This window comes from Centroberyx gerrardi, chromosome 1 (genome assembly GCF_048128805.1).
Source record: "Centroberyx gerrardi isolate f3 chromosome 1, fCenGer3.hap1.cur.20231027, whole genome shotgun sequence".
Lineage (NCBI taxonomy): Eukaryota > Metazoa > Chordata > Actinopteri > Beryciformes > Berycidae > Centroberyx > Centroberyx gerrardi.
Window position 1 is genome coordinate 1,490,350 of NC_135997.1, and position 144,179 is coordinate 1,634,528.

Below are 144,179 nucleotides of genomic sequence, written 5' to 3' on the forward strand. Positions count from 1 at the left end.
GAAAGATTTGTGTCCCAGAAATAAACAGAATTCTGCACAGTCAGACGAATCGTATCGTGAGATAAACATATTGTTCCATCGCTAATGAAGCGCTAGAAATAAACTGCCAGTGTCTGAAGGAAAAGTACAAAATATAAAAAAGAAAACATTCTGGGGCAGATATTGTTGTAATTCCTTGCCCCGTAGCTAGAGGGTGCACTCCAGCACAAATCGCGGATTGTAGCTTTAATTCCGAGCTGTTTTTATGGCTGTGTTTATTTTCATGTTTCACAAACATCCCCTGTATACATGAATACACCCAATAATCCAAAATGTTACCATGGAAATCAAGCTTGTGCTGATGGTGAAAACCAACAGTGAACTGGGGTTAGGTGTCTGCTGTAACGATGCGAGTCACGAAAGTGAGAAAAATGACTTCAGAGTTTATCTGCTGTCCCGACAGAAGTGTTGTTGATACAGAAGTGGATGGTATATCTTTTAATAGCATTTATTGTTTTTTGTTGATAAGAAATCTAACCCCTTGTCATGAACTTTGACCTTTAAACACACTGCCAGGCAGTGTACCGGCCTCAGTATCCAGGCTTTGATATTCAGGTTCCTCATAATCGGGATATGAACTTATCCTGGATGTTGTAAACACAGTATGCTGTTTACATGCGGCAACTCTTAAATGTAGCCAGTGAGTTCTACAACATCCCAGCGTCCGAGTAAACACACACACACACACACATACACACACACAGACTCAGACACACACACACACCTAGGCCTCTTGTGGAGTCACTGATCTCAGAAGTGTATGTGGAGCAGCGCTGACTCTGCTGCAGTGGCAACAAACCTGGAGAGGAAATGAAAATTCTCAATGAAATGAAGAAAAGCTTCATTCTCCAAGTTGTCTCTCTCTCTCTCTCTCTCTCTCTCTCTCTCTCTCTCTCTCTCTCTCTCTCTCTCTCTCTCTCTCTCTCTCTCTCTCTCTCTCTCTCTCCCTCCCTCTTCTGTTCAATCTCTACATGCTGCCACTAGCTCAAATTATGCAAAACAACAGTATTTCCTATCATAGTTACGCAGACGACACACAGATCTACATAGCTTTATCAACTGATGACTATGGTCCAATTAGACTCACTAAATAAGTGCATTAAACAAATCAATGACTGGATGTGCCACAATTTTCTGCAACTAAATAAAGATAAAACTGAAATAATTGTTTTTGGTGCCAAAGAGGAGAGACTCACCTTGAATCCCTCTCACTGGAGACTAAAAACTAGGGATGGGCATTGCTGAGATCACTGCACTGGCTTCCTGTGTGCCAAAGAACTGAGTTTAAAATTCTGTTGCATGTTTAATTTTTTTGTAATTAAATGTTTTTTATTTTTAAATTTTGAAGTTTCCCTTTTAGGGGGTGAATGACATACATAGGCGCATACAAAATAGTACAGATTACATTACATTTCACCCCCTCCCCCCCCCTCCCACCTGCTGTCCCTCCCTCCAAGGGGCACACAAAACAGAGTGATCAGGTCCTAAAAATAAAAATAAAAGTAGCAATATCCAGTTAAATGTAAAATAATCAGGCTTAGGATATTGAGTACATACAAAGTAAAATTGCAGTTATACAAAGAAGAAAAAAAAATAGGGGGTGAAAAATAAACAAAAAGAAAACACAAGGACACTTTTAACATCCTCTGCAGCATTCCTCCACATGTCCAGTGTTGGTGTTTTAGCATTATTAACGTTGCTGTTGCATGTTTATAAAAGCACTTAATGGTTTAGGACCAAAATACTTTTCTGATCTCCTTCAGACCCCTCAGGTCTTCAGGTGCTGGTCTGCTTACTGTCCCAGGGTCAGAACAAAGCATGGAGGAGCAGCTTTTAGTTTTTCTGCTCCTCACGCCTGGAACAAACTTCCAGAAAATCCGAGGTCTGCCTCCACTTTACAATCTTTTAAATCAGGGCTTAAAACTTTTCTGTTCGCCAGGGCTTTTTAAGAAATCTAGGGCAACACTCATCTGCACTGTAATATTCATTTATATCTTTTTTATTTTCTTTTAAATGTGAATTTAATGCACTTTTCACTTTTGTAATCCTCTTGCACTGTCTTTTTCTGTACTTTTTTTTTACATTTTTCACCTTTACTGTATTTTTTTATTACTCTGTAAAGCACTTTGAATTGCCTCAGTGTATGAAATGAGCTATACAAATGAAGCTGCCTTGCCTTGCCTTGCCTACACACACACATATACAGTATATTGTATATGTTCTCTCCTTCTGTCTTTCTGTATCTCTCTTTCTCTCCGCTGTCTAACACACACTCCCACACGAACGTAGTGAATAATAGATCATCTGCTGCCAAGGGCCATCCATCACGGTTCTCCTTTACTAACCTGTTTACTCGGCCTCGGTCGAGCATGACTGGGATTTACCATCGACCGCGGCGGTAACAGTAGAAGGCATTGTTTTGAAAATCCATTCAAGTCTTTTATCGCCGTTTTCGTATCGCGAGGGAAGAGCCGGCGTGAAAGAGTCGTTTAGACGGACCAAAGGGTTCGAAGCTGAAACGCGGTCAGTGTCTCGGTCCTGGAGGGTCAGTAGCGGGACCGACCCCCCCGCCCGCCGCTGCTGACGGCATCGCAGGCTGCTGACATCCATGAAAAATGTGTCTTTCTGTCTGTAGTTTCAAGGCGAACTGTTCAGCAGTGGAAACGGGCAGGATGTGCCTCTTGCGGTCCGGACAGAGTGTTAGGGTTGGGGTTTGAAAGCATTTTATCGAATCTGAATCCAGTATCGAATCTGCTTCTCGAATCCGAATCCTTTCGAATCCTGTGTCGAATCTTTGTAGATAATTTGTTGGGGGGGAAAAAACTTTTTTTTTTTGACAAAATAGCTTACCGCAATGTTAAGTAAGTGGAAATAATATTAATTCTACTTTATCATTTTGTCTGTAAATGTACTGTTATTTCCACTTGCCATATGTCTCTATTTATTGTATCTTACCTATTTAATCAATGTTTAGACTGATGGAATAAATGTTTTAGGACCATTTAGTAGTACTTTTAGGGTCTTAGGTTAGTCTTAGGTGTTTTGTAGGTTGTAAATGTTACTGTATAATACATGCACTTTTTCAAATCTAGACGTGTTAGTGAACATATATTTTAAATACTATCTGCTTAGTGTCTGGGCCTCTATTCTCAAGCTTCAGATAGCTTATCAGGGTGTCCCCATTTCACATATCTCCATTATGTCTCATATGATTGTACTTGTATTTTAACTGATTTGTGAATAAACTGAACTGAATGTCAGACGGCAGACTGGCAGACGAGAGTTGTAGAAGAGAGAGGAGAAAAAATATATTTGATGAGAGATTTGTGTTCTTGTGTGTTGGACTCGCTGCAGCATGATGTACTCCTGGCCACGCCCCAATCAGTGATGTCAAAGCAGGTATTTGACATCATCTGTCAAAGGAAAAATACCTGATTTGACATCACTGTTTGGGGCGTGGCCAGAAGTGCAACATGCTTTAAAGTTTCAACCCATAGTGAGCAAAGTGTTGATTTACTCTTTATCCTGCAGCCCAGTCTGGATGCTAACAGACGGGGGTTGTTGGGTGTTTGCTGGGTCGCCGCCCCGCGGTGGCGGCTGGTCAGACATGTTCCGCGCCGTGATCGAGGCCGTCGGATACTCTGTTGTGTTTGAGCCCGGCTTTGACCTGCGGCCTCCGGAGAATTCAGCCTGTTTACACCAAGAGGAGTCTCTCTGCAGCCAGCGCCTCGCTCCCAGACAGATGAAAGGCCACATTTTCCCCTGGTGTCAATGGAGCTATTAGATATAATGCTATAGGACAGCTGGGGGACGGAGAGATGGGCTGACTCTTATCACATGCTACTACACCTTTGCTCTCGTTCCATCTCTGTTCTGACTGACCCTCATCTCTCTCTCTCTCTCTCTCTCTCTCTCTCTCTCTGTATGTCTCTCTCTCTCTCTTTCTCTCTCCAGCTCCCAGGGAGTGTGAGGAGGATGAGTTTCACTGCCAGAATGGCTACTGTATTCGCAGCCTCTGGCACTGTGACGGTGACAATGATTGTGGGGACAACAGTGACGAACAATGTGGTGGGTATACACACACACACACACGCACACATGTTCACGCTGTGTGCAAGCAACTACACACTTTAACTGCGTGTTTGTCTCTGGCAGACATGCGTAAATGTTCGGACAAGGAGTTCCGCTGCACAGATGGCAGTTGCATCGCTGAGCACTGGTACTGTGACGGAGACACGGACTGTAAGGACGGATCAGACGAGGAGAACTGCCGTGAGTTACTGTGTGTGTGTGTGTGTGTGAGTGTGTGTGTGAGAGAGAGAGAGAGAGAGAGAGTGAGAAAGACAGATTCAGCGGTGCATGCATTTCCATCTGTGTGTTTTGAGCAACGACACACTGTAGGCTTACTAGTTTGTATTTCCTAGCAGTCATTTTCTGATGTAATAGCACTGGTTTTGAAGTGAAATTATTCTTTTTTTTTTAATAAAATTTTCTTCCCGGACCCCCTGAAATGATATGGCTTTGTGCTTACTAGCACCACAATTTGGGGGCAAAAATCAAATTACAGGGGAAACACTGCAGTGTGTTTGATAGACTGCCTCTTAGGGCTGAAGGATGTTGACAAAAAATTTAATTGCGATTATTTGACAGAATATTGCAATTGCGATTTAAACTGCGATTCACATCATCACAAGTGTTTCTTGTCCTAAATGTTTTAGAATAAAAGTGGTTTTGCTTAAAAGACTAGATGTGAGTGTGCAGGATTTACTGAGTTTGAGTCTGATGAAAGGTTTTGGTTCATGGACCAAAGATCACCTGCAGCTCTAAAACTCCTTGTTCACAAACTCTCTCTCTTAAGCAATTAATTGCAGCCTCTGTGATTTAGAAACTGCAGAAGTTCATATTTTTATTTTTTTCATCAGAGTCACACTAGAAACACTTGAGCTTCTCTTTTTCTTCTCCACTTGCTGACAGAGGTGGAGGAGCTGTGGAGAACAGTCGAGGCTTCAAAGGGCCTCACAGCCATATGCTGTACCAACGTGTCCAAATCAGCATCTGTTTCACAAGTTCTTGTGTGTGTGTGTGTGTGTGTGTGTGTGTGTGTGTGTGTGTGTGTGTGTGTGTGTGTGCAGCGTCTGATGTGATGACAGCCACCTGCAGTGTGGAGGAGTTCCAGTGTGCGTACGGACGCTGCATCCTGGACATCTACCACTGTGACGGAGACGACGACTGTGGAGACTGGTCCGACGAGTCTGACTGCTGTAAGACACACACACACATACACACACACACACACACACACACACACACACACACACACACACTATTGTACTTCTATCAGGAAGACCTTGCATTGACTACAGTTGTTCCATAACAGCTCACCCTACACTTAAAGGAAAATTCCACCCTAAGATCCTCTTCCTCTCAACCTTTACTTAAACCCCAACATGTCCTGATGCTGCATTGCATTCTGGTCTCTCTCCTGCTCCTGTGGTGGAGAAACTGGTCTCTCTCCTCTTCTACGATGGATTTCTCCCTGTATGATTGTTGAACGTCTCTTGGTGCAAAATGGCGGCTCTAGAAAGAAGCCCTCGCTCTTTGATTCTGAGGGACTGACACCAAAACCTGACGTTTGCCTCGTTATTACATGAATTATTATTAGTTATTACAGGAATAACAAAAATACACAAAACAACAAAATTGACCCAGAAATGCAAGATACATCGCTAAAAACTGTTTTAGGGTGGATTTTTCCTTTTCCTTTCATTCCCTCATTGCTGCTCCATGGTTTTTAAAATCACATTTTTAGTAAATTTAAAAGAATACTGCCACATTATTGGTGTGAAAGTACCATAACCGTTACCTGCCTAACTTTAAACCTGACATAAACCTAATCCTGATCCTAACTTTAACCCTAAACCCAAATCTAACTCCTGGTAGAAGTGAAGATCGGCCAAAATGACCTCACTTTGCAGAAATGCCTTCACTCCAAAGGTCTAAAACTCAAACTTGGTTGAAGAACACACACACACACACACACACACACACACACACTCACATATACATACATACATACATACATACATACATACATACATACATACATACACACACATGCTGCTGCACTGCGGTGACTGGTCCAACCTGCCCTACTGGTGTACAGTAAGCTCACAGTGAGTTGCTGTCAGCTGCACACACACACATGCACAGACAAACACACACACACACACATAGAAAAACACACACACGAACAGCCAAACACACACATATCTCAGGCTCCATGGCAGCGCTCCCGGCTCTGAGCGGCGTGCTGCTCTGAGGAGATGAAGCTCCTCTGGGAGCTCGGCCGTGTTTCCTCTGCTGCTTCTTAGATGAGAGTTGAGCGTTTTCCTCTCTCCCTCTGGCAGACAGCTTTCCTCCCTCTATCTCTCTATCGCCTCTTCTCCTCCTCCTCACTCCCTCGCTCCATGTGTCCCGTTGGCTTCACCATCCGTCTGTCCCGAACCCAGATCCCAGGAACGAGGCGTCCTCGTGCCGCGGCTCGTCGCGCCAATTCAGCTCAAGTTCAGACATAGGCTAGTCTGAACGAAAGTTCCCACTAAGTCCGGGCTTACGCATTACTAAAATATTAACAGATGTACCAACCAGAATAGTCCCAACGTAGACATAAGCTCCAGCTCAAAGCTCACACCGCCCCCCTCCTGAGTGAAGGTCTTCCTGAAACTGATGCACCGTGCCAACGGCAATTTGACAAACGGGAAAACTTGCTGGAGCAACAAATACAGAGCAGTCTGTCGGCAACATGAAACTAGATCACTGAAGCAATGAGGAACCAAACTACAATTTTAGCTAGCTATCATTACAATAAAATAATATCCAGCCTATCAGCGGTAGCAGGAGGCATCAGGCCTAACTACACATCTTTATCCAGTTGAAATTAATGGTTAAACCACTTGATGTCATTATTAAATACATTTAGTTGTATATAGATCTATGTTTCTGGTTGTAGTCTGTATGGGAGACAAACTACAAATGAATCCTAATGCTTTGTACTAGATATCATACCTATTTGTTGATATGTGGCGATGTTAAATCAGCTAGGTTTATCCCTTTTTCTCTCACTATCGCACAAGTTAGTGAACATTAACCTAGCCTGCTGTTAATCAGGGCAGGCTCGCTTGTTATTAGCCACAGAAGGTGAAAACATCGCTCTGCATGCAACGGTTTTTAGTTTTACCTTCAGGTTCTTGTAGGTAAGAAGCAAAGCAAAACAAAAACAGCTTTAGTGTCAAACTAGCTGGTTTCAATGGAACGAGTCGTGTCGACTTTACACCAGAACTTACGATCACAGTCCGCAGCTCCGCAGCATCTGTGGGAGCTGGAAGACACTTGGATCTTTTATCAAACACACACACACACACACACACACACACACACACACAAACAAACACAGCAGCTATGGCCCTGATTAGCACAGCCGGTCATGTTTCCCTCTCCTCGCTCCAGAGATCGCTGCCTGCTGCTGTGCTGCTGACCAGTCTTTCAACGTCTCCCTCTTGTTCCTCCGTCTCCGATTTCTCACACGTTCACGTTTGTTTCATTCGCTCATTGTCTTCCGCCGCCCGCCCCAACACACACACACACACACACACACACACACACACACACACACAGAGCTCTTTGTGACAGGAGGAGCGTTTTTCTCCTTTGATGTGTTTACCCGCAGTGCGATAAGCACCGCTTCAAGGTTTTGTATCATCGTTTGATCATCAGCAAGGTCATGTTAGTTGAGCGGCCGTCTCTGCCTCTCTCCTCTCCTCCTCCCACATCCAGGTTTTTTAATTGCCGCCTCGCTTGTGAAGTATTTAGCATTTTTTGGAAAGTTGAGTCGGCATCAAAGCTTCAGGGAGAAAAAAAAAAAAAGCCAGAAAGAAAGAGAGAGAGAGAGAGAGAGAGAGAGAAAATAGCCCCATATACCTGGAAATACTGATAGTTACTGTGCCGTGAATACACAGCAACCCAGATCATGTATTAACAAGGCAGTGCAACACACACACCAAGGGGAAAGTCTGGAAAAAGTATGAAATAATATGAATTTAAGACCTTAAAGTATTCACATGCCTTTAAAAGCAGTATTTACAGGTCTTTTTCTGTCACCATGTAATGTAATGTCCGCTCACGGTTAGTAGTACAATCTGATTTACTGAACACAATTGGATTTCATGTCCCTTAACTATTAATTTCCTGTTGTCCTTTTTCTTTTTCTGCCCATTTCTAGTTTCAGAGCTTTCATCAGCTGTGTTCCATCAGAAATAGACTTTGGTTCTGGTTTATTGGTTTTTAAATTGGTCATAAATACAATTCCAGGCAGCATTAAAAAGTCTTAAACTTGCCTTTCTGAAGGCTGCCGATAGCCTGTATGCACACACACACACACGCACACACACACACAGAGGAGGCATTCCTCAGAGGCATAAGACGGCCCATCCTCAGACAGCATTCCTTGGCATGGACTCTCCAGACACATGAAGGGCGCTTTGTTAGAGCAGCCACTCACACTCCCTCTCTCCCCCTCTCTCTCTCTCTCGCTCCGTCTCATGTGCACACACACACACACACACACCCTTGCAAATAAAAAACCCTCACTTGCACGCCTCGTCACCGCTTTGCGAACACAGATACTGCTTTCGGCTGCATGGCTGAGGAGATGAAAGGAACATAGTTGGTGTGTTTGTGAATGTATGTGTGGGTGTGTGTGTGAGAGAGAGAGAGAGAGAGAGAGAGAGGGAGAGAGAGACCAAGTTAGTTTTGGTCCTCGCCACACATAAGGGCGGATGAAACGGCTGAGTGTGTGTGTGGGCGTCGGTGTGGTAGACGCCGTCCCACGCTGATTCGATTTGCCTATAAGTCTCTCTCTCTGTGGGAGAGCCACCTGGTGTTTTGATCATCTCTCTTCATCTCCTCTCCGTCTCTTCTCCTGCCCGGCTGATAAGCCTGCACAGAGATACCTCTCTTTCCCTCTCTCTCCCTCTCTCTCTCTCTCTCTCTCCCTCTCTCCTTCGCTCTCTGCTGTCTCTTTATTCATCCCTCCGCTCGCCTCCCTTATCTGGCGCCCGGCACGGCGTCGGTGTGAGTCGGCCGGCGCTGTCGGGAGAAAGCATGTCAGGGAAACACGCGAGCGCGGGGTTTAAGATGCTTATGCTTGATTCGCGAGCCTTTAATCTCCTCGCTCACCTCCCTCCTCAACTGCTGTCGGTCTAAGTATCGCTTTGATACGATCGCATGCGGCGATGCGGTGGGAAATGAGAAGGAGGGTAAACTGTGACCTGCAGGCGGAGAAACCACCGCTGTAAACAAAAACCAGTTGTGTTTTTGGAAAGAAAAAACATTATTGATGCTTTTTTTTCTCCCCTTAAAATAACATTACTGTCCCGCCAGCTCAAAACCAATCCTTTTTAACTTTTAACATTGCCTTTTACCCTTTTAAATTGCTTTTTATTCTTCTGTTTTATTGTTTGCTTGTCGTTTTATGAGTTGATCATTTTAGAATTGCTGCTGTCACTCGCATAGAGGGTCATTCCTATGCTGGACTACTTTTGATTTTGAAATTTTAATGTAATTTTAATTTAATGAAATGGTTTTAATCCATTTACTGTTTCAATCCATTTATTGTTTTAATCAATCTATTTTATGTAAAGCACTTTGAGTTGCATTCTGTGTATGAATGGTGCTACATAAATACACTTATTATTATATTATTACTACTATCTTCATATGACTTACATGAGTTTGACACTTACTATAATACATACTATGAATTTATGTCATAAAGCCGAAAAGGTGGTAAACTGAGTTTTAGGTGGGTTTATCCTCCACTACATCCCTGATGATGTCGTGTAATGTGACGGTAATCGTGTTTCCTACATCGTTGTGTGTGTGTGTGTGTGTGTGTGTGTGTGTGTGTGTGTGTGTGTGTGTGCAGCCTCCCACCAGCCCTGCAGGTCAGTTGAATTCATGTGCAGCAGTGGGATGTGCATCAACGCCGGCTGGAGGTGCGACGGAGAGTTTGACTGCGACGACCAATCAGATGAGAAGAACTGCAGTGAGTTCCTGCTTTGATTATTACTGTCACTAATCCAGCCTGCTGATAGTGCTTTATATAGTGTAAATTAATAATTCTGTTATATCTAAAAGTACCTGAGGCTGTGTGTTCATTTCAAGGTGTTGATAAGTATTGACTTTATTTTATCCATTATTTGTTTCACTGAATTTTAGTCTTTCAGACGTGTTACCCACATTGTGACTCATGCTCGTGTGTGTGTGTGTGTGTGTGTGCAGCCACGTCCATGTGCACGGCCGACCAGTTCCGCTGTGGAACTGGACGCTGCGTCCGGTTGTCATGGCGATGCGACGGCGAGGATGACTGCTCGGACGGCAGCGACGAAGAGGGCTGTGAGAAAACTGGTAAGACTGTGGTTTGTTATCTTCTTTTCTAAAGCTAAATATAACACCAGGTTCAATTGTAGCCATGACAACCGCTCAGACAGCCTCCTTCCTGCTGACGAACCCGCTTTTTTTTTTTGTCGGGCATCACAGAGTTGCATTCAAACAATCAAGCGATGGGCTCGGCAGTCGCCCGCTGTGCGGCGGCCCTCCTCTGGGGGACAGACTCCACCCACCCATGGAGAGACACAAGGCCCCGGCCTGTATGTTGAGATAGAGTTGAGTAATGTCCAGAAGGTGGCTGTCCGCTGAGCGTTCAGGCAGAACTGCTTGTCTCTGTTCCCACTGAGAGGAGGAAGAAGAGTTTTCTCTCAGCCTCTATTTCAAGCTTCCACCAACATCATCACAAGAATCACAGACCAGAGTCTGATCTCAGTGAGTTTACACTGACGGAAAATCCAAACAAAAACACTGTAACTGTTAAAATGGCTATTGGTGATGTACCTTGCATTTTTGGCATCATTTAGTAGTTTGGATTCTCTTCTTGGTGGATAACCGGCCAATCGTAGACGAGGTGACGTCACCTCCAGATGTTTCCAGCAGCTACAATGCAGTTTGATATGAGAAAATGTTTCAGGATGTAAAACATCAGCGGTAAACGTCAGGTTTTGGTGTCAGTCCCTCAGAATCAAAGAGCGAGGGCTTCTTTCTAGAGCCGCCATTTTGCACCAAGAGACGTTCAACAATCATACAGGGAGAAATCCATCGTAGAAGAGGAGAGAGACCAGTTTCTCCACCACAGGAGCAGGAGAGAGACCAGAATGCAATGCAGCAGAGAGACAGGTTGGGGTTTGAGTAAGGGGGGCGAGTCTCACTTTTTTCTCAACTGGAAAAACTCTCTTGCGCTTATTATCACTATCTCTCTCTTTCCACCTACATGTTTAACCCACAGCTGAATGCAACAAATTTACGCCCCCCAATTTACTCTGGAGGTTGTCAAAAGTCATTCTGGGAAACGTAGGAAATCACTAACTGATGTAGAAATAGACGAGGCAGGCTGAGGGAAAGTGGGTTCACCAAAAAAAAGTAAACTGCAACACATAACTCCTGGAATGCTGATGATATCTGATGTGAGAGGATCTGAGTTTGGATTTTTCCTTTTTAATGGAAAAGTTGTGCGATGTGGCTTTTGCAGAAACCTTCCAGTACAACCAGCAGAGTCGTATGTGGGTCATATTAAACCCAAGCCAAAATGATCGGTAGCATCCAGAGCTAAAAGTTAGGTTTTTGCGATGCATGCTGGCCCCACTTTTTGCTTTTTGTTTGTTTTTTGCCTGAACCTGGCCGGTCTCTGGTGTCCCGCAGAAAGCCCCCCCTGCGCCCCGGACCAGTTCCTGTGTGGGAACGGCCGCTGCATCGGTCAGAGGAAGGTGTGTAATGACATCAACGACTGCGGAGACGGGACCGACGAACACCCGCACCAGGACTGCCGTGAGTCCAGCTTTCTGTTTCTTAAAACGGGAACAAAATCTGTGCTGCAGAGAGGAAAATCCACTGGTTTCCATCTCAGATTCAAGAATTTTCTTGAATCAAGTGACAGTGTCTTGAAATAGTATGAGGGAATTATTGTTTCATAAATAAATACATGTGTATGATCATTACACAAGTAAAATAAGATCCACAAATATGTTTTGTATCTTGCAAACAAAATAATTGCTTCACAAATATTTATACGTGTTGTGATTGGTCGGAGTAATGTGTGCCAAAGGATGTCTTCAAATCTGATTGGCTGGAGTAGACTCACTATTTCACGAACTATTTGTGGATCAGTTTGCCCATCTTGCTGTTTGGATTGTCTCAAAATAAATAAACAAATAAACAAATATATGCAAGCCGTTCCACACTTTCCAGGTGATGCTTACATGCAAAAAACATATTTGTGAAGAAATTATTTTGCTTGTAAGATACGAAAAATACGTGTATCTTATTTTATTTGTGTAATGTTCACACAATTTAATTATTAAACAATGTTGATTTGTATTGGAAACAAGCCCCATCACACTGCAGACTTTTGCTCTTGTTCTCAGAGTAATATTTTAAAGATCAATACTAGAGTAAATGAACTGATATTTTTTACAGTCAGTGCAGCAGGACAGTATGAGTGTGTATGAGATTATATTTTTGTTTACACTACCTGTCAACAGTCTGGACAGACCTGACTGAATGATCTAAAGGCTTCTGCTTAAGCGCTTGAAATTAGTTTCTTAGACAAATATAAATAGTGAAGTTGATCCTATGTATGAATTTCTTTCCAAAGCCTTTGCCTTTCCATCAAGGCAAAGGGCGGCTGCTTTAAATAATCAGAAATATAAGATCGTTTAGATTTGTTTAACACTGTTTTGGTCGCTGCATAATTCCATTTGTGTTATTTGATAGTTTTGATGTCTTTACTATTATTCTAAAATGTGGAGAGTAGTAAAAACAAATAAAGATATGGTGTGTCCAAACCTCTTACTGGTAGCGTGTGTGTGTGTGTGTGTGTGTGTGTGTGTGTGTGTGTGTGTGTGTGTGTCTCCTGGCTGTGTGCAGGGCCGCGCTCCAGCGAGGGCAACTGTAACCAGAATAACGGAGGCTGTTCCCAGAAGTGTCAGATGGCCAGAGGCCTGGTCCAGTGCACCTGTCACACTGGATACCGCCTCATGGAGGATGGCAAGGCCTGCCAGGGTAAGGCTGTGTGTGTGTGTGTGTGTGTGTGTGTGTGTGTGTGTGTGTGTGTGTGTGTGTGTGTGTGTCTGTGTGTGTGTACATCAGATTCTGACATCAGAGTCTGCGTGGAATGCGAGTGAGCAGACGGAGGGCGTTATTAATATTCATGACCCCTTCAGTGTTTGTTGATTGGTCGGTTGCTCACTTACCTTGCTGGGAATGTGTGTTTGATAAATAAAAAGTGTGATGTTTTTCTGTCTCAAACCTCCCAGACATGACTGGTGCTTTATTTCCTCTGACAAGGAGGTGAAGCATTCTCCCTGTTAGTTTGTCTGTCTGTCAGCAGGAGTCTCAAAATGTAGGAACTGATTTCCGTGATATTTGGTGGGCAGATCGGCTTTGGGCCAAGGAATAATTGACCTGGGATTTACACCTTTTTAGATGATTAGCATTTTTTAGCCAGAACTATGAAACTAATGGAGATAGAGACTTGATTCCAAATCATAACGGTCAAAAAATCAGTTTAACTCAATTTAAGTGATATGAATAATGTCTTTGGGTGTAACAGGAAGGTGGAGGTTTGCTCTCTGAGTGCCTTATAGTTTTATTTCTATTTTTATTTATTTTATTAATTGACAAGGACAATGCAAGTGAATAAACATCTTTGAAAATGAGTTTGTCAAAAGAGCTAGTTTTCATCTGTCGACCCTGGCCAGACGTCATTAATGTGTCGACCTAAAATTAAAAGCAAACATTAAAATCCAGAGGACAACGTGAAGGCAGATGCACATGAAAGCCTGTAGCAGAGTAGAGTGTCGATTACAGGACGAAGAGATTGAAACACGTAAGGATATGGGTTTGTTCACCATGCTGCTTAGTGAAAAGCCACAGGACGACATTTACCAAACACACTTTGATTAGTGGGACACAGTTAGCAAAGTCCTAGACAAGTGAAAACACAGTGTTAGATTGTTCTTTGGTTACAGGCTTGCTTACCATCTTTGTTTTTCTAAAAAAAAACAAAAAACAGTGTGCAGTCCACTCTTCTTTTTAGTATTTGTATTTATTGAGACAGTGGGTTAGTAGAGAGGGAAGCGGAGCAGCAGGAGCAGAGAAAGCTCTGAAGGGTTTGATCCGGCCGGTTGGGGCTCAGAGTTTGGACTTGAAGCTCCTTCACATTAGTCCGCTACATTCAGGATAGATGGGATCCATATGAATCCACATCTATACAGCCTGTCCCTCTGTGTTTGTACTCTACACACTGATCGATTCCAGAATCCTTGGGCTTGACCTGCACTGTGTAATCAATTGAACTGATTAAATATGGCAACCTCTCAGCTGTTTTCCTCCCTCCCCAATATGAGGGTTTGTTCAGCGGGCTGAGAGGCACATGCCGTCCCCTGCAAGGCTTTTAGGGGTAGTTGCAAATTAAAATAGGCAAGCGGTATTGTTTTTGTTTTTTTATAGTTACTTTGGAAATATACATTCCACTGGACTTGTCCAAGTAGTTTGGCATTCAGATCAGTACGCCAGCTTTCACACCCAGAAACGCAGATGGTAGCGGATTAATGCGGATTCGTTCCACATGTGTGGAATAGCTTTTCACCTCTCAACTGTCTGGCCATCTTGTTACCAAAGCCTTTGATTGATGCAAAAACATTTATCATGTGCAGAACCAGTGACATAAACCCTGATTGGTCGAGCAAACTCTCATCCACCTATCACAACTCTTGCTGCTGACTTTGAACATTGTGAAGGTTTTTGTACCCAACTAAGGGTTTAAGTACATGTGGACCTTAGTGTCTTGAATTCATTGTTAAACCTGCTAGAATTTGACACTGATGTCCCCCCTCCTCCTCCCCCCCTCCTCCCCCCCTTTTCTCCGCCTGTTTGGCCCGTTCCAGATGTGGATGAGTGTGCAGAAGAAGGCTACTGCAGTCAGGGCTGCACCAACACCGAGGGGGGGTTCCAGTGCTGGTGCGTCCAGGGCTACGAGCTCCGGCCCGACAAGCGCAGCTGCAAGGCTCTAGGTAAAACCTCTCGACCGTAGTTCCACCTTGACATGTGACATGTGACCGCAGACACCGGCTGGGGTTTGAGCTCCAGTAAAAACCCAGTTGCGTAGTGTTTGCCTGTTTGTGCTCGCTCCAGCAGTAACTCTATCCCTCTCTGTGCTGCGGGGTCCCGGACAGAGAATGAGGTCAGCTCATAGAGGGTCTGGACTAGATTTGGATATGCAGCGGAGGTAGGCTGCGGGCCGGGAACAGCAGCCCATCAATCTGCAGCAGACCGCTGTTTAACCCAGGTCAGGATGGTGAGGGAGCTGCTGGGACCGGCCCTTCACCTACAATGAGATTAATGTTAGCTGTTATTAAAACTGACCGTCCATTCTAACTCAAACTGTTTTTCCCCTCCTTTATACTTTCCAACTTTTACTTTATTTTTGGCCCTCACTATAGAGCTGAACAATTAATCGAAAAAAAAGAAAAATCGCAATATGAACTACAGAGGTTGCAATTAATTTCTTAAGAGAGAGTGGATTTGTGAACAAGGTGTTTTAGAGCTGCAGGTAATCTTTGGTCCATGAATCAAGTACAATATTGGTGAAAACTTTTCATCAGACTCAAACTCGGTAAATCCTGCTGCTGTTTTTTTCTGAACAAAATCACTTTTTTAGAGTCGAGTAGAGAATCAACAATTTAAGAGTTCTAAAAAATCTATGACAAGAAACACTTGTGATATGAGTTGCAGTTTAAATCGCAATTGCAATATTCTGTCAAATAATCACAATTCGATTTTTTGTCAGTATCTTTCAGCCGTACCTCACTACTCCTCTCACTTCTGTTTTTCCTTCCACTCTAATTGACTTTGTCTCTGTCTCCGTCCGTCTCTCCGTCTCCCTCTCTCTCTCTCTCCTCCTCCTGCAGGTCCGGAGCCGGTCCTGCTGTTCGCAAACCGCATCGACATCCGCCAGGTGCTGCCGCACCGCTCCGAGTACACGCTGCTGCTCAACAACCTGGAGAACGCCATCGCTCTGGACTTCCACCACAGCCAGGAGCTGGTCTTCTGGTCCGACGTCACGCTGGACCGCATCATGAAGGCCAACCTCAACGGCTCCAACGTGGAGGAGGTGGTGTCCACCGGCCTGGAGAGCCCAGGTGGGTGGGACGTCCCGAACCGGGACGGGAGGCTCGGTCCTCTGTTCAGCTCTCCTTTTCTCTCTCTCTCCCTCTCCCTCACTTCATCCATCTCTTCCTCCCTCTTTCAAATATGGGTTCACCAGTCGCTTTCTCTCAGAAAGTCTCTCTCATGCTCTCTCTCTCTCTCTCTCTCTCTCTCTCTCTCTCGCTTTCTTTTATTCTGTCTTTTGCACTGTCTCTTTCTCTCTCTCACTGTTTGGTTCTTAGTCGTTCTCTTGCTCTCTCTCTCTCTCTGTCTTTTTTAAATTCTGTCTGTCTTTTGCTCTCTTGCTTTTGCTCTGTGTGTCTCTCTCTTTCTTGTTCTCAATCTCTCTTGCTCTCACTCTTTGTCTCTCTCTCATTCTTTCTCTTTCTCACTCACTCTCACTGCCTCCCTTACTCTTTTGCTCTGTCTCCCTCTCTCTCTCTCTCTCTCTCTCTCTCTTGTTCTCTTCCTCTCTATGTCCTCTGTCTCTCTCTCCCTCTCTCACCCGCTCTCTCTTTCTCTCTTTCTTGCTTACTCGCTCCTTCTCTCTTGTTCCCCATCACTCGCTCTCTCTCTCTCTCTCTCTTTGTCTCTCTCTCTCTCAGCTGAACTCAATTCATTGAGCTATATTGGCATTAATTACAAGTCAGTATTGCTAAAGCTTTGATAGTAATCAATAATGAAAACATTAATAATGATTAAAAAGCCAGAAACAGAACACTCGTAATAATAATGATGGTAATAACTCTTGCTCGCTCTCTCTCTCAAATTCAAATGAGCTTTATTGGCAGAACAAGTGAGTTAGTGTTGCCAAGGCATTTGCAAGAATATGAAAACCAATATTAAGAAGTCAAATCAGGTCAAATGAAGATATTATAATAGGGGGTTACTATACATCTGTAATTGATATTCATTCAAATAAATTTGAATCTCTCTCTCTTTCTCTCTTTCTCTCGCTCTCAGGTGGACTGGCCATAGACTGGATCCATGACAAGCTGTACTGGACTGATTCTGGGACGTCCCGAATCGAGGTGGCCAACCTGGACGGGACGCACCGCAAGGTCCTGCTGTGGCAGAGCATGGAGAAGCCCCGCGCCATCGCTCTGCACCCCATAGAGGGGTACGAACACACACACACACACACACACACACTGCATAATTCACGACAGATGGTTTCAAATGTATACAAACTCATATACATATCCTCTCTAGATTCGTCCCAGTTGTAGCGTAGAGGCAAAGCAGGGATTAAAGTTTGGCATCAGAGCGCTGCCCAAAGGCGAGCATCTGTCTGGAACGACTCTTTCATAAAAGGAGCCGCCGCTAACTGTGTTTTTCTCTCCGGCTTCGTGTGCTGCGGTGGCGGGAGAAAGCGCTGGATGAAGCCCCAGAGAAACACAAAGCTCGAAAACTCATTCAGCTTATTAGGTAGCTCATTTACATGGGCTAATTGAAAAATATCGAAAAAATTGGCTCTTTCTTCTGAGGCCGGTGAGAACAGACGAGTGACGGAGAGGAGGACAGATGTCATGCCAGGGACAGAGGGGCTGCTTTCGGTATCAGACATCTGCAGTGTGTTTACCTCTCCACTAGAAGCTAAACCGATCAGCTTATACTGAACAAGCGGCTTCATCCTGCTGCTGTAAGCGAGTGAGCTAGCTGTGACCGCCCCGTGTCTTCCCTCGCTCTCCTCCGCAGTAAGATCTACTGGACGGATTGGGGCAACACGCCGCGCATCGAGTACGCCAACATGGACGGCTCCAACCGCCGCGTCATCGCCGACACGCACCTGTTCTGGCCCAACGGACTCACCATCGACTACGCCGGCCACCGCATGTACTGGGTGGACGCCAAGCACCACGTCATCGAGAGGGCCGACCTGGACGGACGCAACCGCAAGGCCGTCATCAGCCACGGTGAATACACACACACACACACACACACACACACACACACACACACAGAGAGAGAGAGAGAGAGCTTTGCCCTCTCAGCACTCTCTCTTGGCTTCCTGTCTCTTCTGGCGCTCTGGTTTGCCTCGGTTTTTGTGGAAGCTACTTTTCTCTAAATCCAAAGCTCTTGTAGTAACAGGCATGCTGGGTAGTGAAAGCTCCATGGGGCGAAAGGTAAACAAATCTGTTGCAACCTTGCAGCTCTTCCAAGGCGCATGAATCATGAATACAACCAAAGGAATGAAAACCTTCAGCTAGTCTTGGAGAACAACTGACAGAGCTTTAATATTAAAAACCAAGGAGTTTTGGCTGCAGCCGCTTTCAAGATTGCATGCATAGTCAACAATAAATACAGGGTCCATCGACCAATCAGGCGCCAGTATTTTCCAAAAGCAATTGCTGTCTTGGAGATGCCACAGGGCTCAGACTTCTTAAAGGAACATTCCACCCTCAGATACTTTTACACTCTTATGTATCATCAATCTGTGATGTTCAGTGCATTGCATGAGTGGTGAATCCATTTTCCCTCAACCTGCCTCATCTTCCACTTCAGTTAGTAATTCCCTACATTTCCCAGAATGCCTTTCAACAACCCTCAGAGAAGAGGCGTGAACTTGTTGCATTCAGCTATAAGTCATATGCGTAGCGTAAGAAAGTGAGAGTTTTTCCAGTCAGGCCCCTTACTCTAATCCCAACATATCTTGTAGCCGCATTGCATTCTGGTCTCTCTCCTGCTCCTGTGGGTGGAGAAATTGGTCTCTCTCCTCTTCTACGATGGATTTCTCCCTGTATGATTGTTGAACGTCTCTTGGTGCAAAATGGCGGCTCTAGAAAGAAGCCCTCGCTCTTTGATTCTGCTGATAGCTGTTTGGTTAGGGTGGATTCTCTGTTTAAAGACTGAATCACATCTTACAGTCCAGAACTTCATGTCATGTCTTCATTAAATCCCCTAAAGGAAATCTTTGAAATCAAATTAATTCCATTTGAGTGAAGACTTTTACAATGGAAGCTCCAAAAGTCCTCTCTTTGTGCAATTAAAATACTGGCATCTGATTGGTCTGGGGCAGTCAGGTGGCCATTGTGGATGTCATTGAATACATTTAGGCTATTGCAGCCCAAAGCTTTGTCAGTCGTTCTCTCAGAGAAGCTGAAAGAGCACAAAGACAGGAGAAATATGGTGCATATACTGTAGGTCTGACTAGAGTTCAGCTCCTCCGTTTCTCATTTATCACTCCCCACACACACACACACACACACACACACACACAGTGGGAGAGATATATGATGTAGCACACTGACGCTACTTCATTATACCATGTGGAGTTAATCAATGCCATATTTCCATTAAAGAGCATACACATGTGCCCACCACACACACACACACACACACACACACACACATACACTAGCTTTACGCTCTCACACGCACATCTCATAAATGGCAACATAAATCTCGTGTCTCTGGCTGTGCGTGCCTCTGTTTATGTTGTTTATTCCTATGGCTAAGCCTTTGCTTGTTTGTGTGCGTGCATGAGCACTGCAATTGGGGATCTGGCATGTGCAGATGTACATGCATGCACAGCAGGCATGATACTGATCTCTCTCTCACACACACACACACACACATCTTAGGCCTCATGTTGCAGGGAGATTGGTTGATTGGCTCAGCCATGCTGGCCTTTGGTTCCTGTCGGTTCATGCTGGTTCCTGCTGGTTCCTGTCGGTTTCTGCTGGTTCCTGTCGGTTCCTGTTGGTTCCTGTTCCTCCTGTATTTCAGCGTTCTTCACATTTCCCACTCAACAAACCAGCAGCCAGCCTGACTCCTGATCATGTAAAGGAGGATCTGCTGATTGATCCATGTTCTTCTGCACGGTTTGCCTAATTACCTCTGCCAAGGAGGTTTTCACCCGTTAGTCTGTCTGTCAGCAGGATTTCTCAATAACTTCTGAATAGATTCCCATTAAATTACCATTAGATACCATTAAATTTGGTGGACAGATCGACCTTAGACCAAGGACCAGTTGCGTCGATTTTGATCTGGATCTGGGTTTTTCTGCCTTTTCTGCCATCAGACGATCAGACGATGTAATCATTTTTTAGCCATAACTATGAAACTATATAAATAAATAGAGACGTGTTTCCTAATCCTAAGGGTGTGTTTGCACGGTCAAGAAATCAAATTAATATGTAAGTCATAGGAGTGTTGTCTCTGGGTGGAACAGCAAGTTGGAGAATTGTTCAGCGTTGGCGGAGCTTCCCGGTCTCGGAGAGCCTTCTAATTTTGGGTTTCATTTTTTTTCTGTTCAATTGAAGAGAACAGTGGAGTGTGTGGAAGCAGATCAGTGACGATCAAGAGCGTTTAAGAGTGTGAAAAGAGAGAGGGGCAGGGAAATGTTTGATGAGAGGGAGGGGGGGGGGGGTGGGGGAGGCAGCAGCCCTGTGAGCACTCCTTAATGATGTGTGCTCTCAGGATAAAAGGCTGTAATTGGCCCTGTCCTTCCACCAGAACCTCTGTTTGCTCAGACAACGGACAGAACAAATGGGACGCGCACGTGTCTGCCTGCGTCTGTGAGGGTGTGTGTGTGTGTGTGTGTGTGTGTGTGTGTGTGTGTGTGTGGCACAGGCACATTCTGAGCAAAGTCACTATGCCCAGGAATGTTAAAGAGTGTGTGTGTGTGTGTGTGTGTGTGTGTGTGTGTAATAACTGGATGTGTGCCAGCTCCTCTGTCATGGGAAGCTGGACGGCAGGCGGGTGTCAGGGCTAACGCCGCTATCCAGCCTGCACACCTGTGCACTTTGAGGTGGGGGAGAGGAAGGGAAGGCGCCTGTGTGTGTGTGTGTGTGTGTGTGTGTGTGTGTGTGTGTGTGTGTGTGTGTTCATGGGGTGTGCCTCCCTATGGCACAGGAAAGACACTTTGGAATAAAGGAGTAACGCCTCGTTCACAGTTGACATTACAGTGTGCCATTCAGTCCTCTGGGAGACAGTATTGCGGAGCGTCAGCACAGCACAGCTCAGCACAGCACAGCTCAGCACAGCACAGCACAGCGCCCCCTGTGGACAGCAGGCAGCAGGCAGCGGAGCGACCGATACGTTGGAAAAAATCCAACTTTTGTGTTTTCTTGTGTTATCTTAACAGAGTTGTGTTCTTGACTGGATTTGTGAGCTATTTTTGATTTGTTTTCTTTTAATACAGTAAAATATGTTACAGTAGCAGACATAACATTTGACTCTACTAACTTCTGAAAAAATGTCTGATTTGGTGACAATGATCACTTTAACTAGGTGGTCAGCTATTACTTTGCTTTAATGAATAACATAGCTGTAAATGTATTTTTAAGCTTCGCCACAAATATTATTCTGCCGAATTGCCAATGAAAAACCCGTTGCACGAACGGTTCAAACTTTAGTCCCGCCCACAAAGGCGCTGATTGGTCCAATCGTTTTTCTGATCAAGAAATCGCCGTTGAATAGAGCAACACCAGACTCTCTGAATCACTCAACAAATCTGAAGAGTGGGCGGGTCGCGATTCAGGAGTCGGGAACCAGGCTAGTTTCATTCACTTATATGTGTGATGCAGTTACCTCTGCTGGTCAGTAGATGGCACTGTCTCCTCTGAGACTGAAATGATTTACAGGCCAAAGCAGGTCGCCCTGGGTCCTCTTGATTTTTATCATTTGTGTGATGATGTCATCAACTTAGCCTAGATGTTGGGAATTATTGGAAATTGTGAATGTACAATTGATTTACTTGGGTTTGATACTTGAAGCTGTTGGTTTGATACTTGAATCGTGTTGGTCAGCTTCACAGACAAAACAGGTGGGGAGCTTGAAACTCTGCAAACAACATAACCGGCCGAATGTGAGTCAAGGGCACCGAAAAGCCGACACAGCCGCCTTTAAACTGTCCTCCGTGCTGCGGCCTGTCGCTCTGCGCGTGCGACTCGTCCGCTGTCCCGACCAGCTGGGCGCCATTTGCATTGGAAGTGATGTATGTAGAATGTGACGGATTCAGTCGTGAACGAGGTGAAGAAGAAGAAGAAGAGGAGGTGTCAAAAGTAGGTTAAAGGGGACATTAACTGTGGATGATGCCCCGTTGGCTTGCAGCTGCTTCCCCAGCTGTCCCGGAAAGAAGAGGTAGGGGGGGGGGGGGGCAGGCGCCTCTATAGCTGTCGCTGACCTGGTGGAGGGTTGAGGAGGGTCTACTGTTCTCCGCCTCCCGCTCCCTCACACAGGTCCAACCATGCGTCTCCGTTGGGATAAGATCAGAAAACACACACACACACACACACACACACACACACATACACATTCAGCCAGCATCACCTCACTCACACCTGGACCTGCTGCAGGGGGAGACGGAGGAGAAACAGCGGAGATGCGGTGAGGGCGTCCCATATTCACTTTATGGCTGATTCTTGATTAAAAATCCACCCACTTGTGTTTCTTTACTCTTCCTTCGGGACCACAGGCAGATTAGATAAATTGTTTGTTGCCAATAAAACATATAAATAAATATATCAAAACTATAAAACTTTACTATTTGTCTCATTGAGATTATGTGCAAGGACGTATCCTCGCACACACACACACACACACGCAGATCCTCATGACTCATTATCATTCTAGTCTCTCTCCAATTTTAGCCATTTACCACTTGACATTTACGCTGCGCTGTAAAACACTGTCATTAAACGAGCAGTCCTGTTTTAAAAGCCCGCTGCCAACACCCTCACCGCAAACTGTGTAGCGGCAACAGAAATAAAGCAGGCAGAAATCACTTTTTCCATCCATTCAGCACTCTCATCCAACTGGCGGCGCAACTCCTTCACTGGAGGAGGATTAAGAGAGAGAGAGAGAGGGAAAGAGAGGGAGAGAGAGAGAGAGAGAGAGAGGGAGTTGGACGGGTGTGGAGGAGTCACCCTGAGCAGATGTTCCCAATAGAGTCAAATCTGCAAGGAGTCCCCCTTTATACATACTAATGTTAAGGTTCCACCGCTACGGCTTTTGAAGGCCGATACTTTTAGACTGAAGTTGCCGATGGCAGATATTTTGTGCCGAAATTTTGCACCGAAATTTTGCGTGGATATGCAGTATTGCCAACTGCCATTTTCATGCCAAAAAAATATAAGAATTAACTGTTTCCACCAGAATTTTATTCTTGCCAGGGTTGGAAAAGCCTCTGAAACAGCATTTAGACCATCGTGGGACACTAAAACTCTCCATTGAAACCCAGACTGATGAAATCCCGCCACCACCCCACACACACACGCACACACACATACACACATACACACACTCCATTCGATGGTAGAGAAACTCTGGGATACATTACTCCCTTTAAATGAAGAATTAATTTACACAGAAATGAATAACATGAACAAAGAACATAAGATTTCATGTCAGTTTTTCCAGCCTGTTTCTCTGTACCTGTGGTCAGGAGGAACCTCCATCATATCAGAGGTGGAGACGCTGAATGGCTGATATCTGATATGAAATAAAAGGCCAGAATCGGCCTGATATATATCGGTCTTACCCTAGTTTGGGGGACGTGCTGGATCCTCCGTTCAGATGCGGGACGGAAAAGGCACATTACCTAAGGAAACTGGTGGGTTGCCTCTCCTTTTGGCCGGTGCAGCCACAAGTAAACCAGCAACAGGCCGACGGGAGGAGGGCTAATTGAAAGCAGCTCCGGTTTGGCCTGCATGAGGACGGAGTGACATCAGCCAAGCCCACAGCGCTGTGTGCAGGATGTTTGGAGAGCGCTTCTGAAACCAGCCAACTGCAGCATTTGTTCTTTTCCAGATTTGTGCTCGGAAAGAGGCTTTACATCTCCAGATCACGGCATCATTATTTTTTTACTCATTATAAAGTGTCAGTCTGAAGCTGTCAAACGTTCTGCTTGTTTACTTTGATGATTACAACCCTCAAAAACACATCGTTCTCTGCTGGAATATGTGTTTGGTGTGTTTACTCTCGCTGTTGTGGTTTTGATTGGCTCGTGTTCAGTGTTTCTCACCCTTGCTGTCCCCTCTCTCTTCAGGCCTGCCCCACCCGTTTGCCATCACAGTGTTTGAGGACAGCCTCTACTGGACCGACTGGCACACCAAGAGCATCAACAGCGCCAACAAATTCACCGGCAAGAACCAGGAGATTATCCGCAACAAGCTGCACTTCCCCATGGACATCCACACGCTGCACCCGCAGAGGCAGCCTGCAGGTCGGTGCACAGCAGGGTCGGGGGGGCAGAAATGTCACAAATTTACCATGAAATGTCCCCCAGTAATTAGGAGTACCCTTTTCTCGCATTTCATCCTGTCCGTATGTTTTTTCCGGCGACTGGGCGATTCGTTCCAGTGCATTCTGGGTGAGAAATATGGAGCGGTTTTGGATCGGAAAACAAGCGACTTCTTAGCCTGCAGCAGTAGAAACTGTCGGCGACACGGCAGCCAGAAGTCAGCAAAAAAAACCCAAACAAAAAAAATAAAAACAAAAACCAATATGGTAAAAAAACTCCACTAGTTGAGGACAGAGAGAGTAAAACAGCTCCATCCTCTTCTGTAAGTCTTCTGTCTGGTCACACCAGGTTCGAGGAGAAGTGAAATCAATTCGGAGTCAATTCAGCTGAGGTACAATCAGTGCATGATTTACACCTGTGTAGTGCCGGTGTGACTTTCAGGTGGACTGGTCAGTAGAGCATTGACTTGCTAGCTAGTCGTGTTGAACTTGAGTCACAGCTGAAAGAAATCTTCGGCTCTCATGCTGATAAAATACTGTGATAACCGACACCGCTAAAATGAGATCCTCCTCCATGGTGGCAGAAGGGCGTCGGTCCCAGCCGGTCCCAGCCGGTCCCAGCCGGTCCCAGCCGGTCCCAGCCGGTCCCAGCCGGTCCCAGCCGGGCCTGAGCGCCGGCGACTCATGCGGGTCAAAGCTCAACAGATTTGAACTCTGCTTCAAGCAACCAAAGCCACGTAGCTCCGGTCGCACGCCGTTATGTTGAAATGAACAGAAGCTGAAGAAAAGTCAGCGGCGGCGGGAGCGGCTCATGAGGCCCGCCGAGTTTCCAGCAGTGAGGAAGAAGTGCGGGGGTGTTGCATGCTGAGTGGTTTATTGAGTGGTTTATTAAGTGGTTTATTTGAGTGGTTTATTTGTAAATATCCAAAACACATGTATTATTTCATAGCTGAATAAAATTGCCCCCGAAAAAACCCAAAATGCCACTAAAATCAGGTCAAAGGGGCAAAAAAATCCTTTAGAGTCCTTAAAATGCCCTTTCTAAAAGTGTTTTATCCTGGTACACAGGGCATGTATACACACACACACACACACATACACACACACACACACACAGAATTTGTACATACTCACTAGTGCTGAAGCGATGAGTCGATTAATCGATTAGTTGATCAACAAAATCACAATCAACACAAGTAAAAATACCAAAGATTTGCTGGTTGCAGCTTCACAAATACTAAGATTTGCTGCTTTTCTCTGTTTCATCTCATTATAAAATGAATACTTTGGGTTTTGTGGCTGCTGCTCAGACTAAATCAACAATTTGAAGAATAACTTTGGGCTCTGGGAACTTGGGCATTTGTCATTATTTTTGACATTTCACAGACTAAATGATTAATAGAAAACATGATCGATAGATTAATCGACAAAGAAATGAATTGTTAGTTGCAGCCCTGATGCTCACACGCCTGCACAGAGTCTGAGTCGTCACCTTGTTCCCTGCAGGTGGGAGGAACCGGTGCGGCACCAACAACGGTGGCTGCAGCCACCTCTGCCTGCCCAGCAACAAGAGCTTCACTTGCGCCTGTCCCACCGGCTTCAAGAAGGTCGACCACTACAGCTGTGCCAAGAGTGAGTTCCTCCCCTTCTGTGACTTACAGACAGAAAACATTAGCCAGCGGTAAAACCTGTTGCTATTAAGAGTGTTGCAACGAATGTACAGTATGTAGGGTTAAAGTCGCAATGAAACGGAGAATGACTTGTCACCATGTTAGCTAATTGTCCATATCATAACATTCACCTTTAACAATAAATGCAAAAACATTTCTATTTTCTTGTATTTTTCTATATAACAAAATCATTACTTTCACGTCCTGGAAACCATATTTTTAGTGGTGACTTCAGGCTGTACCAGCAGGCGAACATAAAAACTTCAGCCAATAAAACCATCACATTTTTCAGAACCCCCCCACCTAAGTGAAATATCACTTAATTGATACTTTAAGATGAAGCCAATAATTGAGAATAATGCAGTTTTAACATAAGTCAAATAACATATAACTGTTTAGTCCAGTCAAAGGAAAATTTCACTGAAATTGACTATAAGGATGTTAGATATAAGAAATCCTGTGAGATACTTGAGTTGCATTGCTAAAGATGGTTGAAAGAAAGTTTTATACAGTTTTATACCCTGTACTTATAAAACATCTTCTTTTTCATAATTCTAGACATTTATCTTAGTTAAAAAGGAAAGCAACTATAAGAAAAGTCAGTTTTGTATGAATTCCCCTGTAAGCACTGCTAGTTGTGTGTGTGTGTGTTAGTGTTGTTGTGCTGTGTTCCATGTTGACCCCATTGTTAAACCTAGAGCACTGACAGAAGACCTTTGGTCTTTAATCAGGTCTTGACAAGTTCCTGCTTTTTGCCCGAAGGACGGACATCCGACGAGTCAGCTTCGACACAGAGGACATGTCCGATGATGTCATCCCTCTGGCCGACGTGCGCAACGCCGTGGCGCTGGACTGGGACGCCAAAGACGGCTACATCTATTGGACCGACGTCACCACCGACTCCATCAACAGAGCGCTGTGGGACGGCTCCAAGCAGGAGGTCAGTGGCTTCTAGAGGCTCTAACTGTCTGGACTTCATCTCACTGCTGAAACCATCACGCTTCTTTCTGTCCGTGACTCCAGAACAGTGCAGACGCAAGAGAGTGCTGGAAGATTTAAGTTAATGCAATAATGCCATCTACTGGGGAGAATATGAAATTGCAACAGCAATCCTTGGTCTGCTTGTAGTAGATGATGGGTGTAGAGTTGAGTAGCTCTGAGTTAATAATAATAACTTCAGTTCACTTCACTTTATTGTCTATGAGGGAAATTCAGATTGCAGCACAGTGACAACACAGATACAATACTAATACAAAATTGGATGTGCAGTGGATGTGAGAGCAAGGAGATATTTGTGCAAAATGTGTAAAGTGCATTTGAAAATTAAGCATATTTATTGCACATGGGATAAAGGTTTGTATCTAACTTCATTCATATTCCAAAACAAAGCTACAAAGTGCTTTACAGAGGCAAGAAAGCAAAAAGAGGTAATAAAATCAAAAGCACAGGACGTAAAAATAAAAGCCAAAAACAATTGGAACAAAGCTGAAACAGCAGAAAAAGATGAGAGCAATAAAAAACACAAAAGGTGCGTGAAATGAAACAATTACTGTATATACAAGCTTTTCAGTGGCCTCCTGGTGACTCAGTTGGCTGAAACACATACTGTGTAACCACACCAACTTGTAAACAAACAGTAAGATCTTAAAATCAATCCTAGAATTAGCAGGAAGCCACAGCAGGGAAGCTGGAATGGGGTAATAAAGTCTTTGCTGTCCCTGTTCTCCAGGTGGTCGTGGACACCAGTCTGGAGAGCCCAGCAGGCCTGGCTATTGACTGGGTGACCAACAAGCTCTACTGGACTGATGCCGGTAAGCACCCTCACTTCAGATATTCATCTGTCAGTCATACTGCTGATATGTACAGTCCCTTGTGTGTGGATGTACGCTCTTTTCTGGATTTTAAGTCTCCCTAACCCAGCTGTGTGTTTTCCCTAATCTCATGACTACTTGCGCACGTTTCCCAGGAACGGATCGCATCGAGGTTTCTAACGCAGACGGGAGCATGCGGACCGTGCTGATATGGGAGAACCTGGACCGGCCCAGAGACATCGTGGTCGACCCCATCGGAGGGTGAGATGTCTCCAAATTCAAAATGATGATTAGAGTTTTAACCAAAGAGGAGTAATAAGTTTTAAAAAGTAATATATTAACCCCAAAGTTTGTAACATTGAACATAAGCTTTGCACGGCTTCCTCTAACATGTTGTATTCTTTCCCCATAGGTTCATGTACTGGACGGACTGGGGTGCAAACCCTAAGATCGAACGTGCGGGAATGGATGCATCCAGTCGCATCGTAATCATCTCGTCCAACCTGACCTGGCCCAACGGCCTGGCCATCGACTACCAGACCAAACGCCTGTACTGGGCCGACGCTGGCATGAAGACCATTGAATATGGCAACTTTGACGGATCTGACCGACAGGTAAGCAGAGCTTTTATCAACATGTATGTATTTTTACCTCCGCCGAGCAGGTTCTCTGGTTTGTCTGTCTGGCAGAATCTCTCAAACATCGGAACGGATTTCCATGAAATTGGGTAGACAGATCGTCTTTGGGCCAAGAAACAATTGATTTTGCTGATTTTCCTGTTGATCTGGGATTTCTGCTGTTGGACAATTATTGTTTTTTAGCCGTAACTACGAAACTAACAGAGATAGAGACTTTATTCCAAATCCTAAGGGGATGTTAGAAATCAATTTTACTAAAAAGGTAAGTGATAGGAATGATGTGTTTGGGTGTAACAGCAAGTTGGAGAATTGTTCAGCGAGCAAGTACCTTCTAGTTTCTTCTGTTGATTTGGAAGGTACAGAGTTAACTGATTCTTGGTACGGTTCACCAAATCTTTTTTTTTTCTGTCTTTGTGTGCAGGTTTTGATTGGCAGCCAGCTGCCCCACCCCTTCGGCCTGACGCTGCATGAAGACAAGCTGTACTGGACAGACTGGCAGTCCAAGAGCATCCAGAGCGCCGACAAGCTGACCGGCCTGGAGCGACACACGCTGACCGAAAACCTGGAGAACCTCATGGACATCCACATGTTCCACCGGCACCGAGAGACAGGTTGGTGTGCGTCGAGACAGAAGTGTGTGCTGTATGTATGTCCCCCGTCGGACCTGGGCAGCCTCTCCTGACAGATGAAAGAATCCTCCTGTCGCTGTCTTCTTCTCTGGTTTTTGCCGCCTTTCCCGAAGCCCAGATCCAGTGTCTCTGCTGACACTGAGAGGATTAGGGGCCAGGTAAACTGAACCCAGATCAGTGGCTCAGAGGGCAGACGGCCCCTGGGGCTCATACCAAGCTGAAGACTCATTGATCTGACTGATGTGCAGGGCTTTCCTATGTTCCCCGGGGTCCTGGAGTGTTTTCAGTGCCCGTGTGTCTTCCAGTTTGCCAGTTTGTCTCTCTCTCTGTGTTTCTGTCAATTTGCCCCAATGTCCTCATCCAATTAGGGGTCTTGAGTTTAAGCATTTGACCTAGAAACCAGGACAGTGGGTGAGCTGAGTCTGTATGTGTCTCCATCTGCAGTGCATAACCCATGTGCAGTGGATAATGGAGGGTGCAGTCACCTCTGCCTCCTGGCTCCCGCTCCTAAAGCCTCCAGCTGCGCCTGTCCCACCGGGATCAACCTGCAGACGGACGGGAAGACCTGCACTCATGGTAGGAGCCGAACTGTTCGCATTTCAGAAACGTTTGACCCAAAAGTTCAAACAGAGAGGGCATCACACACCAGTTTTCATGTGTTTCCATGAAAAACCAACCATTCTCACTGCGTCAAGTGTGCTGCACTGTGCAGTGAGACGGGGATCAACCTGCTCAGAAACCATTTGACGGGACAGCGACATGCGGGAAGTGGCCAAGTTCAACATCAAACGAGCATGAAATGTTATGGATATTCGAAGATATTAGAATTATGGCACGGTAAAAATTCATATGAAAACAGTTTCTGATACTATTAAAGTGATATCAGAAAAATATTTAGGTCAGGATTTCACAAAATGATGCAGGTAGCAGATTGGGACGATTAAGGATGTGTCAAGTTGAATTTTGGCTCTATATTTACACTGGTTTTCAATGCTGGTTCACACCATGGTATAAACTTCTGTTCAACATCAAAATGTTTGCTAGGTGCGTTCTGTACCATGACATCACAGGCAGGCGCTGTGATGTGTGTTGCGTGTGTGTTGTGTGTGTTGTGTGTAGGGATGAGCAGCTTCCTGATCTTTGCGCGGAGGACGGACATCAGGATGGTTTCTCTGGACATCCCGTACTTCGCCGATGTGGTGCTGGCCGTCAACAGCTCCATGAAGAACACCATCGCCATCGGAGTCGACCCCAAAGAAGGTGTGTGTGTCTCTGTCCTGCGTTTCAAAAATGCACTTCGCAGTATATAAGTGAGGAAAAATCCCACTCAAGTCCTGACATGTGTGTATGGCGCCCCCTGCAGGCAAAGTGTACTGGTCTGACAGCACACTGAAGAAAGTCAGCAGAGCCAACATCAACGGCACGGCACATGAAGAAATCATATCCACTGGTGAGGACAGCGCAAGTATACAATACAGTTCAACTTCCCCCAGTCATACCAGTCATAACTCCATCTCTCTCTCTCTTTTCTCTCTTCTCTCTCTCTCTCTCCACAGGTCTGATGACCACTGACGGCCTGGCAGTGGACGCCGTTGGCAGGAAGATCTACTGGACGGACACAGGAACCAACCGCATTGAGGTTGCCAACCTGGACGGCTCCATGAGGAAAGTCCTCATCTGGCAGAACCTGGACAGCCCCCGAGCCATCGCCCTGTACCATGAGATGGGGTGAGAGAGGCGAAACGTTCGGGAAAATCTTTTGTTTTGGTTTTAAACCAATGTCCATCTTTGAATATATCTGTAAATCTGTCCGTATGTGCGTCAGTGAGAGTTTTCATTTAGCCACCACAGAGAAATATTTTATCTGGATCATAGAAACACACTTTTATTTTTAGCCTATATTACCTTTTTCCACTTGGTACTAATGCCATTGCTGCTGTCAAACTTCATCACAACACTTGAGAAAATCATTTTCTTCATATTCTTTATTTACTATCTAATTAGAGGAAGTAGATGTTCTATTATGGTGAACATTTTATTTTAACTATGTTTTTAAACACCTTACCCTGCAAGTTTTCCCACAACTCACACAGTGTATTAAAAACCTTAACCTTAAACACCTTGTATTAAAAAATACTGTCACCACTAACATGCTGTGGGACTGTAAAGAATCTGGACTTGTTAGTCTTCGTTCTCCAACCTGCACTTCTATTATCTGCTGCTCTAATGCCTCAGTTTCCCCTCAGGGATCAATAACGCTCATCCTAACATCCCATCATCCAGTCTCAGGCCCGTTTTCAGTTCCCTTCCCTCCATCCCTCCACACGCCCTCTGACCTCTCCCCCTCTGCCTCTCCTGCAGCTACATGTACTGGACAGACTGGGGTGAACACGCCAAGCTGGAGCGCTCGGCGATGGACGGCTCGGACCGCGTGGTTCTCATCAGCAACAACCTGGGCTGGCCCAACGGCCTGGCCATCGACAAGGCCGGCTCGCAGCTGCTGTGGGCCGACGCCCACACAGAGGTGAGAGATGACTCCTCACAGCTTGTCACCCTACAAGTCCTAAATCGTAAGGGGACAAAAGCTCTGACCTTTGCACTTTGGTTGATTTTGAACGTGGCAGTCTAAGAATTGAAGCTTATTCTGCAGTTTTTTGGAGATTTTCATGTTTCATCTTAAAGTCCCAATGAAATTACTTTTACTTCCTGGAAAACTTGTGTCTTTCATGGTGACCTCATGTTGCACTAGCAGGTGTAAATAGAAATTTCTAACCAATAAAACCATCAGATTTTTGAACAATCCCCCCCTCCACACCCCTCCCCATTAACTTGTTTTCCATTGGTTTAGACTTTTGAATGATCCCTCACTGCATTATGTCCCGCCTCAGCATCCTGTTTCAACGAGAAATGCATCAAATGCCATGTAAAGATGCCATTTCATGCTCTTCTATGAGTCGGGAAAGTTCAGCGACCCTTGGGCTTTTGAAAACCTTTCAAAACCAATTGGATACACTAAAAAATGCATGGCTGTCGAGCTGAAAACCAGTAATGTAACATTTAGGAGATGGGAGGTTTTCACCCGTCATCATGGAATCAGCGCGGTAACTCGGTTCTCTGTCCTCTCTCCGGTCCTCTAGCGTATCGAGTCGGCGGACCTGAACGGGCAGAACCGCCGCACCCTGGTGTCTCCGGTGCAGCACCCGTACGGCCTGACGCTGCTGGGACCCCACATCTACTGGACCGACTGGCAGAGCCGCAGCATCCAGCGGGCGGACAAGACCAGCGGGGCCAACACCATCACGGTGCGCGCCAACCTGCCGGGCCTCATGGACATCCAGGCTGTGGACAGGGAGAGGCCGCTGGGTGAGTCCGGCCCCGCGGCATTCTGGGGGAAACTAGGGTGACACTGGAACTGTGTGTACGCACAGATTTGATCTTTTTTTATTTTGTAATGAACATCATATTAAAGTTCTCAAGCAGAAGACAAGACATAACAACTACATACTTAACTGACAACTTAAATGTTAAAATGAAAACCGACAAAAAAATAAAAATACAGAAGAAAAAATAAAACCATTCACTACAATAAGTTGACCTCTAAGTTCTATATAACCAAGCAATAAATGGACCCCAAGTAAACACAAAATGGTTCAGATTTGATCTTAAAATGTTTTAACGTACAAGTTAAGCAACTTTTTGGCATCCATCAATATTCTCTTATTTCCTGTCTTATTTCAGTACGCACAGATCTTGTTGGGCTTTGTTCCAGGGTTTAAGTAGGAAATTAGTTTTTAAAAAAGCTATTAACCTTCTGAAAACACATTAGACAGCCTGTAATGTGGATGGCACAAGACTTCTGCAGAATGCAACAAGGATTCTGTTAACAAATTAGTTTTAGTTTCCTTCAGCCATTACTTTATCAATAATTCTCCTCTCCTGAACACATAAGGAAAATATTGGCGTTGGCTTCGGACTCCTCAGCGCTCACGGGCTTTCTGGTCTAACTCGTCGCGGTCTTCACACGCCGGCCGCCGCTGTGTGTCGGTCTGCTGACGGTCTGGATGTCTTTGTCTCCGTCTCCCTTGAACTCTTGAACTCGACTCTTCAAAGTGAATGATCTGGGGACTGAGCTGAGCTTGTTCGAGGATTTCACCTTTTGTGACGATCAAACGTTGTTGTTGTTGTTGTTCTGAGTTTTTGTCACCGCTATTTCCAGTTTCCCTTTAGTTACGGTTATTCCTTTGATCTTCACGCATCCCCGCCGGTGTGGAGTGTAAATAAATGATCAATACGAAGCCACAGCGACTTGTTTGTGTGTACTGTTCGACCGCGATTCTATTTCGGGCAAGTTTGACTTTGCTGTAAGTACACCACCATGTTAAAGTCCCCATGAATAAACTCCCATTTCTTCCTGGGAAACAGAGTATCTTTCATGGTGACCTCATGCTGCACCAGTAGGCATAAATATAGATTTTTAACCAGTAAAACCATCAGATTTTTGAACAATCCCGCCCCTCCGCACCCCTCCCATCAAATAAAACTGCCTTTCTCTCCCTGACTCATATTCCATTGGTTTAGATTTTTGAATGATCCCTCACTGCATTATGTAAAGATGCTGTTTCATGGGGTCTTTAACACTCCTTCTCTCTCCCTGGCCGCTCCAGGCTTCAACAAGTGCGGCAGGAGGAACGGCGGCTGCACCCACCTGTGCCTGCCCCGTCCCAACGGCACGTCCTGCGCCTGTCCCACCGGCATCCTGCTGAAGGGAGACGGCAGGTCGTGTGACGACTCGCCGGAGACGTACCTGCTGTTCTCCAACCGCGTCAGCGTGCGCAGGATCTCCCTGGACACCGGCGACCACACGGACGTGCACGTGCCCGTCCCCGAGCTGCACAACGTCATCTCACTGGACTACGACAGCGTGGACGGAAAGCTCTACTACACTGACGTCACCCTGGATGTTATAAGGTGAATACACACACACACACACACACACACACACACACACACACTTACTCCCTCCACTTCTGGTGGTCGGTACGATTATTGATTACATACCAGGGCTGCACAGTTAATCGTAGATAATTGTATATCACAATTTTACGTTTCCACAATTAATAATTGTGTTATTCAGCGATATTGAAGTGTTTTTATATTCTCAAGTCTCCTGAAAGTCCTGGTGTGGTTTATCAAGCACTTCCATTACTCCTGACCAATCACAGCCTTTTAATGCCAATGTGCACCATGTGACCAAAACTAAAGTTCAGATGGAGAAGCAGCAGAGCAACTTTACAGAGAGTATCTGTGGAAAAGAACAAATTGGCCCGAAGTTGGAGAGGAAAATCCTGAAAATGTTTTAATTCCTAAAAGTGGATCATTTTCTGTGATTTGGAGACACTTTGGTTTTAAACTGGATGACAAACAAGTACAGATTCTGTGTATAGATTGCCTTCGGGTTGTAGCAGTGTGCCAAAGTGGTAATTATTTATTATTTGAATTTTGTAAGTAAGGACACATTAAGAGCAAGACAGTAAGAGTGAAAACAAGACTTTCTAGCTGCAACTACTACTGCGAAATACTGCACTGAAAAAAGTGAAAAGTGAAAATATAAGTGCAATGAAACAATTTTAATCGTGCAGCCCTGTTACATATTGTACCTTGTCTACCTTCCCCGTGTTCCCCAGGCGGGCCAACCTGGACGGCAGCGGCATGGAGACGGTGATCAGCCAGGGCCTGAAGACCACAGACGGGCTGGCTGTGGACTGGGTGTCCAGGAACATGTACTGGACCGACACCGGCCGCAACACCATCGAGGTCGCCCGTCTGGACGGGACGAGCCGCAAAGTCCTGGTCAACAACAGCCTGGACGAGCCCAGAGCCATCGCCGTGTTCCCCAGCAAAGGGTAAGACAGGAGAGGGGGGGGGGGGGGGTTAGATGAAACTTTAAAGGAACAGTTCTTCAGCTCAAAATTAAAATTCAGTCATTAACTATAGAGAGATAAAGAGGTAAATATTGGACTTTTGGACTCGCAGTACAGTCGTTTGGCTACAAAACACTTGGATTCTGCTGCTCAAGCTGTTTGGAGAAATGTGATGGACTTCTCACCGGCTCAGCCTTGTCTCTGCAGGTATCTGTTCTGGACAGACTGGGGTCACATCGCCAAGATCGAGCGCTCCCACCTGGACGGCTCGGACCGGAAAGTTCTGATCAACACCGACCTGGGCTGGCCCAACGGACTCACGCTGGACTACGACACACGAAGGTCAGAGGGGGGGGAAGTAAGGCCTCTGGTTACACTGAGGAGTCGAGTGAGAATAGATTAGATCAGATTTTGATGATCCCTGTGGGGAAATGGGATCATCGCAGCATCAGAAAGTAGGATATCTACAAGAAAAAGACAAATAGAGACACTGAAGATAATACAACAAGTAATTCTTAGAACTGAACATACTGAGAATAATACAAGTCATTAAAAGATACAGCATCTTTGTTGACAGGTTTACATGTTTCAAGTGGATGTGCAAGTGTGCATTGCTAGCTGTTCACATTATCAGGTGCATAGATGGAAGAACATATATACAGTAATGTGTTTATATAAGTAATGTATCAATGTCTCTTGTAAGCTATCAGATTTACAAATGGAGGTAACATGCAGAAATATGTGTAGGACGTGCAGATGTGCATTGTTGGCTCTCATCTGGCATTGTTAAAGGAAAAATCCAACCTAAAACTTTAGGTTTTGTTGATGTACTTTGCATTTCTGGGTCCATTTTGAAATCCATCTTAGAAGAGGCAGAGAGACCAATTTCTCCACCCACAGTAGCCTCAGTAGACCAGAATGCAATGCAGCCACAAGACACATTGCATTTTGAGTAAGGGGCGCGACTGCAAAAGTCTTGCTTTCTTACTCTTATCACTGTCATTATTGCCTCTCCATCGACACTTAAAACCCACAACCCAAACCCAGGTGCAGGCCCGCTCTCTGGGGGTTGTCGAAAGGCATTCTGGGAAACATAGGAAATCACTAACTGAAATAGAAGTGGACGAGGCAGGTTGAGGGAAAGCGGGTTCACCAAAAAACTGAATTCCAACACTTCATCGCATTCAACTCCTGGAACGCATTGATCTAACTGCTGAGATCTAACAGTGTGATAATATCTGAGGGGGGATTTTTCCTTTAAGCGTCCGCAGATGGAAGTTCAGTGTGTGTATGAATCTGTGGTATTTTCTGCAGGATATTCTGGGTGGACGCCCATCTGGATCGGATCGAGAGTTCGGACCTGAACGGGAAACTGCGTCAGGTCCTCGTCAGCCCCGTCTCGCACCCCTTCGCCCTCACACAGGTACCTCCCCCCCGCCCCCCCCCCCCGGCTGTCAATCACTCGGCTGACCCCTCCTCCCGGCTGCCTCCTCCGCTCACCCGCTCTCTCACTCATCAGCTCAATGTGCGACTCACTGGTTGTCCCTCCCTCCTCCGACTCATACTGAACCCATTCGACTTAACCATTCCTTCTACTTCTCTTCATCTCTGACCCTCATTTTTCTTCCTCCTTTCTCTCTTCCCTTCCCTTTCTTCTTCCCTTCCCCCTGCTCCTTGTCTGTGTTTTTCCTCTCCTCTCTTCTTCTCCCTCGTTTCCCCAGTTGAAGCCGGTGTCCTCCCCTCTAACCCCTTTCTCCCGACTCTCGCAGCAAGACCGCTGGATCTACTGGACGGACTGGCAGACTAAGTCCATCCAGCGCGTGGATAAACACACCGGCCGTAACAAGGAAACGGTGCTGCCCAACGTGGAGGGCCTCATGGACATCATAGTGGTATCTCCTCACAGACAGACAGGTGAGGCTTTTCTGCTCGAGACGGGCAAGACGCATCGTCAGTCCGCGCCGCGTTCACGAACTTTACTGTGAAGACACTGATGAAGTGTTCGGCCGGTTGATAAGGGGTCAATGCAGATGGATGGACTATTATAATAGTAGAATAATGTTAAACTTTAGTTACGATGGAGGTGTTGCTGCAGCCTCACAGACTAAAAAGGTGTGGCCCTAAAAGAAGAGATCGCACCGGCAGTTTGTTTTCTTTGGTTTGAACCACACTGTGCATGAGCATGTTGTCTGCACAAGATGCAGAGGGATTCCCCCTGTTTTTGTACCTTTTTTTTAAATTTGTGGTAACAAAAAAATGAAACAATATGAAATAAGTAATATTAGGAAACAGTAACTAATACTGGATTATAAGAATTGGAAAAACGAATGCCTTAAGTTGGGATGGATGTGTAATAATAGTAGAATAATGTTAAACCTAAGTTGTTATGCAGATAGTGTTACAGCCTCACAGACTGTTAATTTGTGTAGAGGCGTTAAAAGGTGCGATCACACCTACAGTTTGTTTTCTCTTGCTCGAACCACAGCAGTAAAATTTACTTTGTTGTATTTGGTTCATTTAGTTTCACTCTGCCCAGTTACAAGCCAAAAAAGTAGCTCATATATTGGACAGAGTTTTGGTAAGCTGTCATGCTGCCAGGTTAGAGATTTTGGCGGCAGGGAGTCAAAACAAATCTGATTCCAGTTTCTGTAATATCTGCTCTTTGCCGTAATTTAGTATATTGAAGCGCTGTTTCACTGCATTTTAACTCCAAGTTTACCCTCGGTTCATTTTGTTTTACTCTGCTTTCTGAGTAACTGCTACTATCAGATGTTGAACTTCCAGCCTCTTATACCCATAATCCCGTTTTGGGGTTGCTTCCTGTAGCTAGTTCAGATTATGTTCACATTATGTTCTCACTCCTACTGAACCGCACCACAGTTAGAGGACTGAGACTCGCATTTCCAGGGGTCTTGGTGCAGTTATTTGGTGCCACCAGAGTTCAAATGTCAGCGTTCTCACCTGGACAAACGAACCAGAATAAAGGAGCAAACGCTCCAGAGTTGGAACAAACCGCTCCAAACATGCTTGATGTGAACGCAGCCTAACTGAAGCCCTCCTCTCTTCTCCAGGCACCAACCTCTGTGGGGTGAACAACGGAGGCTGCACTCACCTCTGCTTTGCCAAGACCAACAGCTTTGTGTGTGCCTGTCCCGACGAGCCAGATGGCCGCCCCTGCTCCACTAGTGAGTGACTGCTGTGTGTGTGTGTGTGCGTGTGTGTACTTGAGTATAGTATGTGCTCGCATTTTGACGCACATTTTAAATTGAAGTGCTAATTAGCATGTGTTGATCAGTCTCAGGTTACGTCCCCACCTCACCATCCAGAGGAACCACCAGCACCCCAGTCCCCAACAAAATCCCCAAAGCAACAGACTCTCCGCAGAGGGGACCCTCACTTGTCAAGTAAGTCTATCTTCCATTTGAATAGCTTCTGAACAGTGTTGAGGAAAGTTACTTTTAAAAAATAATAGTTATTTTACTCTGTAACTAGTTTTGTTACAAAGTGACTCTTTCTTGAAAATAACTTAGAGTACTTTTATGTTCCCCATTGCTGCTGTATGTCCATCATTGCTTTAAAATGCAATGCAAGACTGTTGGTCTCATATAGATCAAGCAGACTTAGATTGTGTTTTTCTTCAACTAGCAACATATTGTCTGCACAATGTGCAGCGGGATTTTCATTTTTATATTTTTTTAATTTGTGGTAACAAAAACTGAAACGATATGAAAGTAAAATAAAAGTAACAACATTACAATTTGAAACGGTAACAAATAATGGATTACAAGAATTGGAAAAACAAATGCCTTGAGTTACCAGTTAGAATGAAAAAGTAATCTGAGAAGGTTAGGGAATGTTTAAAAAGTACAAAGTAATGCATTAACCCCAACGCTGCTTTTGAAACTCCAAATTTTGATATAGAAGCACAGCCACCGTGCAGGGAGTCCTCCACAGCTTTTGACTTAACATACTGTATATGTATAATTTTGACTCCAATATAATTGATATTTGGCAAAATCACCTGTGCTGTGTTTTCTTGTCATTTCATAGCTGCACCGACAAGAACCTAAATGTGGAGGGCTGCTTACAGAGCAACGTGGTGACGGCACCCCACGGTCAGTACAGGATCGCTCAGTCAGCGCTTTGTGTCTGAGCAAAGCTACTGGTTTTGCTCGTAAACACACAGACTCACTAACATCTGTGCCGTCTCTCTTAGGGGAGGGGCTTCATATCAGCTACGTGATTGGTGGAGTTCTGACCATCCTGGCTATTCTGATCCTCATTGCTGCCTTTATTATTTACAGGTAAGTCCAGCTGTCAAGGCCCATTCACATCTACAAAGTTACTAGAAAGAAAACTATAACTATAAAAAAGATTTAAATTGCTCTAAGGAAATAGAATGCCCCCTGTGTTCCCTGTACAACGCTTACTATAAAAACTATCCAAAACCATAACTATATTTTTGATTCGACCTCAGAGCGTTTTCTGGATGTGAATGGGCCTTTAACCTTCTTTTCATTCCCTACTAGAGCTGGGTGATATGGTTGAAATCAATATCATGATACTCATAAGGATTTTTTTTGATATTGATATATATCACGATATGGCTCACATATGCAAAATCACGTAAAAGAAATTGAATGTTCATCCCATTGAACCGAATGGTAATGTTAGGTGTGATGTCAGCTGAAATGTTTAAATAAACAATGTCGTTAAAATGTTTCGTACCTGATTTTGTCAGTTTTTAAGTAAAATTTGCTTGTTATCATCGTTTGAGACAGCTGTATTGTGTCATGATATCCCAAAATCACCATATCACCATGATATGATTCCACTGAAAGACGATAAACGTTCAAATTGAATTATCGCCCAGCCCTATTCCCTACTGCCTTTTCTTACACAGAAGTTAGAGTGATCTACATTTGATATTACAGTACATAGTGTAATTGACTGGATTGACTAAGCCCTGCGCCGTTCCTGTCTGTCTTTGATCGACAGACATAAAAAGTCCAAGTTTGCCGACCCGGGGGTGAGCAACCTGACCTACAGCAACCCGTCGTACCGGACATCCACGCAGGAGGTCAAGATCGAGGCTTCGCAAAAACCTCCCATCTACAACCAGCTTCGATATAAGAAAGAGGTAACTGCTGAGGTGCAGACTGATGACCTTTTATTTGAGTAGAGGAATGGATTTGAGGTGAATCCGTGATGTTTCGGTCGTATGATGATAGAGTGTAGGTGTATGGCCGGTAACCATAGAGACAAATGTCATTCCTGTTTGTCTCTCCAGATTGATTGTGTTGGAATATGGTAACATGTGACACGAGCAGGCACCGAGCCCGGCACTTATCTCTCCCTCTCTCCTCCTCCCCCTCTCCCTCACTGCAGCTCTCTCATCCTTACAACTCCCTCTCTCCCTTTATCTTTTGACCCACTTGTCCCACGGAGAGGTAGCTACGCCGCATGGATGAATCATGTCCTTCCCAATTCTGTTTTCTCTGACTCGTTCTCCCCCTTTTTCTTTTGTTTTGTCTCATATGTTCCCCTGTCAATTCATACCTCTTTCCCTTTCCTATTCTGTCTTTCACTGCATGCGACCTGTTATCTGAAATGAATCACTCCTCTGTTTGGTGCATTTTCAGAGTGCTGTGATCAATAGCATGTCTATTAATGCACTACTTACAGGGTGTTCTGCTGCAACTGACTTATCTCACAAGGTAGCTAAAAGCTTAATGCCAAGACAGATGCATTCAGTTAAAGGTGCTTCAAGTATCCTCTTTGAACATCATATCATTGTCAAATTAACAGTGATACCTTGGTATAATTACCATAAACAAATAAAAGCATGGGGGAGACAATTGATAGTCTCTGTCTCACAGCAGTGGTATTGTTAGTGTTAGTGTTTCACAAAATTAAGACTACATTTCCCATAAACCCTGTTGCGTTCTGTCACAAATAAGATATTGCTGCTTGTCCCCCCTCTGCCTCCCTGGCTTCGCTCTGGGTGTGTTTATTTTGAAAAGCAAGAAGAAGGATAATTGTTAAAGTGATTTCTCCATCTTCCTTTCCCTCCTTCCAACATCTGCTGCCAGAAACTCTTGCAGCTTTAGCTCCGTTTGCTCTGGAAGAACAGAACCTCTTCCTGTTTTGTGCCGTAAAGCGATCCAGCAGATTTCCCTCCAGATCCACCAGGTGGAGAAACTATGGAGGATGCAGAGGAGAGGCTGATAGAGGCTGACAGGCTTCTTGCCGATGGTCTTGTTTGTTTATGGCAGTTATACTAATGTCTCAAAATTAATGCGGTGATGATTTATTGATGTTAAAATGCTACACTTAGCACCTTTAACCATTTACAGTGAAGATGTCCACCTCCCTGAAGTTGACAGAACTAACTGTAGAGGGAAGCACAGCGTTACTAAACGGAGCCAACCTGCTGTGCATGGGCTGTGTTTGAAGATGGTTTTTGTTCTGGAGTGTTTTGCAGTTGGTTGCTGATTCAAGGAAAAATCCACCCTAAAACACTTTAACGCTGTTAAGCTGTTGGTGATGTACTTTGCATTCCCGGGTGTATTTTTCTTCTTGGTGGATAACTGGCCAATCGTAGACGAGGTGACATCACCTCCAGATATTTCCAGCAGCAACAATGGAGTTTGATGTCAGAAAACGTTTCAGCGATCTAAAACATCAACGTCAGGTTTTGGTGTCAGTCCCTCAGAATCAGACTCTTACTTTTTCTCGACTGGAAAAACTCTCGCTCTCTTGTTCCTGCTATGCTTTTGCCATCGCTCTCTCCACCTGCACGTAACCCACAGCTGAATGCAACAAGTTCACAGCCATTTACTGGGGGTTGTTGAAAGGCATTCTGGGAAATGTAGGAAATGACTAACTGAAGTAGAAGTAGACGAGGCAGGTTGAGGGGAAAGTGGGTTCACCAAAACAGTAAATTACAACACCTGATCACAAAATGACTCCTGGAATGTATTGAGCATCACAGATTGATGAGATCTAACAGTGTGAGAGTAGCTGAGGATTTTCATTTAACTTCCTGGTATACAGGGCACCGCTCCGGCTAACTAACCGTGTCTCGTTCTCTAGGGGGGAGGGGACGGAGGCTACACCAAGGAGAAAATCCGCATTGTGGAGGGCGTGTGTCTCCTGTCCAATGAGGAGCTGTACTGGGACGACCTAAAACAGATCAAGCCGTCCCGAGGCGGCCTGCACACCTGCATGCGCACAGACACGGTGTCCCTGCAGGCCAGCAGCGCGTCGCTAGACGACGGCGAGACGGAGCAGCTCCTGCAGGAGGAGGCGTCCGAATGCTCCTCCATAACCACCCTGACCCCCTCCGCCATCACCCCGCAGCGCCACGCCCAACACAGCCTGCCCGACACCGGCTGGGCCTCCGCACGCAAGCCCTCCACCGAGAGCGAAGTGTGAGGGAGTCCGCCCCCTCCCCCCCGCCCCCTCCCCCCTCTGCTTTATCTCACCTGCAGACGCAACACACAGATACAGACAGACAGACATGTACACCTGTATTTATAGCTGGTACAACTTATGCACACAAAGATATTTAGGTACAAACACAGTGATATTTGCATCCTGATACTATGTAGAGTAACGGTACATATGAACCTGATTAGACACAAGCAAGTTCACATAAACACAACTTCTGTCTCTGAAACTGGGACTCCGTCCTACTTGTGCACACACACATATACACACACACACACACACACACACACACACACACACACAGTGCAGTCCTCCAACAGTACCCTCAGTGCTACTGCCTTTAGGCAAACTGATAAAAGACAATTAATGAGCATGCTGGAATAAGAAAGCAAAAGACTCTGGGGAAGAAGTGAGCAGAGACTCGGTCGTATCTGGAGCCTTTTTTTAAGGATGCAAACTCTCACCGCGAGGGACGCTTCTCTGTGTAGAACGTTACATTTTTTGGTGAACTTTTTTGACAAAGCTAAAACGATATACTCCTGGACTATGTAACACAGTGCTCTCTCTAATGCCACTCATCATTTTGCCATGTCTTTATGAACTCTATTTATGAACGTTTTGTACTTTCAGAGTGGGTTTGCTTATTTTAGAGAACGGTGAGAGTGTTGTGTCGAACTATGTACAGCAGGACCCAGGTATTCAAAAGTTATATTTATGACAGTGCCAAAGGGCGGGGCTTCACAAAGTCTCCATGCTTCTTTCTTCATCTACACTTCACTACAAATGTATCTTAATGGGGTGTTTGTTTCATTTGACTCGCTGACAGCCAGGAAACTCTTTCCCTCACCCATGGGAGACTTCTGGTGGTTCCATCTGCTTCTGATATCTTGATTTACGGCCTCCAACGAGTCGAGCAAGGACTTGGCTGGTACTCTCAATTGATTGCAGAAGTCCATTCATCCTCAACAAAATAAATTTTTTTTTTTTTTTTTTTTAAGTTGTAATCCAACCGTTGCTGATCCTCGGGGATAGCAGAGGAAGCCGCGATGAAGTATAGCCTAAGTGCCAAACATTTCTTTGTTTTTCTTCTTCAGCTATATTTATATTTCTCGGAGGTTGTAAAATGTACGTGACATTCTTTTTACGCATTCTGATTAAAGTAGATCTATCAACTCTGAACCTGTAATGCAATGTGCACTCGCAGTATCTGCTACAGTACAGTCTCACAAATGATTCCCAGCATGGAATACACTTAGGAACACTGTGCGTCTCTCAACCCATCAGGCAGCGAGGGTTATAGTTTAGAAATATATCACTGACAACTTAATGAATCATTAATTTAATACAAGTAAAGATATTATGCATTGCTTTAACATTGAAGAGTACCATTCTATCTGTCGTTTCAAAATATGGTACAAGGAAATATATTACTATATTGACATATATATCGGTTAGACTTTTCAAAACCATGTATTTTGAAGTATCTTCTACAAGTTCAGCAACTTGCTGATTTGCTGCTAGACAAAGCACTGAGGCCAATGAAAGAGGGTCTTGGCAGCTACATATCGGTTGGTTGATGGTCGGCCTGCAGAGCGTCACCACGATCCAGTAACCAATCACCCGGCTCACAGTCCCTCCCACTCTGCTATAGGATCGCTTAACTGTACAGATTTTACCATGCGGATATAAGCAAACATTTGTGTTGAAGATATTGTGTTGATTATGTTGTATAGTCTTTTGTACAAAGGGATTTCATGACCGTTTTTGACTTGTATTAATTTTACTCACTGGAGAAGAACATTTTTGTTTTTGCTGGATTAAGAAGATGCCAGTTATTTAATAGTGCTCTTTTATGTTATGAAATATTGGTCGCGTATAGCTGTTGTAAAGTTAACAAAAAGAGGTATTTATGATTTCTTTGTTTGGTTGTCACTTAATGTGTAAATATGAAAAGACTGTATATGTATTTCCATTGCAGTACTAACAAGCTGTGTTGTGTGATATAGTGAATTATCCCTTTGCTATCTTTTAATATAAAACTGCATTTGCATTTCAATGAAACTTTTGGCTCACTCATCCATGTTAAATCATTCACTGGTTGGACGCAATATCTTTATTCTCCTCAGATAATTGTATCATAATACAGACAATGCTGGTGTTTTTGATCACTGACATGCAACAAGAGCAAAGATATTTAAAGTTTTTAGAGAATGTTATCATGGGAACACGCCCTAAATGACAAAATATGACAGATAAAGGAGGTATATAAGATAAGATAAAGGAGATTGCCACAATTGTTCCTTTTACATGGGTATTTTTATATAGACTAAAACTCAAGATGTATTTTTTCTGCTTATCATCCCTAATGATAAACTGTCGTAATCCCATAATACATTTTCTAAGGATAGTATTCAAATGTCACAGCAAAACTGTAAATCCCTATACTAGGAAAATCATAGCAATACCATAGGAGATTAAATAAAATCAATTAAGTGTGATTATGTCAGTATAAACTCACTGAGTATGGGACGCTATAAGGCTCTGTAGGAATATTCAATTTTTTAGGGATGGGATAACATTTCATCTCACTGACATATTCACTATACTGAATACCATGTTAACTCTGTATCATATAAACAGAGGCCTGATTGAGCACATCAAGGGGTTACAATGTGAAGGGATTCTTCTTTCTGGGTGTTTGAGGTCGTCTGTCTTTTATACAGACAAACAGAGGAGAGAAGGAAATATGCAGAAATATCCACAACAGGCCATTACCTTAAAAAATAATAAACATACACAAGGGAACACTTTGACTATCCGCGTGAGTGTGTGTGTGTGTGAGAGAGAGAGAGAGAGAGAGAGAGAGAGAGAGAGAGAGAGAGAAGGAGAGGGAGGGGTGGGTGTATAACTTGTCATTGGTGGGTAAACAGGAAGAGTGTTTAAACTGTCCAATGAACTTCCACCATCGCCCCAGCGGTTGAGCCAATCAGCTATAAGCTTTACAGAAGGCACTTATTTAAAATGAAAGAGTTTGGCAGCGGGCTGGACGTTGAGCTGTGAAGAACAAGAAAACCACGCAGATTTCAGGGTATTTATTTATCGACTAGCATATATCCCTCGATCTTTGGTAAGTTAACATTAGGTGATATTAGTTTCACATTTAGTAGGCAGCTCAGTTGGACGTTTTTGACGTAATGATGCTAACGTTAACAGTTACGTTGCTAAGCTAACTTAAGTTAGCTAACAACAGTTGCTTCAAGAAATGCTTGTCAGCAATGTTGATGAAACAGTAACGTTAGATAAACCGCTAACTTAAATGTTTTCATTTCGCTTGATATTATGCATAGTCTAACAAACGTTTTTAGTTGTTTACGGTGAATTGGCTAACCTAGATAACATGAAGTTAGCGAACAACTTGTTTTGCTTGGTTCGCTCTTGTCTGCTGTCCTTCCAGCTAATCAGTTCCCATGTCTCTATCGTTGCAGTTCAATAAGAAATCCATATAGATAATCATGGGGGATGATAGCGAGTGGATGAAGTTACCAGTCGATCAGAAATGTGAACACAAGGTAAATAAATACAAGCCCGGCAGACACGGTTAACGTCTCTTACAAGCTATCGTTAATTAAATATGTCTTCTCCTGAAATCACAAAGGTCAGGCCAACATTTACACTTTATGTCAACGTATTCATATTATTCTGTTCCATCACCACACGGCCATCTTGGTAGGTAAACAACAGTTGGTTGTATTAAATTAACAGATTATTGTAATCAAATGACAGTCTCAGCCAGTGAGCTGCGTGTATGGTAAAGCAACATATTTTCGTGGAAATGTATACGACATCATGGGAATACTATGAATTGGCTTCAATCAGTGAACATTCAAAGTTGATTGTAAAGAATGTCATGCTTTTATAATGTGTATTCATCGCAAATTGTCAACAGGGACATCATACCAGAAAAACATTCAACTAGCTTTCCTTAGTCACATAAAACAGGACTGCAGTGACATTTCATGGCCTTTGTCCCAGGTGTGGAAGGCCAGGTCAGTGGGCTATGAGGAGGCTCTGAAGCTCTTCCAGAGGATCGATGATGAAAAGAGCCCAGAATGGGGGAAGTTCCTGGGGCTCATCAAGAAGTTTGTGACAGAGTCCAATGCAATCGTCCAGCTGAAGGGACTGGAAGCTGCACTGGCTTTTGTAGAGAAAGCACATATAGCCAGCAGGTAAAACACACACACACACACACACACACACTGACAGCTGATCAGTTCTGATGATACTGTAATTGATATTATTTCTCTCTTGCACATTATTTTATTTGTATAGCACATTTCATACAAAAAGCAACACAATGTGCTTCAAAAAGCGAGCAAGTATTGCTCTTTAAGTAAGAGCAATACATGTATAGTAAAATAAAATAAGAACATACATGTCATCATACATAAAAACATGCATACACATGCAGAGGAAATAGACAATTTAAAGTGCATATACATTCAAGTAAAACTGCAGCAGACTTTTACTCTAAAAGCCCAACATTAGTGTATTAAGTCAAAACGGCTAGTTAAAAGCAGCAGTAAAAATAAATGTTTTAGGTCTACTTCTAATAGAACGAAGTGTTTGGACAACTCTAATGTCACTTATCAGGGAGCTATATACCTGTTCTCCTGTCCTTTCTGCAGAACGGTGGGAGAGGTGGTGAGCGGCGTGGTGAATAAAGTGTTTAACCAGCCCAAGGCCCGGGCCAAGGAGCTGGGCTCTGACATCTGCCTCATGTACATTGAGATAGAGAAGGCAGATGCTGTACAGGAAGAGCTCATCAAGGGCCTCGACAACAAGAACCCCAAGATCGTTTTGGCCTGTGTAGAAACCATACGCAGGGCGCTCTGGTGAGACTGAGCTGGGCGTTGATCTGAGCTGTTCATGTTGTAGTCATGCCATTTTCTAGCGTAAACATCAGATTTCTGTGTGACTGATGTCTATGTGTGTTCTCGGCTTTAGTGAATTCGGAGCCAAGACGGTAACTGTGAAGCCCATAGTGAAAGTTTTGCCAAAGCTGTTTGAGTCCAGAGAGAAGCCGGTGAGAGACGAAGCAAAGCTACTGGCTGTAGAGGTCTACAGATGGATCAGAGATGCCTTGAGGCCTTCGCTTCAGAGCATCAACGCTGTGCAGGTCAGCATCTGATTGTGCATCTTTGACAGTAGGCTTAAGTGTTAATAGATACATTTTGTTGCTGTATGTGAAGGTTAAAATTAAATTGGGAAACAGTCTAATGCACAAAATAAGTTGTTTATTTGCTATAAAAAAAATACAAGCACTTCAAAGCAATAAATGAAGTATAAGTATAGGCTTGATTGAAAGGGATAAATTGGTTGCCACAAATTTCAGAGAAGGTCCGCACACAGAAATATGCCCCACCAAAAATGTATTCTGTGCAAACATACAATGCTTCAACCTCAATTGGTCTTCATCAGGTGTGTTGAATTGAAATGGTGCCATCTGTGTACATTTCATTATTTTTAATATGGATTAAATAGCCTACACCTCATTCACATCAATCTCAATCACATAAACACAAGTTACTCTGACTTGGAGAAAAACACATGTGCAAAAACCGCAGTGTCCATACAGTCATATTGGGCATGAACAAGTGGTACTTAAACATCATCCAAACTGTTTTGTTTTTCTTACAATTTCTTACATGATAATTGGTCGCCACTCATTACAGAATCCTCAGTATTTTTTAAAAGCTAAACCAATAATCCTAATCCATACTGGGAGGTAAATCGAGTTGTGTGTCATGTCTGCCCTCCACAGTGCTATAATCCTGTGCCTGCAGGTCTTAACCAAGTGTGTTCTGATGTCTGTGTTTGCCTCCAGTTGAAGGAACTGGAGGAAGAGTGGGCCAACGTGGCACCAGGAGCCCCCAGACAGAGCCGCTTCCTCCGGTCCCAGCAGGACCTGCGGGCCAAATATGAGCAGCAGCAGCAGCAGGCGGACACAGGGGTCGACCCGGCTGATGGTAGGCAACCCACTCTGTTTTCTTTTACAACTTCAGGGAGAGCGGAATGCTATATCTTGATCTGACACATGTGCTCTCGTAGAAGAACCCGAGGAGTCGGCCCAACAGGTGGACGCCTATGAACTCCTGGAGCCAGTGGAGATCCTCTCCAAACTGCCCAAAGACTTCTATGAGAAAATTGTAAGTCTTTGCTTATCTTGCAGGGATTAAATGAAGTTGTTTTTGTTTTTCTTTCCCAAGTGCCTGTGCGAGTATTGAATGAACCTCTGTTATTTCTTTGCAGGAAGCGAAGAAATGGCAGGAGAGAAAAGAGGCACTGGAGGCACTGGAGACACTTGCTAAAAATCCTAAACTAGAAGCAGGAGAGTATGGGGATTTAGTGCGAGCACTGAAAAAGGTACTGAAAACTTTTAGGATCTTGCAGATTTCAAATCAACTACATTACCAGCTGTATGCCAGACATGAGTCTCATTTTTTGTCTTTTTTGGTAGGTGATTGGCAAAGACAGCAATGTCATGTTGGTGTCTCTGGCAGCTAAATGCCTAGCTGGTTTGGCATTGGGTCTAAGGAAGAAGTTTGGGACGTATGCTGGCAATGTAAGTTCCCTCATGAGTCTTTAAGCACTGAATCATAATTTTTAATATGTGTTATGGAGTTCACAATTCAATACAACCACATATGTAATAAATAAAAGTTAAATGACAAAGTCTGACTGTGCAGATTTATCTTTATTTCTGAGACACAAATCTAGCATTGGCTTGCTAGAGTGTGAACAATTTAAAAATGTCTTTACAAAGTGCAAATAATATAAATTCAATAGAGAGCTTGAGAAACTGTGATGGGCAAGCAGTCTCATTTGTGATTACTACAATTCATCAAATTTATTTTTCTGCCTCACGATACACATTGTCACATTTTTGTATTGCGATATATTGAATTTCGATATATCATCTCATCCCTAATCATAAGACTTTGTGACTGATGTGCAGTTAACAACATTTTCATCTTTCCTTCAAGGTGGTGCCGGCTATTTTGGAGAAATTTAAGGAGAAGAAGCCACAGGTGGTACAGGCTCTGCAGGAAGCCATTGATGCCGTGTTCCTGACTGTGAGTTGGATGTGGAAGCAGCTAATTGGTTGTTTAATTGGAGTAATTCCTTGAACATTTACCTGCAGCCTAGTCCTCTGATTGTTTGATCACTCCATGTCCCCCCCCTTAAATTGTTATTGGTGTTTAGTGACACTGAGGAAGTAAATCTGTTCTGGTGCTTAATGAATGGAATTGTCTGCATTTAGAGATTTCTTTTAAAACATCTGCTTCAGAGAATTTACCTCAGGTCTCTGGATCAATGTTTAATTAGTCTACTAATCAAAGGTAATTAAGAGCCCTTTATAAGGGCAAAAACTGTTCCATTTTATCACATCACACTCATTGGACTAGAAATCATTCATTGACCATATTGGCCCATATCATCCCTCTTGATCAGTCAGTTGGTACATTTCTCAGGGATTGTTTTTCCCCCCCAGACTACGCTCCAAAACCTGAGTGAGGATGTGCTGGCTGTGATGGACAACAAAAACCCTTCCATAAAGCAGCAGGCCTCGCTGTTCCTGGCCAGGAGCGTCCGTCTCTCCGCCCCCTCGGCCCTGCCCAAGGCCCTGGTCAAGCCCCTCTGCACCGCCTTGCTCAAGGTTCGCTAATGCCGCATCAGCTCTACTGCTCCTGATGAAAACTGATTTCTAAACCACCTCGCTCCTCTGATCCAGTTCCATTAGCTTGGTTATAATGCATTAAATTATATTGTTTCAGAGATCCTAATTAGACCTGTGCTGATATGAAAATTTCATACTGCGATTATCTTGGCCAAAATTATCCCGATAATTATTAATAAGATGAAAACCTTAACAGTACTATAATATGCTTTGATTACTTAATTATCATATCAATCACGAGACCAACAAATAGCCGGTTATCATGGTGGTCACGGTAATAAAAATTAGGGGCGGTGTCATAATTGTTATTGTTTTATATCGCAATATATAGTAATACCGGTTATTGTCCCATCCCTAAACCTAATCCGTTTGTTCCTCCCTCTGTCTCTCTGGTAGCAAGTGAATGATTCTGCTGCTGAGGTGCGTGAAGCTGCGTTCGAGGTTCTAGCGAGCATCATGAAGGTCGCCGGAGAGAGGGCCGTTAACCCCTTCTTGGCTGACCTCGATAAGGCCAAGCTCGATAAGGTGAGCTGCACGTTTCACATACAAAGCCGTTCAAATTTGTGCCGAAATGTAAATCGAAATGTGGTGAAGAATGTTTTTAGAATCCCATTATTAAAGGATGTTCATCCAGTTTCAGGCCTCATTCTCAATCAAATAAGGTATTCCCACATTCCTCATCATTTGAATTCAGCCAATCAACTCAACTTAATGGCAAATCACTTTTTATGACTGAACTGAACACTTCCCATAAAATTAAGTGGATCTGATTGAAGGAAATGTCAAAGAGAACTTGATTTTATTTTGACACTAAAATATTCTGTGCCAGTAGAGAAGAGTCTCGCTGAAGCCATTGTCAAGTGGGAAATAAAGCTAGGGAGAGCCTTTTTTTTCTTTTTTTTTTTCTATTCATCAGTCAGTGTGGAGTTCAAGATTAGAACATCGATGGGTGTTGTGTTCTTTGTTTTAATCTTTAATTAAACCAGGTAAATTCCACTTAATTAAAAATATCTTTCAAGGGAGGCCTGTACTTTTTTTATAGAGAGGGCAGCACATAATGATGCAATATAAAGAAGTATAAAATGAAATGGTGAACAGAAAAGAGAGGGAGAGAGTTTGCTTTTGTTGTATGTGGGTTAGCGTGTATTTCATGGCCTTTTGCACCCATGTGGGACGCAGAAGGCAGTTGGTTCAGATGCAGGGAGGAAATGGTCGGTGCAGTGAAGGTGTGAACTGGGAAAAACAGTTGGCGTTCAGAGCAGTCGTAGAAATCACCATTCCCACTGAGTCAGACTACAGCCTGAATATCGTACTGTATCTTTTTAGAGCCTTTATTTATACTGTGGTGTTTTGTTTCCCAGAGCTGATTTCTTGGTTATAGACAGCCGAGAAGCTGAGAAAAAGCTTGTTTTGTTGCCTTTTTTCCCCAGACCAGGTATTGTTGTTGCCTAATCTACAAGCTGAATATTTCTTTCTTATAAAACCTTTGCAAATTCATGTCATGATTGTTTTTCAGTTGCACTGTTGTCGTTCATTTTCTAGAGCAGCATTTCATTCTTCAGCTTCACAAAGTTTTATTACCTCCCTCTTGAGTGACAGGTGGATGGCCCGTTAAGAGTCTGAGTGGGGATCCAGTTGACTTCCCCACCAGTTATAGACCAGGCAAAGTGCAAGGATGTGTTGAATGAACCCCATGATGCTTGTGTGTATGCTAGAACAAGTCTTCAGTCTCAGCGAGCCTTCCTCTCTCACTGTGATCACTAGCTTTTGTTTGAACTTGAAGCCAGAAATCTCCATCTGAGTCTGTGAAGTAACAACAGAAACAAAATTCTCATTTCCATTTCGCCGGCTGGTTTTTCTTTCATGTCACCCCAGTTCCACACCATGTTAATATTTGATTGCTTTAGTAATTGTTTCGTCTTCAGATAAAAGAGAGTGCTGACAAGATGGAGCTGGCTGGGGGGAAGAAGGGAGCAACAGAAAAGGAGAACTCCGCCCCAAAAGCACAGCCAGCACCCGAGGCTCCGGCCAAGCCTTCAGGGCCTCCCAAAAAGGCCCCTGTGGCTAAGGTGAGGCCTGATGTTCAGAAATGCAATGACATTAGTTTTTCCTCGGGCCAGCTTTTGTTGAATATCCGTTGGTTCAGTTTCATCCATTAAATATGATGACATACTTTTTTGCAGGGCGTTAAGAAAGCCAAGCCCACAACAGCTGGTGGGAAGCAAGAGGGAGGGAAAAGTAAGAAACCAGCAGAGACCAAACAAGTGATGGAAACGGAGCTCTCTGTAAGTGAACATACTTATAATGCAGTGATTCCTGGTTTTGACCTGGATCAGCAGTACTGACGCCTGGAGACTGTCTGTCCTCAGATGGAGGTGTGTGAAGAGAAGGCGGCTGCTGTCCTCCCGGCCCTCTGTGTTCAGCAGCTGGACAGTGCCAACTGGAAGGAGAGGGTGGCTAGCATGGAGGAGTTCCTCAAGGTCAGCACCTCGAGATGTTTTATATTCAGATTGTGCTAAGGCCCCATTCATTGTTTGATGTCGAAAAATAATTATCCCATGTATTTAAATGAGACCAATGCATTCACAGATGACATGGATTGATGGAGTGTAGTGCATGAAAATATTGCAACCCGGTAGGGCTGAACGGTTTTGAAAAAATATCTAATTGCGATTATTTTGACTGATATTGCAATTGCGATATGATTTGCGATATTAGAGGGAACAATTATTTTTACATCATTATTCTCATTTTCATTGAAAAACGTATTAAAATGATTATGGTGTGATTTTTGCGGGGATTTGTACCAAACAAAGATGTTTTCTTAAGTCTGTAGAATATGATGTGTAGGCCAGGACATCTCTGCAGCACGACAATATTTCATTTAAAATGGTATTTTGACACACATTTCACCTTTTAACAAATATTGCGCCTCCTGCAATTTGAAAATTGCAGTATTGGCCATATTGCGATTTCGATAAAATTTTGATTAATTGTTTAGCCCTACAACCCGGTCCGTCAAAGTATGAACTAGTTTAACTTTTGATGGAGTGCAGGTAAACGTCATTTGCTAATGGACTTCACCAGTCATTGAAATTTGCTTCAAACTGCTTCAAAAGGTTTTGAGCTGTTTCAAGGCACGCTTGTCTGTGAATTTGACAGATACCAAATATCCTGTGTGAGCGCCGCCTAAGACCTCACACTGTGTTTACTGCAGTCTTTGATGTTTTGCATGTTGTCCCTCAGATATTTAAGATCGAACACAAAGCTTTGGATGTTCAGCCCATGTTGGCTGGTATTTGTCTCTTTACCTTTCATTGCGTTGTCTAGGCTGCGGAGCAGATGGACAGCAGTGAAATGCCCTGTCAGGCTCTGGTCCGCATGCTGGGCAAGAAGCCAGGCTGGAAAGAGACCAACTTTCAGGTACCATCCACGTCCACCTATGGATTATATACATTGGAGCACATTCTAGAAATCTGATTAAATTATTCCAATTGACATTTTACAATTTGATCAAATGCAGGCTGGCCAGATTGCCACAAAATTGGGTCTAATACAGTAAATGTTGACGGTCAGAAGCAGTTTGTCCAGGGTATTAAAATGGAAATTAATGTGTTATTTTCAATTAAATGCAACTTTGATGCCACCATAAAATTAGATAGTGGTACTGACAGATTCTTTTGGTGATATTTAGTCGAGACAGAGTTGGAAAGTTAGGCAAATGAATTGTGACAAATGCATTTATGAATTGTCTAGTTTCACCAAAAGATGTGAATAGGACCGGCAGCAGTGTCTGTTTCATTTCATTCCTTCCATTTCCTCCCTAATAGTTTTGGAATAAACTTAAGACACATGTACAAGGAATCAATGCCCACTTGGACAGACAAGAACTCAGATTTTAAAATGATGAAGCCATCAAAAGGCAAAGCCAGAAACATAATTTGTTTGTCTTTGTTCTTGTAGGTAATGCAGTTAAAGATGCAGGCAGTGGCACTGGTGGCCCAGAGGGGTAACTTCTCCAAGACGTCTGCCTCTGTGGTCCTCGACGCTCTGGTGGACAAGGTGGGAGACGTGAAGTGTGGAGGGAAGACCAAGGAAGCCCTGACTGCCATCGGGGAGGCCTGCTCTCTGCCCTGGACCGCCGAGCAGGTAACACGGGCGGCCCTGTTCACATGGTTAATGTACCAGTTCTGTAGTCTGTTTCTGAATTATTTTTCTGCTCTCAGGTTGTCTCAATGGCCTTTGCCCAGAAGAATCCCAAGAATCAAGCTGAAACACTGAGCTGGCTGGCTAATGCCATAAAGGAGTTTGGTTTTGCAGGGTAAGCTGGCAGTGTCACTTGCCTTGGCTTTAGGTCTGAGCAGAATAAGGCTGTCGTTGTCTGATCTGTTTTCTGTTCTGTTCAATGGGGACTGAATCAAGCATCTCCCTTCTGCTTCCAGAATAAATGTGAAGGCTTTTATCAACCATGTCAAGACTGCTTTGGGAGCCACCAATCCTGTGAGTGTTCCAACGAATTCAGCATCTTGTTCTATTCTGCATAGAGTGTGTTTGTCTGTTGCTATTATGAATGTGTCAGTAAACTTGATGGGCTCTCTGCTGCAGTAATGTGTACTTATTTAGAGGTTTGGGAATGGTTGACAAACCCAATTTAGTGACAAACAACATGTCGCATGGAATTTTTTCCTAATGTCCTAAAGTGTGTGTGTGTTTGTCCAGGCTGTGCGAACAGCAGCCATTGGCCTGCTGGGTGTCATGTACCTCTACATGGGAGCTCGACTGCGGATGTTCTTCGAGGATGAGAAGGCGGCCTTGCTCTCCCAGATTGACACAGAGTTTCAGAAGGTAGCAGTTCAATCCACGCGCCTGTGTATTGTCATAGAAGGGAATCCTTAAATTCCCCATGAAATTAACTCCATTACTTTTACTTTCTAGAAAACACAATATCTTTAATGGTGACCCCATGCTGCTCAGTAGGTGTAAATATACATTTCTAACCAATAAAACCATCAAATTTAAATTGCCTTTCTCTCCCTGACTCGTATTCCATCGGTTTAGACTTTTGAATGATCCCTCACTACATCATGTCCCGCTTAATCATCCTGTTTCAACAGGGAATGCATCATGTGAAGATGCCATTTCATGGGGTTTTTAAGCAGTGTTAACTAGATATACCGCTACTTTAGGCATAAGTGCTAATTATGTCCGCGTTCTGACTGATATTTTGCATGTACTGACCTCAGTTGCAGGACCAGACCCCCCCTGCTCCCACCAGGGGCTCCAGTAAGAGGTCAGAGGATCAGGAGGAGGGAGAGGAGACGGAGGAGCAGGAGGAGGGAGGTGCAGCAGATGTCGTGGATCTGCTGCCCCGTACTGACATCAGGTGAAACTCTACAACACCCCAATTTAAGTTTTGATTCAGGAAGTGTCAAGACATGAGAATTTCATTTGATAAAATAGAGTCTTAATCGACTCATAAGACGGGTGTATTTTTTACATGAAGATCTTGCCTAGTGCTACTTTTAACAAGTTGAACACAGAATGTAAACTTATCTGTATTGATGACATTAGACTGACAGCCCATAGGACATTCCTACAGGTTCATACAAGGTCTAAAGTGCTTAAAATGTATTTAAGTGTAAATGTATTTAATTATGAAAAGTTAAATTCAAGGACCTTAAGTACTTGAATACCTGGAAAATAGTGAATGCAAGTCAAAACATATTTTTATATGTTTTGACTTGCATTCACTATTTTCCAGGACTGGCATTCTGGAAAAAGATGACTCAAAAGCACATGAACATGTGAACTATGACTGATGGTTGTTAAAATGCAGTAAGGTTAAGGAGTCCTTATGAACAGAAAAATAGTGTTGGAAAAAGTAATTGAAAGTCCTTGAATTTGATTTAATGTTGTCTGTATGAACCCTGTTCCTATAGTCAAGGCTCAGTATGAATCTCCTACATGTGATGGACCTGGATTAACTGCTGTAATATTCCTGGATTGTGTGTGTGGAAGTGATATTGGACTAAACATACCAGAGTATGACTTGTTAGTGGTAGCAGTCTGATTTGCTTTTTTGTCTGACCCATCTTTCTTTCTTTGTGCAGTGATAAGATCACGGGGGCGATGGTGGCCAAGATTGGGGATAAAAACTGGAAGATCCGGAAGGAGGGTTTGGATGAGATGGCTGCAGTCCTCTCAGAAGCGAAATTCATCAAGCCCACAGTGGGAGATCTGCCCATAGCACTGAAGGCTCGCCTCGGGGACTCCAACAAGATCTTGGTTCGTAGTGCGCTCTGCCTCGCGAACGTTGACTATGATGCGGGAAAACTACCGAAGCAAAAATGTTCCTGGTACTTTACTGTGACAGTGTGGTTGTTGTGCGTTCCAGGTCCAGCAGACTCTGTCCATCCTCCAGCAGCTGGCCACAGCGATGGGTCCCAGCCTCAAACAGCATGTCAAGACTCTGGGCATACCAGTCATCACAGTCCTGGGAGATGGCAAGGTTTGACAAAACATACAATAAACACAAAATACAAATCAGCATATTATGACATGGCACATACATCAAGAAAAGAAGAATAGGCCAGTTCATTACCATTTGGGCAAACACAGTATCTAGAGGTGATTATGGCTTTTGGTCATGTACATTAGTGCAGTGTAGTGTCCTGTTAGGAAAAATTCAAGTACCGCTCCCATTAAGATGACATTTATACATTCTAAAACCTATAGAGGACAATCGTTTGTATGCTTCTATTTTACTAAGGAGAAGATGCCATTCACTTAAAGCAATATTCCACTTAGTTTTAACATGGTTATTCTGCACTTGACTGCTATGAAAACCAGAATATAAACTACTCACCAAGATCAGATACAGCTGGACGAGTTTCTAGTGTTTGAATGAGGCAAGAAAATAACCTGAAATAACATTTAACACGTTTGTGAACAGATTCAACAACAGATCCCGCTTTTAAGACAATAAAGCAGTAACTGGTCCGTCCTCATTTTGCATTTCTATTCTTGCTTTACACTAAAATTAGTATTTAAAAATAAAAGTAGATCCAGTCTCCCAACCAGGAAGTATCTCTCCTGAATGGTATCCCTCCGTTATGTTCTCTTCTATCAATAAAAATGGTATTTGGTGAAACTGTTCTAAAATGCTGCACCAAAGGTCCATTGAAAATCACAGCAGCAGGATCTGTTGTTGAATCTGTTCACCAACGTGTTAAATGTCAGTTTTCAGGTTATTTTAGTGGCTCATTCAAATGAATGGGAAGTAAAAATCTGAAAGCTACAAACTCGTCCAGCTGCATCTGATCTTGGTGATTAGTTCATATTATGGCTTTCATGGCGGTCAAGTGCCGAATAACCCCCATGTGGAATATTGCTTTAAAGAAGGTACATGGTCCAGTGGACTAGCAATAGTCTCCTCCCCACCATGATACCGGTTTGAACAAAATCAATATATGTGATTGGGAATTCCTCTTCCAAAGTGGAGGGGTCTCCAAGCATAAATAATCATAGGCAGTGGGGAATCTGACATCCTGTGATATTTAGGGCTGCAACTAACGATTATTTTCATTGTCGATTAATCTGTTGATTATTTTCTCGATTAATCGTTTGGTCTATAAAATGTCCGAAAATGGTGAAAAATGTTGATCAGTGTTTCCCAAAGCCCAAGATGACGTCCTCAAATGTCTTGTTTTGTCCACAACCCAAAGATATTCGGTTTAGAGAATTTTGACTTATTTTTCTTAAAAAATTACTCAAACCGATTAATCGATTATCAAAATAGTTGCCGATTAATTTAATAGTTGACAACTAATCGATTAATCGTTGCAGCTCTAGTGATATTCTCTATAGCTTTATGAACAGAATATTGCATTCTGACAGATGTGTCCCGTGTTGTGCTCACTCCTCAGAACACGGTCCGTGCCGCAGCGCTGGCCACCCTGTCGGCCTGGGTGGAGCAGACCGGGATGAAGGAGTGGCTGGAGGGGGAGGAGCTGGCTGAGGAGCTGAGGAGGGAAAACCCCTTCCTCAGACAGGAGGTGGGACTCCTGCTGTGTGTCTGTTGATCTGGGGGTATTTCACAAAGCAGGATTAGTGAGTTAGCCAGCTAACTTTAAGAAATGTTATGAAATATCTTCTGAAATTTTGTTTATTAGCAATCAACAACATGCATGACTGAATCATATTCCTAAACCTAGTGTTCCAGTTTTGTTTTACAGATTCAAATCAGTATTATTGGGTTATAGCATAATATTTTTCACAGTTGTCTGGCGTTCTGATCCTGCTTTGTGAAATACCCCCCAGCTTATGTAATTACACGCATCACAAGTATACTTTTCCATTTACCTTATTTCTCCTCGGTATGTAGTTGTTTACTAGGGATGGGATGATCTGCTTATGATACGATTCGATACGCAATATGGAGTTCATGATTCATTACAACCACAATATGATGTGATAAATAAAAGTTCAATAACAAAGTGTAATTACAGAATTATGTTTATTTCTGATCTTTCTTTCTTTTCTAATATAATTTGGATGGAGAGCTTGTGATTGAAATTGTGATGGTCAAGCTGTCTCATCTGTGATTACTACAGCAGAAAAAAATAGAACTAATATCATGATTCATTTTCCTGCCCTGCGATGCGTATCGTTTTTTTTTTTTTTATTGCGATATATTGAATTTCGATAAATTGTCTCGTCCCTATTGTTTACAAATGAATTGACAGAGTCTTTCTGCCCTGCAGCTACTTGGCTGGCTGGCGGAGCGGCTGGCTGCTCTGCGCTCAGCGCCCTCTGACCTGCTGCTGTGTGTGACTCCGCTGTACGCCTGCCTGGAAGACCGCAATGGAGATGTGAGGAAGAAGGCCCAAGACGCTCTTCCTATTTTTATGACGCACCTCGGTTTTGATAAGATGAACAAGGCTGCTGGGAAACTCAAGGTAGGCAGCATGGACCAGATGAAGGGCTGAGCCTGTTTAAACACAAACTCTCTTCATATCTACCATTCACATCTGCGAGCCTTTAATTCAGCTGTGTGGAGGGAGTCGTTCTGCTACGCTCATTTTGGTGCTGAAACGATTAGTCCATAGAAAATTTTATTGATTATATTTTTGATATTCCGTTAATCTTCGATGAATCGTTTTAGTCATTTTATCACGTGAAAAAACATTTGCTGGTTACAGCATCGCAAATGCTAAGATGTGCTTGCTTTTTTCCGTTTCATGTCACTATGAAATTAATACTTTGGGATTTTTTGGCTGCTAGTCAGACTAATTAAGCAATTTTTAAGAATCACTTTGGGTTCCAGTGACTTGTGATAGGCATTTGCCATTATTATTTTTGATATTTTATAGTCTAAATTATTAAGAGAAATAAATCCTGTGATTAATTGGCTTCCTTTAATCCTATAGATTAAATAATGAAAATAATTGTTAGTCGCAGCCCATTTAGCAATATGCTCAACACACATCTTTAAGGCAACTCAGGAGTTCCATCAAAGAAAAATAATATGAACAATTGAACTAAACCAACAGTGTTATTTTCTATCAAATTCTGCACAACTGAGCATGCTTACTGAGGAAACTTGAGTTTGTATGTTTAGCAGTTCAGCTGTTAATTTTTCTGCCTCTAAATTCTGACTTAATCAAAGTGTTCTTCATTGTGCAGCCTGGATCTAAAGACCAGGTGGTCGCCCTGCTGGACAAGGCCAGGTCCGTCATGCCAGCCAAACCTGCTGGTCCTGCCAAGGCTGCCCCCGCCAAAGCTGCCGCCTCCGCTCCTCCTGCCAAACTTTCTGCAGGTGTGTCAAATGAAACCCTGCCAACAAGGGGAATGTGTCCCTGTTGGCAGTTTACCATGGATGGGAACACCGACTGACTAGTCTCTGTACAACAGCAGTGAGCTTTATGATCAAATATTTTATTCCTCTCCCTCCTACTGCAGCTCCAAATGAAGCGGCCCATTTGGATTGCGAAGCCACTGAGGACAAATGCGATGCCAAAAGTGCCAAGGCAGGGACTGCACCGAAAGGAAAAGTGAGTTCAGAATCACCGGTGGTTTGAGATGATTTTATAGGGTATTACAGTTGTTCTTGCTTGAAATGGTCTTGTTACTTTTCCACTAATGAAGCTAGTTTGAAAGGCTGCTCACCTGTGAGCTGTGATGTTGTTTTGGCCAGCGGAGATCTCTGGAGCTGAACTCGAGCGCCAACAGCAGCTTGAACTCCAGTATGGAGAAAGAGGCCGGTGCCAGCAAAGCTACAGGCTCCTCCAAAGGAAATAACCGCAGACTGGTACTTTAATGCTGTGCCTGGTGAAACACATTCTGGAGAGGACTGGCACATGTTGGGAGGGACTTTGCGGCAACACACCTTTCATTTTTTTTTTTCACCTTCACTTTTCATATGAATCTTTCTCTTGACACATGGGTGTGCTGAGTCTGCACTCAAACAGTGGGCCATGCGGGTTCTTTTTCCTTGCTCTGATTTTCACCTTCTCGTTTCTGAAAGGCAACAATGGAGGATGTATTAAGATGGTAACAATCTGGACCACATTTCGCTGCCTCTGATATTGCGGTAGTTTTACCTCGGCCAAATCTTCCCATCCCTTATTCATCTGCTTTGATTTAAATCAATAGTCTCATCCATCTCCTCCCATCTCTAGAGTGCAACAACAAGCAAGAAGCCCTCTGGGAAGGGAAAAGAGGAGGAGGACAGGTCGGGCCCCCTTTTCACCCTCATGCCCAGCAGGAAAGAGCTACGCACCAAAGAGGAGAAGAGCTTGAAGGTGTGTACCTGGGTTCATTTGCAATGCTGTCAGTGATATTGATGCATGTGGTGCTACTGTAAAACTGCAAAATCCAAAATGAGACAGGCTTTTGCTTTTGGGTTTCTCCCATCACACTGAGATGCCTCGACAAAATTTGGTATGTAGAGACAGAAATTTCTGGTCTTAAAAACCTACTATTTACAGAAAATAAGCTTGCTAATATTGTGGCTGCGTGACGCATCTGTGCACAGACCAACTTAATCCCCAGCAGTGTGGATATCGGGCGATGTATCATAATATCGATATTGTGATATGAGACTAGATATCGTCTGGCATCGTAATATTGTAAAATAACTTAAATGTTACTTCTTACTGTTCTTAAAGGCTGCGCTACAGTAAAGTGATACAACTTTCTGAACTTATCAGCCTGTTCTGGTTGAATAAAATGAACAATGATTGGCTTTACCTGCTCATCATATCCACATTACTTATTACTGATTACACATTACTGATTACTAATGATCATTACTAATTTTCTTGTGTGTAAATATCTTACGAAAGCAGGAATACTCATCCCTAATGTGACTCAATATCGTCACATTATCAATATTAAGGATTTCTTTTTAAAATATTGTGATATTTGATTTTGTCAATATGGCCCAGCCCAATGTGGATACATGTGTTTTTTTTCAGGCAATTATCTGTGATTGGACAATTATTTACTAAAATATCAACATTTTGTGTATGTCAGAAGTTTTACTGTATACAAAACGAAGTGTTTTTCTGATATGACTGATGTATATGTTTCAGGTGCTGAAGTGGAACTTCCCTTCTCCCCGTGATGAATACATCGAGCAGCTGAAGACTCAGATGGCTCCATGTGTTGCGAAGTGGCTGCAGGAGGAACTCTTCCATCCCGACTTCCAGCGCCACATCAAAGCCATCAGCACCATGATCGAGGTGAGATCCGACACGTTGCAGGCGATCAGCGGCGCACTTTGATGCAGAAGGGGGTGTGGGGGGGGGTGCGAGAGTGATGAGTTGCACTGATCAGTCGGGGCGGCGGCTGCAGTGGCACCGACGCCCCGATCCGACCCAACCTGGGGACACACCATGTGCACAGGGGCCATCTGACTCCACCCTCCCCCCTCCTAAAAATATGTGTGTACAGATGCATGCAGACTTGTGTAGGACGACATGAGATCTGTCGATGTTGTTGTAACTCCTACTGCTCGCCTGTAGAGGTCGATAAAGCCTCTTTAACATCAGAGCAGAATATTTTTGACTCGTATAAATAGCTGCTGTCTTCCTGTGTCTCCTCCCCTCTTTGACTGGTCCAGCGTCTGGAAGCGGAGAAGGACGCCATGCTGTCCTGCCTGGACCTGATCCTCAAGTGGTTCACACTGCGCTTCTTCGACACAAACACCAGTGTGCTGATGAAGGCCCTGGAGTTCCTCAAGCTCCTCTTCCTCTCCCTCAGCAAGCAGGACTACTGCCTCAGCGAGCTGGAGGCCAACTCCTTCATTCCTTACCTCATCCTCAAGGTTTGTGTGTCTCTGGATAGACCTAGGCTACTATTTACTATACAGTATAGTTTATGATTGGTAATGATTGTTTCTCTCCTCCATTACTTACTAGTTCTGAATTACTCACCCATAGTGCTTTCAATACCTCGAGTATCGCTGAATCTGTTGTTGCTGTTGCTCTCAGAGGGGCTGAGATGCTGTTTTCCATGCAAGCGTTTTAACATGCACCACTACAGATGGTTACAACTATCTGTACTGTATGAGCATGCGTCAACGTGTGATTATCTCTTAGTCCGCTGTTTTGTTTTGGACTGATTTTATTTGAAGAACAGCTTTCATGTCACTACACTTGTACCTGTTTAGTACATATCTGTCATACATCAGCAACTCAGTGGCAGGAGCTGATGTGCGTTGCAGCAGAATGGGTCCAAAACAGACGAGCTGACAGAATTACACATTGAAATGATGTGACTGCTCGTCTAATTATGGATAGTTGTAACAATTTGTAGTGTAGGGGGTCAGTTCAATTGCTGACAACTTACTTGATTGGAAGGTATTTTAGCAATTACTTAGTGAGGTGAGCAAATTAAACTTGAGATGATGTGATGACTGGAAAAGAGAAGGATGGATTTTTGAAAATGCAATAACTTAAGTTAACCACTCAAACAAAGTCGCATTTTGACTGTCTGCAACTGACATGTTTGATTATATGTGTATATAAATGGAGGACAATTTGACGTCCTTTAATAGTGCCCCTTTAAATTGTGAACACTAAACGAAGCTGTGAATTTAATTTGTGATTGTGGATTAGTTGGATCTAGGTAGGCTTGTTCTCTGAGGCAGGATTTGTGATGAAGGGCTGCAGAAATAAACTTCATTTGTAAAGCCAACAAGCCTTTGTCAAGTACCCACTTGCTAGCAAAAGGCAGTAAGTTTTGAACTGGGGTGATGATGGATTCAGGGAAACTCGCTCTGCATCGAAAGCATTATTGGGTGAGTGATTCAAAACACCTGGAGGAAGAAAATCCAAACTATGCCTTTTTTGATTGTTATATTATAATTAGGGGTGGGCAATGCGGCCAAAATATCACATCACAATCTTTTCAGGCAGTATCATGATCCACCATATGGATCACGGTTTCCAGGTGGTGTTCATATCGTCTGGTTTTTCTGGTCATGTCGTTTGAAAAATGTTAAGAACAAGAAAACGGTGGAAATGGCTGTTTTTTGCTTGAGGTTTCAACAGTGCAGTTACTTTAACATTTTGTTAATTTAAAGTGCTGTTGAACTTTGGCAGTACCTTGGGTTGTGTATCTGTTGCTCCGGTAGAGGAGATTGGCCTCTACCTCTGCCATTGTATGGAGGGAACAGTCTGAAAATCACACTTCTAGCAAATAAACGCAAACAAAGCAGATTCTGACTATATGAAAAAAAACTAGTCCTGTGGCTGAATTGTGGTCAAGTGAATCGCTTTCTTTGTTGAACAAGTGCAACACCAATCCGGTCGGAGGAAACTTGTGCTGATGGAACAAAGAAAATAATATGTTTATCAATAATTGTAAATGGGTGAAACGGGACTAATAATATATACAAAAACGAAGATCGTCATTTTGCCCACCTCTAGTTATTGTTATAATGCGAGGAGCCACATGGGGGGTGTGACAGTGATGAGTTGCACTGTTAGTCGGGTTGCTGGTTGCAGTGGCACAGCCTCCCGTCCCGACTTTCCATGGTGACACTCTAAAGTGCACAGGGGCCATCTGAGTCGCCCCCCCTACCTGACAGAGAAAACCTAAACTGCTGTCTTTCTGTCATTCCCTTACCTGCCGTTATTTTCTGCGTTTCATTCTGCTCTCTGCCCCTCCTGGCCCGAAGATGGGAGAGTCCAAGGATGTGGTGAGGAAGGATGTGCGAGCCATAATGAGCATGTTGTGTAAAGTTTACCCTGCCAGCAAAATCTTCCCCTTCATCATGGAGGGAACCAAGTCGAAGAACTCCAAACAGAGAGCTGGTGAGAATGGAGAACATCATTTATTCAACATTTCTGTGTAAATAAGTGAGAAACACTGTTTACTAAGCTTGTTTATAGCAACATCTTTGGGTTAAAGTTCCATTTTTATTTTCCAGATTTTCTCAGATTTTTACTTCCTAGATTTTCCCCACTGGTGTTGGGATTCAAACAGACTGTCTTCTAGTCACAAAGCTCACTTCTCTAATCTTTAAACTCTTGTCACCACCTGAAATGAAAGGTATTGCTACTGTTCCATCCTGACATTTTCCCTTCTCTTGCTCCAGAGTGTCTGGATGAGCTCGGCTGTCTCATTGCGCTGTGCGGCATGTCGGTCTGCCAGCCGACGCCTACCAAAGCGCTCAAGGAGATCGCTGTGCACATTGGAGACAGAGACACATCGGTTCGCAACGCAGCTCTCAACACTATAGTGGTGGTCTACAACAAGTGTGGAGACCAGGTCTACAAACTCATTGGCAATGTATGCAACCCTCTTAAAGCTTTATGCTACTGGAAGCAAATCAAAACTATCTTATATTTTAGATTCTTTAAAGTAGCCGCCCTTCGCCTTGATGGAAAGGCAAAGGCTTTGGAAAGAAATTCATGCATAGGATCAACTTCACTATTTATATTTGTATTAAAAAACTAATTTCAAGCATAAGCCTTTAGATCAAAATGGCTTTAAGATGATGAAAAACATAGTACATTCAATCAGATGTGTCCAAACTTTTGACTGGTAGTTTAGTTCCTTCACCTTTTTTTTTTTTTTAACAACATCCTTTTTGAAGCAATCCTTGCTCCTTGGTCGGTGCCTTCATGCCTCTAAAAAAAATAGCCCATTTTCCACTTTCCTGAACTGTGCTTTCTTTCTTTTTGCGATCAGAGGAACTGTGTACTCTCACACTAAACAGGGAGTCTAATACCAGTGTTTTGTTCCTAGCTGTCAGAAAAGGATATGAGCATGCTGGAGGAGAGGATTAAGCGTTCAGCCAAGGAGACGGCCCCGCCCGCTAAACAGGTGGAGGAAAAACTACCGAGAGCCCCTCCCTCCCAGGCCAACGCCAGCCAGCTGCGCAAACCCGCCGCCGACGAGCAGGCGCCCTCCAAACTGCGGTACGCTTCACTCTGCATATTTGTTTAATGGCGTGCATGTGCAGCTCCTGATACTTGACTCTTAATGGCTTCAGCAATTATGATGTCCAATCTGTTTTTAAGCATTTAACAGATGTGGGTTTTCTTTTATTAATTCATGGGGATTCCCTGATGAAATGTTTTTGGGGGGCCGATTACTGATTTTGTAGCAGTGTAACAGTAGAAAGTCGGGGTAAAATGTGTCATTTTAATCAGTGATCAGCCAACTAACAACAGCACATGATGTAAAAGTGCACAGCATGCAGAACCAGCACTGTTTAACAGATTGATTTATTTACACATGGATAGGCCAGCAGTATCATGCAGAAAGAACAGGTTTTCATTGAGGCGGCATAGGCTGTGCCTTCTGTCCAATACATGAAGCTGTTTCTAATAATATATTACAAACTTGTTTTTACTTTTTTCTGTCATACATTCGTATGCGTTCGTGAGAGGGCAGTTGAAACGGTGCTCAGCTGACCACCGATGACCTATAATTAAGAACGACTATTTCTTTTCTTTTTTTTTCTAACACAATTGCCGATGATTGCAGTTTTCCTCCTATTTTTGGTGGTTCTGATTACTTCCTTAACTTAATCATAGTCTCTGCTTTTAAATTTCCTCTGTCCTCTTTCTGTCTCGTTAATCACCCCCCCCCCCCCTCCCTCCCTCCCTCCCTCCCTCCTCTCCTCTGTCCCTGCAGGCAGCTTCGTGCCCAGAATGCCCTGGCAGCCCAGCAGCCGGAGCCGTCTCCGGTCGCACCCGAGTTTTCCCTGGACTTCCACCTGCTGGAAAACGACTCGCTGCCCGGCTGCGAGCTGCCTGAGCTGGTGCAGCACAAACTGGACGACATGGAGCCTATGGCCCTTTCTGAGCGAAAGTAGGAGACACAGAAAATCACAACCGCAGTGTGCGCTTGCATAATTGGTTCTAGGGGTTTTTAAAAGTATAAGACTGAATTCATGCCATCTTGCAAATTGGGGGGCGGAAAGGAGCGTATATGCAACTTGACATTCACAGTATGAGCATTTTCAGTTATTTTTACGGATGATTGTACTAATGTGCTTGTGTGACACATTGTCGACTACACAGATTGTATCATGATTGGTTTTATTGCTAAACACTTACCAGACGGTGACACCTGGAAAGTTGAAAAAATCCCATCGTTGTCGACTCGACCGTCTTCTCCTCTGTGCCTCAGTGATGTTTTTCCATTTGTAGGACACGCCCACTTCCTCTCGCCTTTGATCTCCACCCAAGTCCCGCCTCCACCATCAACCTGGTAATATCCAAGATTGCCTCTGGGGATCTCAACACCAGCATGCAGGCCGTGACACAGGTAATAAGACACATGGCCACCAGCAAGGCACAACTTCTGCTCACACTCCAGCTGTCAAATTAATTTGAAGTAAACTTTTTTTTGCACAAAATAAAATGTATGAGCACGGTCGAAATTGAATAAATGGATTTACTGAACACAGAATGTATGCATCCACGACAAAATGGAAAGTCTTTGACTATTGGACCATAGTTACTGTTCCTTTGTGTCAGCTAATATTGGCAATATTTCATGCTGTCTGTCAAGTGCATTTCTTTGTTTTTCCTTCAATCTTCTAATGCACCAACTAAAGACGATGCAACCATGACGGGCGCTTTATACATCTCAGCATTTTCAGCTTGGCTTCATTTCACACTGATACATTGTTTTCAGTGAGAAAATATTTCCATGCCCCAAATTTGCCTTAAACTTTTGCCAGTGTATCATTCCCTTAATATTGGTGGGGGAAAAAAAAAAGATAATTAAATTGTTGATCGCGATTATTTCTGACTAATAATCGTCAGCACAGCTCTATGTCCGAGTCCACCTCTGAATCATGATCATGCCAGTCTGTTAGAATTTATTCAAGAAATGTGTTTAAATTGGAATTTGGCCTTTCTAATTCTCTCTCTCTCTCTCTCTCTCTCTCTCTCTCTCTCTCTCTCTCTCTCTCTCTCTCTCTCTCTCTCTCTCTCTCTCTCTCTCTCTCTCTCTCTCTCTCTCTCTCTCTCTCTCTCTCTCTCTCTCTCTCTCTCTCTCTCTCTCTCTCTCTCTCTCTCGTGCAGATGGACGAGGTGTTTCGGCAGCACAGCGGGTCGGACGTGATGGTGAACAACATCAACCAGTTCCTCATCGCCACGGTGCTTCAGCTGCGCCTCATCCACAGCACGCACATGGCCGACCAGCGCGTCGCGAAGGAAGACGTCTCCAAGCTCTACAGCTGCATCGTCGGCAGCATCATGACTGTGAGCGACGGGGAAACTTTTAGCGAACATCCTGAAATGCTCCTCTATCTGTCAGCTTGTAGTTTTAGTAGAGTGTGGTTTCCAGACGGGTTAGAAGTAATTTGTTTTCTTTAACACCGTCATGCAGGTCCTTGCTGATCAGTTCTTGTTAGGCTTCGGCCGATATAATCTTTATTGATATTATATTTTCTGTGATATCGAATATCGCCTCCCTTGTGTTGCTTATATCACAATTATGCAAGCATTTAAACTTAAAAACCTATAACCTACTAGTGGTAGGATGGTAAAAAAACAAAAGTAATCATAGTGGTAGTATATGATAATGGCAGGAATTAGCAAATTACACCAAATGGACATTGTTTCCTCCAATGCTTGAATAGTAAGATCAAATAGAAATTTGGTGTAATTTAGAAGAAATAAAATGCAAAAAAGAAAGGAACCTGGGGGAAAAAAAGCGGGATTGGATATGGCCAAACCTTGTTGTTGTTTTGAATGCTCTGTCACAGCATCCCACTGTTCTGTAAGCCTTTTGAGCCAAAGTAGTCACACACACACACACACACACACACACGGGGAATGGTTTACGGAGGCGGTTTGCAGAGGTGACTGTGGAGTTGGCTGATGGCGTGGGTGGACTGCGCTGAAGGGGGATTACAGCCCTTTGTGATTGCCTTGCATCACCACAGGGGCTCGAGTCGCTCCTCATCTTAAACCTCTGCATGCTCTCTGTGGTTAGCACTCGCCTTTTGTCAGCCATCAATGGGCCTTAGGCTCGATGGATGTGTTTGCATTTGGTCCAAAAATAAGTCGAGTTTGTTTTTTTTTGTTTTTTATTTATTTTATTTTGGGGTTTTAAAGTTGTTGTTTTTTTTGTTTTGGTTTTTTTGACTGAAACCTGGACATTCAACCACCTTTTTTGGTTTGTATTTTATTGACGGCTCCCTGATTTCTGTTTTAGGGTTAGGGTTGGGATTTCTCAGAAAGTCCACCGTTCCTCTGGTCGGTGTCTAACAGTCTGCACTCTCTCCACAGATGCTGGGAGTGGAGGTTCTGGCCCCGGAAGCCTCGTCCGGAGTGCTGAAGGACCTGGTTGAGGGCCTGCTGACCGTCATGTTGGACCCCAGAGTGGAGGAGCTGCAAGATGGACGCCAGATCATTTGCTCCATTAACATACTGCTGGGAAAAGTCTTCGAGAAAGCCGAGCACACCAACATACTCAGGTGTGTGTGAGCAGACACGCTGGCTTTTAACAATTTGGAATTTGTACCAAGTTACACAGGAGTTGGTTCTGTTCGAGTGATTTGATTGGACAGGTGTGCTGATGTACAGTCTAATAGCACTGGGACGTTTTACTATATGTATCACTCCACTTTACAGCTGCTCTAATGGAAACAGTTGATGTGTTGTAGTGGGATCCTGAGGGAACGAATGAAAGACAAAAAACATAATCTGTTGTCTCAAAATACTAGATATACAGCTTTGTTTATAGAACTGTTGTATAAAAGCCAAATCACACTCGAGGTTGTGCTGTTCTACTGGATATCAGGACTCCCTCTGGTGTGATATTGCGTAATTGAACTATTTAAATCAAAGAAAAGTTTTTCCTAACAGTTCTGAGCGTTTGTTTATATGTTTGCTCTCGCTGTCCTCTGCAGCGCTCTGCTGGTGCTGCTGCAAGACGCCCTGTCCTCCTCCGTCTCCTCCAAGTTCTCTGATATCGTCATGAAGGTAAGCCAGACTGAGGCTAACCAGAGGGATTCTGGACTTGATTAAAACCCATGTCTTTGGAATAAGGCATGCGCCATTTGGGCCAAAAATCAATGGTCTACCCAGCGTTTGTTTTTTTGCTGGTAAGATTTCAGGATCCGGACAGGTATAAACATGTATGATATTTATTTGATGGACAACTGCACATTTTACCAGCCAAAATCCAGCATATACCAGCTAACAGCAACCCTGGGTCTACCCCTTGACTACTGGTTTCTACTTTTAAAATAAAATAAGAAATCCTGTCACTCAAATTGCACGACCTGTGTCTGTGTGTTGCTTTCAGTGTCTGTGGAGGGTGATCAGGTTCCTCCCAGAGACCATCGCTAGCGTGAACCTCGACAGGATCCTGCTGGACATCCACAACTTCATGAAGGTTTTCCCCAAAGAGAGGCTCCACCAGCTCCCAAATGACATGGCCCACCGCACCCTGAAGACCCTGCTGCACACACTGTGCCGCCTCACCGGGCCCAAGGTCAGCATGTCTCCACCCTGTCCTCACTGCTTGGACGTGACACCACCGGGTGGATTTTAAAGTCTGAACATGATTCATTGTTGGCTATAATTCTAATATCAGGGATGCAAACTCACCTTTTTGATCCCAAAATAGGGCACTTAAGCGAATGATTTCTGAGTGGTTTTGTGTCTGCCCTGGTATCTGCCACCTTTTTCACTCTCTATTTGCATCCCTGAACATAGATGCCCACTTCTGGTTTATAATGTTCCACTTTAGCACAAAATATCTTAGCTAACTGTATTTTGTCAGCAAAGTGTGTCCAAAGTTTATGAGCCGTTTTTAGAAATAAGCCGTTATTAGAAATGCACTGTATGTCTTTAGCCTAGACTCTGATTGTAAAGCTATAATTAAACTTCTGTACAAAGATGGGATGCAAATAATGCACTAAAATTGTTCCCCAAATCACCAGAATGAATAATTGTGATTAATTAGGAACACAGTATAATAATAGTCAGGCAAGTGCAATGTAACAGTGCAGAGGAGTTGAGCACCAAGTCTGTTGTATTCGTGTTTGAAAATGTTGCTCTGGCTTGGTTAGCTAATTAAGAGAATATTATAATGACCTACATGTAGCAGCTGCTCAAGATGTTACAACCACATAACTTTTTTTATTTATCAAACAATCCTCTGCCTGCTTCTTGGTGCTTTTTCCTCTTCTTTCCTGAAAGAAACAAGACAGCTTTGCAAGTCTTTTATGGTATAAGTTTTTTTTAAATGAACTTGAGGTGTGTGTGTGTGTGTGTGTGTGTGTAGATCCTGGACCACCTCACCCTGGTGGAGAACAGGAACGAGTCAGAACTGGAAGTCCATCTGAAGAAGGTGGTCAAGTCATCAGCAACAAAAATGGGCAGAGACCAAGAAAATTTGGTAAGTAAATACACCGGAAGTGAAGCTGCCCTAAAACACTTTGCCACTGTTCTGACATCTTTGTAATTAAAACTTTGGTACCTGCTCATGCTGACTGAACAAACGTCTGTGTCCCTTCCTATAAAGGTGATCACAACAAAACAGAAAGAAGAGCTGCTGGAAATCTTCAAGATGATCTCGGTTAAAGAAAGTGGCAGAGAGGTCAGTTCACTATCAACACTTTCATCTTTAAAGCTGCACTATGATTCATCTTTAAAGCTGCACTAGGCAGCATCACACTTTAGTCGCCCCAAGTGGCAGCAGGAGATAACGGTTTGAATTTTTGAAAGTTTGAAGGATTTGGACTGGGCGGTGCGAGAGGCGCCGAACGCAGCTGTGGTTTGCATGTTTTGTATTAGAGCTGAACAATTCTTACCTTGCGAGGCAGCTGGATTCGCGAGATCACGCGAGAATCCATCTTGCCAGGCTTCAAGTTATGCGTTTGTGGCCGAACCACAGTGGTTCGGACCAATCGTCATCCTATGAGGGCAGCTACGGGCGTGGTTTAGGTGTGACGACAGCGAGAAGCGACTGTTCGTTCACAACAGTGGCGGCTCCTAAAGAGGCTAGCGTAGATGCTGCTACAACATCAGTTATTTCTGAACTGGAGAGTATTTCTTCATTGAAAGAAGAGCAAAGAACGGCACTGAAGGCTTTTCTGGATGGAAAAGATGTTTTTGCTCTTCTCCCGACTGATCTGATTGGTTGAAGTTAGACGGTGATAGACAGATGGTTCATCCAATCACCTGCCAAGTATCTTTTGAAAGTGCCTGCCCTTTTCCAAACAGTTTCCAAGGACGACTTCCCAGATGGTTCTGTGTAACAAACCATCTGGCGCAGATTTTATTTTCTGCTTTGGTATTTCTTTTCATAAAGTTGCCTTGTTCTAAGGAGTTAACAGTAATCGCAAATAATAAGGAAAATCAATAAAATGACTTCAGAGCTTCCCATCGACCCACCGATGGGAAGCTCCTGTAGACTTTCAAATAAATTGTAGAGAACTGGGAAACATTGACCGGCTGCAGTCAGCTTCTCGTCCGTTGTGCACTCGCCAAATGTTCATGAAGCAAAATTGCACTGGCAGGGAAACGAGGAAGCGCAGAAATCTGATTGGTTGTTGACGGCCGATGACCGTGAAAACTTTGTGTGTGGACATTTCCCACCAGCGTCCATACGACACCAGAATTAATGATAGGGATAGGGAGAATCTACAATGTCGCAATTAGGATGTTCTCCTCTGTTGCAGCCCAAATTTGCGCTTTAGGCTGGTAAGACTGGCGTAATTTTACATATCTTGCCTTGTGCAGCTTTAACTCTAATAATAACATGAGTATCTGCAGACTAAAACGTGTGTGTGTGTGTGTCTCCAGGGTCTGATCCAGCTGTGGGAGTTTAAGCAGAAGTATCCAGACGTAGACCTGAACCCTCACCTGAAGAAGCTGTCCCAGTCCTTCCAGGCCTTCATAGAGCGCGGCCTTACTGCAGTCGCCACAGAGAGAGACGCCAAGGCCAAGATGGCCGCCCTCACCACAGGTACGCTCGCCACCAGCACGTCTGATCACTAGGGATGCATGTAAATAATTGCACTAGATCAGTGATTCTCAATCTCTTTCATATCAAGGACCCCTAATTTAGTCCACATTAGGGCCACAGACCCCCATTTGATGAGATTTTGTCTCTCAGACCCAAATCTGAGAATATTTTTATTGTTCGATATGATTTTGTCCAGAATTCCATGACTGTCTGTATTGCAGGTAGAGAGATAACAGAGAAACTATGATCAAAACAGTCATTCTTCTACATTCTCTAATTGCGTTAACTTCTTGTAAATGAAATAATGGTGAAGTTTAACAATTCGCCAATTTGCTGGTGACCCCCTGGGACCCCTGGTGGTCCCTGGACCCCACGTTGCGAACCACTGGACTAGATCACAGTGATTTTGGTGAGCTTTTTAAAACGTAAAGTAATGATGGCCGCTACAAAACCCCCGCAATCACAGAATCACGGACAGCGATACCGTAGCTTCTAAAATGCTTACCGTTAGAAAACCGCAGCATCAGTTAATCGCTGCATCGCTACTCATCACAGGAAAGTTCACTGTGAGGAAACTCTGCTTCCATCTGTTTGCACACTTTTTGGCCATTAGCTGTTTGTGCAGACCTGTACAGTGTAATGGAGGAGAGTAATTTGTCTGCTCGTTGCAGGAGTGTCCGCCGCCCTCCCCACCGGCTCAGAGGAGCTGAAACCATCCGTCTACATGGAGAGACTCAAGGCGCTCCGCCAGCTCAATGGCCTGGATAACAAAGACACACTTAGCAGCACAGGTGTGTGTAAACATGCACTACATTCCTGTACCAGTCATAACCAGTCATACACTCCCACACTGCTTCTGAATCCAGTTCAGATGGAGCTACACTACCAGTCAAAAGTTTGGACACACACTTTTCTTTTCTTTTTTTTTTTTTTACTATTTTTCACATTTATAATAATAGTAAAGACATCAAAACTATGAAATAAGTGGAATTATGCAGTGACCAAAAAAGTGTTAAATAAATAAACTCTTATTTATAACTTAAAGTAGCCGCTTTGGAAAGAAATTCATACATAGGATCAACTTCACTATTTATATTTGTCTAAGAAACACATTTCAAGCATTTAAGCAGAAGTCTTTAGATCAAAATGGCTTTAAGAGAATGAAAAACATAGAACATTCAATCAGGTGTGTCCAGACTGTTGACTGGTAGTTTGTATTTTCTCATGTTTATGAATATGGCGTCTGTTTCTTGGACATGTTGAAATAATAAGCGTCCTCTGTTTCCTGTCAGGAGTCCTTGGCTCTAATTCCAACACTGACAGGCAGGAGCTGAAACCCTCCGTCTACCAGGAGAAACTCAAGATGATACGACAGCTGCGTGGCCTGGAGAACCAGGTGAAGGTGTGTTCTGACAGCAGCTTCCAAATGCAGTAATGTGGGAGTATTTCTTTTATATTTCCTAAAAATGAGTGAATGAATATTAATGGAAAATCCACCCTAAAACACTAACCCTAAATAATAGATATAGGAGATCCTTTTATTTAGCGCACATGTAAACACTTGCGGGGGACTCTTCAATCAGAATAAAAAAATATGTCTCCGGGATATGTAACCGCAGCTAGTCATACAGGGAGAAATCCATTGTAGAAGAGGCGGAGACCAATTCCTCCACCCACAGTAGCCTCAATATCCCAGAATGCAATGCAGCCACAAGTCGTGTTGCATTTTAACTCTCACTTTTTCTCGACTGGAACAACTCACTCAGCTATCGCTCTTTCCACTTACACACATAACCCACAGCTGAATGCAACAAGCTCATGCCCCTCTGGGGGTTGTCGGAAGGCATTCTGGGAAATGTAGGAAATCACTAACTAAAGTAGAAGTAGGCAAGACAAGTTGGGAAAGATTAAAGGATAAGGCTGGTGTTTTTAAATACATTTCTTACCGTCAACAAATCCTATGAAAATAACAACATCAACAATGTGTTTGCTCTACTCCTGTTACTTTCTGACTTCCCACGTACCGTTTTTAGCCGTCATCCCGGAAGTCATTGTCTCCAATTGTAAGCTAAAAACCTTTAAATACAGCTCACAAAGACATAGTTTAAATTTTAAAAATCGTTAACTGTTACCACAAAAAGTCAGACTGTTGTAGTTATTACCAAATTCAAATGGGAACAAATTCTTCATTACACCGGGGACTATTTTCTGTGCTACGGAACTACTTTCCTGAGATGGAAAATGTGTTTACAGTCGGCTTATTAAGTTGTTTGAGGAAAAAGTCGGCCAGCCCGGTGCATCGTGATGATGAAATATGCTGCAGAGCAGCAGCATGGCTCTGTGACGTGTTTTTAATACAGTGGAGTTCTATGGCTGCTGAGACATGAGGCTTTATTGGGCATCGGCTACATGGACGAGATTTGTTAGCAACAAATTCATTGCTGATTTTGTTTTCACAGGATTTGTTGACGGTAAGAAATGCATTAAACACCAGCCTTATCCTTTAAGAGAAATCTGAGTGGATTTTCCCTTTAACCTGCTGTTCTCTCCACAGCAGGAAGAGACTGTGGACCGTCCCATGCTGTCCGCGCTCACTGCCCCTCCCTCCTCCAAAGACCACAACAAGCTGTCCCATCTCCTCCACCACCACCACCAGAGCCCCGCCCGGCCGGCTAACCCCGCCCCCGGCCCTGCCTCCGCCTCCGCCTCCGCCACCAACACCTTGGACAGCCTGAGGAAACGACTTGAGAGGATCAAGAACAACCGCTGAATATCTGAACGACTGCCTCTGCCACAATCTCTTAATTGTGTCTGTGTGTTTACATTGTACAGTTTTCTCATGTTGAGTCTTTACTTCCTCAGTTTGTCTTTGGTTCTTGTCTTTTACTGTCTTTCTCCACTTAACGCATTTTGTTTTTGTCCTACTGCATTTGTGTTTGTTTAAGATTTTACATGTGAACAGATTTTACATGTGGAACAGGTTTTATATTAAATGTATTTATGTCAAATAAAATGTGGTTTTCATATGTGTAATGGAGTTTTGTATCATTTCAGTGGTATTGGTTTCTTGTGTGATGAAACCTAAAAACGGGTCTAATTCAGTGGCTTTCCTGCAGTATGGGGATGTACTTGTTACCATCTGGCTTATCAACGGCTCACAAAAATCACTGACTCTATACTGACTAGTTTTGATCTTCATACCATAATGTCCTTGCTGCCTCCTGTAGACGAGCCGTCTCAAACCATGTGCCACTGATGGCCGAGAGTCTGCAGGTTTTCATTTGGAACATCAGCAGGTTTGACTGATCAGCACCTTCAACCAGAGAGGAGGAACTAACCAGTGAAATCAGCTGCTGTTGTGTTTTGATTGCATTGAAATCCTCTGGTACATGGCTGCCTCTCCCTGCTGCAGAGCCTCAGTTGGTCCACCAGGTGGCAGTTTAACATCAATCTTCCTCCAGTCTCCTGACAGGAGGCATGTCTGGCCTGCTGGATGCTCTCCCAGCCAGCATGCACAGCCACAAGTGTCTGATAGTCACTAAAAATAACTCGACTTGCTCCTTTTTAAAGCCCCAAATGAAAATTCCTCGCAATGTTAATGAATGGGAGAAATCTTGTTGGGTGAAGATGTAAAGCTTCAGAGGAACATGATTTTGCAGATAATGTTCACAAGAAATACTTAAATGCGAACGAGATCAAATCTCCTTCCTAGTGTTTCTCATACAGTGGTAGTATGGTGTTTTCTTCATCTTATGCAGTTGGGGTTCTTCTCTAGCCAGAGTTGAGCTCAGTTGAAGGCTCGAGATTTGATGTGAAACGCTTTTCTTAGTAAATGTTTTTAGCATGAATATCCACTGATACTGATGGATGCAAAGGGCCTTATTGTACGTTCCTTCTAATAATTGAGACGGATTAAAAGACTGACATGATCACAGCTGCAGAGTGAGTTAGAGTGTGTGTGTGTGTGTGTGGCGGGGGGGGGGGATGATCCTGGGCTTACTTCCACTAGAGTCTCAATAGAATCTCAGTACTGTAAATTTCATATAAAAGTTGTTTTTGGTTGGTGGTGATGGTTTAAAAACTCCAACATCTTACTTCCAAATTGTGCTTCCAAGACAGTCTTTGAGTTCAGAGGTGAGTATGGAAATATTCTGCACACACACACACACTAAAATGCTCTTTGACACCGTTTTTAAAATCGTTGATGTACAACATGTGCACACAGCTGCACGTGTACAGATCAAACCGACTGGCTTGTGAAACCTGTTTGATTCAGTCAGATATCTTAAGGCCATTCTCCAAGCAGTCTGATTTAATAGCAGAGGTATTTCATTCCCTGTGTGACGCAGTTTTGCCCTGAGAACAGAATCAGGCTCTGAGACTTCAAAGGTGGAAGTGGAAGGTGAGAGGTTGTTGTTCATAAGCATGTGTTCATTTCCCCCCCCAAAAGATGGGATGAAAGGTTTTATTGTGCTTGCAGTGGATGGTTATGAGGCTTGCAAAGACATTTCATTCTGCTCTGTATTTGTAATGGTTTAACTGCAGGAAGCACTGATGAAAAATAGTCCATCTGCAGCTTCACTAGGCTCTGCAATGATTATTTTTGTATTCAAATGAAAGTCAGCAGTGAAGGGCATTCACTCACTTCATTTGATGTAGAACAAGAGACAAATCAATTATTCATTTCGTGTTAATTGTGGACTGACACCAAATTATATTTCAGAGCGATGCATCAGAGGTTGTAGGCTGTTGATGACAGACCGCGCTTCCTGCGGAACACTGTCATTAACTTTCGGGATCCCAGGGCGCCAACGGGGCTGCATTTTCACAGCTCCGTTTCCAGCGAACGTCAATCCAATCATTGTTTTCCAGCAGAACCCTTCGGTGTCAGCCGAGCGCTCCGTCCCGCTGCGGCGCCGGGTCCGACCGCGGCCCGCTTCTGATGCCTCTGAGCACTTTCCCTGTCAAACTGAACCCGGCTCCACAAGGCTGTACCATGACACCGCGGCTACAGGAAGCAGGAGCGGGGCGGTGGGGTGGGGGTGGCTGTCAGCAGTGGTGTAACACTTTGTTTAAAGTTGCTGTCTGTCTCCTTTACTCTGACCGCAGCCTGGGCCCGGCTGCTGTCATGTGATGCATGGCCTGTTCATTGAGCTGTGTGTCTCATCTCTCACTCGTCTTCTCCCTCCGGCGGTCTGAGCATCATGATGCTCACCGCAGACAGCAGAGCGACTCCACACCCTTCTGATTACACATTGCCCATTTCATCAGCTATTGCCAACTCATTCTCAAGTAATATTGTTTTAATGCATTCTATGGAAATCGTCATAATCTGGGCAACAGGTTATATAACAGTATATACAGTCGGTTTGACTACTGTTGATAAAATGCACTTATTGTAAGTCGCTTTGGACAAAAGCGCCTGCTAAATTACATAATGTAACATAATGTAATATAACATTTAGCTAGTTAGTAACCATAAAACTGAAAATACTATTGCGCTTGGTTATATGCGTGGACATTTCTTAGGATTTACATGCAGGCTATATGCTGAATAATTTTATACTATGCCACTAGAAACAATGTGTTGCTGTCACCTTCATCCATTATTTCTCCCATGGCTCATGTGTAGCTTGACTGTAAGGCCACATCCACACTAATACGTTTTCGTTTTAAAACGCATAACTTTTGCTACGTTTACGCCTAGCGTCCGCACTACTCCGCCGTTTTCGGACCCCTAAAACGGAGACTTTTGAAAACGCCGCTGACCCCGTTTTAGTTCAAAAACTCCGGGATTGCGTTTTAGTCCGGACGGGCGGAAACGGAGACTTTTGAAAACGATGACGCAGACGCCCACGTTCGCTTCCTGATTGGGTCTTATCAGTCAGGACGTCCGCCTCGACCGCCTTATACTCGCATGTTACTTTCAGTAACGGTTCCACCTCGTCGTCGGTCCAAGCGAAGAAATCTCCGGTCGTACTTTTCGCCGTTGCTGTTCTTCCTCCGTAGTATTTTCTGTAACTAAGCAACCAACCGCTGAGTAGACAATCTGCTTCCTGTTTACACCGGCACACGCATGCCCAGTGTACGTGAATGGTCATGTGATATGCGTTTTCAGGCATGTTAGTATGGACGGAGATTATTTCTGAAACGCTCGTGTGGACGGAGATCCGTATTAGTGTGGATGTGGCCTGAGTCCTCACAGGCAGAACAGTCACAACACTGACAACAGCAGCAGCTCCTCTAACTCAAATGAGGTGAACCTGCTTAGTGGAGGCTTTCCAGTTTAAATGCTGCAAACTGGTCTGATTGGACGGATTTCAGGAATTCTTTACTGAGGGAGCCAATCAGGATCCAAGTCCAGCTGTGATGCGGAGTTAGTTGGAGTTAGTCTGAAACTGCCTGGAGAAAAGAATGGATTTTTAAATTGAACCACTCAAACAAAATCAAGTTTTGACAATGTCTTCATTAAACATCTTTGATCATATAGGTACATGAATAGAGGGGGGTTTGAATTTCTATAATATACAACCTTTAATGTCAGTGAAATGTCCTTGACACAGAGAGATCAGGCGGCCAGCGGTTGACTAGGACAGTGGTTCTCAACCTGGGGTCCGGGGACCACCAGGGGTCCATGAGGGGGTTTAGTTAACATAGTTAGAGAATGTAGAAGAATGGCTATTTTGATCATAGTTTCTCTGTTATCTCTCCACCTACAATACAGATAGACATGGGATTCTGGACAAAATCATCTCTAACAATAAAAATATTCTCAGATTTGGGTCAGAGAGGAAAAATCTCATCAAATGGGGGTCCGTGGCCCTGATGTGGACTAAATTAGGGGTCCTGGATATGAAGAAGGTTGAGAATCAGAGGACTAGGAGACTAACACTGCATTGTGAGGGTGATCAGGTTCAAACCCTGTATTATCACATGGAAAATTAGCTAACAAGGTGAAAAAGTCATTTTCTATTTCATTGTGACTAGAAAGGCCAAGCGCCTGCTGTTTTAAACTTTAAAAAATTGAAATCTGCCAGCTTTCAAAATGTTCCTCCGCTTTCTGTACATGCCAGTGTTTAGATTTTCAAAATCACAACAGGAATTACTGTTTCTAATTATATTTATCCCCTTCAATAGACGTTTGTTAGCCTCCTCTTAGGCCTCGGTTACACTTGTCTTTTCATGCGACTTCTGGAATCAGAATTTAAATATCCGATCTCGCCGGGCCAGATATGATCTCTGTGATCAGATCACAGTTCGGATTTCATGTTCCCACATACATTAAACCAATATGTAAAACAGCAGAAAATGACCTTCCTGGAATATGGCGTTCAGTGTTCATGAATGCTCCTTTTCTTTACATGTTGGTTCTTGTGTTGAGGTACAAGGCGGTCGCTCATGAGGCCGCAGAGGAGGCGCCACCGGTCGAACCATATTGTACATAACTTCACGGATTACGACTGGGTTCATAATTTCCGTATGTGAAAGTACACCTGTGCACAGCTTTACCGTCTTAGAGCTTCTTTACCATCGATTGGCAGCGAATGCGTTCTGAGATGTCTGATTACGCCCGCACTACAGTTAATTCCAATATAAATGCGAGCTAGGGCACCTCCACCTCGCCAAGTGGTTTGGCAGATTGGAAATCAATGTGACCTAATTCTGATTTGTGCACGTCCGGACCGGCCACTTAATGCAGCCCGGGGCCATAGGATGTCAGGAATCGGATACAGTAAGTCGCACTAAAAAGACGAGTGTAACCGAGGCCTTAGAGTGCCAAAACCCTTTCTAGCATTAATTGGTCCTCTTAGTAAAAGCCAAAACGGCTCTGTGGGAGTGTGTGTGTGTGTGTGTGAATCTCCATGTTTGCTTCCTTGCTTTTCACTGGGTTCACAAATATTGGTTTTGTTTCAGTTTTGTATTTGGTTTTGTATTATTTGCATTGGCTGTTGGGAGAGTTGCTCGTCTCTCTGAATGCGTCCATCTACTCTCAGTCTGGATGGATATTTAACAAGCAGAAAAACACTGATAGTGGCTTTCATGGATGCCCACCAGGGAGTGAAAATAGGACTTTTTCTCCTCTCTCATCTCTCTCCTCAGTTCCCTCTCTCTCTGTCCCCGAAGTAACGACAGACACTGTGACTCGAGGCTGTGATTGACAGGAGCGCAGAGATTGATCATAGTCGAACTCGGTGACCAGAGGCAACTCTTGTTTTGCTTTAAACTGAAACTCTCTGGGGATACGAGGACACTCCAGCTGCCCACAGATGTTTGTTGAGAGCGGGGGGGGAAAATGTGTCGGTCCTGCCAGAGCGAGAGTGAAGCTGAAACGAGGGCATCTCTTAAAGAGATAAGTATGTTTGTGTCGCCTGAGGAGGCTGAGCTCTCCTGCAGGTCGCCGTGCCGACGCCGCGGCTGGGAGAAGGAAGAGCCGGCCATCGCAGGATCAAAGGAAGGTTTCATTTCAACGGCATTAACAGATTTTCAGCTAACGCGGTCATGCTGATTTGTTCAGCTGCTGAAAACGACTGTGATCAGGAAGCGACCCCGGGCTCCAACCAGCTGTGAGCATGAATATGCAAACATATTGATCGCATGTCATCACAGCAACACATGCTAATGGAAAGAGGCAGCTCAGTGTCAGTGATTTATAAAACACACAAAGTCATAGTCCCTGTTCATAGAGAGATGCGGCGTAATTAATTAATTTAACCCTTTAAGCCCCTGCTGGTCCCAACCCAAAAACATTTATCTGCCTTTAAAAGTCCCTCATCAATCTCCAGCGTGGATGTGTTGCAAGCACAGAACTTGAATGGATAGAACGGTCTTTCCCATTCAAATCAACGTTCCTGGACGGTCGGAGCAGCAGCCATTTTTGTGTGAACCGTTGGACTAGCTTCTGTATAAACCGACTCACAGCAAGTCGATGAGCAGCAAGAACCAAAGCAGTGAAAAACTGACATTGCAGCTGAATGAAGATGTCAGTCTGCCACTAGGTGGAGCTCTTTCACCAGCTGCTGCTGTCTTTTTAAGTGGGTCAAAGGTTTTGACATCTGTACAGTTAGTGGAAGTGGTTATAGTTGAGTTACCGGTAGTCTGTCTCAGCCGATGTCCGTTAGCTTTGAAGGCAGCGAATGCTAACTTGACTTCTTCACTAAAGGTAGGCTAAGCTATGTTAGCTTATAGCATTTAAGAGGCTATATAGCCTAAGTGAAATGTACCTGTTGATGATGCTAATATGATGATTTTGATGAGAAGAGCTAGCGAGAGAAGCACAATCTTTGATAAAGCTACGTTAGCTACAGACTCATCTGCACAGATCTCAAGACAGTGTGACAGACTTAACGACCTTATGTCCAGACTTGTGTTGTCACCATAGCAGCTAACCCTTAAAATTCCATAGTCGTTTTAGTCATTTTATGCTGCAGGCTACTCGCCTGCCTGGTGTCAGCCCCTGTGAATCGCAGTCTTTAGTACTCCTCCAATTTTTTTTTTGCAAATTCGAAGAGTGCTAAACACTGCGATACACAGGGCTGACACCAGGCTAGTTCTAGCCAAATTACCAGGACAAACAGTGGAAGTTAGTGCTGTGGTTGCACCTCTTCTTTTTCACCACAACCAGGGCTACATGGAAATTAAGTAACATTGATGTTAATAGTCGCATTTTAGATTTGTAATATCACTCTTAAACATTAGTTCTGTATTTCTGACAATTCTTCATACCTCAAATAAACTGTAATAGTCACATGATACATACATACATGACCCATTCATTTTTACACACAAGTCAACCAGGATTCAAAGACATTGATACACGATACAGCTGATAAGATCCATACAGGAAACTGAACCAGATGAGTTTGAACAACCTTCTTATTTCCCAACAAGCCAGCGTGCCGTACCAGCTGCCAGGGAGACACTTCCTTGGACAGCTGTGGACACGTTTGCCTAAATCCTTCTTCTCTTTCGTTTTTCAGATGTTGGGCCTTCCTTGGTGAGCTCTTTGTTGCCCTGAAACATGTCAACAAGTATTTACAATGTGCACTATTTGCTTTATCTTTTTAATGACTTTTATGCTTTGCAATCAATGTTTCATACTCGTTCAGATCTCTTCATGAGTATCAACGGTCCCAGCACAGGTATGAACGTGAGCTCTGTGGCATTTCACTGCGTCAGACCTCAGCCTTGTATAACAGTGTGGCTTTAGATAAGGTGTAATTTCAAACTTTTCATTGTCATCGAAAACGCTTCCCACCCCCCACGTCTGCTCAGCTGTAATGCCTCTGTGGTTGTGAATACTCCGGAGGCACCTGCAGAATGCGTGCCTGCTGACATTTCTCTATATACATGTAAATATCTGAAAATAAAGACAGGAACACATTTAAATGTTAATGCACCCGGCCGTTCCGCCATTTCACTCATCTGCCACAAACATTCCTATGTGCTGGTGTGTGTGTGTGTGTGTGTGTGTGTGTGTGTGTGTTCGCTCAGGGACGGTGGCTGCCGCACAAAAAAAGGGGACGCAGGTACATTTAAAAAAAACAATAATGCATTTAATTGAAAACCTGTTTCCCCAACTGCGTAAGGCTGAAACTGATACAAATGAATGCATTTCTTTATTTTTCTGTCACCGGCTGTCACTCAGGTTGGAAATATCTGTGCCGCTGTTGGATTGAAACCCAGAGAGGATTGTCATGTGGAGAAACAGATCCAGGGCCAGGCCAGAGGCTGCTGTTTATCTGAATGTGAGTCATAAAGTTAAGTGGAAAACGGTTAAAATTGGAAACAGTTCATAATAATTAGGAACAGTTAATGCCTTTGGCTGAAGTTCTGCTCGTCTAATGAGAGCAGCATGCCTCACGTTTGTATCCAGCTCGGCGCCAGCGTAGGTGTTCAAAAACCGCAAGGGAACGCACAAATGAATAGCGTGCGTTTGTTTATTTCACCTCAGGAAAATGCAAGTAAATTAGGCCGGTATTCAATAGATTGTGTTCTGCCGCGATTCTGGCTTCTTTTATTTTCATAAAGCTCATGTCTTTGGGCAAATCGAAGCGAAGAGTGCACATTCTGATACCGTGGAAAATGTTTTCAGTGAGGCAGCGACACCTCTCCGCTCTGAAAACCATGTCATGCCGGATGCATTTTTATGGCGAGATCTGTCAAAGAATGTTTTCCCCCCTCAGATTTTCATATTCATGCGGCGCTCATGAATACATCATGACTTTTCTCCGCATCGCCGGTGGAGGCAGACAGGTGACGGAGCAGTCGGGAGGCTTCAGGTACACTGTTTGCTGTCGGTACAGAAGAGCACTCTCTGCTAAGTGCTGCGAGTAAATCCGCCGAAAATCTCCAGAATCTGTGCTGTTAATTGAAGCCGTATGGAAGCAGATTAAAGCGCAGATCATAAGTCTCTAATTTCCTCTCCTCTGCAGCCCGTCCCGCTCATCCCAGGCGTGCTAAGACGGCAGGCTCGTCATCGAACGGCAAGACGAACTTCTTTTCACGAGCCGTCGGAGAGAGAGAGAGAGAGAGGGAACTTGTCAGATTAAATATGCAACAGGCTGCACATGCTGGAGGCACGCAGCTACCAAAAATGTTGCAGAGGAAGTTCTAATCTGTTCAAAATTTCTCCTCCGTCTGGAGTGAAAACTTTGGTCGTGTGAATTTGTATATGCCAGCGAGAGCCCGTCAAACTTTCCCCCGCTCACAACTCAAAGGATTCTTGTGATGGTTGGTAGTCAGTCGACGGCTCAGTGATATGGAGGCTGGGACGGTTTCCATCTGCTTCAATTTCCATCTGCTTCAGTCAAATGATCAAACAACACCGCAAAAGAAATGTCCATCCACAAGTCAGTCAGTCCCATCCCGTCTTAAAATCTTGTTTTTTCTTTAAATGTGTGATAAATTCTGTCAGTGGGTTGAGAGATTCCACTTGTTTCCAATGCAGTTTCACTTGCTTCAAGAAATTTCAAGAAACAAGTGTCAACATCTTAAAACAAGGCAGAATAAAGCAGATCACTCCCCTAGTATCAGGAAAATGACACTTGATTCAAGAAAATTCTTACAAGTCGGTTTGTGTTAGAAACAAACAGGATTTTTTTCACTTTTTTCACAAATATGATTTTAAGACTCAATACTAGAGAAAATGATTTTTTAAGATGGACAGTGCAAAAAAATGTGGTGATATGAATTGTACTATTTCAATGAATGAAAAACAACACAACTTTCTTGAATTAAGTGTCATTTTCCTGACAGTAGAAGAGTGATCTGCCTACTGACTTGTTCTAGAAAATCCCTGAAACAAGTGAAACTGCATTGGAAACAAGTGGAATCATCTCATCCCAACTGGCAGAATCTGTCACTCGTTTTCAGAACAAAAAAAAGACATTTTCAGCCCGACTGTGAGACTGAATGACGTTGTGATGTGGACGGTGTTGCGGTGTGTTGTGTGTGTCGTGCTGTTTGTATCGGAGGAGAGCAGCTGTATCAGTCAGCGTCGTCATGGGAGATTTGGATGCTGAAGAGATGCGAGCCTCGGTCAGACCCAGACCGACATTAACCTTCCCCGCTGTCCCCTCGCCTTCTCAGAGGTACGTCCGTGATGGATGACCTCTCTCTCTCTCTCTCTCTCTCCTCACACACACACACACACACACACGGCTTGTGCCCATTAAGAACATATCCTTATAAACGGATTAGGAGGCTGGTAATGGAAACTCAGGGAACTTGGTCCCATAATCTCCTGCCTGATACCTTTTGCTCTGATCAATCTTTGTTTGGATGCCTGGGAGGTAGAGTCATCCGAAATGTCATTGGTTGGGGGGTTTGGTTGGGGGGTTGGGAGGAGGAGGAGGAGGGGGGGGGGGTTAGGAAATTTCGGCAGGTTTGAGCAGGGGGTATTCAATGTCGGATGTCGGATTCATTTGTCTAAGCTGTTGGGTGCAGATCCATATTGTGCCTCGGCCGGCAGTGAGCAGCCATTAGTTATTATCTGTGAAGGGTGCTGCATCTATGATTTATTCGGCGCTGCAGCAGAGATTGCGCTGGTGCATTATACCATCATTATAGCTTCAAGCGTGACCCAAATTTTTTCTCTGCCCCTCTTACTCGCCCTCCTCCTCCTCCTCCTCCTCCTCTTCTTCCACCGCAGCCTCCAAATCCAGATGGAGGAGTGCGGACCGTTACAGTGTGACCGCGGCTTATTTGATCAGCTTCAGCCACCGTGAGATCGTCTGACAGACAGACAGAGAGAGAGAGAGAGAGAGAGAGAGAGTAAAATAGTAAAGGGAGGAAGCAAGGAGGGAAGGAAGCAAGGGGAAAGGGGGGGAGAGAGGAGGGAAGAAAGGATATTTGGTAACAGTTTCTATATGGAGAGGCATGGCGGAGGTTGGACTTCCTTCCATGCACCTTTTGCAAAGAACAACGACATCGTAACAAATACAGAAACAGCATTTGTCGTTATTCAAAACATCTTAAGGATCCACTCAGCGTCTATAAGAGAACTACCTGGATGACATCACTGATTAAAGGGCCTGTTCTCCGGTTTCCAGGTTCAACCAGAAATCTTTGAGTGATTCAGCAGATATTTGTCAGAGGGCAGGAAGGATGCTAGCATGGCTGATACTATGGCTTTTATTCTTTTAAGCAGCGCCCATATGACGCACAACTTTGAAAAATGTAAGTACTGATCTGGGTTCACTGGTCAGGTCACACAGTTCCTCTAGGAATTAAAGGGCTCCGATTATAGGAATTCAAATTTTCCTCGATTTCTATACATATATGATCAAATATGTTTAACGAAGACATTTCTAAAATTTGATTTTGTTTGAGCACTTAAATTTAAATTTATTGCATTTTCAAAAATCTATCCTTTTTTTCCTCCACACAGTTTCAGACTAACTCCAGGAAACGCATCACAGCTGGACTTGGTCCTGATTGGCTCTTCAGGTTTACCTCATTTGAAGTAGTCGGCCAATCAGGGTCCAGTATTATGAGGACTTAAATGAATTCAGTAAGTACACTTTTAACTAAACTACTTTTCTTCTGCAAAACATCACGCAGAACATTATTCTGATCCTGAGCCAGAGGAGATTGGACAACTAAATCATGAAAACTAATATGGGACAGTTCATTTTTCTCAGATCAGCGCTCATATGCTAAGATGCTGCAAACAGACGCTTATATCTGCATTTGTACAACAGTCAATAACAGTCCATTGATATTTCACTAGTATTGATATGGATATACATATGGATGTCATGTCACTGGAGGGAAGCATGCAGTCCAGTCCTGTCTGACATTTACACACATACACACACACACACACACACACACACACATCACACACACACACACATCCACACACACACACTTCACACACACACACATCCAGACACACACTTCACACACGCATCCAGACACACACTTCACACACACACACATCCAGACACACACTTCACACACACACATCCAGACACACACTTCACACACACATCCAGACACACACTTCACACACATCCAGACATACATCCAGACACACATCCAGACACACACTTCACACACACATCCAGACACATACTTCACACACACACATCAAGACACACACTTCACACACACACATCAAGACACACACTTAGATAGATAGATAGATACTTTTATTAATCCCGGAGGAAATTTAGGCAGCCAGTAGCTTAAGTACGCCACACAATTAAATACACACAATAAAAATGTAACAATACACACAATAAAAATTGACCTGTATAAAGTAACTGCACTGTACATAAACATAAGATACTAAAAACTTTAAACTACTTTAAACTACAAGGTCCTGTACATATGGAGATTGTTCATGCAGTAGATAAATAAATAATTCCACAATGCAAAAAATGATTGTGCAATGACAGTAAATAAAGTGACTTAAAGTGCATAGTAAGCAGGGCTAAAAACACCAGTGAAATAAAGCAAAAGCACAGAGCAGAGACATAGAGCAGAGCATCAGGCCCAGTACTCAACTCCCCCCCACCCCCCCACCCCCCAAACCCCTGACCCCCCCTTCCACACACACACACACACACACACACACACACCATCACAGCACCTGACCACATCCCAACACATCCCATGATGCCATGCCAGGACACGCTGCATCACATCGTCACATCACCTCATGTTACACAGCACCACAGGCCAGTGGTCATGTTTATCTGACCTCCTGACATGGTCTCACACACACAGACGCACACACACACACACACACACACAGACACACACGGCTGGACTCCCCGTCCTTGACCAATCCCTGACCCTTGCTGTCTCAGTCTGCTTGCCGTCTCTTTCACAGCAGACTGACCTGGGAAATTAGCAGGTTGGCTGTCAGTGTGGAGGGATCGACCAGATGAGCCGACCAAACTGCTGCCCTCGTTGTGAAGGTTCACTCCTTAAAGTGGTAGTCTACAACATCCCTGTTTTTTTTATTTAAAGTTGAGATGAAACGGCATTTCGAGAGTATCTAACTTCCGTATCGTGACGTATTTCCGAGCGAAACAGGAAAGACAGGCGGGACATAACGTTGGGAGGAATTTGATTTGAACGTTGAAAAGTGGGCGTGTCATAACACCCGAAGACACACCGAAGTACCATGCTGTTGCTAGCTAGCTAACTAATGAATCTTAGCTCTGTGCGCTAAAAGTTGAAGATTGATTGATGGGTGGATGTCATGATATTATTGGTTGAAATTGGTTATGGGCATGTTTACGTAAGCACACGGCATATTTTGTTTTACAGGAAGAAAACATGATTGAATTTTGATATAAGAATACAAAGAAAATGATTTTTTGTATTTTTTTGTTAAATAGGTGCACAATATGACCGGGGATGTGATCTAAAAGGGTTAAAAAGGCATTTTTCATTTCATCTCGACTTTAAGCACATTTTATACTTTAATGAAAATAGAGTCTCTGCATGTAAACTGATGCTATTTGGCACGTATTTGGGGTTGAAAAGTGTCTCTGCGTAAGTGTTGCGTTCCAGCCCAAAAATGTCGAGTTTACGCGGAGTCGCTCACTCTGATTGGTTGATCATAGGGACGATCGTGACGTGTTGTTAGGGCGCCGCCCACTTCTGTCAACAGCAGACTGCGGTCAAGCTGGAGAGGCTCACAATATAAACATTTATACATCCCATTCCTCCAGCTGCATCGCTATAGTTCATGTTTGTTTTTACCGGTGACTGTTGTCACGTCTGCTTCCTGTTCCTCTCTTCTTTCTATGTTTCGATTTGGCACAGTATGATTTGTTTTTTTAAACACTGCCACCCTGTGTTCTGGATTTCAACAACATGCTACACACACATCAACACAGAAGTATAAAAACTTAACTGTAAGCACTGCCGCGTTCTTTACATTCACGCTTTACATTACGTTTACATTCGTTTATGTAATGCTCTTTAGTCTCACCCTCATCACTGTGGTGTTTCTGCTCTTCCCACAGATCACCTGTCAATCAAACTGTGGGCGGAGCTTGGAGTTTCTGTTGATGCAGTTTGAGTTTCTCTCTTCTTTGTCTGTTCAGTCATGGTGGCTATCACTGCTCATGCTAACTACCCAGTTCTTCTTCTTCTGTTTATTACAAACAAACCCGGAAGCGTAAAACGCATCACTTCCTGTGCAGCAGAGGAGCTTTCATTAACTGGATATAGGTTGAATCACTGTTGTGTTTTATCAATTAGTGCTAGAAAGTAGCAAAACACAGTAGAAAAAACATTTATCTTTATGTAAATGTGACACATCTCTAACCTGTTGCTCGGTGTCTGGTGACTGTAAGGTGTAAGGTGACAGGACAGAGGACATTCCTGTGTGGGACGGGCTGTGATCGGCGTCCTGTCACACTCCCAGGCTGTGTGAATGTGAAACGGTTTTACACACCGCACCTCATTCTGGATTCCTTCCCCTGGCTCTAATGCTTTCATTCATCGGAGTGTTCAGGCGCTGAGCAGCTAAAGCAGCGAAGTCAAATTCATTTTTGCTTTCTGTGTGTCTCTCCCGGCCTATTCTTAGATCCTGTTTAAAATCCTGCGGGGGACGCCCAGCCCCTCTCTCTGCTTCTTTAAGCCGGCCTCCCATCCTGATGAATCACGGCTTCACAGTGAGGATCAGCTTTGTGAGTCACTCACGTTGCTAATCAGACCTCCATGGGGGGCCTGCACTTCTCACAAGCCATTGTAAGAAACTGCACACCACGTTTTTTCGCCGAACAAAAGGAGGGATTCAAAAAGAAATGTCTAGTCTGGTTGAAGTATCTTATTTTCAGATAATGTATCTATTTTCCTAAAGGTATCAAGGGCTTAGATTTGGGTGTTTTTTTTTCTTCCTGCAAGCAGAAATCTCCAAAGGACACAGAATGAAAAGGGAAAATGTTTGAAGATTTTTCTCAGAAATGGCCATTGTGAGAACGTAAAAGGACATGACAGCTCTCTTGTGGGCACATTGTTATTTCTGCTGACCAAATAGTTGGCTAATAACTTTCCAGAATTGCAGAGTGTAAAGTCGAGTCTCTTTTGTTCAATTTGGAGGTGAGGGAGAGGAGCGTATCTGCCCTTCGCTCTGGGTGGAGAATACAGAGCAGGGTGTTGTGAGTCAGCGAGGGACGCAGGTAACTTTTTAGTGGCCAGAGAAAGGCAGAAAGAAAGAGAGAGAGAAAGAGAGGGAGCAGCAGCCTTCCCCCGGCCAGGCAGCTGCAACATTAAAGTGAATGATGACTTTAAGCAGTATATTTGATGCCATCTGTGCTGCAATGCTGAGCTTGGCGGAGAGATGTGCTCGGGCGCAGCTGCCCGGACTGTCAATGAGCCGCTCGCCGGGCGCTCCGCTTCGCACGCCGGGCCTTCAAACAACATCTGAAGTGCTGGGAGGGAGAAGGAGGAACTGCGCAGGGAAAACAGTTATTTACCACTCACTCCCATGTAATCTACAAAATAATACATTCGCCCGCTGTTGTTACTTCCGTGCATGGCGCCCGTATGTCAGCGTGTGACGGCATGTTGCTCTCCGCTGAGCATTCATCGTTATTTTTTGATGCTGAATCAGGGTTCAGCGTTAAAAAAAACAACAAAAAAAACAAACAAAAATAAGTGATTGATTGTGAATAGATTTGAAATGTAAGATTTCTAACAACTGCAGTATAAATTGGCCCTTGTTGCACTTACAGTATTATTCACCTGAGCTGCCTCATGTCCCGCCATCATCACATTATATATTAAACATAACCAGCTAACAAGGTCATTAAGGTGCAGTATTAATATGAACTCTGTGTCTTAAAGCATTAAGGAGTTATAGTATTTTTTTTGGTAATGTTTTTCGTCATTAATATTCAAATTTATGCAGCAAGGTGCTCAAAAATCTAATCAGATCATCTTCTCTATAGGGGGAACCTGAGGTGTTAGCATGAAGGTATTGTTATTGACTTATTGTGCTCACAATAATGTTGTTTACAGACAGACAGACAGAGAGACAGACAGAGAGAGGGACAGACAGACAGAGGGACAGACAGACAGACAGACAGACAGAGGGACAGACAGACAGACAGGCAGACAGACTGATAGGCGTCACCATGACAACGCATGGTATAAAACCAGAGTGTAAAGTCATGAGGCTGCAAGTCTTCATTCATCTGTCTCATTAAAATATGAATACCTGATGATGGCTGTCAGCTTCCTGCTTTGCCAACACACACACACACACACACAAGCTGCTGCTGGCTCTGGTTGTGGACATCCAGTGTGTGTTTGCAGTAATTACTGGTGTGACGAGGCAGTTTGACGCTCCGCTGGACGGCGTGTTAAACCGCTGGTGTGTTTGAAAACGACTTAACGGCCGGTGAGAAATTGTGAGATCACAACCTTTTTGTTTGTGGTTTTTTGTCGTTTTGTTTGTGATCTTTTGTCTTTTTGTTTGTGGTCTTTTCAGAATCAGAATCAAACAAAAAGTGTGTGACAAGAGGAACTCTAAAAGTAATAAATAAGCATAATAAATAAAACATAAGTTTACACTGTCTTTTTATTTGTGGTGTTTTGTCTTTCTGTTTGTCAGTCACTTGACAGAACCACTGGCCCAAGTCAACATCATTCCTTACTGTTGAATCCTGCTGCATTATGATAATTTAACTCTAAACTACTGGAGCATGCAGGATCAAAACAAATAAGATATTTTAGAGTAAGTGTGAGACTAGCAGGTCAGGAAGGTTCAGTCTTCTAATGGGAGGAATAACAGCTGTACTGGCCTTGTATATTAGCACAGTAAATAGCTGTAGAATTGTTATTCATGGCCTTGCTATTTGAATATGAATAGTTGTGGCACAGCGGTACATGCGGTACTCGAGAAATAAGCACTTGCTATTAACTGTGGGAGTGATTGTCCAGCGGCTGGGCGTCCGTTCTCACACCAGCACACAGATACAGACACTGGAAGCACAACTGCATTTTAAGTGTCATTTTTTGTGTCATTTTATGTGTAAATTAACCCCCTTTTTCTTGAAGTGAGTGAACCTTCAAAGAAAAAATAACCACAATGTGAATACAGAGGAGGAGATTTTAATTTCTCCCCTTTAAGTTTCTCCTGTTCAATTTCTCCATCCACTTCCATAGTGAAATAAATGAAACGAGAGAGAGAGAGAGAGAACTGAAAGAGAACTGACTTCTGTATTTCCCACAGAAGTGCAGTGACAGGAGGGGATGATTGAGTTCATATTTGACCATTTTTGGATGTTTCATTTTAATTCCCTATACTTGGCTTTTTACCATATTTATCTTCATGTGAGTAGAGTTGCATAATATAAATATTTGATAAATATAGCTTATATTTTTGCATGTGTTTATATGTTTATATTCCATGAGTTAAATGTGGGGTTTAAGCGGAGACTAAACGGTAGCGGCGGGCTGAAGCTGCTTTACACAGGCAGGTAATTGGTGAAGCACTGCCGCCAGATAGTGGCTGCTGTGACTAGTTGTAGCCAAAAATAGACCTGTACCTGTTTAGATTGTGCAGATGAACAGGCCTAATCAAGGAGGCTATTATTTAGACCTATTCTTGGCTCTGTGCAATCAGTGTTATCACACTATAAGATTAATTATGGTGTGGGCCGTGACTTTCTTCTTAGTATGTTGGTGTAAAAATGCTTTTAAATTGACCGTGTCACACAGCGTGTCGGGAACAGTCTGTGCTTGCTGGGTTCAAGACAGCTGGGGAGTTTAAACTTTAACAATGCAACATATTTTATATATAATTATATATGTTTTGCATGTAAAACCTTATTCTGCAAAGTAACTATTAACTCCAGCCGTCAGATAAATGTAGTGGAGGAAAAAGTACAAGATTTCCCTCTGAAATGTAGTGGAGGAAAAGTAGAAAGTCTCACAGAATGGAAATACTCAAGTAAAGTGCCAGTACCTCAAAATTGTACTTAAGTACTTGAGTAAATGTACTTAGTTACTTTCCACCTCTGCTCATACTAGCTGCAGGTCGCAGCTAAAAGAGAGTCTGAGCACACCTGGGCTTTCAGAAGGATAACGACATGCGTTATTGGTTGTGGAGCGTTACGTTACAACCAGTGCTTTGTGCCTAGATCACACACACACACACACACACACACACACAAACATAGCATTCACTGACCCTAACATTAATGAGTGACACGTCATCCTCCACGAATGATGCAGGAACCCACTGGGCCAATCAGTAACCAGATGCATCATCCCTCCAAGTTTCATTAAAGGTCCCATACGGTGTAAAGCAGGACTCCCCTTGCCTCTGTGATGATAAAGGAGTTGGATGGTCTATCTAAACATGGTGAAAGTATCAAAACGCACGGTCGCCAACTAAATCCACACAATCCATATTAGAAAAGCGAGCCTCTAAACGAGCCGTTTGGACTTCCGTCACTTTGTGGCGTCACAAAGGTTCGCTCATTATCATTTCTGTAAGAAATAATAGACTAACAAAGTGTTTTTTTCAAAGCGGCTGAGCGGTTGTCATTGTTTATTACTGGAGAGTTTTCCCTACCTGTAGCCGCCGGGCCGCGGTGTCCCACCATTTCACTCTTGAATCGGTTAGCCAATCAGAACAGAGGGTCGTTAATATTAATGAGCCTTAAAGACACAGAAACAGCCTGTTCTTGGTAAGGCTCAGAGAGATTGTAGAGATGGATTGAGAGTGTTTTTGGTACATGACACCACACAAACAGCTTTGAATGGACCTCAAGACAGAAAATAAAACTGATTGGTAATAAATCAGATTGGTGATGTATCAGTTATGGCCTTTCAAAGTTAGAAAAATTGACCTCCATTAGGCCAATTAGTGTAACTTTAGTCCTTTCTGTGTGGACTGAAGACTCTAAATTCCCCATAGGAGAGTGTGTTGTGTGTAGTATGGTATATGATGTAGTATGTATTATGTATGTATGTATGGTGTAGTATGGTATATAACATGTATGGTATGTAAAGCCCTTTGAGACTTGACTGTGATAAATGGCTTTATAAATAAACAAGACTAGACTAAAACTGGATTATGTGCAAGTATGCAAATGCATATACACACAGACACAGACACACACACTTTGGAGCCATTGTTTCCTGTTGGCTGGTTCTGTGATTAGTTGCAGGTGTGTGGGTGAAAAGCATTAGCGTGTGCAGGCTGTCTCCACCTGGCTGTGTAATGACTGCTTAGGCAAACGCCGAGCCACATCTGACTGTGAGACATGACACTCCGACATGAGGTGTGATAGCTGACATAGAACTGGATTACTTCGCTAACTGAGAGGAGAACTGACTTGTCTACGTTCGCCAGCGCGTGGTGAAAAAATCCTTCAATTTTGATTGTGTTGATGGAGAATACAGGCGATGGAGAATACAGGCGATGGAGAATACAGGCGATGTTACGGCGACGTCAGACGTCACGGCGACGTATCAGAGGTGCGCTCAATGTGCGTGGTGGCGTGGCGGCAACAGAGGTGAGAAATTGATATTTTTTACTTTGCGCCCGGATAACGTACGTGTGGATTAGAACATGGATAATGTGCACGTCTGGATAAGCAGATGGATAACGTCCGTCTCGCCTCCGTTAGCATAGCATAGCATAGCATTATATTAGCCTATTAGCTAACAGCTAACATCGTATGCGGACTCCCATTCTGCCCCAAGTAAGGGTTTAAGATGGTAATGAGCATAACGAAGCCTGGAGGAAGCATTACAAGTCCGTCTCCCTAGGTCTAGGACTGTGATCATGGAAGGCTTTAGTATAACACCCCTGCATGTCGGCAAACAGCTAATTAGGTCTTTACTGCAAAGTTATTATTTCCAGTATTTTTCTTGATGAACTAGATATGTACAGTAGAAAGTGAGCAGAGACATTTGGGGAGTGGGGGATTCACTTCATTTATGGTCAGATTGCTTGTAGTTGCTGTTGTGGTTAATATTTTCTACTAACACTGTAACCTAGTTTAGGTTATGCAGTGTTAACATTATTTCATTTATGATATTTTGTTGGTGGCCTTGAGTGTGTTAGAATGGGGCATTAGTGTTGTTCGTTGACATTTGTTACCTCTATTAATGCCATGGACATTTTGTGGGTCGAGAAACTTCATCACTCAGCCTGGCCAATTCAGAGCTACAGCCTTAGCCTGTTTATCCCCTTTCCATGTAAGCTAGCATGGCATACAAATGTATTGTGACCTCTGCTATCAGTATACTTCTATCTTCACTCTCTACTATTAAAACTAAGCCTGTTAATGAAAGACTCACTGTTGGCAAGCCATAGAGGTGTAACATTATTTCTATTAGTCTAACAAAACTATATTTACATGGAGGCTAGCTTGCTATAACCAAAGCAACCGTGTAGCTGTAACATTGCTGGGTTATTTGGTGATAACTGGCAAAATAAAGTTACTGCAGACGACACGTAGCTTCTCCCGTGGCTCCTCACGGCCATTCTCTGACGAGAGGGGTGGCGACGAGAGAGTCACGCTTCTTCTCTAACGTCATTGGTCACGGCGTCAGTTCACGGCGAGGTAAGCGACAATCGACACGATTGGCTGCTTAGTTAGCAAAGTGTTGTCAGCTATCACACCCCGTACTCCGACACTCTAGCCTGGTTCCCGACTCCTGAATCTCGACCCGCCCACTCTTCAGATTTGTCGAGTGATTCAGAGAGTCTGGTGTTGCTCTATAGAGCTCAACAGTGGCCGCCCACTTTTGAACGCTCGGGTTCCAGGAAGTGAATTTCCCATTCATTCCTCCATTGACGTTTCAGAAAATCCTTATATAAAGAGTTTTAAGCCTGTAACCAAGCCAACCAACTACGAGATGAATCGTGACCATAAAACATTTGATTCGGAGCAAAAAAAATTTGAAAACAGAAAAAAAGGCAAAAAAAAAAGTGAGGCAATTTTTTTTGCCTTTTTTTCCGTTTTCCAAATTTTTTTTTGCTCCGTTCAAAAGTGGGCGGTCACTGTTGAGCTCTATTCAACGGCAATTTCTCGATCGGAAAAACGATCGGACCAATCAGCACCTTTGTGGGTGGGACTAAAGTTTGAACCGTTCGTGCAACGGATCTGGTCTTTACAAAGACGATATTTTTGTCAAAAACGACCGACATTCTTGGTAAAGTTAGTAAATAACGTTATGCCCAGCATCAGTGTAACTGAAAATAACGTCAGAGCGGCCGGATACGTCAGTCACTAGTGATTGGTTCAAGGAAAATCAAACCCCCCACACAGAAAACGGCTAACAAGGAGGAAATGTCAGACTGAATAATGAAGTGGTAACGAAATGGCCATTCAGTCTGAATCTCAGGCTACCGACACTCGTTTCCGGCCTCAAGTCTTTCTTTCCCCCGCTCTGTCTGACTGCTGTACGCTTTCTGTTTGGCTGTCTCTGTCATGTTCCTCCACCTTCATGTCACTGCCTGTCTGTCCAGTCCTGTTCCTGTCTGCCTGTCTGCTGGGGAGCAGAGCGGGGAGCCTGAGCCCAGACAAAACTGACTGTTTGATTCCATAGTATGACAATAACTATAATATGCAGTATTACATCAATTTGTTTCAGGACAGTAGAAAATATGACAAGCTTACACTGCAAAAAATGACAAGCTGTCCAGGGATTTCAACTTGTTTCCAGACCTATCAAGCTTATTTTCCGTCAAATTATCTCACTGCACTGGCAGAGAATCTTGCTGGTTTCAATAAAATTCACTTGATACATGACAATATGGCTTCTTTCAAGAAATTCAAAAGAAGGGAGAAGCCGCACACTCGTAACTCCGATGCAAAAGTTTAAATTTAATCGATGTTTCGGCACCATAATGCCTTCTTCAGGATCTTATGTGCCGAAACGTCGATTAAGTTTAAAGGTCCCATATGGTGTAAAACAGGACTCCCCTTGCCTCTGTGATGATAAAGGAGTTGGATGGTCTATCTAAACATGGTGAAAGTATCAAAACGCACGGTCGCCAACTAAATCCACACAATCCATATTAGAAAAGCGAGCCTCTAAACGAGCCGTTTGGACTTCCGTCACTTTGTGGCGTCACAAAGGTTCGCTCATTATCATTTTTGTAAGAAATAATAGACTAACAAAGGGCGACGACCCGGGTTCAATTCCCAACTCATGACAATAAGTTTTCTACTGGGAGTCAAGTTTTCATTTTCAGAGAAAATTTTTGTTCTTTAACCATGACCAAAACCTTAACAATAACCTTAACTTAAGTTGTTTTAGGTGTGTAAACCTTTATCTAACCTTTTCACAAGACAAACAGCTGAGAACGGCGTGTCCAATTCCTGCTCCTGTCTTCTGTGGTGGAGGAACATAAAACTCATGGTGTTGGTGCTCATTTCACAAAATTTCATAGGATTGCGTTGCATTTTTCCCTTTCCAGTCGCCACATTCAAGCTGCAGATCCACACTGGATTCAGAGTGACACCAACAGGATGAGTTCTGAGGGAGGAAGTTCCCAAACAGCTGAAGCCTGTTTCGACCAGTCAGGATGTTTCCACAAGTCACTTCTAGTTGCTCTGGATCGGTCAGACTGGTCAGATTGTTTCTGGTGAATGTCGGTCCTGTCTGCTGCTGACGTGGCCGCTGCTCAGACTTTAACATGACTTCAATAGATTGGCGAGTTATTTCCAGCAGGTCTGTTCCATTACTTTTATTTCTTGATTCTTTTTAATTATTTGGATGTGTTCATGAAATATGATAATGTTTTTTGTGACTGATGCTTAGTCAGTTAGTGTCATTTTGTAAAGCTGGTTTGTTTTCCACAAACCACATTAGTATTCAATATGGCCAATTTGGCCACAGTGTAATTGCTTTTTCTATCTTTTAGTATGTGATTTATACAGTGTGTAAAGTGACTGATATTCAGCTCAGTCGTTAATAGATAACACCATTCACTTCAGTACAGACTGCTTAATGCATGTTTCAGTTAAGGCACCAATGTAAAGATTTTTTCCCCACTCTTTGGTTGTGCTTATGGATATTATTAAGTTATTATTTTTAGTAGATATGTACTTTGTATTGATAGATGTTATACGATTCCAGTAAGTAAACTCTCATGTCATTTAAAGGATTAGTTCACCCCAAAATAAGAATTCAGTTATTATCTCCTCACCACCATCTCAGCACTTCTCCCATCTTTCTGCAGCTCCAAAAAAAGTATAAACTGTCAATGAAATTTCTCCAAACAGCTCATGCAGCATAAAAGTGTTTTGTAGCCGAACAGTTGGACTGTGGCTCCAAAAGTCCAATATTTACCTCATTAACTCCATATTTCCCTCGCTGACGACGCTCTGGCTGTCCACAGCTCAAGCACAGTGTTCTGCAGAGCGCTGCAAGGTGCAGCGTGAGACCGGAGTATTGACAGTGAGGAAAATATGGGACATAATGAGGTAAATATTGGACTTTTGGACCCACTGTGCAACAGTTTGGCTACAAAACACTTGGATTCTGCTGCAGAAGCAACCTGCTCCTCCCTGGACTTCAGCGTCCTGCTGACAGCATCTGCCACGGCTGCAGCAGCACTTCACCAAAAAACGCGCTCAACCCTCAGTTACTTATGTGGGTGCTGAATCCTCAAAAATGTGTAACGAAATACTCCAGGACAGCACTCCAATTAATTAATTTATATGTATTGCCGCACTGGAGTATTTCGTTACAACAGCAGCACTTCCATTCAAACCTCTGTGGTCAACAGAGCTTAGAAATCCATCAAAATACCCGACTCACTGGGCCTCCAACAGTTGTTATTCCTTTATAATAACAAACATGATAATAATAATAATAACCTTTACTTATATAGCACTTTTCAAAACAAAGTTACCAAGTGCTTCACAATTAAGAGAGATAAAAGAGAAACGACAGATCAATAATACAGAAACATCAGTGAGTTAAAAGTAAGAACATCGAAGTAAATAATAAAAATAACAATAATAAACAAAAGCTAAGATAAATACATCCACATATAATAATATAACAGATAAGGCAACAAGCATGAAAAATTAATAAAAGGTTATAAAAAAAGTCTAGTCTAGTTCTGCTGCTCACAGATTAAGTTAATTTCTTTCTTTATGTTTATTAAACCTTTCAGTTTGAACAAGTACAACACCGAAATCCGTTCAGAGGAAACTTATGCCGATTTAACCAATTTACAATTTAATCAACATAAAGAAAGTGATTCACTTAATGTTTATGTGCTAGAAGTGTGATTTTCAGACTGTTCAATGGCAGTGAATGGATCGTTGAAATTCAGTACGGATCTAATTTCAGCAATGTTCCTTAAGTGGAAAAAGGTGGACAAGCCTTTCAGTATGTTGCTTTTAGCAGCCGTCGTCAAAAGCTCTCCTGAATGTTTTTTTATTCTTTTTTCTGAATAATGCTAACCGCTTGTCTACTTCACATCACTTTACTCTCCTAGTCTCTTACCATTTCCTTAATGCTCATTCCTAAGAATAGGCCTGTCAGGAGAACAAGCCCGCATCGACTCATGCACGCAGTTCAAGGCATCTGGGATAATTATGACAGCTGGCAGCTGTGATAGTGATGGCAGTTAACTGGAAGGCAGTCGTTTCCCTGCTGAACTCTGGTTTCATCCTGATCTCAGACAGAAGAGGGGCGTCTCCTCCACCTGTGGAGACGGTCCTGTGTTTTGGCTGCGGGCCGCGGCTCCTCGGCTCTTCAGCTCTTCTCTCCGTCATCCTCCTCTTCCTCTTCCTCTTCCTCTTCCATGAGTGAGGAAGTCAGGAGGTTTCTTAGGAAGCAGTCGGATCATTTGTTTGTGGTCTGGATGTTTTACCACAGGCAGTGATGGAAAAAGTCCTCAAATCATTTACGCAATTAAAAGTAGCAATACCATAATGGAAAAATACTCCAGTAAAAGTAAAAGTTCTGCATTCAAAAGTTTACTTAAGTAAAATTATAGAAGTATTAGCAGTAAAATGTACTGTGTTAAATTAGTGAAGCATTAAACCTGTAAGAAGCATTTTAATGTTGTCGGTCTAACTGCTCCAGATACTGTTGGGGAGTTTAAACTCTAACAATGCAACATATTTTATGAGCTCATCGTATGTTTTGCATGTAAAACCTTATTCTGCAAAGTAACTAGTAACTCCAGCCGGCAGATAAATGCAGTGGAGGAAAAGTAGAAAGTCTCACAAGATGGAAATACTCAAGTAAAGTGCCAGAACCTCAAAACTGTATTAGTACAGTTGTTATGACCCTGGGTCATAATTTGTATTTGAGTGTGTATTTGTGTTGTTTATCCCTCCCTGCCTGAGGGTGGTGGTGTTCACCCCGTTTGTGTGTTCTCCCCAGTTTGTTGAGTTGCAGGTGGCGGCTGGTGATTGGACGGGAGACTGATGGCGCCTACTTTAAAAAGGGCGTCTGTCCGATGCCGGCTCACTCCTTCTCCTTCCTGGCTCCCAACCAGACCGTGCTGTGTTTTGCCACATGAATGCTGTATTGACCTAGTGGTGTAGATTGACTGTGTTGTTAATTATGTAAATAACTTCTGAAAGAGCAGTCCCGGTAGCCATAGGGGTGAGAAGCCTTTTCTTTTGTTTTTTTTTCTCTTGTTTATGATAGGGAGGCAGGTAAGCTGCTTGTACTTTTGTTTTCATTTGCTTAAGTTAGGTAAGTTAGTTATTTTTTTCATCATAGATCATTTTGTTTGTTATTTTGGCTGTGCTCCCCCCGACGTTTTTGCTACCTTATTGAAGAGTGATTAAATAAATCAATTCTGTTTGGACTGCACCTGCTGTGGCACTGGTCATCTTTGGGAGTGGGGAAAGAGGGGAGTCACTTTTGTGCTATGCCCGGTTCTTTCCCCTAGGCCGGGCGTAACAACAGTACTTGAGTAAATGTACTTAGTTACTTTCCACCTGTGACCATAGGCCGGGCTCAGCTGGTTCCACACATGCAATTAATTACCAAGTGATGTAAAAAATGTAGAAAATGGAAGTCATTTCATCAAACCATTGACATTTCTAGCTATTTTTAGTCTCTTAAAATCTTATTTTTCTTAAAACAAAAATATATGCCAAAGAAGTGAGGCAATTTCTCTTCTTTCCAATGCAAGCCAACTTGTTTCAAGGATTTTGTTGAATCAAGTCTAATTTTCTTGATCGTCCCTATTCTGTCTTGTCTTATTATATGTTTATATATATTCTTGTCTTATTCTGTCACTTGTTAGAAAATTGGAAACAAGTGAAACTGCTTTGAAAACAAGTAGAACTTTTAACGTTTTAAGGGAAACAAGACTTAACCTGACACTAATTACTTGTCAAGATGAGCATGTGTTGCAGTGCAGTAATCACTTTGAATTGTGTGGAGCTGTGAAAAATCTGCCCAGTGTTGAGGACTGTACTCTCTAAATGAATTAAGGGATGAACAGCACAAATACTTCAAGGGCCAAGGAAACTTGTGGCTTCTGCTCTTAATTAAAATCTGCCTTCAGCTCGGGCCTCTGAGGCCCCGGAAGCTTAATTAATTTGCGCGGAATCACAGGAAAGCACGAGGAGTTTTGTTTACTTTGATCGCCTTGGATAGAATAAGGTTACTGGAACAAGTGTGCGACGAACAGAGCGACCGCGCCTCATCTGTCTGCCGCTCCACGTCCGCGCTGAGCATGCTGCTGAATTATTCTCACCTGCTCCTGCTGTCAAATGTCTGTTTTCTCTCTCGCAGCCACATTGACATGCAGTTCGCTCCTCCTATTCCCCACCAGCATCATCAGTGTCAAGGTCCTGTCTAACCTCTCCCCCGGGAGGAGAGAGAGACACAGAGAGAGAGAGACAGAGAGAGAGAGAGAGGATGTGTGTGTGTGTTGAACATGATCACAATCATTTGTACATCTTGCTTCCTTGCCATGAGGTCTGTCCTCGGCTGGATTTATGGAGTCGGTCTGTCTGTCTGTCTTCTCACAGCTGGAACAGACTAGAGAGAGTCACTTCTTCCTCTGTCTGAAACGATGAAATTAATGATCATAATCATTAATGATATGATGTGGGTAAAGAAAAACAACGAACCCCACTATTGAGATTATATGTTCATAATACATAAGACAAAACTCTGCGCTCTGAGCTCAAGCAACTGAGGCACAAAAAGATGTCTAGTTTGTCTTTGCAATCTTTGTGAATCTGAGCCTGAGTCTTTAGATTAGACAAAAATGTTTCTTTAAATTAGACAAAAAAGACATGCTGGTGTCACAGAAATTGCCTTAGATGCAGCTACAGAGCTTCCATATATTACATGATGTTATATTAATTGTTGCACTGATATTAAGAGTTGCAGTTCCTTTAGTGGTTGTAACGCCGAATTACAAATCTATTGGTCGGTTGGTCGCTTGCTCTGTTCACTTTATGGTCACATGACCCGCAGGGAGTCAGACTGCAGACTCTCAAGTCAGAGACCCAAGTTTTATTCCCGGCAGAGACGCTTCCACAGAATTCAATGTCGCTCTTAGTCTTGTTTTTCGATTAATTGTTCAGCTCTGCTATGAGGAAACCAAGGAGAACATGCAAGCTCCGTCATGCTATTTTTTTTTCCGATTATATTTATTTGGGGCATTTTTGCCTTTTAGATAGTCAAGTAGGAAAAATGTCTGCGCTCCAATAAGTTCTCTTACATGTTTTTGTACCTCAGGTGCGTATGGCTCCAAGAAGAGCAGGTATGAGACAGAAACTCACACACTGATGAAATGAGAGAATGTCCACAAGAGAGGCTTACTGATGAAAGATTTCATCACCGTCCGTGGGTTTGAATCTGAGCCCTTTGTCGCATGTCAGCCTCTCTCCCAAACTTTCCCGTCTCTCTACTTTGAACTATCAAATAAGGGTGAAAATCTTTAAAAAAAAACCCATAAAAGATAGTCACAGTAGAGAGAGGCAGGACTGGGTAAATGCTATAAGGGTCCCAGACCGGATTCAAACCCAGGGTGTCTCAATTACATGGTCCACACCTCAGCCAGCGGAGCCAGCAGGACACCTCAACTGATTATTTTTAATGATAATGGCTTGGATTTCCAAAGCACCCGACATGATCCCGAGCTATCTGATCTGATCCATTACAACGACCACTTAAACCGCCTCAGCAGCAGCAGCCGGCGCCTGCGGCCTCGCCTCCGGGCTGCAGCACATCGGGCCGATTACCGCCGAGCGTCTGAGGCCGCCGAGCCGCCGGTCCGCACCCCGGGCTTCATTTTAGATGGAACGGGTGACAAGCAGCGGCGCCGTGACCTTCCGTGACCAACAAGGTAATATAGCTGGGTATTATTGGTGAGGGACTTGGATATTACCATAGTCTGAGACACTGTAGATCACAATTTTCTCTGAGAGTCTGCAGACTCCCAGTAAGGCTTTATTAAAAGGAGTGATTTATCTAATCTGGAGTGAGGAGCGATGATGTGTGAAAGCATGGCAGCGAGGAGAGATGATTAAACCTCTCTGGTGTCAGGGAGATGGTCCCTGTCACATCCTGCGCCTCGTCACAATTTAAGACCCCGCTGCCACGACATGTCGTCCTCTAAACTCTCCACCGTTCGCTCGTTTTCTTTTATTCATCCCTTTGTTCTTTAATCCTCCGTTGATGTGGCGGAAACATAGATCCATGAAATTAATTGCTGCGACGATTCACCTCGGGACGGGTGGAAGAGTCAGCCGAGGTAAATGGAAACTTCCGTATTTTCACAAAACCTTGTCAGATTCAATAGTAAGTGACTCAACGTTTTAAAGTGATGTTGAACTCTGGTAGTGTCTTGGGTTGTGTGTCTTCCTCCATGATAAAACCACAACATCAGTGATTCTGTGATCTGTTGCTCCGGTAGAGGAGAATTGTGTTTTTTTCTCTCTCCATTCACTGACATTGTATGGAGGAACAGTCTGAAAATCACTTCTAGCACAAAAAGGAACGCCGACAAAGCAGATTCTGACAATATATAAAAAAAACTAGTCATGCTGCTGAATTGTGTTTAAGGGAATCACTTTCTTATTTAAATAGGTGAAAAAAAGTGACATCCGGTACTTCCAAGTTGGCAGCTCAACAGTGTTTCTTTCACATGCTATTTTGTTGGAAAATTTGGAAAATAAAAACTATAAACAAACATGGCCGTCCTGCAGCTTAACAAGCTAATTTAACAAACTTAATTTAAACAAATACTAGTTATGAGTTTAGTTTGGCCAACTGCAAACACGTAATAACACGGTGTATGTGTTTGTGGTGTTTTCTTACCGCTGACTGATGTAAACTGGATTTTTACGCCATGTTGAGAAGGTTAAAGGTCATCATTGCGTCATCAACTTTCCAGCTTCGCCATCCGAATTTGAATTTCCAACTAGGAAATTTGTTTTTCCGATATATCTGATAGCATATGAATGCAGGGTATGTGTGTCATTGTCTTTGTGTGTGTGTGTGTGTGTGTGTGTGTGCAGGATGGGGGCAGGCTGCTGAGTGCAGGATGAAGAACGCAGGGTCTCTGTGTATAAATAATACAGCCCAGTGAGATTTTCATTTTCTCCCTGATTGACTCTGAATTGGAAAAGCATCCTCTGGACACTGATGGCTAGGAACAGAGCTGGTGACATCAGACTGAAAGGCAGAGATCACAGAGAGACGATATGAGATGGAGAGACGGCGAGAAAAAGAAACGGCTTCGTCACAACAGAGAATTTAAGAGGCTGCAGCAGTGTAACAGTGAGGAGTGGTGAGAGAGAAGGGGCTAATAATGTGATAGATACTGTATCTCCTCAATAGTGTCCATCCACATACCTGATCGATCAGCTCAAAGCCCACAATCAATACGTGACCTATCAGATGGCCTACAGCACACTGATCCAGATCCAGTCAATACCCCATCTTAGTGAGCCATGTTTTATTTTATTTTATTTTTTTGTCTGATTCTGTAATTTCAAGACATTTTGTATTTGTAAATGAGCTGAAAACAGCAAACACAAAAATATATATTTTCTTCTAAAACCTTCCTCAGATGTGCCAAAACTCTAAGCTCTTTTAAAAGTGGGCTAAAAACGTTCCTTTTTTCCCAAGCTTTTGACTAACCTTGTGTGCAGGTATATATATATATATGTATGTATGCGTGTATATATACATATTTTAAATTTTATATTTTAAATTTTCAATATTTTAAATATGTGTTTTTAGCACATTTTATATACATTTCTTGTTGTTATCTCTACTATTTTAAAACATTCTTTCTTCTATTTTCATTGTTTTTCTGCATGTAAAGCACATTGAGTTTTCCTGTGAATGAAATGTGCTATACAAATAAAGTATGACTTGACTAAAACATCCAAAGAAATGTAACATATTTACTACTCGCCAAGCTCAAGCTATAATGATTTACACATGAAAATGATAGATACTATGCAGGATTTTACTTTTTTAAATATTTTTAAAGTAGCACACTCCTGAGTCTCCCCCCTCTGTGTGGACGCCCGGAAGGAAGCAAGCGCATGAGGTGAGTGTTATTTGATTATGCCACGCGCAAACAGAAACTTAAAAGTCTGTTTAAAAGCTTACAACACTTATTTTTTGTTCTTACCATTCACTATGAAGACCGCCGTGTTGATTAACGTTTACGGACTTCACATGTCCGGGAACTCAGACTCAGAGAAGAGTCCCGAGGAATCACGAGTTGGAGGGCCGTTGAAATGGATTTTTCTTATTCAGAACGAGGAAGTTTTGTGCAGTTTTGTGTTGCTACCTAACAGTGTAGTGTAGACCTGTACTTCCTGCAGCTAACTGTTTCAGGCATTGGTGGAAAATACAGTGAAGCAAAAAGATCTGCAGACAGGTTTCGTTCAAACACAAGAGTCGACTTAGATTAAAAAATGTCATAAATATTACACAAATAATTTATTGAAATGTCATTTAATAATGATATTTGAGGAACACTGCTGACCTTCAATAAATCCACTCTTGACTTAGACACAACTTAGAAACTAAAATCAAGAAAGAAGAAGTCTTCCAGTCCTCACAGTGTTTTCTTCAAGAGGAAATGACATCATGTGGTGATGTCACATGTTTTTGGGACAAACCATTTCTTATTGAGAGGAAGATTTTGATTGTTATTTCACATCTAATGTAGGGTGTATTGGCATTGAATGCCTGTCTGGCATGGTTATCTCATGTTTATAAAAGGAAAATGATGAAAAGAATTCATAAATAAGCTAATTTCATTGTTTTTTGGCTAATTAGAGGGTTGTTGATTAGATATCAAAAACAGGGTTTTTCAGCAATATCCAGCTTATTTTTTTATAAATAAATGTCAGTTGCCATCATTCATAATGATGATATTTGTTCAGACAGGATCATGTATGAAAATAAAACAGTATTTTTGAAAGTTTTCATAAAAATATATGTGAGACATCCCACGGACATGAAATGGAATAAACAGCAGCAACACTTTGGCATAATTAGCAGTGAAACATTGATATCTTCTGATCAAAAGGCTGTGAACATCTTCGGCTCCCCGAGAGACGCTGCTCAACCTAAAACAAAATGTGTCTTTGCCTCCGATTGTATCACTGTGAATCTAATTAGAGAACGAGCCGTTACAATTGACGAGCATATATTGTGTCTCGTGTTGTGCGGGGGGGCACGAGGCGGATCGGGGTCCTCGGACCCTGCAGCACTGGGTCCATTTTAGTTTCCAATACGTCAGAGCTGTGGGCGGGTCGCTGTGTGTTGTGATGCCACAGCTCTGTGTGTTATTAAAGTCTCCTGTTGTGAAAACATAGTGGCCCGTGGAGAGAGTCGGGGGGGTGAAGCCAGCAGGAACCCTGCTGCTGGTCTGGAGAACCAGCAGCTCTGACCGACTCTTTCAGAGTGGAACAACTAACATCTGAACCAGCAGCTGCTTTGTCATAATAAACTCTGACTCTGACTCTGACTTTTGGCTGCAACTTCTATTCCAAAGTGGCCTATTTGCTATTTTGATGCTTTGCAACCTGGAAGTGCTCCAAGGCTATACATGTGCACACATAGACACACAGACACACAGACACACATACACACACACATCATCATGAAGTGTTCATATCAGGGAGGGGCGACATACAAATTGTTTCTGCTATTGCTAAAAGCAAAATGTATTGTTCCCCGAGGTTGTGGCAACATTTTAATGTATTGTACAACTCTGGAAACTCAGACACACACAATATTAACTTCTCCTCCATGTTTCAGCTCTTTGTACGTCACACAAAGCTGTAATCTGATTGGACGCACTTTGAAAGGTCAGCGGCAAACGGAGTCTGGCTAGCTTAGTTTACCTAAACTAGTTAGCTAGCCTGCTGACCTTCCAACATCAACAAATGCCATGATCATGAATAAATGAAAAAGAAATGAAATTGTCATTGCCATTTATTCATTTCAAATTTATGTTTTTGGTTAGAGTTCCTTGCCAGTACATTTTGCACTTACATTTACATTTTTACAATTTGCACTATGAAAATCTGTGTTCTTTGGCTCCGCCCGCTGAGGTTTAACCAATCAGATTATTTCTGCCTCCAGAGCAGCTCTGCCCTGTATAACTACAACTCTAATCTGCTCACAGTACATGAAGTGACATCAACTTTCTACCTGATTTCCTGCGTACAATATTCTCGCTCGACTCTTCTAATAGGCCTTCTCGCTATTTTGCTTTAGTGGTTTCATATTTCTCAGAGGAAATACAATGAATGCTACTCTTCCCCAGATACAAATATCAGTAGCAGCAAACGGCCCCATGAATATACAACAGCCTGCTCGCAGAACTCGGCAGAATTTTTCATTGGCAAATTGGCAGTCTCATTGTTTTTAGTTGCTGGTAATATATGCACCTCTCTCAGTTTCTGGTCGGTAATGATCTTGCACTTTTCAGGGGAATTGGGTTATTAAATGATAAAGGACATTTATCAGGGGGGAAAGTGCCTCTGTGAAGCGAAGAGAACTTTTCAGTGGCAGGCAGTTTTTAAAAGTCCATATCGACAACGTTGTGCCACGCAGCGTCAGCCTAAACTCTCCGCTCATGTCAAGTGGTATGGAGTTAAGAGCGGGAGACCCGAGGCGCTGTGGGAATAAGAGCAGTGGGTCAGAGACTGAGAGGATGGGGGTTGAATAAAGGTGTGAGAGGTTAAGAGATCATTAATGTGCGGACGTGTCCTGGATTAGCAAGCATTGATCTGAGGATGTTGGCTTTGGCTGTCTGTCTCTCTCCTCTCAGCACTGAAAGGGGTTTGGAGATTTCACCTTCAACTTGTTATTAGGCTTCCAACAAGACTATCTCCAGCTTTTACATCTCTCCTCCTCTTTTGATCACCGTCACAAAATACATCTAATTTGTGTCTTGCTGCTCTGCCTGCATCTCTCTCTCTCTCTCCTCCCTCCAACACAGCAGGGCAGTTTGTTATTCCAGTTAGTTGTCATTTCTCTCAGTCTGCTGTGCATACAAAACATGGCTCCGTGTCTCTGAAGGCAGGGAGGTGTACAGGTAGATGTAGTCGACCCTGCGTGTCGTGTCCTCCGCCCCCCGCAGAGTTGGCACTGGGCCACTGGATCCGCCGGCCTGTCAGCCTGATTCCAGCCGCTGGACTGGGAGTGTGTGTGTGTGGCTGCTGCAAGGAATCTATAAAGAGGGAAAGTCAGATCCGTCAGAGCCGTGCATGTGAGCGTTAACGGAAACAATCGGTAATATTTTACTGGCTCATTGCACAAAATAACCATAATATATCAGCGGGGGTACGCCAAGTGTTGTTGATCGATGTCAGTCGCTCCACTGTTTCCTCAATGGCTGCTGAGATTTCAGGCTTTCTAAACAAGCAGTCCGGTCTGTACTCTGTTTTTTTGTGGACACCTCCAGAACTTCTTTCAGTTTCATTTGTGCAACCATGGGAGAATGTACTGCAACAAAGCCTAAAAAGTCAGACAAAGCCCACAATGACAAAGCTGCTCCAAAACCCGAGTGAACACTGTTGCAGCATTTCAAAGGCGGAGGAGCTTAGGACTCTGAAAGACTTGAAGACGCTCTGTCCGCTACCACACGTCGCTTTTGTCACCTCGGTCATGAAGGTGCGTCTCAGCAGGGACGCCGCAACTGCATGACTATAGAACCACTGTGGAAAACACTATAGAAAATATTTTTAGCATGGCGGGTCATGACTTTACCGTGGCGGCCTGTCACAGTACAATATATATATACATATATATTGGGGAAATAGTGGTTAGCTCGCCACAGCTTCACTGCACATAAATAAATATTTGTCAAGCAGTATGTTCACAAACAACTCCTCCCTCACAGCAGCAGCCGGCAAACATTCCTGAACGTGACGATACCTTCCCCCAGAGGACAGTCCGCTGCTCTCAGCTCTGTCAGACACAGAGACCTGCGCTCGTCCCTCTGTGATTATGCAAAGCTCTGCACTGAACCAGAACACAGTGGCAGCGTCCCGAGCAGCGGTGCCCGCTCTGCACCCATATCCACCCACCCCTCCCCCCCTCCTCCCGCTGATGACCTAAATGTCACCATTGTATTGGGAAGAAAGGAATATCGCATAGCTTGCACACGTACAAGCGCAAAATCAGACACACCCGATTTCTTTTTTTTTGGTGCCATCATGAATATGGACATTTTCCAGATTTCCCAGGTTTGATTTGTACTCCACTGTCCCCCCAGGTGGGTTAGCAGTGACTCGTCACTTACAGGCTGCTCTTTAGTTTTTCACAAGATTGTTTCTTTCTGCTTCATTTCCCCCTTTCTTTCCTGGATTTCACCAGCTGCAGTCATGATGGTCAATCAGCCAATCACCTGGCGGAAACTTCTCTCTCTCTCTTACTCTTGATTCCTGCTTCCTCTTGTAAATCCTTAGTATTTTACATCAAATCACATCTTTTGCTTATGTAGGCCTATGTAAGAATTAATGTTATTTTGTTTTTTGTTTTAGATGTGGATATGTATTATGATTTGTAGATACTGCCCCTAGTGTATGGGAGTCTATGCAGGCCTAACCTACAGTATTTAAAGGGAGTAACAGGTGTAATCAACGACCTGACGAAGCCTACGGGCAAAACCACAGAGCTTGAATGGATACAACGGTCCTTCCATTGTTTGTCATGGTAATTTGGCTAATACAGCATGAAATGGTGATTATGTAATTTTAAGGGTTAGTTGCTATGGTGACAACACAAGTCTGGACATTAAGGGGGCGATCACACCGAGAAGCGTTGCTAGAAACGCGTCGCCACCAAAACCATTGTTTTCCTATGGTACGGCGTGCGTTTTTCTGGCGGTTTTTAGGCGCGCATAAAAGTTAAAATATTTTTAACTTTTCAGCACAAGGTGCGGAGTCGCACCGCTCGTCAATGTCACACTTGGGCTAGGCAGCCAATCAAATCAAGCAGAAGGCGGGCTTTCCTTCCTGTTTTGATGCCGTTTCATGTGGTGGGAACGGTGGGACAGAGGAAGACAGATGAAAAGCTGATATTAGCGGTCTTTAACCCGGTCGCACACGCAGCCCCGCTCCACAGGCGCACCAAGCCGTTTTGCCCGACGCGGTCTGCCGAGGCGTTTTTGAAGCAGATGCGCCTGTAGCGACGCTTCTCGGTGTGATCGCCCCCTAAGAGAGAACTGTGCAGATGTGTTGTTCTGTTGCTGCATCCTAAAAGCAGAATAAAAGAATAACTGAACATTTGAATCAAAACTCAACTGAAAGCTAACGTTAGCGACGAGGTTAGTGTAGCTTTATTATCAAAGATAGCACTTCTCTCGCTAGCTCTTCTACTCAACATTAGCATGTTAGCTCTCCTCTCACCTCAGCGACTCGCCGTAAGTCGGTTTATACGGAAGCTAGCCCAGTGGTTCACATAAAAATGGCCGCCACTCAATGGGAAAGACTGTTCTATTCATTCAAGTTCTGTGGGCAACGTCAAACAGGCCTAACCAAGCCAAGCCATATATTTTATTATTTGAAACATGTAAAACATGTAAAATAAATTATTCAAGATATATTTTTGAGAGTGCGGATTTCCCCTTTTTAGGTACATCAAATCAAATTCAAATAAGTTTTATTGGGATCAACTGACAAAGTCTGAACATTGCCAAAGCATACAATAAATGAATGCAGTAATTACATATGTGATGGATGACAAAATATAGAAGACAAAGTATATAGTTAGAGTTAAAATAATACATTAGAAACAAGTCAATCGCTGCTTATTATCTCCTTTCCAAGAATTATTCCAAGAAGTGCTTAGAATAAGCAAGAATAAACAACAACATAAACCAATAAAAACAGTAATAAAAAAACCCAATATAGAAACAGTAGAAGAAAAAAAAAAAAAAAAAATCAAATACAGAATATTACTATTGCACTGTAAGTATTTGCACTGTTTTGAATCTCACTTATCTCACTGTTCTCTCACATAATTTTACTTGGTGTTGAATGGTATCAGTTTAGTTTCTGAGTTCTCTCTTTTAATCTAGTTGCATGTAATCAGTGAGGAGTGCAAACTGTGTAGTCAAGTTGCTAATTGTTAAGTGGATATCAGAGCCATGTCTATCAGAGGACACAGTGTGTGTGTGGGGGGAAAATTAACTTCACCCTTTGTGGGTCAAAATGAATAAGCAAAGGTTCAAGAGTCTTCTGTGGATTCTTTATTCAGACATGCATGGTTCAGTTCAGTGTTTCAGACAAGCAGCAAAGAAGTGAGAAAGAACGGAGTTGAGAGAATTCACTTATATAGATTGAAGTAAACAAAACCGTAAATCTCGGCACAGAGCCAAACCCACTTGGCTCAAAGACAACCCACAGTTTGTGCTTCTTAAAGTCGAGATGAAATGAAAAATGCCTTTTTAACCCTTTTAGATCACATCCCCGGTCATATTGTGCACCTATTTAACAATATATGCCAAAAAAAATACAAAAAATCAATTTCTTTGTATTCTTATATCAAAATTCAATCATGTTTTCTTCCTGTAAAACAAAATATGCCGTGTGCTTACGTAAACATGCCCATAACCAATTTCAACCAATAATATCATGACATCCACCCATCAATCAATCTTCAACTTTTAGCGCACAGAGCTAAGATTCATTAGTTAGCTAGCTAGCAACAGCATGGTACTTCGGTGTGTCTTCGGGTGTTATGACACGCCCACTTTTCAACGTTCAAATCAAATTCCTCCCAACGTTATGTCCCGCCTGTCTTTCCTGTTTCACTCAGAAATACGTCACGATACGGAAGTTAGATACTCTCGAAATGCCGTTTCATCTCGACTTTAACCATGTGTCCACCTATAGGATCACTCAAAACCACACATAACCATATATAGTACACGTGCACACATACATGCACTGATTACATCATTATGGAAAAGACACTCTACTCTGAGAACAAAGAGCAGAGTGTGTTATTCATATAAAAAGCACAATATTCATTTTATTCCTTACAAGTGTGGGGGATTTGTGTCTGACGGAGACTCTGAAGGTTTCTGTATTTCTCTATCTCCATGTTTTGCGTTGCCTGGGATTTTCATATATCTCACACTAGGGGGGCATTAGCTATAGATAAGGCCCCACACTTGGTTATCATGCAGCAGTATTTACCATAACATATACAGTAGAGGATTTTTGAGCTATATCTTAAAGGTAATAGCAGATGGCCCAGAGAGCCCATATTACTGCTTTTGTAGTCAAGCCAAAACTCCTAGAGGAACTGATTGTCCTACTTTCACTGCGTTATAATATGATTTCTCTGTGTGTAAATTGGAGTTTGTTTCCCTGGGTGCTGCACTCTGTGTGGAAAAACATGGCATAGTTGTCCAGCAACGTTCAATTTAGGAAATATAAATTTTTGAAAACCAAGTAATCTACATAAAGCAGTGATTTTACCTTATTATGCAGAATGGGACTACAGATTGTTCCAACACTTGCTATTTTGTTCATGTATAAATTAAAAATAGAATAGATATTAAAATCGTGTCCGTGCACAAAATGCCCTGTTGGTTATAGGAGAGAGTGGGCTGGGTGATAAAGTTATAAAGGGGGATATTCCCTTATTCAGCACTTTCAGACCTGCACTCCCCTCTGCTACACTAACAGCAGAGTGACAACGTGTCCTTCGGCCTAACACTTCACCCCCAACATCTCACCCCAATAGTTTCAACGGTGCATGCTGCTGGATTTTAATATTCCCATGCTCATATTATCACGTACATGCACTTTCTTCAGCGCTAATATCATGTAGCCTTTTATTTCCTGATTGTAATTGCAGTGTCTAAGTGATTCTGTACGTGCTTTAGATTTCGATTTGCTTGGGCCCATTTTTGCTTGAGATCTGTAATGCACTATCTAAAAAAAACTAGCAAAAAGAGCCTCCCACTTTGTGCCATTATTGATGGTTAATTTTGGTTTAGAATAATCAGATTGTGTTTAAATCCCAGGATAGTTTCTAGTCAACAGCCTCCTCTATTTTGGCTTTTATCTTGCAAATCACATCAGTGAGTCAATGTGAGAAAAAGACTCTCCTAATTGGCATTGATTTTTGTAACTTTTCATCTCCACACCTCCCGCCCTCTGTCTCATCCTCTGTCTTCCCTCCTCTCTCATCATTGCTTGGTTTCTCTAAATGTCATTTCTTCAGTTGGATGATACAACTGCAGAACAAACACAAAAGTGACAGAAGAGTTGAAAATGTTTTGTGTGTTTTTGAGCAGGTTGAGTCGAGGTGCCCGTGTGTGTTTGTGTTGAAGCTGACCAGAATGACTCGGCCATCCCAGGTAAAGACTGCTGTGACCTTACTAACAAATGAACAGTCTAATGCTGACTTCAAGTGCTGTCAGAAACATCAAAATTATGAGTTTTACCCAACAAAGTGGTAAAAAAGTTTCTGAATTGCCCAGATGTGACGTTTAGGCAACGGAGAGCATGGAAGTCGTGTCAAGAACTGATGGTGCAAAAGGTGAATTTAATCATTATATAATATTTTTTGGCATCTCTTTTCACTCTATTTAACGATTGGTTGTCATCTGTTTTGTGCATATTTAAGTTGTCCTTTTGGCTACAAACACAAACATAACTTCTGGCTAATAAAATAATTAAAATACTAATTACATGCCTGATCCACATTTTCTCCTTTTCATTTTGCTGCTGCATCATAAAGTCGAGTAACACTTGATTTCTAAAACAGCCACCAAAATAAAACCATTTGTAACTTTTGTTAGTTTTAGCCAAAAGCACTTGATAGCTTGAGAAGTCGTATTTAGGAATTTGAATGCAGGACTTGAATGCAGCATAACATTTTCCGTATGCAATATTCATAATTTCTCTTTCCTAGGCCTTTATTTATTGTGTGTACTTGTTCCAGTCAATCCAGAGGCGAGTCAACATACGATCAACACGGGAGAGAGCGAGCCACATGCATAATTAACCCTCTGAAGTCTCTGAGGACCTTTCTGTTGGACTGTGAGCAGCCGTTATCATGAGCGGCGTGGGGTGACATTTCCATTTATGTCCAGAGGAAAAGGTCAATTATGTTGCATTAGGCTCATGTTCCCTGCATCACACACCTTCTGGAGCCATGCAGCCACACAGATAACACTAACTGCTCTCGCTCACAGCATGTAATAGGAATGAGCTCCAGTCAAAATAATTAATATACATTTATCATAGAAATATGTCATCTGACCCGTTTTCAACGCTGTTTCGTGAACACACACACACACACACACACACACTTGAAGTTAGAACACTTCACGTTTTGATTTTAATACTCATTTTAGGGGAGTTTAAACGCTTCTGCTTTGTGTCGAGGATTCGTAACAGGGAGCACAACAGGCAGCCAATCAGAAGCCTAGTTGATACAGCGCCATAGTTCTGCTTTGATTTGATTGGCTCATGGTCAGAGAGAGCGTACGGTGGCGAGCAGGGACAAAGTTTGAGAGGAACTGTACAGAATTAATTATTAGGGACGGGACGATATACTCAGGATATGATTCGATACGCGATATGGGGTTCACGATTCAATACAACCACGATACGATGTGATAAATAAAAGTTCAGTCTGACTGTGCAGAATTCTGTTTATTTCTGAGACACAAATCTTTCTAGCGATGGCATTGGCTCGCTAGAATGTAAACAACAATTTAAAAATGTCATTACAAAGTGACAATAATATAATTTAGATGAAGAGATTGTGAAATTGTGATGGGCAAGAGTCTCATTAGTGATTACTGCAGCAGAAATATACAAATAACGCAAGTTTTACGGCGGCCAGGCCTCGTTACAGATCTCAGTTCTCTCTAAAGACGAGCAGGATAATGTGCGACTGCTCCGGCTCCCCGTCAAGCATCTTCCCCTCGAAAAACAGAGGGTCAATCTTCTCTCTCTGCATCTCTGTCCGGCGCTGTGAGGGATTGTGGGTATTAGTGTGGATCCGGCCTGCAGAGGGGCAGGACACCGAGCGAGCGGCGGGGCAGAGACCGAAATAAACGGCTCAAATCCAAACCACATGCCGACACAGAAGCAAAACCAGAGAACCGGCGGCTCTCGGCGCTGTGGGGCATCTGCATGGTGCGCACACACACACACACACACACACACACACACACACACACACACACACACACATTTAGATTCCCATGGTGAATTTAATCATCATTGTTTTCATTTCTTTCATCTCCCACTCCCCTCCACTTCCAAGGAAGATGCCCCCCAGACACACACACACACACACACACACACATACACACACACTTGGAATACTCTGTCTCTCTCTGTCTCTCCCTCTTACAAGTCTGCTCTCCCGAAATTTTGTGAAATGAGCAATGAGATGTCTTAATATGCAAATAACTAAAATAAATTAGCTGGAGAGTATACTCACTTTCTATTGGCAAAATATCAGCATTTGTTTAATTAATTATTATTATGATTACCAAGCCATAATCTAAAAGTTACACATGAATTGAGAGTCACAAAACAGCGCAGATAATCAGATTAAGAACAGGCTGCAGGTTTTGCTCAACAAACATGTGACAGCTCTTTTATGTTTCATGGAAAATTGGTGCCTATGAGTGTATATATGAAAGTGTTCTGTCATATGTCATATTCATCACAGTAATCTTCACATAATTTGCGTTCACAGCACATATTCTGCGTTTTAGAGTCGGTGCTCATTCCACAAAACGCTGTGAGACTGCGTTGCGTGTTAGGGTCAGGAAATTCTGTCCCGAGTCTCTCTTTGTGGGAGGATTTCCTCTCGGCTCCGTCTTCAGCGGCCTCTCCTGCAGAGCGTCTGATAATACAGCTAAAGGTCAGTAAATGTCAAACGATGCGGTCCGACGCCCCGTCCACCTCCTCCTTCACTCAGATCCTCTTCCCCCCCGGCCGGCTCTGACGGCTGCATGCTGACTGAACCGATGCACTGATACCATGTCCGACCAGCGGGAATCCGAAACATACACTGACCCGACATACATGTTCACACGTACACATGATCCGACACGCACTGGGACACAAATAGCAAGTGTGAATGTTGTGTTGCTGTGTGTCTGGGGTATATATGGCTCACACTGGTGGGTTGTGGGAAAGTCCAGGACAATTCTCTGCCATGAGTGAGGAAAAATACCTCATGTTGTGCTAACTGCAAACTGAGCTCTACTCTACACTGTAGTGAATACTATACAGGCACACAGCAAACTTTCCAGTGTTAAAGCTGCAATAAGTGACATTTTCTGACCACTAGAGGGCGACAGAAACCATAACACATTTGTAAATAAAGTACAGCAAAGCCACTGCACTACAGAGGCCTACTAAGGACAAACCTAGCCAAACCGTACCTACGGAGACGTCTCACCGGTTACCAGTCTCACTTTGACAGATCTTTCTCCTGCTGAAGGTCACATGTCCCACAATGACAAGTGAAGAGGCAGGTAGCAAGTTTACTAGTTTAACAAGTTTCGATTCCGCCATAACGAGAATTTTTTTCAGGAATGGGAGGGGGAGAGCGCCGCTTTTAAACAGCGAGGGAGGAGACAAGCTAGTTTTACAAAAAAGGAAAAGCACTGAATGGAGCGGGAGGAGCTTCGTTCAGGAGTATTTTAATGTTGTAGCTCTACCCACTTCATATACTGTCGGGGAGTTTAAACTCAAACAATGCAAAACTATCTCAAGTGTTAAATGAACTCTCGATGGGTGTGGACTGACAGAAACACTGGCATGTTGTTGACTTTTACTCTCTCGGAGTTTAATTAACACTGAGGATTTTGCTGTGCATCTGTTCCATGAGGAGTGTGGCAGAGCGAGTCGAGAAAACATGCCGAATATGGGCAACAACAAAACATCTGTGGTGTAACGCCGTCGTACAGAGCGGCAGCTCCTAGGAGCGCCGAATCAAAGCTGGATTTGTGGTGGGGTTGAGGAGGATGCTGGTACTCTGTGTGTCTTCACCAGACTGAGCTGAGGTGTCTCCTGCTTTGAGCCAGAGGCTTTTGACGGCTACTGAGGGCACAACGCTATTTATTTTTAAGATGTTCAGCTATGAGCGAGACGGTGGAGGCTGTGGGTCGTGAATACAAAACCTGTTCTCATACGATTCTCAATGATTGTACATCTTATGAAAAAGTTACACACCCTTGATTCGTACTTTACCTTCGCATGCTGCTGGACAACCTCACTGCACAGAAACAACTTTGGTTCTGTTCTCATTCATGTTTGAAAAGTGACACATATCCGACATGAATATGAACAGACCTCTTACTGTGAAGCGACCTGCAATTATGTTGCATTTGCAAGAGAGTAAATCATGGCAGCTGGTGAAAGTGAATTTGCGGTGGAGGTCAGATGAGTCTGCTGATGAAGATGACTTCCATGTTGTTGCGGGGTCAGCCCTATGTTCCCTCATGAATTTTTTTCCCCATCCAAATTAGGCCCTATGTTCAATCAGCATCAGAGGGTTAGGGTTAGGGGGCGAAAGGGGTGAAAACATGACCTCATTGGCGGAGGTACTGATCTGAGGGAACATAGGGTTGAAGGAACATATAGGGAACATAGATACGCTCCCGTTGTTGCTGCCCTCCATCTTTTTCTCGAGAGTGACAGCAACAGTGATCTGCTGTGGAGTGTGAGGTAAAAACCACTCGGGTCGCATTACCGCTTATCAGATATGTATGGGATCTAGGACCACATATGAATGTGGCCCACTCTTCAGATTTGGTCAAGGGATTCAGAGACTCCGGTCTTGCTCTATTCAAAGGTGATTTCTTGATCGGAAAAACGATCAGGCCAATCAGCGCCTTTGTGGGCGGGACTAAAGTTTGAACCGTCCATGCAACAGTTTTTCATTGGTGTTTCGGCATAATAATATTTGTTGAAATCATTCTTTAACCATCATATTGTCTTTGCAAAGACGACATTTGTGTCAAAAAAGGAAGAAATCTCAGACTGAATAATGGGAGTGGGAACGAAATGGCCGTTCAGTCTGAATATCAGGCTACGTTCACACTGCTCTGAAAAAAATCTGATCTGTGTCATATGTAGGCAAAAAAAAAAGAGATTTGGTCGACTTCCACCTGTAATGTGAATGTAGGCTAAAACTTTAGTTAAGGTTAGGTTGTTGTGGTTAAGTAAGAAAAACCTTTTGCTGAAAATGAAACCTTCCCTTCCCAGTAGAAAACTTGTTGTCATGAATTGGGAATCGAGCCCGGGTCGTCGCCCATCCGCCCCCCCGCCCCCCCGACCTCCACACCCTGACTCTCCACTGCACTATTTCTATTTCTCTCGATTCATCGAATATCATGCAGAATTAGGATGCGTTACTTTTTGTAACTATACAACTACAAATATGAGATCAGGCTGGGAAACAGCATGAAAGCTCCCTGCGGTCTCCTGGGTCTCGGCTGTCCCTGCTCACACACCGCCTCCCTCCACACCGCAGGCTGTCTTTAAACCAGGACACAGCGTTTGGCACGTGGCCACATCTCAGGCAGGCAGGCGAGACCCAGATTCTGGTGTGTGTGCGTGTGTGTGTGCGGACAGAGGCCAGGAGGACCGGGACAGTCGGGTGTTGAAGACGCCAGGTGTCGACCTGCAGTGTCTTGACAGAGAGGCTCTTCCTCTACAGCTGATCTGTGATTGATCCACCTGACTGTCTGTGTGTATGAAACGGGACATCGCTGAATTATTATACACTACCAGTGAAAAGTTTGGACGCACCACATTTTACTTTATTTTTACTATTTTCCACTTTTTTGAATAATAGTAAAGACATCAAAAGTATGAAATAACACAAATGGAATTATGCAGCGACCAAAAAAGTCCAAAAAAGAAATTCATACATAGGATCAACTTCACTATTTATATTTGTCTAAGAAACTAATTTCAAGCGTTTAAGCAGAAGCCTTTAGATCAAAATGGCTTTAAGATGATGAAAAACATTCAGTCAGGTGTGTCCAAACTTTTGACTGGTAGTGTAGACGTTAAAAAGTCTCTGTCAAACGGAGCAGGCTATTTGTCAAGTTTCAGCTGTCTGCTCTACAAATAGGTACAAATTGGCTCAAATGTATCATGTCTACTTTTCTTTCTGCTGCACTTTTTACTCCCAGCTCTACCACATCCACGACACGTTTTTAATTTGAAAATTCCTTGCCTATTTCATATAATTGAAATAATTTCTGGGAAATGGATGCCAGCCTTTTTATAATGGAAAGCAGACATTCTTCCTCAGGCTTCCTTTGCATGAGATCCATAATTTAAGCCTGGCATTTGAAAGCAAGTGTATTGCAACCCCCATCTATCCGGGGTTAATTGACTCTTAGAATCCATTTCCAGTACTCGTATTTCTCTGTTGCTGGAGCCGTATCAATATCACTTCATTATTCCAGCAAACAAAACAGTCTACCCAAACATAACAAACCACATAATAATTCCTGAACCCTCGGCTGCTGCTAAGAACTCCATCTAGTCCGCGGCGTGCGAGGAGGTGCCATCAGTTTCCACGGGGTGTTCTCCATCTGCTCACCCAGATAAAAGATTCAATTTCATTTGCGTTGGAAGCCGAGCCGCAGTCCCGTCCTTCCTCCCTCTGCGAGGACTCCGAGACGAGAGCAATATGGTGGAGACAAAAGACCCGGAGGGAGTTTCACCATTCTGCCTTGACTAACTCACTCACCAACTAATTAACTAACCGCATCAAATGGAGAAAAGAGCTCTCCAACGCCGGTAAGCATTTCAGGCACTTGGTTTTTTTTTGGCAAACGCTGCCGTCAGAGAATAAGAAGAAGAAGAAGAATCACTCAACCATCTCAACAGTGCTGCCGCGGGAACGTCTCCAAGCCTCTGCCATAACATTTTTTCTGGAAGGTTTCCATATGTAGATCTAGCAGTTCCTGCCGGAGTCCCCCCCCGGCTCTTATCTTATTAAACTGTGTCTTTTAATTAAACCAGTAGGTGGGAAGCAGTGGGTTCTGGGTAGATGCTGGTGATGATCCCTATTGGCCGAGACACGAGGCTGCAGCACAACACTGAGACACCTTTTCCTCCGCAGCACTCCCTCTTATCGTTCGGCCCCACTTTCCGGTAAGTCCATCCATCTGTGTGAGTGTGTGTGTGTGTGTGTGTGTGTGTGTGTGTGTGTGTGTGCAGTGATGGTAGAGTTGGGTGGGCAGGCGGTGTGGTTCCATTTCCACGGCCCATTGTCCTCCATCAGGCACGACGGGATGTTATCAGCCTCAGCCAGGCTCACCCTCCCACAATGCTTCATTACCTGTGCGTGTGTGTGTGTGTGTGTGTGTGTGTTCTCATCCCCAGACAATGCTTCATTACATGTCTCTCGCAGGACTGCCTTAACATTTCTTCCTGTCTCATTACCCAGTGAGAGCCTGTTATCTGTTGCAGTCATATTTACTGAGCAGACCTTTGGCTGCACGCACATACAAACACACACATGGCTGTCATGTCCATTAGCGGCATAATCCTGACATTTGTGCTTGTAATGAATAATTATTCAATATTTAATCACTGTGTGTGTGTGTGTGTACAAGCGAGCACACACGCATAGATATGCAGTTATATTTAATCGAGGATATGGACATTAGTGCTTGATTTAAGAGTATAAATAGGGTAAATGACATCACTTCCACATTCATTATTTTCCAAAAATATCAAAGAATCACATGTAATATATCAAATTGTTCTGCAATATCTGTCTCAAGACAAACCGCTCTATTTTATTGAGATGTTTATTGAGTGTCAGGGCTCCAAAGTCCAAAATGTCAGGTGGTGCAACCGTCTGAACAGACCTCAAGAGAACAAAACTGCAATAAAAAGGTTCATTTTCTCCATAGAGTTGCTCAGTTGCACCAGTTGATATTTACTTGGAGGTAAAAAAAATACCATCTTAAAAGCTGTAAAACAAATTTGTATACACAGAATGGATTCTTGTGGACTTCAAGTTGCATTTTTTTTTTTTTTTCTGGTCAGATTTTGTTTTTTCTCTTTTGAAAACCTTTTGTGTGAATCAGCTACTAATGGTACGTGTGGACCAAGCGTGAACACTTTGCGTCGCTTCACTCTATCAAAAGTAAAAAATGTGGGCGTTTCAGTGGGTGTGCTGGCTCAAGCATCGTGTTTGTTTAACATTATTTGTTCATGTAGGGCTATTTCTTGGCATTTTTGTCTTTATTTGCTAGCTGACAGTGGAGACAGAGAAGGACGACATGCGACAGAGTTCCCAGGCTGAGGAGAACAATCGATGAACAGAAACTATCATGTTGTTTCCACAATTTCTTTATTCCACATCGACTGCGGTGTAGCGTGTTTCTTTGTAGCCATGTTTCCCAGGTGTGCTCTGCAGTAAACAGAGTGATGACATATCCTGCTGCAATCTGATTGGCCAATGTGACAAATCGCCTCGTTGTACCAATCTCACACTACAAGAGCAACGACAAAAATATCAAACATGTTGGTAACACTTTACAATAAGGGTACAATAATTAACAGTTAACTAATGTGTCTGGTAATCATTTACTAATGGTGTTCATGTATTAATTTATACATTATTTAATAGTCATCTTTATAAACTATTAAATAATGTATAAATTAATACCTTAGTTAACATCAACACCATTAGTAAATTACACATTAGTTAACTGTTAATTAAGGGTTAGTTAATGCTTATTAAGCAATAACTAACCCTTATTAAGCATCAACTAACCCTTATTAAGCATTAACTAACCCTTAACTTAGTGTACCCTTGTAAAGTGTTACCAAAATGTTTTTAAATGATTGGGATGTTACCCATTTAAAATCCATGATCATATGTCTGGAAAATGGAACCTTGAAATGATGCTTTACTCTAGTGAGCTAGCTAAGTAGCTACAGCTATTTGGAAGTGATGGGATAATTAGACTTGGCTATGCTACATGTTGTAGCAATAAGTATTTTAAGCTTCTTCAGGTAACGTAAGAGGAAGACCAACAACGTCTGTCACTTTCTTTGATACATGACATTTTGTTTGTCCAGATGTTTATGAGCTGATCGGTCATATCATTTGGAAAATCACGACACAGCTGTAAAAATTCTCTCTTCCACATTCAAAGTGGAACTAAGAACAAAAATGTAATGAGGGGGAATTTGAGGTCTGGATTTTTGCCAACCAAGTGTGATTGGTTCTTGCACCGCGACTGTTGTGCTCATTTGCATAATATTACATTTTCTCAACTGTTCTCACTGTTCATGTCACACGTGTTCACCTCATGAGATCCTGACCGGTCTGCAACTACCGTTCTATCACCTGTGAGCAGGGAGCTTTGTTACGTTCAGTAAGAGTTACTGTACATCCCGACTCTCTGCTGCCGAGCCGTGGAGGGAAGAGACTCACGTGGGTGAAATCAAGATGAGGCCCTTCAGGAAATGAAGCCTGCAGTAGTCAGGTGGGTCTAGGCGGATGCTGTCACGATCCGCTCTGTTCTTCATGTACAGCCACATTTTTAAATCGAGACTCAGTCTGGTGAGAGTGCAGATGAAGACGACGGCAGGGCCGGGGGCTGCAGCCTGTCATGTCTAATAAGAATCTGTCAAGTTATCCTGCAAAGTCTATTGATCATCCACATATGGCCCAATTTCTCTCCTCGGCTCAGAATAAGGATTTCACAGCAGAGTCGATGGAAATTGAATCATAAAAAAAGTGAGAAATGGTGGGACACAAAGGCAGAGGGGGGGGGGCTGTATAATTTGATGTAATTATTCAGCGTTATGCAATCATTTTTCAGTTGTTTCAAGGAGCTGTGTTATGTAAGCTTGATGTTCAAGTGAGAAAAAGCTCTCCTCTTTGGACTGTATTTGAATATAGATGCAGAAATCTATTAAGTGTTATAAGTGGTTAGATATGCGTTTCATTCCAAAATGCTACATATTAATTTAAATAACATTTGAGGAAAACAAAATGTTACCTCAACTTCATTACTTGACTTGTAAATATATTATTCCATCATTAAACATGTTTTCTGTGTGAAGGGTAGAATTACGTAATAAGTTCAGAATTACACTCGGAACATAAACTTTCCCTTAATAATTAGAATTTTAATGAGTTTTACTTTACAGTCTGTAATCACTGAGAGACTGCATGTTCATTTATTCAAATGCTGGATATCTTGTTTTCCAATGAAACTGTTCATTTATGTCTTGCAGGTGATAGAGAGAGAGAGAGAGAGAGAGAGAGAGAGAGAGAGAGAGAGAGAGAGAGAGAGAGAGAGAGAGTTTTTTTTGTTCGAACCTGTCTTTTCTCATAACCAGCCTCTGAGGGAATAAAGGAGCCTTGAGCTGTTGAACGCCGGAGTGTGAATGCATGTTTTTTTAATAAGGGCCAGCTGCCTGCTCGGCTTATTATCCCCGGTCTCTATACGCAGTGATAAATAAGCGTATTACAGACCGGCACATCTGCTGACACCTCCCAATATACAAAGGCCTTTCAAAAATTCATTTATGTACAGTATTTCCTAAATAGGCCTGGCACTTGTCGAACGGCGGCCGCTGGACGCCGTGCCTCCGGGCTGCGTGCCCTCTCCAACACCAAATCTGTTTGCTTAATTGATAAATGTTATCGCTTAATAAGTTGTGACAGAAAATTAATGGCGCTGGTCATAGCGGGTGTGTGAAGGTCGGTGGTGGAGGCTGACGGCTGATGGCCTAATTGGTTTTCACTCTGCTCTCAACTCGTTACCAGCCGGAGATTTCATCCCCGAAACACCTTGATGGCTAATTCTGGCACATTTACAAGCATTTTAATCAGCATCAACTCCAAATAACCCAGATGACTTTATACTCACTGGTGTCGGATTTACAGAGTAGAATAGCAACTGGTTGGCTGCTGTAGATCCCATGTGCTGCTTTTAACCTTTTGCTATGTTAAAGGAAAAATGTTAGTTATGTATCATCAATCTGTGATGTTCAACGCATTCCAGGAGTTTTTTTTGTGATCAAGTGGTGTAGTTTATTTTTTTGGTGAACCCACTTTCCCTCAACCTGCCTCGTCTACTTCTACTGCAGTTAGTGATTTCCTAAGTTTCCCAGAATGCCTTTCAACAACCCGCAGAGAACAGGTGTGAACTTATTGCTTTCAGATATTTGCCATACACGTAGGTGGAGAGACAACAATAGCATAGTAAGAGCAAGAGCAAGAGAGCAAGAGTTTTTCTAATTGAGAAAAGAGTTGCCCCTTACTCAGACCCCAACCTGTCTCTCTGCTGCATTGCATTCTGGTCTCTCTCCTGCTCCTGTGGGTGGAGAAACTGGTCTCTCTCCTCTTCTACGATGGATTTCTCCCTGTATGATTGTTGAACGTCTCTTGGTGCAAAATGGCGGCTCTAGAAAGAAGCCCTCGCTCTTTGATTCTGAGGGACTGACACCAAAACCTGACATTTACCGCCGCTGATGTTTTACATCCTGAAACATTTTCTCATATCAAACTCTACTGGAAATATCTGGAGGTGATGTCACCTCGTCTACGATTGGCCAGTTATCCACCAAGAAGAAAAATACACCAAACTGCTAAATGGAGCCAGGAATCACATTACAGTTACTGATCTAACAGATCGATCGTTACTTGCGTTCCATTCTTTAGCCTCTTTAACCTCTTTATTGGTGTAATTTCTATGACAGATTCACCTTTTTCTTATGCTGTCTTCATGTCAGAAATATCAGAATTACAGCAGAGCGACATGAATGAGCCAACAAAGTGGTAAATATGAATCGGAAAGTCTGAATTTATGCTGTAGGCTCTGTCTTTATTAAAAACAGATTTAGTGTCATAGGATTTAGCTCCACAAGATTTATTGTACACAGGCAAGCCCAGCACTTTGCTTTTCTCGGGGAGTAATAAGTAAAGTAACTCAATACTTTTAAGAGAAGTAACGAGTAATGTGTAATTCATTACTTTTGTCCAGTAACAACCCCAACAGTGTGCAAAGTACATCGCCAGCAGCTGTTTTGTAAGCGTGTTAAAGTGTTTCAGGGTTCAGGGAGTTTCTGTTAATGCACACACTACTTACAATTCTCTGTGTGTCTTTGTGCCAGACTCAAGCAGTTCTGTCACATCTTCCTCCACCTTTTCCACAGAGTCTCCTCTGTGGAGCGATCTGAAAAATTTATACTTGGGGACGGGGGAACTGCCCACTCTTATTTAAAAAGAATAAAGTATTCATTCAATTTCACATCTATGGGTATATACCGACTGAATCCGACTCTGCCGACTACAAAGTGGAGAAGATTTAGAGGAGAAGTGGAGATTGACAAAGTGGAGATTTAGGAGAAGCCCTGAATCCAAAAACCTGAACGAATGAGAGTGGAATGAATGGAAAGAGAGGTTATTTTTTAGATGCAATTATTATCTTTTGTTGTTGTTTTGACATTTCTCGCTTTTAATACGGTTTAACATACAAGAACGATGCATGAATTCTAATAATGGAATCAAATCTAACATCGGCAAAAACAGACAAGCAGCAAGGGTCATCAGGTCAAACAAATGCATTATACACACACACACACACACACACACACACACACACACACACACACACACACACACAGCCCTTGTGGCTAGGCGGGGGGGTTAAATAAACACTTAGCTGCTCCATCTGACCACAGGTCAATAGCAGCGGTGTGGCTCGGCCTGTCACTGGCTCAGCTTCACTCTTTAATTACACACCCATTGATTGGTCAGGATGTCGATAAGGCATTTAAGCAGCTTAATCCTCCTTGTATTAACATGAGCAATATGCACATGGTTTATGTATTAATTCTCAGCCTGAAGTGGAGCGCCCGAGCCCGCTGCCTCTCGCATTTCAATTGGGCCGTCTGAAATGCTGATAGAGAGGAGAAATGGATCGATTCAGGTGGCTGATGATGTTGAAAAAAACTGATAAAGTTACTTTCTGTTTTGCTGAGCCGGTGCCAAGCGGCGGTCGCTGCTCCTGTTGTCCTGAACTGAAGAATCTATCAGGGAGACTAAAACATCTTCTGGAATCAAATTAGAGCTGATCGAATTAGTCTAGCCGCATTGAAAGAAAATCTGTTTTTAATTTTATTTGATTATGTCAGCTTCGCCCACTTTGTCCATTAATGCATAGCTGGCAGCTGTAATTTCAAACAACAACAGCGCCCCTCCTCCCCACCACCCCTCCATCTATACAGTAGATGAGAGTTGTTGCTGAGGGAGTCGCTCCATCACCTCGGCTGCAGCCTCCACAGCTCCAGCCCATGAATGGTAAGCACCTTTGGGTGGAGCCGCGGCCGGCTGAGGGGGAGCGGGACCGGGCCGGAGAGGGAGCCGTCACCGGGACAGGCGGAGCAGAGAGGACGGACCGCTTCCTTTACAAATGACTGACAGCGGGTTAATTGACTGAACCGTCCCCAGTGCGGCACAACAGCAGCGCTCGCCGGAGAGCGTTTCCCCCGAAGGTGCTTCACATCACCCAAGATAAAGACATTCTACTGAGCTGAAGCAAGCAGATGTTCGAGGAATGTACTGGGACTGGTTGCTGAATAACAGTTCCTGTATCATATTAAGAGTGAGCATTCTCTGGTGTGTGTGTGTGTGTGTGTGTGTGTGCGCCTAGATTGCTAGTGGTGATCGGTTGTTTTTCTCCGCAGCAGCCCAAATGTAGTGGAAGCCAGACTCTTACCCCCCTTTAGAACTTTTTTTTGAGCTGGAAAAACAACATTAACAACCCAGGAAGGAGGAACATTTTTAGGTCATGGAACAGCTCCGATTTAGTTATGGAAAGTCGTGGAAAAGTCATGGAATTTTATATTGGGGACACGGTCTAAACCCTGAGTTAGGATCCTCCTCTGTGTCGGGATGTAGCTGCATTTCTAGGCTTAGTGAATGTGTGTAATTTGTGTAATTTTGTACAATTTAAACTGTAGAACCGTGAAACATTTGAATCGTGTGTTGCTCTGTGAATAAGTGGGTTCAAATAAAGTATCAAGTGTGTGTGTGTGTGTGCCTAGATTTTGGGACTGCTGGCAAGTGTAAAACATTAGGTTCCATGTTGCGCAGCTTTCACTTTATTCATGATGTCGCTTCAAAAGAGTTACTTTACCTACTGCTGTTAGCAGCACAGGAGCGTCTATTAAAGCATCAAAAGGACGTAGTTATCTTTACTGTAATGCAGCCTTTCATTACGTCCCCGAGGGGAATGGAAAACAGCCGTATTGATAAAAGTACAAACACGAAAGACTTTCCAGGTCTGTATCCGCAGCGCTGGGAGAATTCGGCTTTCATTCTCGCGGCGCGGGAAACGCTGCTTTCATTTAAGCCGCCAGTGGATGGCGTGACGTCGAGCGGCTTCTCACGCTCTGACGTCCGTCCCGTTTTATTTTCCGTCTTAGCCGTCGTCCCGGTGACGCCGACTCGTCTGTCAGCGCCGGTGAGAGTTTAACCCCCCCAGGACTCATCATCACACGAATAAGCACTTTGAAGCCAAATACTCAACAGCAGTAAAGTAAACAACTAAAATATTTATTAACTGAAGAATTTACAGCAAACTCTTATCACGACACAGTCTTTAAGTCAAATGACACTTAACCCTTTGAGTGCAGTTAGGTTGGCCACTCCGATCTGGAGAAGTAACAATGAACAGACCCGGGTTTCCCTCCTCCGCCACGGTCCTCTATCAAAAACATGGACGAGCACATCAGGATCTAGAAGGTCCAAAACTGCTTCTTTTTAAAAAGTCAGACATTAAAGGAGAAACAACAATGGCTTGTATTTTTTAGTAGGAACTGAATCAAGAACAACATTGTCATTTTCAACATTTTTTTTTTTTTTTTACATGTGTACATAGGTCTATTTTCTCTGCCTCTCATGAGGAGATTTTCAGTTCAGTTCAGTATAGACGGTGTGTTGGGGAAAAAAAAAAACATGGCTTGTCGATGGATCGTCTGTCCGAACGTTTTGTCCTCCTGGAAGAAGATGGACAAGTCGCTGATCTCGGTTCGCTCTGACTCCCAAAATCCCTTACTGCTGATTGTTAGTTGTAAGTGAGGGACACTGATCAGAGGTCTGTACATACACCTAGGCTAGTCAAATCCATAATGGAGTCTGTTGTTCTAAGACGGTGAAAGGACATTAAACTATGACGAATACTAAAAGGGTTAAGGCAAGAATACAAAAATAAAGAAATAGTAAAAACAATAGAAATGTTGCTTTTCTCTCATAATCGACTGGTAACGCTCAGGTCCTAAGAAGCTGTGGTAGTGAGAATTATTCACATAGTCTTACTCTCTTTACAGAATCCTTCACTTTACACAATATTTACAGCAAAACAGAACCTATCCCACAAAAAGAAAAGAGTTCACTAAAATTAACACAAGTTATTCATGAACACAATGATAATTAAAAAACTGTATAATTTCATCATATTGTCAGTATGTAAAAACATTTACACACAGACTTGCAAATAGTGTTTTACAGTAGTCATTATATTTCATATCAAATCAATCAACAGAGCAATCTGAAAACTGTGTTTTCAGTAATCTTTTGTACAAATGTCTGCTTTCCCGGTGACATGGTTTAAATTGCTGTGTTAAATTCCGATGGAGAGCTGATACAGGTACAATTTACAACACTTTTGTTTTTCTTTTGTGTATCTTTTGCACAGTTGACAGATTCAATTTTACAAGAGGCATTGTGATAATGGTGGACGATACACAGAGAATGCTCTAGTGAGACACAAACAGAGAAACCCATCTAATGTCAAACGAGGACAACAGCGGGACAGCGGGTGAGCAGCGGGACAGCGGGTGAGGTCAGAGCAGCGGTCGCCTCGCCGCACCTCTGTCCTCTGCAGACGGAACCACCCAGCCTGCTCTCCCGAAACCTGGCGAGACGAGCACCAGGTCTAGAAATGCAAATAACGAGGTCCGTGCACGAAAAGTGAGAGAAGTACGTCTCACCAGCAGGAAAGGATTAGGTGAAGGAGGATGGACAGGAGCGGATGGGCGGAGACATTTACCTTCAACTCCGACAACAAGTTTTCTACTGGGAGGGAAGGTTTCGTTTATTCAACCATGACCAAAACCTTAACCTAACCTTAACCAAATTGTTTGAGTTGCCTAACCTTAACTTAAGTCTTTAGTTGAGAGGTGTCAGGTGATGTCACCACCTGTTGTACTCTATAGACGGTGACATCACCTGGCACCAAAGACCAGCCAATAGCAGATGACCAGTCCAGTAACCCTACTTTTCACCATTAGGTGTCAGGCTTCACCACAGATTTGGGTTTGGAGTTTAGTTACTTTTTAATGTTATCTAATGTTTGAAAATGGTGTGTCCACTTCTTGCCACATAATCCTTTCATTTGGTGGAGAAACGTAATCTTCACATCAGTCGTGTCCACAACACATAATCTGCATTTCAGAGTTTGTGCTCATTTCACAAAATTTTATGAGACGGTGTTGGACAGTCCCACTGGTTTGACCAAAAAAAACCCACACATGACAGTGAGGGACGGATGGGTGAGAGCACACAGGGCGGCAGAACGAGACGTGAGGGAAAAGACGGCGCTCTTGGGTTAATGGAGAGAGGTGTGGAGGAGAGGACAGGGCGCGAGAGCAGAGCGGAGACAGAGATGTGAGTGTGAGAACTGTAGCAGGAAAAATCACCGGACTCTCCTGCCTTAATAAGCCCGGCCGTCCGTAAACAGGCGTGACCCTCGGTGACCTCCTGGCATATACTCACATCCCGGCAGCGTGACATGCCTTTAATTATCCCCCGCTCCCTCTCTCTGTCTTTCGCTCTCTCTTCCCCGCTCTATCGCTAACGGCTATGTATGCTAATGACGGCGCCTTGGACCCGTGGGGACGCTGTCTTCCGTGAGGTCTCCTCTGCATGTGGAATGAGCGGCCACGTGTCTCGCCGAGCCCCGGGAGAGACCGGGAGGACGCCGGCCCTCCGCTAGCTTTAAATCGACGGCTGCGGCTTGGTGCTGGTTCTGGCCCGCAGGAGTCTGTTGTGCACCGTCACGCTGCTTCCACGCGCTGTCAATGCCGCGTCCCGTTTTGCTATAGCTATCCGACAGCCTGCCAGAGGGAGGAGACGCTGGAGAGGCCGAGGGAGAGGGAGTGTTGGTGACAGACTTGCTAACGGCACAGCAAGAACGCCAAAAGGGAAACAGAGACGGGTTTCGCGTAGAATGAGGGAACGATAAACATCACTTGTGAAACTGGCTATTTCCACGGTGGATGACAACGTGTTTTCATACAACCGTTTGTATGATAAGAAAAGTTATGCACCCTTGATTCGCACTATACCTGCTGAAACTACTTAGGTTAAGATGAGGCAGCTACAGCAATTCGGTTAAGGTTAGGTTAAGGTTTTGGTCATGGTTAAATAGATGAAACCTTCCCTCCCAGTAGAAAACTTGTTTTTATGAGTTGGGAATTGAACCCGGGTCGTGGGAGTTGAAGGTAAATGTCTCCGCCCATCCGCCACACTGTTACTTTCCACTGTGCTTTCTCCATTTCTAAATCAAACTAGTTCCTGTTTCAGTAGCGTGAGCCCCGCCTCCCGTTTCAATCAATTTTCAATCAGTAGAATATTGTATGAAATTAGGGTGCATTACTTTTTGGAACTAGAATGAATTTGATATGAGATCACCCAGCAGATGACCAAGAGAACTGGACCATCTCAACGTCTGTCCAGCTGACTGAACGTGGATCGTGGATCCTAATCTCAGTGACATTTGGCTGTTTTTGGGTTCAAAATCTTCTGCCAACCAGAATTCCCCAAGAAATGTAGTGAAATGGAAACACCACAAAGTAAACTATACACAGTGACTGTGGTGCAAGCGACTAGGGGAATGACTGAACGTGTCTCAGTCTCCTCCAGTGGTACTGAGCCATACACACACACACACACACACACACACACACACGCACTCATATTTTATGTCATCAGAGTTACAGCATCAAAGCCCAACTCACGGCCTTGACACCCAGTCCGTCCAGAGTGTGTTTGTAGTTTGTGTGCAGACGCTGACATGCATGAGTGTGTGTGTGTGTGTGTGTGTGTGTGTGTGTGTGTGCGTCTGCATTATGAATCCAAGGTAAGAGTCATCAAATGGAATGAGCGTGGCAGTCCTGGAGTGAAATGAAGCAAAGGAGCAGTGAGGAGAGGAGGAGAGGAGGAGGTTTTCTCGAGGAGCGGAGCTTTAGTTGTTCTGAAGGCAGTCGAGATCCACCGAGCAACACACACTCCCATTCTGACCAGCGCAGCACGAAGGAGTGGAGGAAAAACAAAAGACAGACAATTATTAGAGTCTCATTAAACACATGTTGCATGTAAAAGTGTGTGTGTGTGTGAGTGTGGGCAGGTGTTTGATTACAAAGGCAGCATGAGGAGAAAGGTGAGGGATTCTGGTCTTACAGAGAGGACAAAGATATAAAAAAAAAGATAATGAGAAGAAACTTTATGTTGCACTTTTTCACAGCGCTTTACAAAACAAATAAGAGAAATGAATAAATACAATAAAAGAGTAGATTAAAAAATGGAAACACAGACAAATGAGAATACCAATAAAAAGGAGAGGAATTACAGCAGGGATAAAACAGGACATAAAAATGAGCAGTATAAAAAGTGTGCTTTGAGAAGTGATTTAAAAGATGAGTTATGGCCAGGACTTTAATTGGACGCTATTTGTTTGTGTGTGTGTGTGTGTGTGAGAGATAAAGTGCATTACAGCAGAGCCAGACAGAAAGCGGCGAGGTCGCCAGGTGCCGCCGCCGCCTCCTAGAATCGGCCGGTTGTGGGCGTGTCACATGCATTTACGCTCGTTTGTTGATAGGATCGCATTAAGTACCAAACGAAGGTAAACGAGTACTTTTTTTTTTCACTGCCATGGATCAATGAAGGAAAATCGTTGTTGTTGCTGCAGCCGTTTATCTAGGAGATACGGCCGTGTTGAAGTGATTAGTAGCTTCTCCTCCATGATGAGAATGGGAACTAATATTTAGGAAGGGGGAGAAACGGGTACTGTGCTGCGATCTTCTCTTTTAAGTTCACTGATTTTAACTTTTCCCACCGCGCTGCCCGCTATCCCATCATGCTCTGCACAAGGTTGCCTAGCAAAACTGCGTGCGTACAGTGTGTCTTTAGCCTGACTGTCTTTTTAAACGTGTGCAAAAGGCGTCGTCTGAACGCACCCTATCAGCAGCAGGTTCAACCAGCGTTAGCGATACAGCTAACGAACAATTTGACTGTCAAGGAAGCGTTACTAAGACTATGAAGCATAATTTTGGCATATTAATAATATTGCAGATCAAGACTATAAATGTTGTCAGTTAATAATAAGTAGACCTGGTTAGTTTGGAGATGAATATAATGTCAACAACATAAAGTAGCTGAAGAGTAACATTAGCGGGAGCGTATCTATGTTCCCAGGGTACTATGTTCCCAAGGTCCTATGTTCCCAGAGTCCTAAGTTCCCAAGGTCCTATATTCCCAGGGTCCTATGTTCCCAGGGTCCTAAGTTCCCAAGGTCCTATGTTCCCAGAGTCCTATATTCCCAGGGTCCTAAGTTCCCAAGGGTCCTATGTTCCCAAGGTCCTATGTTCCCAGGGTCCTAAGTTCCCAAGGTCCTATGTTCCCAGAGTCCTATATTCCCAGGGTCCTAAGTTCCCAAGGGTCCTATGTTCCCAAGGTCCTATGTTCCCAGAGTACTAAGTTCCCAGGGTACTAAGTTCCCAGGGTCCTAAGTTCCCAAGGTCCTATGTTCCCCGGGTACTATGTTCCCAGGGTACTATGTTCCCAGGGTCCTAAGTTCCCAAGGTCCTATGTTCCCAGGGTCCTATGTTCCCAGAGTCCTAAGTTCCCAAGGTCCTATGTTCCCAAGGTCCTATGTTCCCAGGGTCCTAAGTTCCCAAGGTCCTATGTTCCCAGAGTACTATGTTCCCAGGGTCCTAAGTTCCCAGAGTCCTAAGTTCCCAAGGTCCTATGTTCCCAAGGTCCTATGTTCCCAGGGTACTATGTTCCCAGGGTCCTACGTTCCCAGGGTCCTAAGTTCCCAAGGTCCTATGTTCCCAGGGTCCTAAGTCCCCAAGGTCCTACGTTCCCGAGGTCCTAAGTTCCCAGGGTCCTATGTTCCCAGGGTCCTGTGTTCCCAGGGTCCTAAGTTCCCAAGGCCCTATGTTCCCAGGGTCCTACGTTCCCAGGGTCCTATGTTCCCAGGGTCCTGTGTTCCCAGGATCCTGTGTTCCCAAGGTCCTATGTTCCCAGGGTCCTAAGTTCCCAAGGTCCTATGTTCCCAAGGTCCTATGTTCCCAAGGTACTATGTTCCCAGGGTACTAAGTTCCCAGGGTCCTATGTTCCCAGGGTACTATGTTCCCAGGGTCCTATGTTCCCAAGGTCCTATGTTCCCAGGGTACTATGTTCCCAGGGTACTAAGTTCCCAGGGTCCTAAGTTCCCCAGTTCAATATTCTGTTAACACACATTAACCCTCCTATTGTGTTCGGGTCAAATTTGACCCGTTTGAAGTTAAAATATTTCATAAATATTATCCAGTTTTTTTTATTGGAACAAGGCTTCAAAACAGCTATATAAACACAACAAAACCAGTGGTTAAAATTTTATTTAATTTGAAGGTCTCTAACCCTAACCCTACTAACCCAAACCCTAACCCTAGAACTGGGGAACATAGGACCCTGGGAACATAGGACCTTGGGAACATAGGACCTTGGGAACATAGGACCCTGGGAACATAGGACCCTGGGAACATAGGAATGACTCCACATTGGCTAACGTACTGTTGCCTGATTTGGACTTTGATTCGTCTTATTTTGGCCTCGATCTCCTCATCTCACCTCATTTTGGTGTATACTTTTATTTTTTTGTCTGAAAGTCTTCCATTGTTGACATCTGCTTCACAGTCTTCAGCATAGTGTTTCCCATCCAGAGTATGACGTAGCAAAACTGCGTCCAGCACGCTCTAATGTGACTTCCAGTCTTTAGGTGCCCCACCAAAAGGCAAGTGATGTGAAGTCATACATACTCGAGAAGCAAAATATCAAATTTCGTAAATATCTACAGATATTTAGACATATAAGCGTGAACCCTTGCATTGCGTTTTGGGCAAAGGCGTCTTCATAGAGAGGATCCATAACAGGTAATATATTTGTGAAGAGTATTTAAAAAAGGATCCAGTGGCACTATTGGCTGATGAACAGAAAAGAAGAGACTTGACTACCTAGCCTTCAGTTCCTACTGTTATCTGTAACATTGTGAAGGTGCAGGAAGGGTTAATATCAGCGCTGACATGAACTAGTTATTATTAGATAAGCTTTTTGCATCTGAAAACTATGCGTGCTGTTATCCATTTGCAGGGACTAAAAGATAAAGAATTACAAAATAAGGTAAAAGTAATATTCAACTTAAAAAAAAAGACAGATGGAGCATGTTTAATTCATGAGAATCTTCAGTGAAAACAGTAGGTGGATGAATTGTATTCATAATTGATTTTTTGGGTCTGGAATCGGCCACACTGACGTTAAATCAAACATGGCTGCCGTGTGACTAAAGCGGCGTGTTGCTGCCGTGTGTCACAACCCACCTTACACTTGCAGGTGGTGCAGGGCGAGTTGGGCATGTGCCACGTGTCTCCGCTGAGGCGCGCCACGCCGGCCGGGTCCCGGCACGTCTGCCGGATGTCGTAGGACAGGTTGTCGGCCAGGCAGGGATCGGTGACGCAGCGCGGGCAGCACTCGCCCTCCGCCACCGCCGTGTACTCACACATCAACACAGGACACACCAGAGGCCAGCAGTCCACCTCGCCCTCCTGCAGAGAGAGAGAGAGAGAGAGAGAGAGAGAGAGAGGGGAGGACAGGTGAATGAATAATAGAGGACAGGAGAAAAGGAGGGAAGAAAGGAGAGAAGGAAGGAAGAGAGAAAGGAATGATGAAGGGAAGGAATGAATGGAGGAAGGAACAAAGGTGGGGGGAGGAAAAAGAAAAGGAAGGAAGGGGGAAGAAAGGAAGGAAGGGAGAAGTGAGGAAGGAGGGAGGTTGGAAGAAAGGAAAAGGAGGAAAGCAAGAAAGAAAGAGAAAGTGAACGGGAAAAAAGAGAAAATGAAAAATCAGGGAGATAACAGAGTCAGTGTGAGTGTGTGTGTCACCTGGACTGGCGGCTGCAATTACAGCTCACACACTGCACCAGGGCAGAGTGTTGCCACAGCAGCGCCACATCTCTAATTAGAGAGGTGGTAATTATCAGAGCTGTGCATACACTCACACACACACACACACACACACACACACACTCACACACACACGCTCACACACACACACACACAGAGCCAAGCAGCAGCGGATCAGGGCCAGGTATGAAACAAAGCCCGGCTCAAAGCTTCATGTCGATTAGAAGATTCTGTCGATGTTTTTCATGTTTGTTTCCTTTCTGACGCTCTCAGCTTTTTATTTCTGTTGGACACAAAATTTCTGATTTGATTCAGGAAAAGCTGAACATCAGCTTCTCCAACAGCTGCCCGCCATCAGGAAAACTAAATATTTCATCCTTTAAATCTACTATAATCATATAACACTATACTCTTGGGCTTTTTATTATCTCTCTTGCACAATATGTATTTTTTTCTCTTCTTTCTGTACATTTTTATATGTGCACATATTTAAACTCTACCACTTTATAATATGCTGTACAAACCATCAGTATGCATGTTTCATGTTATAAATCACAAAGCGTTGGACTTGTTCTCACGTTTCATATCCAAACCCTGTCAGCTGCCAAAATTAGACGCAAGCTTCTGTTGAAATTGCTAATATCCGTCTGTTAAGCATTTAATTTTTCATTCAACTTATTTAGTCTTGCCAAGAAAATCTAAAAAGCACATTGGCAGTAAAACTAAACAACTGAAGCTTCACGGACTTTGAAGTTGACGAGTGTGGATAAAGACAAAAAAACAATATAACTTGGAGGCATTTGTTTGCATTACAGAAAAATAAAGTTTGTCAAATGGTAAGAAGTGATAGTGACAACAATGAAAGAAAGTACTAAATTACACACATCATCACATCCAGGGACAGAACTAGCATTCTCTGAAGTCACTTTCTGGCAGATCCTGCTATTGTCAACAGCACCAAAGCAGTCATTGTGCATTATTGCTTGTAACACACATAACGACCACAATTAATAGAGTGTGGTAACACAACTCAGCTGTAAACGTTTCATTTCCTGCAGCTCTTAACCAGAGGGTTCAAGACAGAGCCCCTACCCACTACCACTTCACTACCAAGTGTCACTCCAAATCAAGTTACACTCGCAGCTGTGGAGGTGCCCTCGGATGAAGGGGGAGGGTAGAAATGAATTGACAAACTATGGGACTCCCTCGCCACTCTACCGGAAGAATTGGAAGCAGTCATCACCATGGCAACCGATAGAAGCCCTGCTCGCGCGGCTGTTTTGCCGTTGCAAATGTTACGAGAGGCAACAATAACAGGTTGCAACTGTCACTGTAAACACATAACATCCAAAACCATAAGAATTAAAGTAAGTTAGTGAGTAAACTGGACTATTTTTGTTTGCATGCATAAAGACATTTATGAGTTTGCTACAAGTCAAGCGACCTTAAAGGATAAGGCTGGGGTTTTTTAATGCATGTCTTACTGTCAACAAATCCTATGAAAATAACAAAATCAGCAATGATTTTATTTTGCCAACAAGTCTCGTCCATGTAGCCGGTGCCCAATGCAGCCTCATGTCCCAGCAGCCATAGAACTCCACTGTATTAAAAAAACGATTAAAAACACGTCACAGAGCCATGCTGCTGCTCTGCAGCATACTTCATCATCACGATGCACCGGGCCGGCCGACTTTTTCCTCAAACAACTTCATAAGCCGGCTGTAAACACGTTTTCCATCTCAGGCAGTATTGTGAGCAACAGGGTTTTATGTTTTTAGATAACTGGCCCTCCTTCTGGGGTAATGGCATGCTTAAGACTGATGGCATACACCCTACTGGGTTGGGTGCCCACATTTTGTCTAGGAACATGGACAGGTGCTTGAGGCAGGCATGACACACTCCCCTAAAGCATGCTGGGTCGCAGGTTGTTAGACAGCCTGCTAGGATTTCACCTAGTGCGGGTTTGGAGTCCGATAGCTCAGATAGCTTAGTGTATCCAATCTTGACTGTGTCCTGCCCTCGCCATGCCACCTTTTGCCATCGCCGAGCCAAACGTTCTCAGCATAACCTTATTCATATCAACCCTTCTGGCTGCAGCATTGACGCTACAACGAACTCTATTGCGTACTCGCAAATCAGCACTGTATCCTTTCCTCGTCTCTCCTACCGTCGTCCTCGGCCGCCGCACGGAACAAAAAGTAGTAACGTAATTGAGATTAAACCTATTCGCATTGCTGAGCGTCCCGAACCTACTAGCAACACAAAGCGCATATGTCTCGGATTCATCAATATCAGATCACTCGCTAACAAAGCCCTGCTGGTCAACGACTTAATTAAAGAACATAGTATTGACATAATGGGATTATGTGAAACCTGGCTAAAGCCAAATTATGCTCTTCCATTAATTGAAGCTTCCCCCTCTAACTTCGATGTCCGAGCGACATGCAACTCGCATGTCGCTCGGACATCTAAGAAAGGTGGGGGCGTTGGCCTAATCTTCAATTCGAGTCTGAACCTTTCTCCAGATCTAAGTAATAAACTCTCATCTTGTGAGATGCTCACTATGCGCCCGTCCATTCCAGTTAGCATGGGCCTTAACCACTCTGGTATCCTGCCCTTCTACCTAATCATCCTTTATCGCCCTCCTGGGCCCTATTCATCTTTTTTAGAAGAATTTTCCAATTTCCTCTCTGACCTTGTAATTCGTACGGATAACATCCTAATTATCGGTGATTTCAATATTCATCTAAATTGTAAAACTAATCCACTTAGCAAAGCTTTTTCGTCCCTAATTGACACTTTTGGCTTTACTCAGTTGGTTCACGAACAGACCCACTCTAGTGGCAACACTCTTGATCTGGTCCTCGCTCGTGGTGTCAGACTTAGTTGTTTTGCCGTATCCACCGGCATTATCAGATCATTATCTCATTAAATTTCAAATTGCTCTGCCCTGTCGGCATTCCAATCCAGTTGATACCTACAGCATCCGCCGTATTGATACTTCGACAACTACAAAACTCGCTGATCTCCTACCTAAAACTCTTGCCTCTCTCCCTGAACGAATTGGTTCCCTCGACGAGTTCACGGATAGCTTCAACTCTATTCTAATTGACTCGCTTGACTCTGTTGCGCCCCTACTCATAAAAACCCGCCGTCTAAAGAAACCGTCGCCCTGGTTCACTGATGAAACTCGTGCACAAAAACAGCCGTGTAGAAAGCTAGAACGCAAATGGCGATTATCCAAACTCGAGGTCTTTCGACTAGCTTGGAGCGATAGCCTATTGACTTACAAGCGTACGCTCTCCGCCGCTAGGGCCTCCTTCTCCCAATATTAGGCCCCTCCCTACTCAATATCATTAACACCTCTCTCTCCTCTGGCATTGTGCCCTCGTCCTTCAAATCAGCCATAATTAAACCCCTGCTCAAAAAATCCAACCTTGATCCTGATGATCTTAATAACTTTAGACCAATCTCCAATCTCCCCTTCCTCTTTAAAGTCTTGGAAAGAATAGTTTCTACCCAACTAACTGACTACCTCTCGTGTAATAGTCTCTTCGAACCCTTTCAATCTGGTTTTAGGTCTCTACATAGCACTGAGACTGCTCTCACAAAAGTGGTAAACGACCTACTCCTCGCCTCAGATTCCGATTCTTCTTCTGTTCTTATCTTACTTGATTTGAGTGCGGCATTTGATACAGTCGATCATAATATTCTCTTAAACCGCCTAGCGAGCTACGTTGGCATCCGCGACTCTGCGCTTTCCTGGCTAAATTCCTACCTATCTGACAGAACGCATTGTGTCTCACATAAAAATACTATATCTGATTACTCTAAAGTTAACTTTGGCGTACCGCAGGGCTCCGTGCTCGGACCTTTGCTTTTCTCCATTTACATGCTACCTCTTGGTGAAATCTTCCGCAGTTATGGTATTAAATTTCACTGTTACGCGGACGATACTCAAATTTACATACCAATTAGACCTGACGACCGTTTACAACTTTCAAACCTAGAATTATGCCTAATCGCTGTCACCAATTGGCTGTCACTAAACTTCTTGCGACTAAACGCCAACAAAACTGAGATGCTAGTTGTTGGCCCAAAAACCCAACTACCTCTCGTTTCAGACCTTACTCTCAATTTTGGGGATTGCTTAATTACCCAGAGTCCCACAGTTAAAAACCTTGGCGTTACGTTCGACTCAGCTCTCTCATTCGATGCTCACATTAAGGAAATCACTAAGATAGCATTTTTCCATCTTCGTAATATCTCGAAAATTCACTCCCTGCTAAATACGGCGGATGCTGAAACCTTAATACACGCTTTTGTTTCATCAAGACTCGATTATTGTAATGTTTTACTCTCTGGCCTACCTAACTGTAGTATTAAAAAACTACAACTTGTGCAAAATGCTGCTGCCAGAATACTAACCAGAACTAGAAAATTTGACCACATTACTCCTATCCTTACCTCCCTTCACTGGCTCCCAATTCAAGCCAGATCTGACTTTAAGGTGCTTCTGTTAGCTTATAAATCGTTACATGGGCTTGCACCATCATATTTATCTGACCTCATCATCCCTTATATTCCATCTCGTGCCCTCCGTTCGCAGGATGCTGGCTACCTTATTGTCCCTAGAATCAAGAAAAAATCAGCAGGCAGTAGAGCTTTCTCCTACCGAGCTCCCTATCTCTGGAACCAGCTACCTCTTACAGTCAGGGAAGCTAATTCTGTCGAAATCTTCAAATCTAGACTCAAAACCTATCTTTTCTCGCAATCATACGACCTACCTTAGCACCGCTGGCCTGGGCTCGTCACAGTCTTCTCTCTTACCCTAGCCTAGACAGTATTTATATAGAAATTTGCCGTTGGGAACATAAGCATAGGGATGCCCTCTGGCTACACTGTGTCTAATCACTTTCTATCTGCTGTCTGTATGAGCGTGTCTGTGCCCAAATACGTCTGGGTCTTGTGCTGCTTCTGCACAGCTCTGTGTGTGTGTGTGTGTGCGCGCGGCTGGTTTTCTCCTCCCTTTCTCAGATTCCTCTGACCCTGATGGTCTTCGGTGCTGGCCTTAGTCCCATCCCTGACGCTGCTCCCACCTGGATCTCTCTCTCTCCGTGTGTGCGTTGTCTTTGTGTGTACCTGTCTCTCCCCCCTTTCTCAGACCCCGGTGCAGTGCAGTGGTCGCCAGTGCATGCCTTTGTCCCATCCCTGCTGCCGCTCCCACCCGATGTGCTCTGACTCCGTGTGTTCTGTGTGCAGCTGCTTCTCTCCCCTTCCTCAGACTCCGGTCCAGTGCTCCACCTGCCAGTGGACAGGTGTTGCTCTGGCCGGTCGTCGGCACCGGCCTGGTCCTGCTCCCACCCAACGTGTCTGTCTTGTGTTCTGCTGCTGCTGCTTCTCCCCTTACTCTCTCCCCCTTTCAGACTCCGGTGCAGTCCAGTGGTCGTCAGCGCCGGCCTCGGTCCCTTCCCACATCCCTGATGCTGCTGCCCCCTTTTGTGTCTCTGACCCTGTGTGTTCTGATTTACGACTGTTGCCCTCACTCCTTTACTGCTGGCCTCAGCCCCCCCTCACCGCCGCATGCTCCTCCCCTTCTTTTGTCTCTCTCTGTTTTCTCTTGTCATCATTGTTGCCCATGACTCTGTCAATGTTTTGCCCGGCACCTATTGCACGCTAAGCCGTCCCGGGGGGGGGATCCCTATCTGCCTCAGCCCGCCCAAGGTTTCTTCCAAGTTTTTTCCTGGGAGTTTTTCCTTGTGTGCATTTAGGGTCTAAGGCTGGGGTGCCGGGTAGGTTAGGCTATATAGAATAGGTAGATTGTTTGTCTTGCTAAATCTGCTCCTACCTACCTTGTGTTTTTCATTATGCTGTCCTACAAAATTTTGTTTACCACTGACTGTGTTTAGTTAGACCTAGCTAGACTCATTCTCTGTAAAGCCCTCTGAGACATGCTTGTGATAAAGGGCTATATAAATAAATAAATAAACTAGGAAAGTAGTTCCGTAGCACCGAAAATAGTCCCCGGCGTAATGAAGAATTTGTTCCCATTTGAATTTGATTTGGTAATAACTGTCTGACTTTTCATGGTAACAGTTAGCGATTTTTAAAATTGAAACGATGTCTTTGTGAGCTGTATTTAAAGGTTTTTAGCTTACAATTGGAGCCAATGACTTCCGGGTTGACGGCTAAAAACGATACGTGGGAAGTCAGAAAGAGTAGAGCAAACGTATTGTTGATTTTGTTATTTTCATAGGATTTGTTGACGGTAAGCAATGCATTAAAAAACACCGGCCTTATCCTTTAAGAACAAAGTAATATTCTCCTTTCTTAGTTTTAAACTTCACCACACATTCTGTGATTTAGTTTGAGGCTGTAAAGTCAGCATGAGGAAAACAAAAGTGTGTGTGAATGATCAAAAATACTTGACAAAGTAGATAGGCGGAACTTAACATTTGTCTGGTGTTTCCTCCAGTCTCCTGTTGCAGGTGCGCTTCCTGCTAGCCGACGTTCGAGTCTGCATCGATGCAGACTCGCTATCGGAGGGTTTAACAGTCCACTTACACTCCCGCTAATTGGTTTGGGACGGCCCTTAATATGGCGAACCCTCCACGTGAACGCGCAAACGGAGGGGGAGTGGATAGGGTGAGGGGTTAGGGGCTGGTTTGGGATTGGGCCTGAGACTGAGACTAAACCAAGAGACAGTTCTGCATGCAGGTTGTTTGTAACGGTTGTATTAATTAAAGGGGCTCTACTGTAGGAATTCAAATTCTACACATTTTATATACATATATAATCAAAGATGTTTAACACAGACATTGTCAAAATTTGATTTTGTTTGAGTGCTTAAATTTGAAGTTATTGCATTTCCTGCAAATCCACCGGACTTACAGGCAGTTTCAGACTAACTCCAGGAGATGCATTACAACTGAACTTCGTCCTAATTGGCTCCCCTCACTAAACAATCAATGCAATCCGTCCAATCAGGCCAGTTAGTAGCATGTGAACTGGAAATCTGCCTCCACTCAGCAGGTTGAATTAGAGGAACTGCTGCTATTGGCCAATCAGGGTCTATTCAATAAACAGCCTTCAACTAAACTACATTTACTTGCGAGACATCATGAGGAACATTATTCTCATCCTGAGCCACAGAAATAATATAGGAACTTAAAATATCATCTCAAACGAAACTGTGACAGAGAAACTATGATGAAATACAAATGATCATCACAAACTGAAAATGATGTGGGTCTTAGTACTACAGGTATGTAAGGGACAAATTACATATAGGTCCAAAATCGCTGAACTTATCCTTTAACCATTCAGCATCCCCTCCAAAATATGCACAGGCACGGCGTAGATGATGAGCAGCTCTACACATCAAGGTTTTGTTGTGTTGTTGTTGTTTATGCTCATTACAAGCACGCAACAAAACAAGAGAGGAGGAAAACTGGATAGAAATGTGTGTGTGTGTGTGTGTGTCAGTCTCTTAGATTAGATTACAGTTTTTCTCAATTGATTTCTCCAAATTAAAGTTCATGCTCTCAGCAGTAAACACATCAGCGAAACAGACTCCCGCTTTGCAAAACAGCCCAACTGTAATGCAACATGAAGTGCTGCTTTCTGTTCAGATACCGACATCAAAACTACACATGTCATCTATTGATTAGATCATATATTCAGCCTTATCCACACAGGAATACTAATGGAAAAACACATTTATCAGAGAGTTGAACAATCATTTTTTTTTTTTCCATAATCTGATTTTGTGGAATTTTATCTATAATTTGTTGATGTTTTCCCTTACAGCACACAAAACATCCGGTCCTCATACTTTTGGAAATATTATAATACGTAATATTTCACAGTTTCACATGTAATAGGTTTGTCAGTTGTCAACATGATAAATCACAGCTTGCTTCAATAGAAACCACAAACAAGTTTACTGTTGTAACCAATGACTTTATTCCTCATTAACCCTTTTATTTCTGCCAGGCCAGAGGATTTATGGGTTGTGTTGTTTTGTAATTTGTGTGAAAACAATGTAAAGGTATTATTAGACTATTAGTTAAGGTACTTTTTTTTAGAGTTTAGAGAGTTTTTAGAGAGTTTAGACAGCTGTGTGAAC

General features: G+C 43.5%; 3 protein-coding genes and 2 non-coding genes across 5 annotated transcripts in view; 4 read left to right on the plus strand and 1 right to left on the minus strand.

The window, feature by feature from the left end:
- Positions 1 to 4,001: 4,001 nt before the first annotated feature.
- lrp4 (low density lipoprotein receptor-related protein 4) lies at positions 4,002 to 42,777 on the plus strand. Its single transcript, XM_078288447.1, has 35 exons — positions 4,002 to 4,107; positions 4,195 to 4,311; positions 5,172 to 5,300; positions 10,022 to 10,141; positions 10,378 to 10,503; positions 11,848 to 11,973; positions 13,072 to 13,206; positions 15,093 to 15,218; positions 16,116 to 16,346; positions 17,317 to 17,473; positions 18,052 to 18,269; positions 24,347 to 24,523; positions 26,047 to 26,172; positions 26,942 to 27,150; positions 27,940 to 28,021; positions 28,177 to 28,282; positions 28,434 to 28,635; positions 29,081 to 29,270; positions 29,733 to 29,864; positions 30,408 to 30,548; positions 30,652 to 30,738; positions 30,845 to 31,016; positions 31,650 to 31,812; positions 32,426 to 32,651; positions 33,953 to 34,256; positions 34,973 to 35,191; positions 35,417 to 35,551; positions 36,524 to 36,632; positions 36,931 to 37,123; positions 38,281 to 38,394; positions 38,505 to 38,613; positions 39,260 to 39,324; positions 39,426 to 39,513; positions 40,208 to 40,349; positions 42,305 to 42,777. Exons 2-35 carry the CDS (start codon positions 4,197 to 4,199, stop codon positions 42,644 to 42,646), a joined length of 5,316 nt encoding a protein of 1,771 aa, XP_078144573.1. The 5' UTR covers positions 4,002 to 4,107; positions 4,195 to 4,196; the 3' UTR covers positions 42,647 to 42,777.
- Positions 42,778 to 45,685: 2,908 nt separating this feature from the next.
- Positions 45,686 to 75,755, plus strand: LOC139910173 (cytoskeleton-associated protein 5-like). Its single transcript, XM_078282552.1, has 45 exons — positions 45,686 to 45,788; positions 46,147 to 46,230; positions 46,694 to 46,887; positions 47,347 to 47,553; positions 47,666 to 47,837; positions 48,546 to 48,687; positions 48,770 to 48,867; positions 48,971 to 49,084; positions 49,179 to 49,283; positions 49,705 to 49,794; positions 50,214 to 50,378; positions 50,796 to 50,924; positions 52,325 to 52,480; positions 52,592 to 52,684; positions 52,769 to 52,879; positions 53,730 to 53,822; positions 54,363 to 54,548; positions 54,626 to 54,720; positions 54,842 to 54,899; positions 55,119 to 55,244; positions 55,643 to 55,782; positions 56,510 to 56,684; positions 56,794 to 56,907; positions 58,325 to 58,453; positions 59,162 to 59,356; positions 60,084 to 60,216; positions 60,360 to 60,451; positions 61,079 to 61,201; positions 61,994 to 62,143; positions 62,524 to 62,727; positions 64,585 to 64,720; positions 65,005 to 65,198; positions 65,658 to 65,830; positions 66,552 to 66,728; positions 67,070 to 67,187; positions 67,952 to 68,131; positions 69,164 to 69,351; positions 69,787 to 69,859; positions 70,185 to 70,373; positions 71,169 to 71,282; positions 71,409 to 71,483; positions 72,692 to 72,854; positions 73,526 to 73,645; positions 74,147 to 74,256; positions 75,409 to 75,755. The coding sequence occupies exons 2-45, from the start codon at positions 46,174 to 46,176 to the stop codon at positions 75,622 to 75,624; spliced, it is 6,072 nt and encodes a 2,023-aa protein (XP_078138678.1). The 5' UTR covers positions 45,686 to 45,788; positions 46,147 to 46,173; the 3' UTR covers positions 75,625 to 75,755.
- On the plus strand, positions 62,210 to 62,323 carry LOC139910175 (small nucleolar RNA SNORD67). The gene has a single exon (XR_011784548.1). It is a non-coding gene; the product is annotated as a small nucleolar RNA SNORD67 (small nucleolar RNA).
- On the plus strand, positions 64,367 to 64,479 carry LOC139910176 (small nucleolar RNA SNORD67). Its single transcript, XR_011784549.1, has one exon. It is a non-coding gene; the product is annotated as a small nucleolar RNA SNORD67 (small nucleolar RNA).
- Positions 75,756 to 132,075: 56,320 nt separating the features above from the next.
- The window catches only part of LOC139924351 (protein kinase C-binding protein NELL1-like), a 234,798-nt gene continuing 222,694 nt past the window's right edge, over positions 132,076 to 144,179 (minus strand). Inside the window, exons 19-20 of the mRNA XM_078283149.1 lie at positions 135,470 to 135,694; positions 132,076 to 132,126 (exon numbers count right to left, since the gene is read on the minus strand). Coding sequence (XP_078139275.1) covers positions 132,076 to 132,126; positions 135,470 to 135,694 — 276 coding nt within the window. The remainder of the gene's footprint in view (positions 132,127 to 135,469; positions 135,695 to 144,179) is intronic.

Excerpts from the sequence above, each read along its gene's own strand:
- LOC139910173 (XM_078282552.1), top strand. The coding sequence starts at position 46,174 with ATGGGGGATGATAGCGAGTGGATGAAGTTACCAGTCGATCAGAAATGT. Across the intron at positions 53,823-54,362 it reads GGAAAGAGACCAACTTTCAG|GTAATGCAGTTAAAGATGCA; the intron begins GTACCATCCACG and ends TTGTTCTTGTAG. Across the intron at positions 73,646-74,146 it reads AGACACACTTAGCAGCACAG|GAGTCCTTGGCTCTAATTCC; the intron begins GTGTGTGTAAAC and ends GTTTCCTGTCAG.
- lrp4 (XM_078288447.1), top strand. The coding sequence starts at position 4,197 with ATGCGTAAATGTTCGGACAAGGAGTTCCGCTGCACAGATGGCAGTTGC. Across the intron at positions 10,142-10,377 it reads ATCAGATGAGAAGAACTGCA|CCACGTCCATGTGCACGGCC; the intron begins GTGAGTTCCTGC and ends GTGTGTGTGCAG. Across the intron at positions 15,219-16,115 it reads GCGCAGCTGCAAGGCTCTAG|GTCCGGAGCCGGTCCTGCTG; the intron begins GTAAAACCTCTC and ends CTCCTCCTGCAG.